We start from the raw sequence: 144,179 nt of genomic DNA on the forward strand, positions 1-144,179 counted from the left end.
AATTGTTGAAAGTTGCGTAAACATTTGTGGTCGTTTGAACAAGTGTGAAAATTAGCGCAGGAGGGTGTGAAAAGAAAAGAAGTGTTGAAAGGCCCAAAGCAATGATGAAGCAATAAATAAAAGACATGGAGACAAAGGATACGAAAAGAGAGTGTGCTTTTAGGCGTGCGAGAGTGGTATCTAGGTTTAGATTTTCTTTCTAAAGCAACGTAAGCAAGCATGTGCATTTTGGGTGTCTTTTAGTTGTACATTCTTGTATCGCTGCATTGGGCCTGGATGTACCATTGCTTCTTTTCCTCTTTATTGCTTTTGCAAGACCCTACTTGGGACCAACAACAAAATAAATACAACAACAACCTTTAATTATTATCATTGTCTTCTCACACACGTAGAAAGTGAATAACCACAACCCTACACTGCTCTTTCAGAATATCAGTTCGTTGAGAAGGTTATTTTGAGTTATGAGCTTTTGTCGGCTTATGAGACAGATACAAATCACTTTCCAACACCGCTTACTGTTGCTATGTATTTATTAATTACTTAGTTCTTTCCGAAAACGTTACGTAGATATTATGATTAGTCCATGATCATGTAACATGTCTTCTCCACTCAACATTAATTATTAATTCTTTTTTAATGTTGTATGACCTGGTTGAGTACAAGAACATGCTCTTGACTCCATGTCTAAGTTACCAACTTGAACAAGTACCGTTACTAGTCATACTTTTCTTGACGGGGTAGAATATGACAAGTATATAAGAAAAAATAATACATGGGCAATGAGAAGTGGTGGAGATATAACTAACACAAATAATATCTCCGAAATCATCATGCCACCTTAGAGAAGTTATTTGATCTTCATTTTTATATATTAAATATTAATTTGTTTCAATACGAAATTGGTTGAGTGACATCGTTAAGATTAATTCTACATTTGAGCTATTGTCTCTTTTAAAGAATAATTTATGTTACAGTTTTATTTTTAAAAGATATTTCAGAAGGTGGAATGAGTATTTAAATTGTCTTAAGCATTAATTTTTAAGCGATGTGAAACTATTGAACGGGAGGGTTTGTCTTAGAATCTCGTTATTGACTCATGGTTAGGATGACAACAGATTGGGTCGGATACGGATAGTGCCTACCCGCAACCCGACCCAACAAAAAAAAATTCACCCATTATCCAACCCGCTACTCGCACGGATATCAGCTTAAAAGATACCCGTGGATATCTGTGGATACCCATAAATATTTAAAAAAATAAATTTTTATAAAATATTATAATAAAACTTAAATAAAATTACAAAAAATATATAAAATATAATATATATTAAATTAAATATAAATTAAATTTTAATTTTAATTATATTTAACCTTATAAAATATAAATTAATGTTAATTTTAATTAAATTTAACTTAATAAAATATAAATTAAAATTTTATTTTTATTTTTTGCGGGTAGAGGATATTCGCGGATACAGATAGTATAATACCCGCACCCGACCCGTTTATAAGCGGGTATTAAAAAACTCGCTACCAGCAACCCGTGGGTAGTAAATATCCGCGGTTACCAACTATCCGTCGTGGATTTTATCTGTGGATATCTGCGAGCACGGATTTTTTTGCCACCCTAGTCATGGTGGATGCTAATGTTTCGATCCCAAGTCCACAAAGTGATATCGATAGGGTCAATCACCATACATCTAATATATTATCCCCTTTGAAATGTGGAACTTTATCACAGTTTTATCTTTAAAAGACGTCTCGGAGGGTAGTATTTAAATTGTCTTAAACATTGACTCCTAAACTATATGAGACTATTAGATGTGAGAGTTCGTCTTAGAACCTCGTTATCAGCTCACGGTGGACGTCAATATTTCAAACCCAAGTCCACAAAATTTATTGTTAGGATCAATCACCATACATTTAAGGTATTGTCACTTTGGAGTGTGAAACTATTTATCTTTAAAAAGGCTTCTCAGATAATGAAATGAAAAAATAGTATTTAAATGGTCTTATATATATATATATATATATATATATATATATATATATATATATATAAATATATATATCCAAAATTATATGAATATATAAATATAAATAAAAAATAACAATGCCCTGACCTCTTCTCCCAAATTCAAGGTTTTCACACAATAAGAAGTTGCATATAGATACTAATTGGAGATGAGGATGGAAAAAACCATGATGATGAAGGCTGCTAATTAACGGCATATGCATTGTTGCAGGTCAAGTTTTGCTAACTTGAGTGGTCAATTCGTGTTTTTTAGTTTCTAGATACCTCATATTTCCATTTTGCTAGCATTCGTTTGACGATGGTTGTTCGTGCTACCGTGCTCGGGGGGAAGCACAGGACCAAGAAATACTCAAATTAGTATATGCGTTATGGACTTGGACAAGGAGACATGTGAAGTGAGTCTAACAAGACAACTGAGGATTACGAGATTACGTGAATGATTCATCCTACGACACGAACAATTAATGTAGTTTGATCCACTGAAATATGAATATACACTGATTCCATGCGCTTTGTTCAGGAATCAACATGAGATTAGTCAAGATATGGAAATGTTCATAAAAAACATCATGGTTCATTGATACTTAGGAAAACATATATACGCAACTGATGAGTTGTTTTTCAGATGCAAGATTCATGACAAATATAGAAGAAAAGCTGTGGTTTTTCTGGAAGTTAAGATTAACTTTCGTAGTAAATTTGTCTTGCCTTATTCGGGTAGTACTATCATGAGTGTTGGAATAAATATAGACTAAGAACATACGTTATATATTTGATTTTACATTTTAAAGATAAAAATATATGAAATTCAAGATACGAATTGGTCGCTGTTATTTACGTAAATACTTCATTAATTTAATCCACTTTAAGTTAGCACTAATTTTCTTTTTTACTTCAGCTAAAGGTAATGACAAATATTAAACCTAACACGAGTTTAAATATATTTTTTTATCGTTTTTATATTTTTTATGGTAAAAAAGGTAATATTTATTTTTTAACATTAACATGTATTGATTATCAATCTCAATAACTTAATTATAAATTGATATGGAAAACCATAGGAAGTTATTGATGATTTGATATATAAATGCAAATTGACATAGGAAAAAAACAGGAAGTTATAAGAAAATGATTTTATTAGAGTCACTTTTATCATAGAATCTGATCTTATTAGAGACTCACCAATAAAAATAAATTCTTTATTATATTTCTTTTATCTTTATAATTACATAGCTATTTTATTCCTATTTGTTGCAATGTTCTTTCCAACTTCTGGGATTATTGTCAAACCTATCTTTGTTTCATTCTCTATTTAGCCCAGAAAGCATATATCTCCTTTCACACACTATTTTTTAAGCATGATCCACTCTTCATGCTCATGCAATGTAGCACGCTAACATTTTATTCATAAAAATGGAATGATGCATGACTTTAGAAAACAATAATAAGAAAATGACAGCATATCATTCTTGTCAATAAATCACGATTAAGAAGTTATTTAATGTTATTAAGATAATTATTATAACAATAAATAAATAATTATGATAGTTTGTGGTTACATATCAGTATATATTTTTTTTAAACTTCTAAACAACCAATCTCATTAAACAAAAAAAGTGTCAATTATAACTTGCCTTAAATGATAACAAATTATTCATTATGCATAACATTATCTAGTAAAATACGAGTTTGGAATTGTTCTTCTTGTACTATTATAATTATTTATTAAAAAAAATCTTCCATACAAGACTGCTAATCACAACAGTGAGTTTGAACTTTATTGCATTTTTTAAATGGAATATTTAAGTAATATGTTTCAAAACAATATTTTTGTTGTTGATAGAAATATGTATAAATTTATAATAGAGTACTTGAAATATTCTAAACTTTATACACAATACTTACAAGATTTCTCAAATACATATATGATAGGTCTTTTGAAGTTTGTACTTTAAAACCAGTATCATCTTGAAAATAGATTTTTAAATTAATGTAAGTATTCCAATTTATTTTTCAAACTCTTTAAGTTGAAAGATACCTATATTACATATATGTGAATTTTCCGTTGTTTAATATCTCTTTGTTTATATTAAGACTTAAAATAAATTTAGATAATAGAAGCTTATTCCAACTTGAACTGACAAAATTAGCTCCAATTAAAACTCAATTTGAAATAGGTTGAACTTGAGTCAACTCAAATTTACAAATAGTAAGCTCCTTAACTCAAGGTAGAATTAAAACTATAATAATTTTTATTTAGTGATTTATTTTATAGAAAGAAAATTATTTCATTTGAACTTTTCGGTCCCTGCCTAACCGAAAGTTTTCAACAAATGAGTAGTAGAAAAAAAACTTATGTTGTCATTACATAGGGTATAATATCATATAATAAAATAATAATTGGTGATATTATGTTGTTATTATGAGTGAAAAAAATTTATATATGAGAATTATTTACATCAAAAGTCCTTTTTAATGAAAACCATCACCCTTAGAAGACATTGAAAATGCAATGTGAATTTAAATACTTGAGTAATATGTTTTAGTTAATAATTAAAACTGTGAAAAATAAAAGAAATTTATTTGAAAAATGTTTTTGTTTTTGAATGTATATTGATGTCATTGAGAAATATGTTGGTGGCGTAGGAGTGAGATTTGAAAAATATAAAGCAACAGCGTAATTAGGGTAGAATACCAAAATGAATAGATACATATACACGGTGTTTGAACTAATTAATGTCTATATCTTGACTTTGAATTATGTCATCTAAAATTTGGAGTTATCAGTAAGTTCTGGAATAAAACAATTTTGCTAACAGTTTTTTTTCCAGAAGGGGTCACCAGAATAGAGCGATGGCGGTCACTCTGGTTTCTTAGGTCTTTGTCTCTCCTCCAACGGATATATTTTGTTTTTTTCATTTACATTATTTTAAAACAATTATTTTTTTTTACTTCTTCTGTTTCATTGGCATTTAATATTCCATTTACGTTGTTTACATATTACAACTTACTAATATGTTAGCATTCCTAAAGATTATGTGACTGAGAATGAATTCTATTAATTAATAAGATTGTGGTAACATTTGACCTTTAGTTTATTGTCTTCAAAGAAGTTGGATTAAAAGTAATCCCATCGACACTCTTGACTCGTTCCTATAGACAGCTAGATAAGGCCATTTTCAATGGAGAATTTTATAACATTTAGAAAAAAATAATATTATATAATATTTATTTCATATACTATAAATAAATATATATTTTTATTCATTACATATGCTTATGAGAAGCACCATGTAAAAAGATGCTTTGGGAATGACCTAGTAGCAATTTAGATCACTATGTTCGTATATGACACGTTGTTGATAATTTTCTAATATATATATATATACGCTTCTTTTCTTTTCTTTGAGAATTTATATTATCAATAATTGACTTTATATCTTTCATTTCATTATCCCTTCAATTATATAATAAAAGTGGATAGCTCTAACCTACTTTTCTTATCTTTCTTCATGTTATTCTTTATTCAACATACTTTTTCACTTCTAACATTATTTTCTTTTTTCCTAATTATTATTATATTTTGGGTAATTATTTATTTTATTTACAATAGTGACAATGATTTGAGTTAAATAGATACAATGAATGTAGTAAGGTAAGTAAGTGATAATGGTGAAATGTGCATGAATTTTTTAGGGTTTGACTATGATCTTTCAATTTCAGTATCACCTTGTTTGGTGGATATGTGATGAGATGGGAGTACCCTCAATTGGCACATGGGTGTCAAAACAACATATTCCTTTTTGGCGTAAAATGTAAACAATGAGATGATAATACGCGATAATTAAAGCTATACTCAATTTCTTCACAAACTTTATACAAAACAATGTTATAAGTTAAAATTTATTTATTTATAAGTTAAAATTTAAAAAACTACATGAACTTTTTTATATAATAATTGAGTTACGAAAAAGTTAATTTTATTTTATTTTCATCAAGAAACTTTAAAATGTTATTAGTTTGTGTTTCTTTTTGAGAAGTCATGGGTGAGTGAGTGTTGTTGCACGTGAGAGATGACAGATGGTGAGATACAACGACGCAATGAGAGTTTAGAAACGCGTTTTTTTGGGCAACGAGAAAAATCATGAAAAGGTTTAGGATGAAAATAAAAGATTAAAGATAACGCGGTTTTAACTTAACCGAATGATTAAATGTTCCATCTACCAAATCATTTTCCAAATAAAAAAAATACTGTTCACTCTCTGTTCTATTACTAAGTCATTATTCATCCACCAGATAAACTTCTATACTATTAAATAGCCAATAAATTTTATCACAACCTGATTAACATTTGGATCTTGGGAAAACTTTTGGATGATAATTATTTCCCTCATAATATAAATTAACATTTATAACTCGTTTATTTAAACCATACACAATTGTTTTTGGTAGAAGACAAGTGTTACAGAAAAAAAATAAGTAAATTGAATATAGCTAAAAGAAAAATTCAGAATAAATAAATAACAGCATATTTAAATATGCTTTGTTTTGTAATATGAAAGTTTATGTTACACGTTAAATCGATTTTCATTCTTAAATATTATTTGTTTTCAAAACCATCGGTTACTCAAGTTTTTAAGCATTTCATTACCATCATACCATGTCAAACAACTATCGATTTGCAATTGTGAAATTAGTCTTTTACATTATACGTTTTATGTCAGACTTGTGATAATATTTTATTTAAAAATAATTGAAACTTGTTTATATTAAATCTTAATGACATGAGATTGTTTAAATTAAAATTAATTGTTAACCTATTTTTTCCTTTTCTTTTCTCATTTTGTTCTTTGGTACTGGTAGCTTAATTCGTTATTTAGTTTTGTAATTCGTTGGCTTAGTTTATTTGGGTCTCCTATGTTTATGTTCAATTTAATCTTTTAATTTTTTTAAAAAAAGTTTAATATGTCACATGTGAAAATTTAAATTTTTTAATTATTTTTTCAATTTAAAAAATATCACGTGTTAGATTATGGTTATGCTTAGGGATGGCAACGGATCGGGTCGGGCACGGATAGTGCCTACCCGCAACCCGACCCGACAAAAAAAAATCCACCCGCTACCCGACCCGCTACCCGCACGGATATCCGCTTAAAAAATATCCGCGGATATTTTAAAACCCGCGGATATCCGTGGATACCCGTGGATATCCCATAAATATTTAAAAAAATATATTTTTATAAAATATTATAATAAAATTTAAATAAAATTACAAAAAATATATAAAATATAATATATATTAAATTAAATATAAATTAAAATTTAATTTTAATTATATTTAACTTTATAAAATATAAATTAATGTTAATTTTAACTAAATTTAACTTAATAAAATATAAATTAAATTTTTATTTTTATTTTTTGCGGGTAGCGGATATCCGTGGATACGGATAGTATAATACCCGCACCCGACCCGTTTATAAGCGGGTATTAAAAAACCCGCTACCCGCAACCCGCGGATAGTAAATATCCGCGGGTACCAACTATCCGTCGCGGATTTTATCCGCGGATATCCGCGGGCGCGGATTTTTTTGCCATCCCTAGTTATGCTACATGACATAGGCACAGTGTTATGCCACATGATAGTATTTATTTTCAGCTTAATCCCTCTGTTTAAAAGATTAATTCAATTTAGTCCATCTAATCTTTAAAATTATATAATTTTACCCTCTCAAATTTGAAACAAAATTAGTAATTAAATTTAATTACAACTTATATATACATATTAAAATAATTATTTAGAATTTATACATCAAATTACTCTACCTAAAAAATTACATGTAAACAAATATAAAAAATAAAATAATTTGAGTATTAAGGTGTATACATAAAATATAAGTTTAATTATATTACATGTTAAAATATTAATGTATAAATTTTAAAAAACTATTTTAACACACACGTATACATACATATATATATATATATATATATATATATATATATATATATATATATATAAAAGTTTTAATTAAGTTTAATTACTAATTTGGTCTCAAATTAGATAAGAAATATTAAATTGAATCAAAATTTTAAATAGAGGTATTAAATTGAAAACATTTATTATCATGTGACAATAACACTGACATGTGGCATTATTACTGTCATGTGACTAGGGATGACAACTGATCGGGACGGGGACAGACAGTGCCTACCTGCAACCCAACATGAAAAAAAAAAAATTTCTCACTACCTGCATGGATACTCGTTTAAAAAATACCTGTAGGTATTTTAAAATTTGCACATATTCGTGGATATCCGTGAATACTTGCAAACTTTTAAAAAATTATATTTTTATAAATTATTAAAATAAAATTCAAATTTTTTTTACAAAAAATATATATAATATAATATAAATTAAATTAAATATAAATATAAATATAAATTTAATTAAATTTATTATTATAAAATATAAAATAATTTTAATGTTAATTAAATTTAACTTAATAAATATAAATTATATTTTTATTTTTATATTTTGCGGATAACAAATATTCACAGGTATGGATAGTATAATACTTACACCCAACCCGTTTATAATATTAAAATACTTGTTACCCATAATATGTGGGTAATAAATATTCACAGGTACCAACTATCGATACAGATTTTATCCGTAGATATCCACGAATATGAATTTTTTTGTCATCCCTACACATGACACGACCATGACTTAATACCGGGTAGTTTACATTTTTTAAATTAAATTAAATTTTTTTAAAAATTACAAATTGACACTTGTTATGTACGGACACAACGTTAAAGTCGACAGAAATGATCAAATTAATTTTTTTTAAAAAATTAGAGGATTAAATTAAACTAAAAAATAATAAAGAGACCAAAATGAATCAAACTAACAAATAAGAGGACTAAAACACTCATTAAACCTAATTGTGGTTGTGTAAATGTTTTGAAAGTCGTTTTAATTTAAATTGATGGTTGTGGGTGTTTCATGATTGTTAACACTTTTTTCAATTACATTGAAGATTTTGTAGGTATAAGTATGTCACAAAGTTCATAGTGATTGAAACTATAATTGCTTGTTATCATCTCAACCAAAATAATGCATGGATTTCTTTATTGATTTTGTGTTTTTAATTTATTGTTGTTTTGTTTATTGTTTACTATCTTGTCTTTTTATATTCAGTTTTGTATCTTGATTTTTCTAAATCTATTTTGTTATATTTTTTTTATTTTTACTATTCATCCATGTATGAAAATGGAAGCAACACAAATTTAACTTTTTCATCTATTTTGAAGCATGATATCAATTATATGATTGTTTAATTAGATGAATCCCTTCTTAAGTTTAACAAATCATAAGTGATAAGTTTTATATTAATTATTTAAAATACGATTAACAAAATATCCTTAAATATATAATATCTAATAAGTCAAATAGATGAAAATATAAGAGTTTATTTAAATTTTAGTCTATATCAAATACAATATTTTTGTTAGGAGAGGTAAAAGTTTTAGTTGTGATTCTATTATTGATGGAGTTCAATAGAATTTGAAGGAAGAATGTATGATTTCTTCTATCGTTGTATTTATACTAAATTATATATTTATTTTTGTTATATTACAGTGACAATTTAAGTATATAAAATTTGTGTATATTATTTTGGTTCTCCTTAAATTATTGGTCGATATTTACCATTGAGTAAATGTGTCTCGGTATTGTATAACAACTTTATAAGAAAGTCATCATTGAAGTACTTTTGATTAAAAATGTTTCTTTTTAAGGAGGAATGTATCAATATAAAAAAAATCACCAGAAATAAATTAATAGAGATATAAGTTTCACATGAAATATAAATAAAAAAGTTAAGTATCATATTATAATAAAGATACGTAAATTTATTGTGTTAATATTTTGTATTTACTATTATTATTTATGTATCTTTCTTAAGAATCTCTTCCAATAATTCGTCAAATATGAAAACACTGGTAGATTTTAAAATTTTGGTGATGCATAATTCTTAACTTGTAATAAAAATTAGAATTCATAATTTTTGTAGACACTGGCAATGGAAGTTAGATTTGAGTGAATGAGAATATGCGTTGAGGTGTAGAAGAGTGTTGGAATGATTTGGTGGAAATAGGTGAAGATGCTAAAGGTGCCATGGTACTACAAGCAGAAAGCAAAAATTTTAGATTGGATGTTATTAGATGGCTAGAAAAGGCACTTTCACATTGTCCACGGTTGGTGTGACACGAAAAGCTCAATTTTTATTTATTTATAATTAAGAAAAGGAAAAAGAAAAATGAGAAGGTCCAAAGAAACAGTTGCAAAGATGTTTCAAGAGTATGCTGACTCAGACCAAAACAGCTATCCCTTGTACTGATTTTCTTCTTCTGTTGCACTTTTCTTTCCTGAGTCATTATATTGGAGAGGACCGCCATCAATTATAATTTTCTTCTTCTTCTTCTTCTTATTCCCCTTTTTTTCTGTTTCTTTTATTTTATTTTTCTGCATTGTCAAAGGTTTGGCTTGTGAAATGACTAATGAGGAAGCAAACACGATGACGCATATCTACCATATAACTAATTAATGACTTTATTGAAAATGGATTCCCTCAGTATAATTTTCATCATCTCTTCCTCCACTTGGGAGGTTGAAAACTTCACCAGTTACTATAGAACAAATTAATCTCTCTCTAATGGAAATTTCTAAGATACATATATAGCATTCATTAACTTCATGTCCAAAGAGGCTCCCAAGCAGTTCCAAAACTGTTGTCCTCTATGAAGCAGCTCATGTCAATGTGAGGTTGAGGCTGCACCATGTGCTGCTCCTGCGTTTCACTCATTTCCATGCAGATTAGAGCCACCAAATTCGCTTGTTGGCACTGTATGTTCACTACCTCAGCTTGTGCTTTTGCCAACTGTGCTTGAAGCTCGCTCACTTGCTTCTGAAGTTGGCATATTGCTCCTGCACACCCGTAAACTGGGTCTCTGATCCTAGCATTTGCCTCATAAACCATGCTGCTCACAGCATCTGCTCTCTGGGACTCTGGTAACTCCTGAAAATCAACCCATGCATGTTCCTTCTCGTTAACACAAATTCACCTCTTGCTTATCAAAATTGGAGAAAATAAAAACAATTGCTGCTATGCCATCACAGTTCAATGCTTTCTTCCCCTGTGCCCAAATGTGGACACCAGAGTTTTGACACCGACATTCTAAATTTTAGTTTTTTACAATCTGACATTGTGAAAAATCGCAAACAAAGTTAGAAAATGTTGTTTGACTTGGGCATTCTTTTCGCTAAAAGATGAAAAAGAAAGCAGCGGTTGCCAGAGTCGAAAGAAGAGGGAATTATGCACAGTTTTGTTAGGAAGTTAGAAAACAAAACCCATCATGGCCATCAATTAGGTATGCCCCCGCTAGCTTTTCCTCTCACTTTTGACCAAAACCCATGATTTTGTTTCTCTGAAATGACCAGAGACAATTTAGCTAATTTTGTGTTGTCTTCCAAGAAAAATGGCATGCCATGAAGTGTGGACTTCTCAAACAAAAAGCAAGAAAGAGGAAAAATAAAAAATCAAAAACCAGTAGCAAGGATTGGTGAATGCCGGGTGTGTATGGTACCTGCAAGAACTTGATGATGTTGCTTGCTCCAAAGACTCTGTGAGCAATGGTGAATTTCAGGGGATCGGTGGGAGGGAAATAGGGAGCCAGGACACACTTCTCGACGCACCTGCGGCGGAGAATCTTGCAGGCAGCACAGGGGCTAACGACCACAGGCGGCGGCGGAGAAGGCGGAGCAGGAGCTGGAGATCCCTGAGAGGGTGAAGGGAAAGGTGTGGGAGAGTGTGAGGGAGGGGAAGAAGATGAAGATGGAGGAGAGTTTGAGAGCATAGTGGGAAGATTGATTGGGATTGGTGAAGAAGTTGTTGTTGTTGGTGTTGTTGTGGTGGTGGTTTTGAGTTTGTAGTACATGATGGTGTTTTGAGACAGAGGAAAGAAAACAGAGGAAACAGGATTGTTGAGATTTTTTGGGTTTGTTGCATATGATAAAAACTAAGGCTGAGTCTGCTATATTTATAGACCAAAGCCGAAGGCGACAAAGAGGGCGACTCATCTACGTATTCAAGAGGCAAACATGACGAAGTATATTTCTCATAAAGCCGTATAAAATTTCCAACTTCAGAAAAGGGCTTTCATTATGAAAACATGTGTTAACTAAAGTGAGATAAGATGTTACATTTAATTAAATAATAATAATCTTCTTAATTTCATGTCATTTCTTAAACATGATTATTGTTTGGTGTGAAAGAATATATAACAGTATGTAAAAAGGGTTTTTTGCTGTTAATCATTGCACGGTCAAGCAGTGGTCAACCAATTTACCTCCGCTGTCAGTTTTTGGGTGCTAATTCGATGAAGCACAAAACATATTTTTTATATGATTTTTTAACAAAAAAATCTTTTCCTATCAAACACAAATATTTAAAAATAATATTTAACGAATAATAATATATCAATTTAATCTGTCTAATTATTCTTTCCGTTGTTTTCTTTTGACGCGGAAATTGAGAATAACGGATTTTTTTTAAGATCGAGAAAAATGTTTGTAACGTGAAAATATAAATAGTTGGGAAGAAATTGAAATAAATGAGAACATGATTATTTTTTTTTTTGCTTTGTGTAAATTGAAAAAATGAGATAATGTTAATGAGGAGATCGGATAATTTATAATAAGTAATTAGTCGTCATCACCCTTATACTAATATTTCAAGAAGAATATATATTCAACAAACTTCTGATCTGTTCAAGAGCTGTTTTTTTTTGTTTAGCTTTGAAGATATGTCACTTTTGACCAATTCATAAAAAAGAAGTGATGGCAACATATTTTTTTAGCATGTTTTTCTTTATTCACTGAAATTTAGAAAGTCATCACAAGACTTACAAATTTTTATAGTTTCAATAAAATTGACCTATAAAAAATGTATTTCAAAAAGTGTGTTCTTAATATTGTTAACAACTATATATTAAAATGAAAAATTATATAGACTATGTTATAAGTAATCTCTTAGAAACTGATCTCTGGAAATGGTTAGAAAAATTGAATAGATTAAGAAGAAATATGTGTATAAGTAATGATTTATAGTTAGATGTTATGATTATGTTTATTTGAAGAATATGTGAAAGAATGACGGTAATAATTATGAGATGGTGATAATAATTATAATAGCAAAGCAATAGTAAGTGTTATATATAGTGACAACTGAACTGACAAAGAAGGTGAAAATGAACACTTTTCCGATGTGATGACGATGACTTGCAAAACATATTTAATAACCATTCTAAAACATTGACATTCAATTTAACATTCTCCACACTCAAAAGGATTAATGAGGTGATCATTGGTATATGCAGGTTGTATATAAATAACCTAAGCTTTTAGTGCAAACTAATTAATAATCTCTTTTTTCATGCAAAAAAAAAACTTTTAGGTTACCCACAAATAACAAAATTATGAAATGCGATTTTATCTATATTATTCCTGGCTTTAACCTCAATTGAATAAATAATAATATAAAACAATTGAAATAAGTGTCAAATTTTAGAAACAATTTTTTTTTCTTTTTATTTATTTTGTCGAGTTCAAACGGCTTTTACAACCTGCGCATGTTCCTATAATTTAATTCATAATTTGATTTCACATGGACAATAATATAAAGTTCTGTAGACTAATTTTCCCCCCTTTTGATAAATAGAACGAATACTTCTTAAACAAATTTGTACTGTAAAAGAAAATGAAAGAAGTGGAAGAACAAATAATAAAGTAGAAGTGAAGAGTGTAATCCACATCAAGGATTCTTTATTTACGACAACTTCACTTTATCATTCATCAATACTCAATTTCTCTAATATGGTTAAATTTTTTTAACATCTTTGGAACTTTTCACCAAAGTTAGTGAATGTCTATGGAAGACGTTTTAATATTCATGTTAACAAATATTTTTACCTAAGAAATAATATATATTAAATATTATAATAACACGTTTTGCAAATATTATTTAAGTACAAGGTGCACTAGATTCTTTGGTGAAAATTAGGGTACATAATTTTAACCACTGTTCACTAATTATATTATAAAAAGTGTACTATGGATTACTACACGAATTAAAATTACGAAAAATAATATTTTTACAACTACAACAATTAGTTAACAATTATATTATAGCAATATAAACTAATGATGTATGAGTTAATTAATGAAATTAATTTTGGGTAGATGTTAATATATCAGCATTTAAATTTAATTATACTCAATGCATTATTTTATCAAAATCTTAATTAATCTCAAATGCTAAAAAATTTTATAAACATTTTAGAAATTGTTTTGGTCAATTCTTTTATAAACATTAAAAAGAGGGAATAACTATTTAATAAACTAATATAATATCTTAAAATAAAGTAATTTTTTTTAATACTATTGTCATAATAATTTTTATTTCCCTCTTCGTTCCTCTCTTGGGAATATTTGTGGGTCCAAAAATCCATTTCTCTTTGACAAATCGTTCTTAAATATTGAAGTGAATTTTGTTTTTTCATAAATAGATCCCATAGGCTAGAAGACACTATTTCCATTCGAAAGTAAATTTATTCTTTTATAGGTGACATAAATGGTCCATAACGAAGTTCAAATGCATTAAATCACAATTGAATCATCTTCCGCACAACCTGAAGTTTATGAAATGGTCCTGTGATGGTTAATTTTGATATATAACAATATGCAGATTATGGAATTGGGGCACTTTGGCATTACAGCAAAAATCGTTCACTTTCGTAAAAACAACAAATTTCAATCCAATTTGTCTGATAGGGAACTGCAAAATAACTGTTATCTGTGTCGTCCAAGACCAAAAACATTCTGGATAAACCTCTTTCAAGTAAATTTAATCAGAAGAAAACACAAAAACAAAACAAAATAAATTTCATCAAAAGTAAACTGGTCTGTAACGAATCCTTATACCCATGAAGTGTTTCACCCTGGTTTTGTTGATAGGTTTTGTGGAGCCAATAGATTGAACTGAATTCAACCTTGCTAGCTCATAGATGGCATGCCATATTTTGCGGTGTCTTAATTCAAATGCACACCATGTGTCCACACACCAATCCAACACCACGTGCAGTTGCGTGATAAATATTCCTACACCAACAACACAAAATACTTCTTCACGCATGCAATGAACCAGCTTTAAAAGGAAAGCTCTTAAACACGTCTATTTCAGACAACAAAAATATTACCATTTTTCCTCATGCATAAACCAATACGGATCATAGTTTTACCATTTTATCGCGACAAACACTTTCTTCCACTCGTTAAAGTGCCCTACTTTTCATCTTCTCGGTAACTCGGGAGACTAGTTTTCTAATTTCATCATGATTTATCATTACGTGTACATAATCATTCAATCTATTATAGTAAACCTCATAATTAATTCTCTAATTTTTAAGCATTTGCTTAACTCGACTATCGATATTTTTGCACCCCCAACACTAATAATGTCAGAGAGGTTTAAGTCAAGATGACAACAGGAGCATCTTCATTCACCACCACCATTTGCTTCTTGCTTTATCTTCAAAATAAAGACGGCAGTAGAAAACTCTGCATTTGGTCGAGAAAACGCGCGTATCATGTTCAAAATATCCTTTATACAATTGAAAGTGAAGAAAACCTATGTAGATATCGAACCGTTTATAATGTCATATGAGTCACACACGTTTATGTTTTCGTTCCAACTGCACAATTTATTCATTGAAATTACAAAACTATGGTTGCTGTCACAGGTAGAAAATATTGGTCACTGGTCATTTGGTTGAAAGTCAATAAAAAACGTGCATATATATGATTCAAACGTTCATCTCCCCCAACCCCGAAACTATAGTTAATGGATAATGAGTGAGTAGCTTTCAATGGTGGTTCACGCTGATAGTTCAAAATCTAGGGTTTGGTCCTCTCTTACCGTAACAGTGTGGGACTTTGACAGTTCAAAATGGTGATGAAATAACAGTTGTTTTTGTCCCCTTCATATGGGTTCTAATTTCATGTGCTTAGAATCTGTTCTTGCATGCCACTGTTGGCATACAGATATAATAGCTGCATCCACTATTTTGGGGAAGATGCTTGCAAAATAAGGTACCCTATTGGGAGAGGGAAAACCAGTAGCTACTTCTCCTGTATTACGGTTAGAAAGGAACGACACGTTTCAACACTACATTAATTGCTACAAAAAACATGAATTTTGTCCATGATTAATTTCAGTCATGAATCCGATTGGTTAGATTTTATTATCCACAAATATATATATATCTCTTACCGATTACGTATGTTTACACGTGCTGTGTTTGATTGATAAATATACAACTGAGTTAACTATTCAGAAAAAATCTTTGATAGTGAAAGTTTTCCTTTGTAATAGTAATTTATTGACTGGAGGAAAGAAAAAATGGTTAAAATTATAAAAATGCATAACAATGGAGCATGTAGAAATTTTGTTTGTAGACGAGAAGTTGAGGAACTGCAATGGTGGTGACAGTGGGGTGTCTTGAGACAATGTACACGCTATCAAGTCTTCATGTCATGTGATTAACGTACCTTTTTTCTTTTTTCTTTTCGTTACCTTTTGCTGACCGAGTATATATATATAATGTATTTTCCTCTACAAATTACGAGGTCAACTCCATTTTCAGATTAAATAAAACTTGAAATTATATTTTTTAAATGAGTTTAACTGTGAATCATTTGTGACTGTAACAAACAAACACATTTTCTCTGATATGACATTCTTTGGATACATTCAATCGAACTCTTCCAAACATTTTTCAAAAAATAGAACTTCCAACTCTCTAATAAAATATAGTCTCGTTTAAAATTTGAAAAAAAACATTCTTCTGTTTTTAAATTTTTTGTATATCTTATTTGTAGTTTCTATTATATAGGTACCCAAGGTTTTGTTAATTATGATTATTTTAATAATAATATATAGGTTTTTCAATGTTTTAAAGTTATCTAAAATGGTTTGAACTCCACGTATATTTCACGGTAAGTAATTTATTAGTACTTTTAAAATTAATCTGTATTAAATTAGTATTTTTTATATTTAATAAATATATAAATTTGTCCTCACAATTACTATTATTGTTTGTACTATAAGGTTAGAATGTGATACTATTAAGACGTGTATCTTAATAAATATTAAATATAAAAAAAATCGACTTCTACATATATTATTAAATATAAAAAACATTGAAAAAATTGGAAATATAAATTTTTATACCAACCAAGATTAATGTTACCTAAAACTTTTTTAAACCTAGATTTTATGAGTTCTCCTTCATCCATTGTGAATAAATATAATGGCAAATCATTTTAAATCTTTTCAATAAACTTTCGTAAGTATGATGCATTTTTAAGCTGTAGATATATATTTATGTATTTAGTTTAAGTTAACACGCATGTTAACATTTGGAGATTTACATTTAAAGAGAATATTATAGTTTATGTTCTTCTTCAATTATTTTTTAAGAATATGTTATGATTTTCGGATATATATAGTTCATGTTTCTAATTTCTTACATAAATACAATTTTTTTAACAAATAAGGATGTATCGATAACATAATATCCAATAATTTATCGACATATATATTCATTAATAATATTATCAATAGAATATCATAGATAAGGTCGTTAGTAAAATATATATGTTTTTATTGACGAATATTATCTGTTGATAATTATTTGAGTAAAATGGATTTAGAATTGAGAAATTCTTTTTTTTTTTCTTCCCATCCTGAGTAAAAACCTTAGCACTTTGTGATGTCTCTCACTCCTTTTCGTTTATTTTCGTCAACCACTTACACTCATTCTCACTTTGTGTGGTTAGCCATATTGCGTTTTTGAAGGTTGATATTAGATTGCTGGATTGGATTTGATAGACCAGTGTTTCTATGCGATTTTTGCAAGATATGAACTTCGTCATGTACGTAATCAGGTTTTTTATTTTTCTTTGAATTTGGTGTAATTGCTGCCAAAGTTAGTTCAAGCACATTGTTTGATCCATGTTCATTGTTTGTTTTATGTTTTTAGAATTGTCTTCCATTTTATTTATTTATTCTACACACAAATTAATTTTCAAAACACTTATAAAAAAAATAAAATAAATATTAAAATAAATTTTTTAATATTTTCTTTTCTTATGTTATAATATATTATTAAAATTTCACACTGACCACTCAAATATCTTAAAAAAAACGATCTCATCCTAAAAAAGAGAGATGTAACAGGAATATGGGTAGGTGGGTTCAATTTGTGTGATTAAAAGAAAAAATAATAATAAGCTTTTACATTTATATATTCTTTAAAGAAAACTTGAGATAGAATTTCAGGTTGAAATTTTTTTGAATGACCAATTAATATCTTATTGTACATGTAAATAATAAACAAATATAGAAGAATTATACTTAGTATACATAGGCATGTTTCTTAGCCACATTAATATCGTAGAAGAAGGAATGTTTGTTAGAAAATATCTAAACTAAAAATGATCATAATTTCATTTATTTATTTGATTTGGAAAAATTTCTGGTATAAAGATGAAACTAAAAAATAAAAAATAAAAAAATCCTCCCCTTCTTTCTTCTTTTTCTAATTTTGTCAAATCCGATAAATATAAATGAAAATGAATATAATACTCAAAATATAATCTAATATTTGACCCTTTATTTCGAGTAACACATTTAAATTCAAATGGCACAAAAAAGAAAAGCCACTGATCCCATTGCCCTCCCTGTATATACATTATTCGCAATAGGAAAAAAGTCAAAAGAAAGCAAAAATTGAAAATGAGTTTGATAATTTGTATTTTATACAATGAATTTCTTTGTAATATTTTTTAGCACAGCAATATTGGTCCAAACTTCTACTAGTGCTAGCTGCCTATTATTACTTATATATTAATTATATATATATATATATATATATATACATATATATGTATATATAAATTATTAGTCTTATTAGAGAGTGGCATGACAAAAATACCTAACACATAGGATGCCTATTTACCACGTAACATGTCTACAGTTGCGATGCCACCACACAAGAGACATTAATATTCTTTAGCAACCACCACGCTTAACTACTAGCCTAAGTCCCAATGCAATGAAAATGACCTACCCCTATTTCCTTATGTCTAAGTAATATATTATTAATAATAATAATATTTATTACTAACAATAATAATTATTATTATTATAATAATAATAGAGTACAAAAAGTAGGCCATTTAACACTAAATTTTGTGAGAATTGAGGCTTAGGTGGTGGAAATAAAATGAAAAAAGAATTATTATTTGTATTGAAAAGTTCAAAGTAAAGATTGTGACCTGAGGAAAAAAAATCAAATTATCCCTTTCTCTTGTTCCCACATAAATGTGTTACTTATTTTCTCCTGAGGTTGGAAAAAAACATAGTTCGTAACATGGTTTGTGGTGAGGTAGGTAGTTGGGATTAGTGGGTGTTTATCTCCTTCTTCTACACTGTTTTTTTGTTGTCTTTTAAGGCTTCATCATAAATCTTCCCATACTTTAAGGCTTTAATTTAGTCTATCTTCAACGTAGTCGCCACTCTTCACAGCCCTTCAACTGGGCCATTTGACCCTTTTTTTTGTGTTCTTCATTTCTAGTTCCTACACTTATTTGTTTACGTATGATGTGGATGTTTGTTTCATTTGATTCAGTGTTTACTTATGTAACGGTCTTAAAACTGGTTCCTATAATTAGAATGACTTCATGCCCGAAAATCCCAATGGATGAAACTGTTGACATTGAATCAAACATGTTTTAATGCCAAATTAAGAAACCAGGTCCACTCATCTTGGAAGAATGATGTTAATGCATGTGCCCTATTTCTTGTGTGATTATGAGCTTTTTTTTGAGGTGAAGGTGTTTGTTTGTTTGTTCTTGGTGGGCATAGGGTCCCAAGTGAGTAACAATATAAGAATTAGGGCATTTTTTTAAGGATAACAAAATAAGAGGTCCTTCACATGTGGACCTTAAGCCCTTATAAAGTTCAAATAATTTGAAATCAACACCCAAAAAGTTGTGCACATTCAAGATGGGATCAATTACCAATCTAACTAACTTCATTACTATATTCATTAACTAAGGCTAATCAATTTCTAATTCTGGGACAACTAGCTGTCTCCTGTTAGTCGGACACTGCTTAATTAAGGTTCGTAAAAAGATTAAATTAAAGAAAAATAAAAGTGAAAGCATTTTTAATGTCATAATTATTAATAAAACAAATTACTTTGGTTGCATGAGAACAGAAGAGACACCAAAGTTATAAACAGATGGGGAAGGGGACGTAAAGTCACCTATGCTGACTATTATTTTTACTAAGGTTTTGTTCACTTAAATAGATTTGAGAGTGATGAAATGAATTTGAAAAAATTTGAAGGTAAATTTTTTGTTGTTTATTTGAGTGGATTTGGAGGTAAGCGAGAGTGGATTTGAAAGTAAAGTTTATGAGAATTAGTATAAGATTTAATTGATATGACAGATTAAAAAAATTTACTTTCAAATTCACTCTCACTTTCAAATCCACTCAAATAAACAACAACAAAATTTACTTTTTAAATTTTCTCAAATTCATTAATCCCTCTCTCCCAACTCCATTCAAGTGAATAAAATGTTTAAAAGGGTTATCAACATATGGTTAAAGAAAATCACAATAAAAATATTCATAATATTTAATAAAAAATAATATAATAATTTTAAATTACAGGAAATATAGAATAAAATGCTTCCAGTATTCACTATGTTGAGCCTTTATCACACTTATTAACAAAAGCATATCGCGAAAATCACTTCATGAAAAATAATAAAATGTAAATAAATTATATATATATATATATATATATATATATATATATATATATATATTAAAATTAATCTAGTATAACTTTTTAATTTGTGCATTGATTAATTTGATACTGTTTGTATTGTTTTGTTTTATCATAGAAAATTTTATCCAGTCATTTGTATAATTTTTTTATACATTATATTTAATATCACAAAGAGTCAAATTGGATACGGGTAGGATTCATTAGTTACCTTAAAAAAAACCATTAGTGAGAAATATATGAAAAGTACATGGATGGATATCATAGATATTTTATGTTTTAATTTTTGAGATGTTAGATCAAATAATTTAAAATAAATTATTAAAACATACAATTAAATAAAAAATTAAATTTTAAAATACAATTCAAATTATTTACTAAAATATTACTGTAAATAAATTTAGTCTTTTAAAAAAATAATTTTTTAAAAATTAAAAATATGTAAAATTAAATTTTAAACATTTTTAAATAATTTTATTTTAGTTATTTAAATTTTAAAAGAAATTAATCAAATAAAATTCACTGATAATTACTTGACGAATATCACAGACAATTAAATATTTGTATATATGTATATCCATTAAAAATATCTAGTTATATCTATCATAGATTTTTATCATTGATATTCGCGGAGACTCTTCATCATCTCTAATAATACTATATAAGATGTTAATAGCATACTTTTTTATATTTTTATTATTAAAAGAAAAAAATGTTTCTGAGACCAATTAAATAATTAGAGCCCATACTCTCTTATTAGAGCCCATGTCAGATTTTACTCAAATGAGAAAAATATAAAAATATGTGAACTAAAGAGAGAGCTACTTGTTAGCATCTGTATTTTATTTTCACTTAAAGTTACTTTAGTAAACAAATATTCACTTTATATTTTCTTGTAAAAGAATAAAGAAAGTTAAAGAAGCTAGCTAGGACCTAACCACATTTTGGGAGATTAATCCCTGATTTATCAGGCAAGATAACTCTTTACAAAACAAAAATGAAAACGACAACTTTAATTTCAATTAATTAGAATAAAGCAAGAAAGTTTAACTTCATTCTTAATCATACTCATTAATTCTCAACAATAAATTATAGGTTAATATATTTAAAATGTAATTTTCTTAAAAGTAAAAAAAACATTTAAAGTCATAATAAATGAAACATGTAAATAATGTTAAAAAGATTATATTTCATCTTTTGTTAAAGTAGTAATTTTTTCTCTGAAAATGTTATAAAATATAATTTTTTAATAATGAATAAATATAACGGAAGTTAGTCGTCTGTGATGCATTCAATTAGCCCCATCCTTTCTCATTCAATAAATAAATATATTTACTGTTTTGTATATTTTCGTTTACATAATTTTACAATAAAATTTAATTTGATTAGTGTCGATTCATTCAATTAGAGTAACTTTCCCTCCATTCAAACTTTCTTCTTAAACAAGGAACAAAATATGCTTAAGACTAATTTAATTGACAATTTAAAAGTGTCATCTTCTTATGTAATAATGTTCTTAATGTCAAAACAAACTCGATTATAGATTATAAGAAGCCGTAGTAAGTCAATTCAGTTCAAAATTATTTTAAGCATTTTTTTCTTCAAACTTACACTTCATTATGGGCACTGTGTAAAAATGTAACAGCTGTAGGATTTCATAGGTGGGAAAAGCAATATTCTCAAAGCTATTATAAAATTTATTATTAAGGTATGATAAATTTTGTCACTACTGAGAAAAACTTGATACGTATTAACTAGTCAGGCCACGTTAGGAAACTGCAGGCAACAACGTCAAATACCGCATGCTATCTTCTACTTGAACACCTAAACATAGGATTAAGAAAATGGAAAAGCAAAGAGAAACGTTCTAGAAATGATTACTTTCTTTTAAGAATAGTGAGATGAATAGATGAAAATCAAACAACCTTAACGAGGATTTCAACATCATGTGTATCATGCATTGATGACTTGTGTAGCATTAAATAAGGTAGAGAAACCAACATTCCTGAATGTCAAGCTGGCCTTCATACAAATGGAACAAACACATTGAAGAGTGATGAGAAAAATGGAAATTATTGAAGCATAAGATAAGATGAAACGCGTGATTAATTAGCAGGTGAAGACTTCCAACCATTGGTGGAACCATAACTGAATTAGTCACCTTTAGAAGAAACAACGTTATCTCATTTTGTCCTTGTAAGAAGAACCATGTTCCTTGGACTAACATAACATAACATAACATAACATAGCACACACCACTATACCAGTATTGCAAGAAAACTGGCTTCCAATATTTGTGGGTTTAGCATTACAAAGGTCCACGCGTCGTTGCTTAGTTGGACTTATTTCTTGACTTCTTCAAATCACACACGCTTTCTGTCTTTATTTTTTACACCCACTTTTACTTTTACTTACTCTTTCTTTCTTAGCTCTGCTTATATATCTCAATGTCAGGAATATATTTATATATAGTACACAACCTTTAAGCAAGAAAAGCCAAAATTAAGTAGGAACAACACATCAAAGATTTTCGAATTAAAGGATATGGTTGTAAAGCTTGGCGTAAAGTTGAATCAAATTAGTCCAGATACAGTGCCCGAATCAGAGGAAAAATCACTGATTGGAAACAGCTTTATATGCCAAGAAAATAAACAATTAACTTGCTAAAGACACTGTTACCGATTGGATGATGTACTTAAGTTGTGGAGTTTGTATAGAAGACCAAGTTAATTTAATTGTAGCTAATCATCAAATATGAGAAACAGAAAAGTTACACAAAATTTTAGTGTAGGTTTCTCAAGCAAAGCACACAAATTTCCACAAATAGAAGTGACATCTTTTCCGTATCCTGCTCCCTTAGGGTCATGGGATTCTCCTAAAATGAATTATTTAATCTTCAGTTTCACATTTTTTATTTCTAGTTTCTGCTAGAAAAGTTATAATGTATGTATATGTGAATGGTAAGAGCTAGGATGTTGCATGTGAGTCAAATCATGGTTGGATAGCACTTATATGCAGTGTCCTGCCCCCATTTCAACAAACCAACTGCAAAGTTGAGGATGACATCCCATGTTGCCATTATCTCTATCTGGTTTCATACCAGAGGTTTCTGAGATTGCGGGAAGAAAAAAATTGGATCTTTATCGTTTAGAAGTAAAAGGGTGCATGAAGTGAGCATAAGATTGGAGGTTTGGATAAGAGTGAGTGATTGAGATTTGGGACGAAGCATTATTTGTAGTGAGATGAATGATTATCGTTTTGGTATTTTGATGATCGTGGAGGCAGGAGTAGTAGTACTGATAAAGATTGGGTTGGTTAAAGCAGAGGAATGATTGGGTTGTGATGCCTTGAGCACTAGGTCAAACAATAAGACAGTGTACCTTAAAATGGTTATTAAAATTAAAAATGATGGTGAGAGAATATTAGTGCAGTTGGAAGCAAAGGAAGTGAAATTGGATGGGGGCTGAGAGGTAGGCCTTCGTGTTAGAGCATATTGGAGACACTGATGCTAACTTTAAAATTATTTAGAAGCTTTCTGAGAAAGGGTTTCCAAGTGGGAGAGTGTTGGCAACTAAAACAATAAGGTTGGTGTCCCCAGTTTGACAAACTCTAGATTCTCTTGCTTCAGATAGTGCATATTGTTCTCATCAACAATCTCTCCCTGTCCACATGAAAATTATTTTAACATTCAAATATCTTACCATTAAAGCTTCGGTGGGCCACAAGGCAGAATCTAAAACATAATGTCATTCATTGTCTTCCTAATTAAACAATTCTCAACATCACACACACAAAACCCATCTTAATCATTCATTTTACTGCATACTTACCCTCAAAAAACGTGGTGCACCGTCTGCGATCATGCTTACTGTCCCAACAACCCAAGTATTTTTCTACTACTAATGTCTTACGTCTTATGTCTTCTGGAAACTACACTCCGTCTAATCAACTTTACCTGCTAAATATCTCAATCAAAAAACAGCATACCACATTCTTTTGTGCATCGGTTTTGAGGTTGAACTTTGGTGTTTGTGTTGTGGCCATATAATATATACGTAGAGATTGAGAAAGAAAAGGACAGTGTGGTAGAAATAATCAAAGGGTGTAATGGTTCATCTGATGATAAACGGGAGAGGGGGCACAGAGAGAGAGAAATGAGTGATTCCAACCACAAGTTTATAAATGATTACCGACATTAAGTACCTTTTTCCCTTTCTTACAAAGGAAGTGAACCTAAATCATTGAAGGTTATAAAAAGAGGTTAAAGTTTATAAATTTGCAAGCCAGAAAGCCCAATATTCTGGGTTTGTGATTGCTTGCAAATGCTAAATGATTCAAGATCTGTGTCTGATTACTGGGTCCAAAAAATATATTCGATCGGAATCTAATAATAGTAATTTGAGCCCCAAATAAAGCATCGTACATAAAATTTTGCCACTTTTTTGCTATTAAAGGTTGCCGTGCCTGATTAAAGGCCCAAACTAATCCAGCTTTTCTCTGTAATGAAAATCATTAACATAAATAATTAAATAAGGAGAAGAAAGAGCAAATTGTAGCTTTCGGATGGCAATGGACTATCATGAAGGAAGCGCCAAAAAAAGTACCTCATGGATGATGCTCTTATAACTAATTTTGTCACATCAAATCAAAACACTTGACTACTTAAAGGCCTAAAGGGAAAGCTAGGGAGTTAAGATTCCAAATGAAGTGTTCTTGCCATAAATGAGGGAGAGAACTTTATACATAAAGAACAGAAAAAAATAATAAAGATTCTTTTCATCCATTGTTTCACCATCTGTTTTTTATCATCATCCACTGTTCCATTATATGCTTCTTATTGATTTAATGTGTATTTAACCACATTCTCTGCTTTCCCAATAGATTCATAATAGATTTCTCTGCATATATCAGTTCAACTTGGTTTTGGCACATTTTTAATCAGACCCGATATGATATGATCTCATGCTACACAGCCACAAATTCTAGCTAAGTGAGAAACAGATCATTATGAGTAGCCAGCTTCTAGAAAGAACTTAACAAAATTTTCAAAATTAATCCTAACCTAACATGCTAGTTACCATTTTTACCTTCTCCAGTTGCATTTCACAATAACATGCAACTTCTTTTTTCATGAAGAGAACAATGATTATCAATAATTAAGCAACTTTTACCTCATCTCTTTGTACCTCAACAATTCCCAAGGAATCTAAATTTCTACCTGCCGCCTAAACATTGTTTTAGGATTCAAACCCCACCAACAACTGAATTCAACAGTTAAAAAGTAAAGTTTGATGAAGAATAATAATATGCATATAACTTTTTATTCAATTTTACTAGGTTTTACTAGAGAAATGTTAATATTTTTAGGTAAGTTGGACAACCTTGATAAAGAATAATTTCTAAAAGATAGCAATGTATAAAAAAATTAAGTTTACTTTGTATAATGCAAGTGTTAAAAAATATGTTGGAGAAATTATGTCAGAGTTTATGCATATTAACTGATGTGTAAATTAATTTTAATTTATGCATATTTAATTTATGAAAAAGAAGTTCTCGTAAAGAAACTTGTCCAAATCGACTCTCGATGTTTACCTGGCTGAAATTCAATTCGGACTGACCCAATTTCTTTATCAGATTGGGCTGCTCCATATGCAGTGTGCCTACTAACAAGGAAGAGGTTTCTTCATGCACCTCCAAGCTTGATTCCTACACCTCCTAATTCTATGTTAATGTCAAAACTATCCTTTGTTTGACAAGGGTAAAATATTTTTTCTCTCACCTATAATTATCCTCACCCACCCACCCACCCACTTTTACTCTCACGTTTCTGCGATAACACTAGTGTCACACCTCCCTCCCAATTTCCTCTCCACCCTTACCACAACTTTGTTGCTCTTACGAATTTCGTGACCAAGTTCTTTTGTGGATTTCATCATAACATTTTTTTTCATCCTTGCACTCGGCATTCATCCACTCCATGTACATATTCCTTTTGATTTATTTGTTTACATTTCATTTAAAATGATTAGTAAGTGTATATGATAATAGAAAAGGAGAATCTTTATGAATATGAGAAAACAATGTTCACTAAATTTTGAATTTTAATGGGTTTTATTGGATTTTGAATTCCAGTTAAAAGTCTATCAAATTAAAAATATGAACTAGATTTAGAATCAAATGTTGAATTTGGTGAGTGCTTAACTGGATTTCAAAATTCGATTAAGGATTTCATCAAATTTCTCTTGTTAAAAGTTTTTCCAGAATTTAAAACAATAAAGGGTTTTTCTTGGATTTTGAGATTCGACGAAGGGCTTAACTTGATTTTATCCGGATTTTGAAATCCAATTCAGAGTTCTTCCAGTTTCAAAATCCGATGGTGTGTATTTATACTTTTTTGTGTGTTATAGATTTCTTTATTTTTTATCTATATTGATTTTAATACTTTATGAATTTGTTTGTTATAAAAATGGAAAGAACACATCTACATATTGGGTTGAGAGTCATTCATAAGGTGAACGTAAAAGGAGACATACGACACTGGCTCATAAAAAGGGTTAAAGGTCATTATTTTCTTTGAGAGTGAGGAGGATGTTTGCCAACTTCACTTGACTCTTAATCATATCAATAAGCAATGAATGTTTAGTAGAGTTTAACTTTCTAGTAAAAGGGTGACCAACTAAACTTTATGTCAAAACATGGTTATGATATCCACATATAAAATTCAATACCCACCCCTCTCCATTAGAAATTGGCATGCCTCTCAATTTAAAAGGATACTCGCATTTTCTTGTGCTACATATACTAAGATGAGCTTCAAATTTGTATTTTCTATATTTTCTACTCCTTTTACATCCTAACAATACAAATGTATTTCTTCCAAGTAAATCTTATAATTACGACAACAAAGCCAAAATCAAAAGTTGAACATTACTTTTATTCTATATTATAATATAACCACATATAATATAACATCACTACCATTGAATACCTCATTTCTTCGGTAATAATACCTCATATTAGTTATCATGTTAGCCCGTCTATTCCATTGATACAATTATTCTAAGTAAAAAGACAAAAAACACTTACTGCTAAAAACTTCAAGTCATAAAGAAGTTTTATAGTTCGTTCAATTTTATAATTTCATAAACATGATCGCAATCATAGGTCAAGGTTATGCTCATAAACTTTAGAATTCAACCCATCTATCAACGTTAAGATTACTGAAGATGAAAGACCGAAAAGTAGAAATTAAAGAAAAAGAGAATGAAAATTTTAAGTGAAAGAAAAATAAAAAATGATAAATAACTAAAACACGGAAAAAGTGGACATATATCATTTTTTGACAATTTTCTAGGATATTGTTTTATTATATATAGGAAAAAGTGGACATATGAATCAAAAACGGAAAAATGCAGAATGAAATTTATGGTGGTGCAAGAACCTGCCTTCCAAGACATACCCAATAAAAGAAATGGTCCATTAATTCTTGGTAACAAAAATCATATATTTTGAGTAGAGCTGTCAAAACAGGTCATCCGGCCTGACTCACCTCAAGTTGGTTCATTGGCTCACTTAATTATAATTTTTTAAAATAAAAAATTTTACAAACTTTCTATAATTCAAATCTAAACTAATTTCACTCTCAAATTTCACTCCCAACATGGGTGTTTAATTAATTTTGAAAATAAAGAATTTAAATAATTTTTTCAAGCAACATCTTTTTTTATAAAATTAAAATTAAATTTTAATAAAATAAAATTAGGTAGGTGGATTGATAGGCCAATCCGGTCCACCACGGATTCAATCCGCATGAGCTGAATTTAAATGAGTCAGGTTGAAATCTGACTCGCATAAAAAAAATACAATTTTTTCAAACTCAACCCGGTTCGAACCTGTGGTGGACCTAGTTGGCCAACGAATTGTGATCCATTTTGACAGCTCTAATTTTGAGTAGAGCATTCACGTTTCATAAAGAAAAAAGATTAATTGTAATATGAGTAAACACAAATTATACCGCCATTTAATTGTAAATTATCATATTACTAAATAATTTTATCACAATTATTCCAAAAAGTGTTGGGACAAAAAGGTTTACATGGATGGATACTGTGTCAAAATTAAACTCCAAATCCAAGTTAGTTTAATTTGGTAAAAGATCGGTTTAGACGTTATGAATTTTCAGCGCTCAAGTCATAAAAAGAATTTGTTTATCCAATACGACCATCATTAGACAGCTTATTATTTGATTCTTAAACACTGATTCATAAACATGTCAAAGACCGAATAAAATAAAACTAGACAAAGAAAAGAGAAAACTCAAGATCACAATGGAACAGGCTATCCCATTTCGTTCTTAAATTTGATAACAACGAATGATTTTTTTTTTTTTTTATGTCAAAATGAGTAATGGTAACTTGTAAAAAGGATATATTTGAACATAAAAGACAAATGTTTAAGCAAAATGTTCAAAACATCAACGACAGAATTTAAAATAAAGAATCCTCCAAGCCTTGTCTACAGTTGCTGCAAATATTTACCAACCATGTTTATAAATTTATTCAGACAGTTAGTCATTAACATAGCAATCAGGGTGAGAAATATAAAATGAAGAAGCATCATATTAGTTAATCATAAGAATAAAACAGAGTGACCTTTCAGTATGCATAATAAAATGCTTGAACAATGAATATTAAGTACATAACGATGTATACTTTCATAGCTAAACACCACCAAAATGGTCGTTCACAATTATATTTTGACATCAGTAATATTGTGAAAATGAAATGAACAAGGCAGGCAAATACCATATATAGTTAAACAACAAAAAAAGCTGAAAATTTCTCTTAAATATTTCTTCCAAAACCCCATGTTAATTTCCTTTCCATTTAGGTATATGGGGATAGATGAGGAAGACCTTGGTATAAGTTAAAAATTCAACTAAACGCAAGGCTCAAAATACTGTAAAGCGAAAGAACATATAGAGATAGACAGGCACAAACTGAAGATAAAAATAGGATTCTGTACAAATTTAGAAAACCATAAATAATTATTTCAATTAATGATTAAACACTAATTTTTAACCTCCTGACACTAAGAGGTGGTGTTATATAATTAAAGAGTGTATATATATATAAGTTGTTTCAAAGAAACAAGTCTAGGCTACAAAAGAGTAAGCCAAAAGACAACCCAAATATAGTCAAAGAGGGAATCAAATTCAGAAACATTAGGCCAACATGATCCGGCAGAGTGACATAAATCAGCAAGAGACAAGAGCAAGTGAACTTAATATGGTAAAATAATTGGCAATATACATTGATAAAAGTTATAACTTATAGGCCAACAAAACCGTCAGCGACCAAAGAAGGAAAAAATTTAAATAGTTGCTTGCAATACCAAGCAGCAATTCAAAGAAATCATGTTTTGAACCATCCCAAATAATGCAATCAGACACACAAAAAGGTGTTTCACATGCACCTTATGGTTACAAATGAAGCACTAAAGCCAAAGCATATAAAATTGACTGAGTCTTCAAAGAAATCATTTCAATTATTTACATAAACTGGATCCAGTTATGGGAGCGTTTGGAAGAACTAATGGTGTTTCTTTGGGCTTTTAAAAGTAGGCTATGACCTTATAAACTCCTTTTTAGCTTATGCCAAATTCACAATTAACTTATGATACGAGCCTTCGTGTTATATACTTATTGAATAAGTACTAATTTAAGTTGTTTACCTGAACACACCCTATGGCCTGTTAACTTCTGGTCATGCTTGATATGGATGCAGGAACAGTATGAGTAATACTGTGAAACTGATAAACTTAAATTCCAAATTGCTGCACAAAATCAGATGCACAGACTACAAAAGGAATGCCTGTCAGCATTTTACTCACATGTGAACATCAAAATTAGGGATCAGTTTTCAGTAACACATAGAAGTTCTCTCCTTTAACTTCTAAAAAAACTAAAGCACATAAATATATGGAAAACTTTATCCAAACAGGGCCTATGACCTTATAAGTTCTTTTTAAGCCTGTGAGTAACTCATGATACAGGCTCTTGTGATAAACTCATTAAAAAGTATTAAGTTGTTTACCTAAATACATCATATGTATTATCAACCTCTTCTTGTAACACATTTAACAGTAAATCAGGATACATATATGGGTAGTATAGGGAAACTGATAAAACCCAATTCACATCCAATATATAGCACCAAATTCAGATGCATAAAACTACAACAGTAGCGCCCTGTTCTGCATTTAATTTACATATAAACATAATTAGAACTCAGTTTCAAGAAGTTCCACAGCAACAGCAACCACCAAAACTTATCCCAGTAGGTTGGGTTGACTACATGACAGATTTGATGAAAACAGTGCTACGTTAATGATTTAGGATGTTGGAAATTTTTTATTTTATTCTCGTATGTGCTGCATCAATTTATAAATATAATTCTTAAGAAAGTAGAATTTGAACCAAATTCAACATTACAAAATTTGCTTGGTAAGTTGAGGTTTAACCCACCTATACACTATAAGTTGGTCTTTTATCTCTAATTGCTGTAGGTTCTTCAACGTACTTCCTCACACTGAGGACTGAACATCTTAAGCATAGGACTAAGAGGAAGCCAATGATGGGTGACACAAGGTCTAACAAACTTGATATGGTCTCTTTGGAAATAATAAAAAATTTAACTTTATGCATCAATTCTGCACAAAGATCAAATGAAGAAGTTCACATCATTTAAGCGTAAAGAAAGAAATGCAAAATCACCACTATAATCACTAGATTCGCAAATAAAATTGAAAGACATTTACACTGAAACTAAATTTTTTTAGATTAGCATATGTTAGCTTTTGTTAGCCGAGAGGGGGTAACTCAAACGAACCCAAGACTGTCCCTTTCTCTCTTCCACTTTTACTACTAAGACAACCTTACATCTCCCTTCAGATACGGAACAATATGTCTGAAACTGCATAATAACATAACACAACAATATTTATCAGCAAGTTATCAAACATTCACGGGTACTAGAACAAACAACCAGGAACTAAATTAACATGAGAAGAACCAAGTTGAAGGGAGGGCCTTGATGTAAAATATGCTATGACAATTTGAATCTCCACTAATGTCATAAAAGAATTCAACACTCTTAACATACACAAAAAATCCTTTGTGCTGATTAACTAATTCTATGAATTTACAGAATAAAACAAACGCTATTTTTTGGCAGAACAAGTTAGAAGCCTTCTCTCGCAACCTTGGGTGCCCTCTCATACTTACACCCTGGTCCACAATTTAACTCCCTGTACCTTCCACATCCTCACCCCTTACCACAAAAAATAAGATCCCACTACAGGTCTCGTTAAAAAAATTAGACATGAAATTAGAAGACGTAAACTTACATGAAATTATTCAGTGTCATCATAACAGCACCTCTACAACATGCTTCAGCATTATGAGCATCCCAGATCCAATGCCATAATGATTACATAGCCAATTTATTGTTTCAATTTGGTTGGGCAACCTTGGATACGCTTTTTCGCCTCTTCAAAAACCCATCAATTAACTTGATATACGTATATTTATTTAAACCAATTCCCTTCTCTTCTGACTCTTGAAATAGTTTCATTGCCTCCTTGTACTTCCCCTGGGTACACAAATCATTTATTTTCTCTGAGTACATAATATCACCCGAAGCATCAAGCTCTTGGGAAGTTTCATGAGGTTTCATATCTTGCCCTGCCTCTAAAAGTTTTGACATGAATTTCTCAGCTTCCTCAGTCCTACCAGCATGTGTAAGCGCATTAACAATGGCATTATATGTATACCGGTCAGGCTCCAAATTTTTACCTTCCATTTCAGTTATAAGATCAAATGCTTCCTCCAGTCTCCCTTCTTTGCAAAGGGCTGATATCAATGTGTTGTATGTAACTACATCAACGGAAGCCTCTTTAGAGACCCATGAGTTAAAGAGTTTAACAGCTTTCTCCAGCATGCCCTCTCTACAGAGTCCTTGAAGGAGAATATTACGTGTAAAGATATCTGGTTTGAAGGACTTCCCTACCATTTTGTTATGAAACTCAAACGCTTTCTCTACCATTCCCTCCCAGCAATAACCACGAATAACGATGTTACATGTAGACTCATCAGGGACCAAACCCTTCTCCAAAAGCTCATTCAATTTATCCACTGCCTGATCAGTTTTCCAAGACAGGCATAAGCCTCTGATTAGAGTGTTGTAAGTGACAACACTAGGAAGAATCCCTCTTCCCTTCATCTCCTCCCAAAGCTTCAACGCTTTGCCTCCTTGCTCAGCCTTAAAGTACCCCATGATCAGAGTTCCATAGGTCACCTCATCAAGAACATAACCCCGCTTCCCAGCCTGCACAGTTAACTCATACGCCTCTTCAACCTTCTTCTCCGTACACAAAGTATGTAACACACTGTTAAGAGTAAAAACATCTGGCTTCAAACCCTTCCGTGCCATCTCATCCATCATCTTAAACGCCTCTCCCAACTTCCCTGCTTTACAATAACCATTAATCATAGTATTATAAGTAAAACGATCGGGATAAACCCCACTCTCCACCATCCTCACCACAGCATCACTGGCCTCATCAATCTTACCTTTTTGACATAACCACTTAATCACTATATTGTGAGTCACCACATTCATCTCAACTCCCCTAAACTTCATCTCCTCAATCAACCTAAACCCCTCCACGCTGCCACACCACTTAAAACACCCATCAATCAAAGTATTATAAGTAACAACATCCGGTTTCAACTTCAAACTCACCATCTCATCTCTAACCCTAATAGCCTCATCAATCTTCCCCTCATCACACAACCCCCTGACCAAGGTATTATAAGTCCAAACGTCCGGCAACATACCATCTTTAGTCATCAAGTCAATAACCTCAGAAGCCTCCTTCAACCACTTCAACCTGCAATACCCATGAACAAGGATATTATAAGTATTCCTATTGGGAACCAAGCCGGCATTCTTCATTTCTGTAAGTACATCCCTCACTTTATTCAACTGACCTTTCTTGCACAGGGCATCCAGAATGGTGTTGTAGGTGACGATATCAGGGAAACACCCGAATTCGGGCATTTGCTGAACAAGCGCAAGGGCGTGGTCAAACTTTTTATGGCGGCAGTGACCGTAGATGAGGATGTTGAAAGTGTTGGTGTTGGGCTTGACGCCGAGGGCGACGGCGTCATGGAAGACGCCGGAGGCGAGAAAGTTGGAGTGGGAGGAGAGGGAGCGGACGAGGGAGTTGAGGAGGGTGTTGCAAGTGAGGAGGTTGGGAGTAAAATGCAATCGTTTCATTTTTTGGAAGAGTTGATAGGCGTGGTGGGGGTGGCCGGTGTGAACGTAGGCGCCAAGGGCAGTGTCGAGGAGAGGTTTGGAGAGGGGGCGGCGGGGGCGGAGGAGGAGCGCGTGGAGGGCGTGGGTGCGGTCGGAGGAGATGAAGGAGATGAGGAGGGACTTGGCGTCGGCGAATTTGCGGCGGACGAGGAGGGGAGGGAGAATGGAGAGAAGCGCGTGAGGGGATGAGCGGAGCGGAGGTGGAGCGTGGGTTTGGAGGCAATTGAAGAAGGAGAGGAGTGTGGTGGGTTGGAGAGTCTTGCATGAGAGAATGGAGTCTATGAGAGGATGAGTGAGGTGAGGGATCAAACATTTTAGTTTCTCTGATTCCAATTCTCCATTTTCCTTCTTCTGTTGCAGAATCCTTCTTATGCCTTCCACCACCTCTTCTTCCTTCATCTTTTCTTCTCTCTCTCACCCCTGCTTTTACTTTAGGGTTTTTCAAGCATCCTCCTGTTAAGTTCTTCTAAATGGTAATATGAAAACTATTAAGATTTCTACAAAGAAGATTCTGAACTAAACCATATATTAATTATCTTGAAAAAATAATAATCGCATCCCTTAATTAATAAAAAGTTAAATAATTTTAAAAATTATTAACATTTTTTAACAAAAAATTAACTTAAAATATATAAATTTATTGTAAGTTTAGTACGCAGCACAATTCATAATATTTTTATTTAAACAAAGATCATTCCAAAAAAAGCTGAACCGAACAAATAATACAAATTTTTAAATTCTGACCAGAATAAAAGAATAGAAAAGAGATAGCAGCGATTCTTACTCATCCCCAATTCTGGCGTGTGAGGTGGTGGTGAGTGCGTAGACATATTTTGGAATGGAAGAGACGAAGGTAGTGACAGTGAAAGCAATGGAAGCAACTCCGTTATCTTTCAAAGACTACGGCCAGGTCATCGAGGCTTCGCCAGACGGCCAAGAATTTGGTCCACACGACGCTCAACTCGACCTTACCCACGGAATTCCCAGGTTTTCATCTTTCAATCAACCTTCCATTTTTAGGGTTTTTCTCAGCCTCCCTTGTGTTTTTGCCTCTTGTCAATTCCACCTGTATTGTTATAGAATTGAATTTTAATGCCATCCAATATGTGCAACTTGCAGGTAATTGAATGTCTTAAGTTGAAAAAAAAACAATACATGGAAATTGGAAAATTTTCTTACCATCTGTTATTAGTAACTGCGTAACTCCAAAGAATCGTGAAGTAGTAAATAACTCGGATTCAGATGAGGTACACTTTCCTTATAAATGGTAGAGTTGAGCTAGTTATGCCACCGTTAAAACCAATGCTTCGAACTTCATAGAGGAATAAAACCAACGTGGAATGCCAAACAACCATTGTGGCTTGAATGTTGGCTTCAATACTTTTTCCTCCAGACATGCAAAGGGATTTGTTTCAGAGGAAAAAAAGCGAGAGTTCTTGTTCTCCCGGGTTATAAAACTTGGTGAAAGCAAACCGTCTTATATATTCGGGGGCCAATGTTCAAGTGCGGGATATTTTGGGGAGTAAATTGCCTATTTTGGTCTTTTTTGAAGTGTAAAAGTTGCACTCTGGTCATTAATGCCAGCATCACTAGGAATTATAATTGGTTCGGTGGGTTACATTTAATATTTTATTGATTAGTCTATGCTTTGGCCAAATAGATTTATAGAGATTAGCTTATTGTTTTATTTCGTGTTGCAGTATCATCTCTGCTGTTAGGATTATATTTCCTTTTTCTTCTTCCTTTTTATTCATAGATAAATTTGAGGTATCTTTTGCACTAACGAGGCAACATAATCTGGTTACCCCTGTAAACCTAGAAATCAAAATTCTTTGGCATAGAAACCATGGAATTCATTGTGGAATCTTTGCAAAAAATGCGTTAAATATGTTTTTCTGTGCATATTTTTTCAACTTTATTAGGCTTGTATAATTATTCAACTCTCTTATTTGGATTGGTATAAAGCTTATTCGAATTCATGTGCATTCGATAGGTTCTACATTATGCATCTTGAGAATCGCCCGCTCAAGTTTTCTAGTATTACACATCACTCAAACGTGACTCAGTGCCTGGGGTCTGTTGGTGGGCATGCTTGGTATCTTGGAGTGGCGAAGTCGTCCATTGTTGATTCAAATGAACTAAAGGATGACACAGGCAAGAAGATTGTGCAGTCCCGTTGCGGTCATTCATACGTGCCTCCTGACATTGATGATGTCCAAGTTTTCAAGGTTGCAGGTTCCAAATTTCTTAAGCTTAACCGGGGAACGTGGCATGCTGGCCCTCTATTTAAGGCTGATGCAATGGACTTCTACAATCTAGAGTTGAGCAATACAAACGTGAGTTTTTCTCCTATCTTTTTCCAGGATAATTTGGCAGCTGTATGCATCCTAGTTAAAGACTTTATGTTTTAGTCGATTTTGCTCTGGCTCACATGGCCTTTTATTCTACGAACAGGTGATTGATCATACCCAACACAACTTTAAGAAGGACAATGGAGTGGTCTTTTTAGTTGACGAGTAACTTCAGAGTTTTATCTAGTTTCCAGCATTTCAACTATATCTGTATATTGTTTATCAATAAATGACAAATTTCATTCATATAATTTCTGGGAAGTTCAGCGTTCTGCATCGTATGTGTAAACATTCCTCTTCTGCATGTTTGAACAAAATATCTAATGGCTTATTAGTAGAGTAAAAGGGGAACCACTAAGGTCGGACCTAATGGTGGTGGGGTTTAGTTAGTTTGCACAAAGTCTTACACTGTAACTTTGGCAACTTGTTCCTGCACCTCCATACATTTCTCCTTGCTACTCCATAGGCTAGGTGAATAGACATTTTTGCCTTCATCTTCTTACTCCTCCATCCATGCACCCCTCACCCATTTCTTCTTTCACTTCCATTTGTGTCCTCATCTTCTTCCTCCAAGGCACTCCTTACTCCACCTCCACTGGCCTCCCTTTTTCTTCTTTCACCTCCACCAGCACCTTTTCTTCTTCCTTCACCGACCTCTCTCTCCACTCTTCACCTTCTTCCTTAAAAAGACATTTCAAGATGGTGTAACATGAAATGAAAAATAAAAATATAATCTAAAATTTTTCAAAATGCACAATAGAGAATATAATTTTTGTATTTAAGATTATGCATTTTCTGAACATTTCTTAATTGCATGTTCCAAAATTCAAAATGAAAAGAAAGTACAATTGAAAATTTTAGATATATGAAGGTGTGGAAAGAAATTATGGTGGCATACAAAGAAAGTTGCCTGTTACTTTATTGTTGTTACTGTAAACCAAATAATAGTATTGTTAGAGAGTTACTCCATCCACCACCACACACTTCTCCCTCCACCTTCCCATTCCCTTTTTGTCCTTCGGTAATATTTAATTTTTGTTTTAACTTTTACCTTGAAGTTCTGCTCACCACACCTATCAACTCATCATCATCATTTCGATTCACCTGCCATCCATCAATGTGAAGCTTCTAGTAAACGAAAAATTAAAAAATTAAATATTAAAGAGAGAACCCGAAAGACACAACAGAAGTGGGACATCTGTTTGGACTTGAACGGATACCCACTTCCGTTGTCTGGTAAGTCTAGTTCTATCAATTGGGACAAATTTGTGAGATGCAATTCATTGATATGACCTTCCAAATAATTTTTCTCAAGATGAAGAAACTACAACTTATAAAGCAACTCTATGCTTTCTGGTATTTTTCCAGTTAACTGATTGTTGGAAAGATGCAAATATTGCAAATATTTAAACACTAAAATATTAGGTAGTTTTCCAAAAATCAAGTTATTAGATAAATCTAGTATCTCAAGTGTTTTGTTGCACCTTGAGGAATTCTGGATGAAGCTAGAAATTTTTCCATTCAAACTGTTACTCTTAGAGGTATAATATCTCTAATGTGCATATGTTCCCACGAAAGCTGGAATCTCGTCTTTCAGTTTGTTTTTGCGAAGGCTAAGAGCTTCAAGAGAGTTCATTACTTTCCCAAATTCATCTGGGATGGGACTGTCTACCAAGTTATTATAAAGGGAAAGGCTTTGAAGATAGGTGAAGTTGAAAAACCAATGAAATACAACAAATGATTTCAATAAATTATCGGAGAGATAAAGGATGAGAAGAGAATGTGATTTTTGAAGGCCTTAAACGGATGTTTGTATCCATTCAAGACCAAAGACCAAAGAGATGTTACATGTCCGTTGTTGTGGCCTTCGCAGACTCATTAACAAAACAACAACGCTCCTCTACACCAGGAATAACCGTCGTTGGAATAAAACCAAAAAAAGAAATCGGAAAGGAGAATAATGAACGCCCAAGGATAGCGAAATTGATTCGGTTCATAAAACTTTTGCGCAAGGGATAATTAGACGGTTGGGTAGAATAAAGTTAAATGTGGAAGGGAAAACATTTCAGGAGCGGCGTCCATTTATAACTTGATCAAATGAAAAATGAAACAGGTGCTCAACAGGAAAAGTTTTGGTTCTCTGCAAGTCATTCCAACCTCGATTTTGCCAGAAAACGAAAAGCTAATAACAGTAATTTTACATAATTTTTTTCTTGAAATGGGTACTAAACAAAATTTTGTTAAAAGCATTTACAAATCACGAGATAACACAGCTTTTGATCGATGAGGTGAAAAAAATATTTCAGAAATATTTAAATGTTCTGTCGGAGTGGCTGTTGTATCTGGTTGTATCTCCATATTGATTATCATTACTCAGCTCCCATCAACTGCGTGAGGAATTAGCACAGAACTTAATTCATTGATTTTGCAAGTGCCAAGGTGGGTTGGTTAATATTTGAACTATAGAAAAGCATCAATATTCACCTTGAATATATCTCCAAACATGCCCATGGGGTTCTTTCGTTGTACTCCAAAGAACCTCTCGGCAGTATCATCTAGCATCTGAATCACAGTTTGTCACATTAAATGCAGCACAGAAGAGTGGTTAGAATTTTCATTGGACAATACGGATACGCCCACATATTCATTTGCTAACTAATATCTCTCTACCAACAACAGAGAGGAAAACAGATCATGACTTGGTTTGGTAAGTTATCTGACCTCGTTGAACGCAGGTTCCCTTTCAATACTTGGCCTAAAATTTGCTCTTAACATATTAAAAAGAGGCAGAGCATCTCTCTCCAACCTGACATAACAAAAAGAAGACATTGGTTTGCAACAAAAATGGAGCTCTAAATATTTGAAAGTACTGTAATAGAAAACCCTTCTTCCCATTAAAAACATCTTATACTATGTAATATGACTCCTATCCGATGTAACTTCATCTATTACATACTTCGATGAGCACCTTGCTTCTCTTTTATCAAGTGGTAACCAATTAATTATGTCTCTATTCCTGTCCTTACAGCAGAATAAGGTGCTTAATTTTAGTTTGATTTCTTTTATTCCTATCCATTGTCCATGACAAAGTGAAGTTTTCAAGTCCTGTAATAGATGAAATTTAGAAACAAATAAAATACTAAATAATTTTGGAATTAGATCGCTTCCAGTTCCCTTAAAATTAAAGTAAAGCAAAATGCCCCTTTTGTATGTCTGCATTTAGAACAGAAATTGATCGATTTTTTGGTTTAAGTTGAACAACATAAAAGACTTACGTTCGCAGAAGATAATTAATGAATTGCATCAACTCTGTCTTAGGAAACGTAACCTCAGCTGATTCGACTTGCGTCTTTATCTCTTCCATTAGTATGTTCGCGTCTCTCAAATTGCCTACAGATAAATACCTATAGTGCAAGAAATGAGCAATTCATCAGTTCGAAACCTTGTTTAAATACGCAGGGAAGTACAGCTGAAAGACACTAACCAAACAAAACATGGACTTTAAACTTAATAAGCATGTTAACATCATCGAAAACAGTGGATTCACTTCTTTACACTTCAATTGTCACCTAAAATGCCCACTGAATGGGCATTAGTAGAGAGGTCATGGGGTTAAGGTAAGTAACTATGCATGCATCAATGATGATTAGTACAACTGAAGTGAAAATTTCCTTCATTATCACTTAAACTAGAGATACCAAAACAGGGAGTGGAGAATAGCTTTAAACTGATTCTATCATCGTTTCTTTTAAGTTTGTTTTTATTAGCAAGAAACAACATCCTAATGTTACATTCTGTGATCTGAATAGGAAGTGTTTGTTTTGACAATAAACTAGATGAAGACTTAGCGAGAATACATTCTGCCAGATACAAACAATATTGGAGCCAAGTTAAATGCACACAAAAACCAAAATAAAAATAAAAATTAAACAGAGAAATATCTATGCACTACAGTTGTAATGAAATATGAAAAACATAAATTTCATCATGGTATAAATGCATGTATTCAGTAGTCCGAAACATTGATATTATTGCCACTAGAGAGAATTACATACTAAAATGCTTTTACCTTAAAACTGCCCGAGCAATGGCCAAATCGTCTTCACCAGGGTAACACTACAACATTTGAAAAAACACATCAGTTGATCCTCCCCAAAACAATACCATAAGAAAAAGTAAATTCATCAGCTATCTCCTCCATTTAAGTTTGAGAATAAAAATAATATAACAGTCATAAGCATCAATAAACATCACAAAAGTCGATCCAAGGTTTAGCAGAAAAGTATATCAAAATCGTCGGTATGCCTCCCACACAACATCGGAAAGCTGAGCCAAATAACAAGGAATAAAAACATTAGGAGGCTGACCTTGCCCAAAAAACTGACGAGAGTAGTAGCAAACTTCTTTGGATTGTTTCCTTTCACGTAATGATATGTAACTTTAGCCATATCCTGCAAGTAATGATATGTAACTCGCTACATAAATATCATAAAATTTAAATCTTTTAAAGGCACGCAAAGCTTCACAGCATAAAGCTATTTCCATAGCAGCCCCAAAATTCAGATATGTCACTTGCTCCAAACAATCTATGCAACAATATACTCTAACTTAAGTTTTTTTTTTTGTATCAAAAATTCATGCTAGGCATCATTATATTCTTTGATATCTCAGCTATGTTACACCCCAAAACATATCTATCATTTGTAATCACATAAAAAATATTATTAAAAAATAAATAAATAAAAAATAAACAGTCATGGGCCTGCAAACCAAACCCATGATCAAAGAATACATGGCACACTAAAACCAAAACCAATCTCTCCTATACATTGGAAGTTTACATCTATTATGAAAAAAATCCAAACTAATACTAGAATGTAAAACAGAATACCATTTAAAATTTTCTCCATTTACCACTCATATTAGCCAACTTATCAACACAACGGTTTTCTTCCCTAAAATTAAGCAAAACTTTAAACTCCATATCTCTACAAAGAGTTAGACATTTCCTCCATCTTCCTCTAAGAGTCCAAGAAACTATATTTTCATTATCAAAAACTTTACACACCAAAACTGAGTCATGTTCCTACCAAAGATGTGGGAACTTCTCCTTCCAAGCACACTACATAGCATATAGATAACTCCCATAAGTTCTGCATAAAGAGAATTTTATAGGCCCAGAAAAGCAGAAAAACTACTAATATATTCTTCTTTACTACCTCTAAAAATACCACCACAAGCAACCACACCCGGACAACCTTTTGCAGCACCATCAATATTTACTTTGATCCAATGTACTTCCGGAAATTCCCAAATCACTGAGATTAAAGAAGAAGGGGTACAAAGACCGAGTCGGAATACCAAAATATTTTAACACCTTAAAATCAGATATATTATACATAGATTTAGATGAAGAAGAACCAAATTTATATCAGCATTGCCTAGTCGCATGCAAACTGAGATAAATTCAAGGAAATTAAGGGTAGATATAAGATTAAAAAAGGAGGTCCCTTTACACAGCCCTTGAAAGTATCAGCTTAAAACAGCTACCACTAGAGTAAATAAGAGAGATAAGGAGTAGTTGAGAGACATCCGATAATTTCATCATCTCTATCTAGTGCCTAACCCTTTCTAACAATAACACTTGTCTAGAAGCCAATTTGAAAATAAATCATGTTTTCAGAGAGACTAGAGGACCTGCTACAATTTGCAATTTAGCCAATTCAGAACCCAGAGAACGTTGGCAATTTCTTCTTCTCATCTCAGCCAATTTTCTATAATTTTAACAGCTACCTAATTTATATAACACCTCAATAACTAACAATTTGATTCTCCAAATATTCATGACATGGCTTCCGAATTCTCCGCATCCTCATAGACACAATGCAACCAAAATTACCTAAATTTAGCCAACTAATCAATGTTTATGTGAATTTGTTAAATGTTGATCCAGAAAAGCTTTTACATATCTACACTCGTGTTTTTCTTCCACATAAAAATCAAAGATAAGATTCAAGAAAATAGCCTGTGAAACTTACCACCTCCGGACTTTCAGAAAATATGTATTCAGCTAGCATGATGTGCAGCTCTGGAGATCCATTAATACCTGCTCCATTTTCGGCAGACCACCTGAATAGATAGCAGCAAAGAGAGAAGATATTATTCAGACAAAAAATTATTATAATCTAGAAATTTTCCCAGCAAGTAATTTAAGTTTCTGCACACTCATTATAATTATGAGCACAAAAGTCTTATTAACAATATATTTGGGAAATACAAATGCTTTTTCTTCTGTAATATTTCCATTTCAGAAATAATACACACTTTGTTTCCATTACTGAGATATGTTTTCCCTTTTAATCACAACTGATATGTCTGCTAAAATATTGGGAACTAAATCAACAAGCTAAATAACTTTGAAGTCGGCACCTGGATTTGAGGTATGATGAGGATCAATCATGTCAGAAACATAGATGAGAGGATCAATCATAAATCCTTTTACATCTTACACCCTCAATTAACATTCGAAATTTTTGTACTGATCAGTTAATTCAACAAACAAACAAAAAAAAACATAAATGCATGTGCTGGCAGAACAAATCAAAACACATTACTCATATAGGATATTGCAAACTTTTCTCTATTATAGCTTGTAAATTGAAACACATAAAAGTCACCTCGACTTATGATAAAATAGATTCTCAGTTACAAGTATTAATAAGATATCTAAATGCATTAATATCTTTCTGTAAAGTAAACAATGAATTAAACTGCATCTTTTAAGATAAACACAACAGTATTTGACATTATCCCGCAAAGAAAAGAGAGGGGGGAGTGTTAAATGTTAAATATAATCTAGAGACTTTTAATGTGTTGAGTCTCACTTGATAGCAGCTTTTAAGAATGAGGAACAGCCCTCCACACGTGTCTTTGCACTTCCAATGCTTTCAGAAAGCTGCTGCATGTCATCAACATCCCACAGGTGTTGCGGCAGTGCAACCCGAGGAAATGAGATATAGATTTTCTTGAGACGTTCTACCATTAACATTTAAAAATAGTTAGTAATAAGTACGACTGTTTCATGGTTAAATAATATATGAATCCAAATAAGAATTAATGCTTTTATGCAAGTCTATGATAAGTAAAAATTAAGAACAATTTACATCGCATCACAAATAATCCCACAAAAAGTAAAATAACGACTCAAATATAAAACTGCAGAAGAAAGGATAAAGAACGGACCAAGAATCTCCTCATCATAAGGAACTTTCCCTTTTCCTAATATCTCCACAAACAATAAAGCTAATTCTGCTCCACAGGTTACCTTCAATAAATAGGAAATAACTGTTACACTTTTCTGTTTGGCAGGTCTACTGAATGTCTTATAATATATGTATATTAACATCGGAAATAAATTTTAAAGTTTAATTTAAATTTAAATATAATGGAAAGGATCCTTTTTTTTCTCTCTTAATGAATTTTTTAATCTTTTTAAATGCATGTGAAGAGAGAAATGGTATACATTCATGAGATATAATCCTCTTATATCAATTAATACACCTAAGTACATATATACATACATACAAACATAGGAATGGGCCCAAGCCCATATGCAAAAAAGTATCTAACAGCATTTCAGATGTCTCAGATAGGCAAAAATACGTGATCTAGATAGGAAAAGTAACCAATCATGTTATATAATTCAAAGCACAGCTCACATAACAGCAGACAAAGGAAAAATGACGCAGAGGCATGGCCTTTGAAGCCATCACAGCTCCTCCAGCCCCCCACCCACCCACGGAAAAAAGGCTGATAGTAGAACATCAGAAATGAACAGTCTATAAATTACAATAATATAACAATATGACAAATGCATATCTTTAAAGACATTGAAATGGAAAATGTAAAACCTGCCCATTGGACAATTGAATGCACGTTCCTGAATGTAGGATATCTAATGCTTCAGAGTACCTCTGAGCAGATACATATCTGCAGCAAATAATGTATGCTACATTAATGACTACACCTTATCTGATGAGTATGCATTAGCAAATGGAGTTGTAGACCAAAATAGTAAAGCTTGAACAAAAGCAAACTGAGGTTCATAACAAGATTGACCAAAAAAAGGGAAAGCACATTTTACAGATAAATTAATTTAAATAGAGAAGCAAAAAAGATGTTCCAACTCCAAGAGCAGTGGGTAAGATGCACCATAAAAGAAACCACAAAATAGAAAACTATAATGAAATAGCATTTAACAAAGAATCCCATATGTTCTACGTTAGAAAATAACCTTGCCTTCTTTGCTCATAAAACTCAAGGGTGTGTTCAATAGAACAGCGAGAACAACTCAGGACAACCAATTAATTCACAGCACAATTTTCTATCCGTTACATTGTTTGATGAACAATGAATAAAACAAATTTAATAACACAGAGGAGTTAGTCCTTCCAATGTGATTTTAGTTTGGGTTTTCATCTTCCAGTGAAATCTCATTGACCATGACAACTATGCCCTCCCAAGAACTCCTTTAGCGACCTCACACAATGTTCTCTTTTGAATATCCTTAACCACCTCTTTTTCTTCAATCTGTTACATTTCCTTTATATTTCTTTTTATTTTTAATTGAATTATGCTCAACAACTAAGTTTTTCTAATTGGTATTTTAGTAGAATATTCACTACCCACTTTTCTTAGTTCCTTATGTTGAAGATTATGCCTCTTGACAACTTCATCTTGGCACTCTAACCCTTGAATTCAACCTTGTTAAAAAGGTGAGTAAGAGTGAACAGGTGGGAGAAGGATATGCGTGGAGAAACAATGAGAAAGTTACATGCCAAAGGTAGTGGATTCAATTTTGTTAAACTATATTTAAGAGAGACATTGAAATAAAACCATGTGTTTCTATGGCAGCATGAATGTTTCATTACATTGAGAAAACAAAATCAATATAATAAATTGAGTGATTTGATATCCTCTAATAATAAAGACATGATATGAAAATAAATAAAATTATTCCTAATAATATGTGTATAATCTAGATATTCTTCAATATATAGGATTTCTATAATTATAATACTCCACCTCAAACTAGGGAATAAAAGTCATATGTGCCTAGTTTGATTCAAAATATGGTCGATCTTTAGTCTGCTCCGAATCTTATTGGATATGTCAGTCAACTCTTCACTAGTGATTTCTCCAAACTCCATTTTTTTCTCATATGAAACAACAATCTATCTCAATATGTTTGATCCTACAATGTAAGACAACATTAGAGACAATGTATAATGTTATCTGGTTGTCACGTATAAGATGCATTTAGGAACTTCAAATTTAAGTTCTTTGATGAGTTGTTTTAATCAATGAGCTCACAAGTGACTTACATCATCGCCATGTCATGCTTTTGCACTTGATTTTACCACAACATTTGTTTCTTATTTTTTCACAATATTTAATTACTTCCAGCAAAAATACAGCACCTCAAAATGGAGTGCCTATCATTTGGTGACCCTTCCTAGTCAGCATCAAAATATCCCACTATTTGAGTGTTTCATTTATCCTCATTAATGAGGCCTTTGTCAGGAGCATTCCTAATATACTTAAAAATCCATATTACATCCCAATGGTCTTGACTAGGATACTTTAAAATTGACTTGCTTTGCTTGCTTCAAAGGCGATGTAAGATGACTCACAGTGAAGCAATTCACCAACTAACCTTTTATATATCCAAGGATTAAAATACAGTTCTTCTTGGACAGATAAGTTTAATACTCGGATCCATTGGTGTGTCCACAAACTTAGCATGTTTGTTGTAAAATGTCTAGAGCATATTTTCTCTAAGATGTGACTGAACTATCCTTAAACTGTGAAACTTATATACCCAGAAAATATTTCTCACGTGTCCAAGATCTTTTGTCTAGCACTTTTGAACAAAATATTGTTTTAGTAGGATAATACCGTTCTTAACACTACATATGATAACAATGTCATCCACGTATATAATGTGATAGATAAATCTTTGGAGAGAATGATGCTACAACAAAGAATAATTAACATCATTTCATATCATTCCAAATTGATAAATGACCATTCATAAACATCCAAACGATGCATGGAGTGATTGCTTGAAGCCATATGGAGACCTTTGTAGATGACATACCATATCAAAATGACTCTCCCTATGAAACAAATTCAAGAGGATGCTCCATTTAAACTTCCTCATCTAGATCATCATGTAGAAATGCATTTTTTATGTCAAACTGAAATAGAGTCAAACGATGAATGGCTACAGTGGAAAAGAGAAGACAAATAGATGTAATTTTGGCAACAGGAGATAAAGTGCCATTATAACTTTTGCCATAGATTTGTGTATCCTTAGGCAATTAAGCGAGCTTTATAGTGATCACATTTTATCATTAGGTATCGTTTTAAGAGTATACAACCATCAATACCCAACAATTGATTGGCCAACTAGAAGAGGAACCAAGTCCCAAGTACCACTACTTTGAAAGACACCTCTCATTGATCATTGTTTGCCGCCACTCTAGGTGAGTTAAAGCTTCACCAGGAGACTTAGGATTAGTATGTGTGTTGTATCCCCTTACATTTTAGCAAATTAAACAGACCTTAAATCCTAACAAACTTAGAATTCATCAAAACAAAACATTGTTTTAGTTTACACTGTCTAGCTACCCCCAAAAAATAAGTATGTTATGAAAATTTATGGTATGGCTATCCTCTTCACCAATGATAAAAATTCCTTTTCAAGAGCACCAAATGATGAATTATGCCTCGCTATTTTACTAATCTGCTATCCCTAGCTTGTATCTTCTTCTACATATACTAGATTCGTAAAAAAATGCAGTAGTAGACGAAAGAAATAGCTACTCAAAAATAAATTACTTGCGATTTAAAGTAGCAGTTCACGATGAAGATCGAATTAAGAATATAAAATAGACGGTGTACATTTTCTCTTGAAGAATAAGTAACACGAAGACAATGTACGAACCTGGCACTAATGGATTTGTACATTTGCTGAGCTCCATAATAATTTCCCTCATTCACAACCTTCTCCAATTTTTCAATATTCTGCACGTCCCAAACGCAAGAAACTTGATATTTGACAAAAAAACATGTAATGAAGCATAGAAAGAAAAAACCTCAGAAAGAAACCTCAAAAATAAAAAGGAATAGAAAGTATAACCGTTAATTTTCAACCAATGCAACGGTTCATCGTCCAGGAAAAAAACATACAGTTTATTTATTATGAAAAAAGAAACAAAAAAAAAAATCGTTTAGAGGAATCTTGAAAAGGAAGAAGCAAAATCGAAGGATCGCAGATTTTGCTTACCTCTTGAGCGGGAGGTAGTTCGACTCTTCTGGATCTCTGTCGCGACATGAGGACGACGCACTCTTCGTGCTTTTGCCAATGAAAAACTAAAATTGGGAAAAAGGAAAAAAAATGATTATTTATAGAAAGACTATTCGGAGAAATTTGAGTTCTTTAGGGACTAAAGTGAAAATAAAAAGTTTTGTAAAACAACCTTTCTGGTCAAGGGATAAGGAATAATAGGAAAATTGCGGTGTGAGGAAGATGAGTAGCAGAGGGTTTTTGAGAGGAGCTTCGTTAACTGCAAATGCAGTGTGGCATCGAAGAAGTTTTTTCCCAGCAGTAACGGTTAGCGTCCACCACCGGAAGTTGTTCAAGTTTCAGAGCTTCTCTTCAACCACCACTTGTTCCTCTCTTCCACCTCCGGATTTGCCTCGTTTGGCAAAAACTGCTCAAATTTCACTTACCCCAACTGAGGTTTTGCTTTGTTTTATGTTATTTCATTTCCTTTCTAACTGTAAATACACTTTTTATCTGAATTTCAAATGTTAAAAAAAATGTTATTGCAGGTTGAAGAAATTGCCCCCAAAATTCAACAAGTTATAGACTGGTAAGTCAAAACTCTCTATGTCGTAACACTATTTAATCATATATATTTCACTTCATATTAAGGAGATTCGTTAGTAATTTCATGGTTTTTAATAAATTTTGATTGATAATATGGAATAACACTGATAGTTAAGAAGAATGAGATAGGGAGTGTGTTGCTAACCTGAAATTTGGATTCTGGAGGCTTTTTAGTTGGTTTTTGAGGACTAGCTGTTTGTTTCTTACTGGAGTTTTGGTTGTATTTGTGGAGATTATGCTTGCAGTGAACAAAACTTTTGAATTTGGATTGACTTGTATTGTGTGGCAGGTTTGGACAACTACAGGGAGTTGATCTTGAAAACGTTGAACCCTCCATCAGAGCAGGTTCTTTGTGAATACTTATCATTGCTTTCATCATCTATCCATGATTTCATATCCTTACTTTGGATTTTCTGTAATTTGATTGCACCATACCTTGATGCCAAAAAATGTTTCGAAATGCATAAGGCAAATTCTTTCATCTTCTTTTTTCGTTGTGGATTTGGGAGGGCTGCAAATTGTGATTGCAATACATTCTTTCAGTAGAGAATGCATTGTTAGAGTGTTTTAGTTTGATGCCAATGCCGTTTCCAAAGGCACATTAAACATTAACCCCACTCTCAAACTGAATATGGCGTTCAATCCAATGTTATCAATGGCGGATGGTGAAGAGCTAAAATTCTGCCATGTAAGCATGCCATTGCGGCCTATTGCATCGCCATTTACAAAATGAATATGGTGATTGGCAAAAATCCACCCTGCATGGAGATCATGGCACTGCCATTTAACAACATTGGTTCAATGTGAGCAAGCAAAAATTCAAACACAAGCTTGGTGTCTTTTTCTTGGGGTTGAGAACCTGGGTATGCTAGATTGAATGCCAGGAACTAATTTCTGATCCATTTTAGTTAATATCTCTCCCTTTTTATACATACATACATATATACATACATATATATATATATATATATATATATATATATATATATATATATATATATATATATATATATTGTTGCACTATATTGGTACGCCGCCTTAGTAACTAGTCACTGGGAAATGACGGTGATATTTTTGTGGGAAACAGAGGTTAAACACCCCAAAGAAAATTCACATTAAAACCCACATGGGTATGAGATGCAAGATACCTCAACTAAAATCTCTAACAGGCAAAAGATGGAACAGTATAAAAACTATTAATCCTATTAAGCTAAATACCTGGCAAAAGTATCAGTGACCTGATTGACATCTCTTAAAGTATGAGACTGGAATGAATGTGACAGGGATATTGCTACCTTGTACCAAAGCTAATCAATACCTTGGCAAATGAACATATTATCCACTTTCTAGTCATTGCTTTCTTAAACTTCAACTTGGTCATGCCAATCTGTTTAAATTGTGCTAATTGCCTGGGGTGGTTATCTTTTGTCTATAACTTGTCATGAACAACCAGGAGGAAAACGCTATATCAGTTGACATGTTAAAGTTATTTTCAGTTAATGTGTTTTCTACACCTTTTTATGTTCATTGGTTCTTTTACATGACTGGCAGAAAGCATCGTTGGTCATTGGTTTGACTTCACATTTTTTATTGCTAACTCTTTTTGTGTTATCTGTAGAAACTGAAAACAATTTGCGTGATAATGCTCCTGAAACATTTGACAATAGGTGAGTGGGTTATTGTTCTTATTCAGTACATGTCAATTGGACATAACTGGAAAACTAACGGTGCTAACATGGTGTGTGTGCTTGACAGGGACGCCATGATCGCTTCTGTGCCGAGCTATGAAGAGCCTTATATTAAAGTTCCGAGGGTCTTAAGCATGGACTAAAGTTAAAATTGCTTACATGAGTTATTTGGTATAAGGAAGAACACATTAAAATTGCTTTTGCTGTACTTTGAATCTCTTGGTTTCTTATTTGACCCAACTCTTCTTTTGGATTTTTTGAGGGAATTTAGTTCGGCTTGTGAACTCTGCACCTGCACTGAGTTTAAGTCATAGTCATGTGACTACAATAAATATACCCATCCATACCTACATGTATACTGATATACATTTTCATTCATGTACAAAAATAATTCCTCATACATATGGGTTTTCAAAACAAAACAAGATATAACATGTTTATAGCAATAAATAGCTGGAGATAAAGCATTTGATAAACATCTCCAAGAAAATACATCTCTACGCCTAGCACTCGGTCTATTCAACTTATGTTTTAACATTGCTTCTTGTGTCCAAACATTATCATTATTATAATTCAAACAATGATATATAAAAATGGTAAGCTATTAGAAAATAAGAAAGTTATATGCTATAAAGCTCTTAAACTATTATGATGCACAGCGCAAATATTTTATAAATAAATAACTAACACTCATTTTCTACCAAAGGCATCACATTATCATTCAAACATTTAGAAGACTAATAGGCTAAAAAAGTGACATGAAGAAAGAAAAATACCATAAACCAGGCGTTATATTATTATTGTTACTTTTTTTTGGTGAATGACTAAGTTGTGTTAGAAAACATAACTATTTACTTTTACTTTTGAACTATATTTTTTTGTTTACGATACTCAACCATAATACTTTAGTTAAAGAAATTAAACCACTATGATCAAACTAAAGACTTATTTATTTAATTATTACTTAATGTATTGACTAAATTTAGCATCTGGAGTAAGATTTTTTAAATACATTTAGGATCAAGAAAATCTAAAACGCAAATGATGATTTTTAATGAATTTCAATTAAATGAGAAATACAAAAATAAAGTAGTATATCAAATGAAAAGTGTTTGGAACGAAAACATGATATGTTATTCATACATAGGATGTTTATGAAACATTTGAAAGAAAAAAAAATAATGAATTTGAATATGTTTGAAAGAAAAAAGTTGTCCCTGAAACATATTCTTTACTAATCTTCACTGGCTCTGTAAGTTTGAAATGTAAATTTTTCTTTCCTTTTTTTTCTTCCCATACAATATTTTGTGATAATCTCTTTGGAAGAGAAAGTACCTTTCGTACTGCTTTTTGTAAGCATTAGGTTCAAAGAAACATAAATGGCTGCTCCAATATAATCTTCATGCTTGAGAAGGACTCTAGTGACTGCAGATATTTGTAGTGCATTTCTGTGTTACAAAGTTTTCGATCACTTACTATAGTGCTATTGAACCATCTTCTTCAATCACAATGATGGCTCTCACTCCAACAAATAAGACTTAACATTTCATTAAAGTTTATTTCATAACTCTATTAATTTTACTTACTGCATTTCTTTTTAACAATTTTTACTTATTAGGGACATGATGGCTCAAGCTTTGCTAATGAACTATTGAACTTTTTTTTATGACTATCAATTAAAATAAAAGTGTGTCTTCAACTTAATAATGTTTCAGAAAGTAGAGTTAAGTATAAAAACTAAATTAACAGTATTTGTATTTATCTGTCTATAAAATTATTTTTGGAGTAAGAAGTGATGTTAATGTCAGCACTAATTGGTGATGGTGTCAATTTCTATTAGAGACTTATCTGTAATGATGACAAAAATTCCAAGAAATCTCAATCTAAATCTTATCTTTTAATGGATGTTGATAACAAGACTTTTGCATCTATTAGCTAAAACTTGTTTTTTTATATAAAAAAAGTATTTTTAATAAAATAAAATAAAAATAGAGTTTTATGTTTTCTTTAGAAATAACTTAAAGTTGTTTCTCATAAAAGATCACATGAGTGGAAGAGATGAAATCACTTTTAATTAAAAAAAATCACAATCACATATATCATCTGTTGCCCAAATAAAATTATGTAGACATAAACAATTTTTAACCATCATTTATACTTTTAACATCTCATTTTTCCTACAAAGACACAATCATCCATAATGCATCTTTCAAATAAAGATATATTAATGAACATTTACATCTCTAAAGTTTTTGTTTTATCTTTAGAATATAAATAGATTATGTGTATTATTATATGTAATGGCTTTAACGGCAAATTAGGTGTATGTTGGTAATGATAAAATGGATATGAGAACATAGATTTGTTTGGCAATAACTTAGTGGGGAGTTAGTGGAAAGATATATGGCTAAAAATTATTCATGGCCATTTAAGATTTAAAAGTTACAGTTCCTTGACTTATATATATATATATATATATATATATATATGTTGAAAGTGATTGCCATGATCGCTAAGATCAAGGAGAAACAATCATGCTTTGTTTTTCACCCAATTCGATCTGTCTTTTTATGTTACAGAAATAACGCCAAACCTAAACCTATGACATCGTGTGCTTTCTAAAAACCACTATGCCATGATCGAAAGGGACAACATGTGAACAAAATTTATTGTTTCAGAAATTTAGTAAAGGCTATAACTGGATTTATCTAAATGTAGAATATTTTAACGAAATTGCAATAAAATTATGTATGATATTATTTAACAATACATACCGTAAATATTCAATAATAATTAATTTAGAGATAAAAAATAATTGATCATTGTATTAACTAAGTTAAACATTATTTTATAAACTAAAATTTATATATATCTAAAATAATCTTTGTTATTAATAAAATTTGTGAATCAAAATTTAAATTAGTTTCTAATTATTTAAGTTTTAGTTACTTATTATAATTATATTACGAATTAGAGACTAATTTGGAATATAAAATAATAAATATTTAAATTTTTTATAATAAATGTTAAGATTAATTTAAATTCTTGTTTACAAATTAATTTTTTTTAAATAAATACTATTTTTAATATTAATAAATTTTAATTTATAAATTAGTATTTGACTTAATTTAGAGACTGATTATTTTTTATTTTTAAATGAGTTTGTATATAATGATTTTTTTTACTCATATATGAAAATACATGTAAAAAGGAAGAAGTTTATAATCACTTATATATTAAACAATTATTCTAAATGGCATATATGATATAATTTTAACTTGTCTTATTTCAAAAGTATTATTAAGATCTCTAAAAGAAATATTGTTTTCTTTTACACGAACACTAAAGACAAAATATAATTATTTAAAATTTTGAATTAGGACTAAAATAAAAAATCTCATATTTTAGAAGAGTAAAAAGAGTATTTTTTTTTTAAGGATAAAAACTAAATGATTGTTTTTAGTAGGAACCAAAATCAAAACCTCCTAATCTTATCAAGATTAAAACTATATTTAAGATTTTTTTTTAGAAAGATTACAATAAATTTTGAATATAACTTCTCACAAACTTTAAACATAACAGCGAAGATATGATAAATTATTGATCAAATGCAAATTTAGTCCATTTTTATGTTTAACACTAATAAGGTTTAAACCCGGCACACTCCTACTTTAGTGTTTCAATTTTAATGCTTATGTTTGTTTTATCAACAAAAGTTTGCTCATTAAGTTCGTTGTACTCTTACATTTTATAAGAAATAATTTTGCTGGGAGAAATAATCTAACACATCTTATTATTTGAACACTTTTTCCAACAAAAGATCAAATGTTTTATTTATCATCTGGTGACTGGTTAGATCCAATTTCCATCATTATTTACTTAATCTGTTTATTCATTTGGTGGCTTAAGTTCAGTTTATCATGATATATGTACAATCGAATATCAGATTTAATATTGATTATATACACTAACTAATTATTTAGTACTGACGAATAAATTTTAGAGATCATGAACAATTCATGACAGTAAAATAGAAACCTGAAAGACATGGAAAATGACAACAAATTTAAATATAAAGTTATTCTGTGTAACATGCATCATGCAGCTTAATTTCTTATAATTACAAAACAACAAAACATTAAGCAATTCATGTGTAAGAAAATAAACCATTTTATTTATAAAAAAGTTTTGCATCTTAAAATTCTACACTCGGAACCTCTTAACCTTCCACCATTCATTTTTCTTTTCATATATAACATAGTAATTATAGATATAGTAATGTTATACTCTATCACATAGCTAGCTATATATCTTTATATATATAGCTCCATGTTACAATAATTTACCCATGGTTGCTTTTGCTCTTAGATGCCGATGGAATCCGATTATTATCACCACCACCATTTCCTCCACCGTAGCCACCGCCACCAGAGTTCCCCGAACCATTTCCAGACCCATAACCACCGCCACGAGCACCACCACTACCCCAGCCATATCCATATCCGGAGCCAGACCCAGAACCGGATCCATATCCATATCCATATCCTCTGGCAAAACCAGTGGGAGAACGACCCGAACCTGATCCAAACCCATAGCCGGTGCCGGGTGCGGAGCCCCATCCCCAGCTGTATTCCCAGTTTGCACCACGGCCAGAACCAGTGCCCCCTGTGGGGTTTCCGGAGGACGGTGCACCGCCGCTTGACATGTCGAAAAGGAGCTTCCTTCCGCCGGTTGCTGCTGTGGTGGAAGTGACGAAGAAGAAAAGAAAGAGAAGAAAGTGCTTGAGACTGTGATTGTGCTTTAACATTTTTGTGGTGGTGGTGTTTTATATGGTGATTATGAGAAGTTTTTTTTTTTTTTGGTGGAAAAAATAGAGTTTGAGGACTCTCTTTTTCTCTGACACCTACCTTAGAACTGTTTTCAAGAAGAAGTGATGTTAGGGTAGAGAAAGAGTGAGGGAATGTGATTCTTGTGAGGTTTGACGAAGGAATGCATTGTGCATGAAAGTGCTTATATAATGGTTTGCAAGAAGATGATGATGTTGATGATCTTAAATGAGATATGACTCACAAGACTCACAACCCGTGATCTTCACTTAGTGCATTCTTCCACTTTTTCTTTTTACTTGCTTTTCATTTTTTATTCAAAGAGATAACTACTTTTTTTTTTCGTTTATCTGAATATTACAGTAATAATAATATAGAGTGTCAAAACTAATTGTGTTCGAGAATGAAAGATATGAGTGGTTGGAAAGGAGAAACATGAGGTGATTTCCACCACCGACTTTCCGGTAATTGATGATTCTAAATACAAGTTGTCACGCTACCATTAGTGTCATATATCGGAAAACCTGCAACATCTTTTTCAACCTTTTCCCTCTCTATTCTGCTTCTGGTATATGGTTTTTAGATTGTTACCAAAACCATCTTTCTCCTCTGTTTCAAATTTTTGGATAAATTGAGTTGAATTGGACCTAATGAAGTGAAGATTGTCATTCCAAATACTTATGTTTGGTCACTTGGGTAAACTTCTTTTTATAGGCTTTTCATTTTGAAAATGTTTTAGATAAGCTAAGTCATGACTAACCTCTCCTGTGACATTCTTCAAGTGAACCAGTATTTAGTGGACCTATGGGATCATTGCCAAATCTCTATCGCTTCCAACTTTATTCTAACCATTTCAAACATCACACAATCATGCTGTCAATACAATTTTTTTAAATTACTTTGTTAACTTATTTTCTCTATTAGACAAAGATGTTGTGGGACACTGTTTTTAAGATTTTCTCGATAAAAAAATTAGATGTGTGTGAGAGAGAGAGAGAGAGAGATACTTTTTTTTTTTTTATATTTGTGAACATATTAATTAATAAACCAAATATATGCTTTCCACAAGCCATCTTTTATGGATTAATTTTTGTATTATGTGAAATTTTAAGTATTTGATCTACTTTAAGGATTTAAGTTTAATATAAGAGTATTTATTAGGTTAGGTTGCTCAATGATTTTAACCTGATTCAATTCAATCATATTGAGTTGAGTTCTATTTACGATTGAGTCAAATATGAGTTAATCAAACCTAAATTAACTCGATTTTAAAGGAGTTGGTTAATAGATTTAGTATGGATGATCTAATATCAATCGGATACTTACTTTTATACTTATATGGACAAATTTAATCATTTTTTTATATCTAAATTGTCTAAATAACATTTTTTAATTTTGTGAGATTGAAAAGAGTTTGGTTAAGAAGTATTTTGATCGAAAAACAAAGACATCCTTATCAAAAAGAAAAAAGGTGATTTGAAATAGCTTTGACCCCTGAAACTTTTTTATAGCTTAAAATGAGAGTGTTGCTTTCTTCCTTTATTTGTTAAGTGAATTCTTGTGATCTTCTCAGATTGGGTTGGAGGGATGTTATCCTTTACATATAGGGCATGATGTGCTAAATATCTCTCGTTATAGACAGTTTAGATTTGTTTCTGGGTGGAGTTGTGGGGATACCCTTATAGACGTGTTCCACCCATTACTTCTGTCTCGTAAATATCTGCCTCTGCTTACGCAACCGTGTCCCTCTTTATTAGCCTAATTCATCATATATTTTCCAACATCTATGTTACATTCGACTAAATCATGTTTTAGAGGATGTAAGTCACTTCAAAATTCATTAATGTATTTTGGTTTTTAATTCAAAAGTATTGTGCGACTATATACATATATAATTTATTCAGTTGTATTAGCATGATGTATAAATATAAGATTAATTTAAAAGCTTTAATATCTGAAAAATATACTTGTTAAATAGATGAAAATGAAAAATTTCATGAGTTTCTTTATAACTTGTAACTCAAGACTAGACCCAATTCTCGTTGTTGTATGTTCGGTATACACACTGTCGTGTTTATTTTTTAATATTTTTTAATTGAGTGAGTGAGTGCCTGTTGGTCACATGGAAGCATGTGAGCGACAAAGTTGGGCTACTTTTTTTATACAGGCCCACTTTAACAAGTTGATCCATGTTTTGACTTTTAGGTCTCCTTGGGCCCATTTCCACTGCTAAGTGCAACAACTTACTTATGCCAGTTGCAAGATTCTTCAATCCACTCCCCAAGTGGACCCAGATAGAGACAATGGCCCAAACCACGTGCGCCAGTACAAGATATTTTCTAAGGGGACGTTACTTCGGAAATCGTCTTCAATTTTTTTTTTCACTACTTGCTGATTTTGACAAAATAATTAATGAAAATTCGTTATGTATTATCAATAGAAATTGTAACATAATTCATAACTACTATTTTTTAGAAATTTGGAAAAGATTCTTCACAAATTAAGAAATAAAAAATTATTTTCTAATTTTATATTAAGGTGTATTATTTCGAAGTGTATTTTTCCATTGTTATATATTCATTTTATTTGAAAGTATTTTTTATTTCTTTCTTGGAAATTAAACATACTATAGTGTTGGATGGGATACAGAAGAGCCTTGCCGGTGATAATTGGCACATTTGTGGCACTTGCCCATGTTTCACAACATATGTGGATTGTGGAGTATGGGAATGTATTGGTTGATTTTGTGGAAATGTTAAAGGTGGAATTAAAGGGAGAAAAAAAAATGATGATACTAAAATATCTCTAAAGATTAGTCTTAGATTCATGATAAAATAATATTTAATTAAAAATATCATTCATGTGTAATTTTCCGATGTCAAAAGGAAAACGGAAAATGAATTCATAGCCCATTTACGTTTGTTCTTGAACCCTAGAATAATGGAGCACTAAACTATTTGTATAATATTCCTAAATTTTTAGTTGGATGATTATCATCTTCTTACAATTGAATTAAACAAACATGTGTTAGTCGTTTTCTAGGTTTGAAACTCGAGATTCCCGAAATTTAAATCAAAAGATTCAATACAACTTTAAGGAGGTTGCTAAAAAGTTGGAGATTTTTTTAATTAGTTTGTCTTTAATGAACCTTTGTCAATGGTCCAGTCTTAATAACTCAAAATATCAAATGCTTGTTAGATGGAAAATTTACATCCATAAAATTACGTTTAGATAAGATTTTCCAAGTAAGTTTACAAAAGTTAAATAAATTAAAAGTGGTTTACTAATAAGTTATTTTATAAATATATTATATTATTTTTTTAACATGTGTATAAACTTAATTTAGTTCATGAAAAAATATTTTTTGTTTTTCAAATCGTCTCTTTCTCAATCTAAGTTAGGTGAAAGTAAAAAAATAAGTATGATAGATAATGACACAAAAGTTGATAGAGAATGATAAGATATATCTTAATTTTAGTGTGTTTATGGTGGGATGAAGGTGTTTGATGGTTCTCTTGAGATGTAATACTAACTTTGGAGAAAAATGATTAGAAGAGACCACATGAGATGTTTTGGCATTGACTTAAGAAAAGAAGATATGGTTGCACAAACATTTTGACAACATAACATTATAATTCTCAAAGTGGTTTTACAATGGAGGGGACAGTTCTATTTATAAGAGAAAGGGTCTCCAAAATATAAAAATACAAAACCCTAAAAATATTACCTTGATGCAAACCCGGAAAAAATTTCATCTTATTAAAAGAGGAGATGACATGTGGGATGTCTTCCTAATGTGTCATGTGACCACTCCTAAAATATTATGTTATCACTATTCTTGGAAAAGTTTTTCTAAAATATTATGTTATCACTATTCTTGGAAAAGTTTTTTGACTATAATTATGACACATAACCCCTTCTCCTAATGTAGGATGCCTCCTTTTTTCTTTGTCCACCAATTTAGGTTACAAACTTAATCATCAAGATTAATTAATCCAGACACAAGTTGAGTAATCAAAAATCCTATACTACTTTACTCATGATATTTATAAGTAAAACAAATCTTACACTACTTCACCTTTAATATAATACTTAAATATTCTTAATCTATTATAGGAAAAAAACTTTGTTCATCTTTTATTTATATATATATATATATATATATATGGGGTTTGCTAACGCGCGTATGCCTGTTTTTCAGTTGGTACATTTTAGCAATGTGTACCGGATTTTAGTAGACAAAAATACCCTTATATATCATGGATTCTAAGTTTTAAGGTTAAGGGTATTTTAATAATTTTCATTCTCAAAACTTAAAAAAAAAAAAAGAAACCCCCCAAACCCTTACTCACCTCTCTCATTTCTCTCAATCCTTTCTCTTTCTCACTCCAACCTTTTCTCTGTCATCCCTACTGTAGCCCCAATTGAAAAAATCAGAAACACTTGCCTTTAAACAATTTGTCTTTCTAAAGAGTTGAGTCATTGACATATTCACCTTGAGGCGAAGGTTCATTCAAGATCTCTTCAATTTCACCATCTTCACTAATTTCTCTAATTTCATCATCTGCATATGTTGAATCATCATCTCTAAAAAAACCCTCCAGGCCAGTTACCAATTCTTTCGGATGTTATTATGCTTGTGAAAATTAGACAAAATTAGATAAGACAAAAATTATAAAATAAAAACTCATTATAAAATCATTTTTTGTAAGAAATTGTTTAACAACAAGTATTTCTGATTTTTTCCAGATCAATTACCAATTCCTTTATGCTTGTAAAAATTGGATAAAATTAGATAAGACAAAAATTATAAGATCAAAACTCATTATAAAATCATTTTTTTGTAAGATTGTTTAACGCAAGTGTTTCTGATTTTTTCAATTGGGGCTACAATAGGGTGTTTCTGATTTTTTCAATTGGGGCTACAATAAGGATGACAGAGAAAAGATTGGAGTGAGAAAGATGAAAGAGAAAGGGTTTACAGGAATGAGAGATGTGAGTAAGGGTTTGGGGGTTTCTTTTTTTTTTTTTTTTAGTTTTGAGAATGAAAATTATTAAAATACCCTTAACCTTAGAACTCAGAATCCATGGTATATAAGGATATTTTTGTCTACTAAAACCCGGTACACATTGCTAAAATGTACCAATTGAAAAACAGACGTACGCGCGTTAGCAAACCCCTATATATATATATATATATAAAATTCTAACTATTTTTAAGTGTGTTTGGACCATAACCCATATATATAATTCTAACTATTTTTAAGTGTGTTTGGACCATAACCCGCCATTATTTTATCTACTAAAAGCTTATATTTGTACTTTAAAGCTTTAATATTGAAATTTTTAAATGATTAGTTAAGATATTTATTAAGATAAAATTAAAATTCATAATGGGATAATAATGCTTATGAACATTATTTATAAAAAATTAATAGTTTTAAAATATGATTAGAATAACATAAGTTCATTTATTCAGTAATTATTAATTTCTTAAAATACCATTTATAACTACAAAAAAAATTTAGGAGATTAAAGCAAAGCTGTGTTGGGCATCCAGTATCTCTATAACTTTCTACCTACATTTCCATAAAGGGCGTTTCTTCATGCACCTTCATAATTTATTCCTGCACATCTGTACATTTGAAAATTCTAACTTTACCCTCTTATAATTTTGAGTTTTGGAATATGGAAATGTCCCAGAATATAAATCCTGGATACAAAACTGTATTTTGCATTATAGATTTTGGAACACAAAAATAACATTTCAGAATATAAATTTTCTATTTCAAACTGTGTAACACTCAATACAAAATAACAAAAAAATATGTTCCATATAAAATATTTAAAATATAAAATTTATATTTGGTATTATATGATTCAAAATAATTTTTATTTTATATTTTTGAATTACATAATTTATAATATAACATGTATATTTCAAATGTATATAATATGAAATACAAAAATAAAATATGCATTCTAGGTTGTGAAATGTCTATTTAGGAAGAAAATACAATCCAGTGAGAAAATGGAGATGGAGAAAACATTGGTGGCGAAAACAATTTAAAAAGTTTTAAGATTATATAATTTAATTAAAAAATAATAATTGTACAAATTGAAAACAACAAAATGTAAAAAAATAAAAAATAAAACTATGGAAGAGCCCTTCGTATTTTCTTCCTGGACCTCCATAAGGAGTTTAAAACATTTTTTATCCTTTATCTTTCTTTTCCTCCATGCGCATCCCTCGTCACCATTCCAGGGCTTAACAAAAGATAACAAAAATCGAATACGGAACTTACAAACATTTAAGAAATTAAAGAAAAAAATATGCAATAAAAAAAAAGATAACAGAAATCGTAAACTGAGCTTACAAACATTTACGAAATTAAAGAAAAATATATGCAATTAAAAAAAAAAACCCAAAAATATTAATCGGGATTCGCATAAAACCATAAAATACGTTGATTGAGTTTATTAGATCCAAAAACATAATTATACCAGTTTCTAAAATTTTCAGTTTAAATTTCCATGCTTTTTAAACTAGTTAAATTGCTTGACACTTCAATAAACTACAAAAGTGATTTGTTTGCCTAACAATAAACCTACTTCCTTAAAAAATACATTAAACTTGCTTCATGTCAAATGTTACAAAGCAAAATTTGTTCGGCCCCATAAATGGCAAAACAATAATAATAAAAGAGGCTGCTAGCTAAACCAAATGAAAACAAAAAATATATATATATTGGAAAGTGCATCATATACACAAAAATTGGAAAAAACAATCATAATTTACCATATTTCTTAGCAATGAGAAGGTAGACCTAAAGTTCCATAAAGAAAAGCTAATACTTTGTGTTCTAGGCCCTTTTTGAAAGGAGCATTATTGACAACTGTGAGGGAAAGACATTAATATAATGAAGAATTTTTGATACTTTTTCTTATCTTACTAATAAAATCCCAGGCAACATGTGGGACGGTAGCATTGAACTTAGCAAACATGAAGTGAAGGGTCTTTTTACTTATTTGGGAAGAGCATGATGCCAGTCTCAGCAACAGCCATTTTACACAAGCCAAACTTTTAATCAAGCCTACGAGGAAGGAATCACCAAGAATAGTGCCGTGAATTGAAACAACAATCTCATCTTCTAAGCTTTTCTCTATTCGTTTTTTATACTATTTATCTATCACCTGAAGTGTTTTAGCAAGTCCACGAAGACGATCTTTTAATAACCGGTTTCATTTGTTTGTCTTCTTCAAGGGAAATCATCCCCAAGTGAGACGGGTCCTCCAGCATCATCTTTGCCACCAGATAACCTGCGATAGACCATGTTTGGTATTTTCTTGCCTGTTTCCCAATATATCTTCCAAGTTTACCGTCGTAATATTCAGGCCACCCATCCTTCAGTAAACGACTCTCTGCAAGCTCAATTGCACGTCTTGCTATCTGCGGTCTCCCCGTTTTGATGCAAGCAGCTGTTACTAACCACAGGAGCACTGCACTCGAGCCACAGACATAGCAAAGTAAATAGTCAAAAAAAAAAAAAAAAGAATACCTCAATCAAGTTTATAACAACTTATTTCTAAAAAAAAAAAAAACAATTAAGAATATGATCAATCTTTAGAAAAAAATATCTAAAAGAACATATTTCAGAAGCTATTAAGAATGATTTCTTCGGAAAAATAGTGTAGTTACATTACTTCTTATCTTCTTTTTTTATTTTAACTAAAAAAATTGCTTTTCATGAAATCCCTACAAAAATAAATCAACTTCTATGCATCATTAAATCTCTCTTTTTCAAAAGCTCAAATTAATGAGCACCAACACATTTGTAAAGTTACCATGATTCAAACAAAAGAGTGTTCCACACATCCTGCTTTTCTGTTGTTAATGACAGACATATTATCATCGTAACTGAATATGGCAACACAAAGACACAAAAGGTGCATGTATATCAGTTTGAAAATATATCTCCTAAGCTCTGATAGTATAGATTTTTGAAACCCATGGTACTTGTGGCAAAATCTTAGTCGATTCCTAAGGACACCTAGTGAGGTTACCCAATTAATTGGCATGTATGTCAGAAGTATAACCGCTACCAAACCCCATGTTAAATGCATTATGAAGTTTGAATAAATAAGAAGAAAGGAAGAACCTGGCCAAGATCCTCCGTTATGGTAACTCCATCTGGTATTTTTGGGATCACAGCCAGTAACAATTCGCCATTCGTGGCTCTCTATAGCTGGATAAGATATTTTTAAGGGCATTTCTCCAACTAACTCATCCCAACGAGCTTCAATAAGATCCATGATAGCCATTGATTGCTCTGGAGTTGCCAGAGAAGATAAAATTGCAACACAATTGCCTAAAGCAAACCATCGAAAATCCATCCTAGCTGGACTGACATTTCCAATAAAGTAGCCTCCACGAGTTGGCATAAACTCAAATACCCAATCTGGGATGGAATCAGGAATAACATTAAACTTATTTACTGCAGTATGTGAGTACTCTTCAGTCTTATACCGATAAATGTCATTTAGTTGTTGGAAGTCAAGCCAAAAGTAACTTCTCATGTGATAACTTAGTGCGTGCAATCGTTTCACAATACGCTCTACACATTCTTTCCCTTCGGCATCATCCTGTTTCAGCATTGACAAAGCAGATCTCAATGCCATAAAGAAAAGTGCCTGTATCTCTATAGGATAACCATAAATACCCTGCAAGAAAAGAGAAGGGAAGAAGAAGAAACAATGAATACAGAATGATAGTTCTTCAAAATCAACCAAATACGAATGAATCTTAACTAAAGGTAATCGAAAGTAAACTACAGAAAAAATTGAACAATTTAAATGTGATAACCGATCAGTGTAAAAACAAACTTGTCATTGTAAGAATTCAACACTACCCATCTATACCATTCTTATACAAGCAGGATAAGAGAAGCAACATTAGTTATCTTAACATAATGAGAAACAACCACAAAATATGTCTTACCATTCTTCGGTCAACCATGCAGCATCCATCAGCACAGAGCAGAGTTGGAAATGTATCAAACCCCTCTGACAAGCATAGAGTCAATATAAGTTTCATTCCCTTTTGACAAGATGATGATTCAGCCAGAGATAGATCTCCCGTGGACTTTGTGTAAGCACGAAGCAAAATGATCCACCAGAATCCAGAGTCAACTGGAGCAACTCTTCCAATTGCACTCTCACCAAAATCTGCAATAAGCGTATCTGTTTTCCTAATGGGATCATGGAGGACTTTGAAACTAGCTGGCATCACACCTTCCCCAAGCTTAAATCGATCTACCCTTTTTTCCCACCCCTGAAGATGTAGTGTCTTCAACAAGAAGTTCTTAACTATATCTGGTTCACCATTCATCAAAAAGGCCAGGGCACTGGGCACAAAATCTCGAACAAAAACCTATAAAAAGAACATTTAATTAATAAATATCCATTCTTAGATGATTATCATCAGTGTGACAATAACAATTGCTTTTAGGATTATGGGGAAAGGGTAACTATTAACACAAAACCTCAGATTCTTCTCTTAATCAATAACCATTCAAAGGAAAAAAGAATTGGTTTGCATGTTTAGACTAATAAGGCCAAAAAAAGTAACTATAAGTCTAATTGCTAAAACTAAATGACACCTCTAGGAACATTAAATTAAGGCTGTCGAGAACTAGGTGTCCACACTGTGTGAAACTACAAGATTTATCAAGTCAGTTTGGTCCATTGCTAAGCAAGATTTTTCATTAACATTCATCGAAGCATTGTCATTACCAAAATGTAGGGCTAGGGTGCATGTTAAACAAATGAATTGTCTGGCACAAACAAACATTCAACATCAACAACATTCATTTTCTGTAAATTTTAAGGAATGTCGGGACTTCAAAAATATTTTCAACTTAAAAGTTAAGTGGAAATACAATAGAGCATCTGTTTTGTATGTTGCAGTACTATTAAATTCATTCCATTCAAGCTTTTTGATAAATATAGCCCAAACATATGGTATCATGTTTCGTTATCAAAGACCAGATGTCTCACAAATTTTGCGGTAACCACAAAATTATTTGATGTTTCAAGTTCATATTGCCTCTGAAAACTTGTAAATAGTAAAAAGGGCTTTTGGTAGTTTGAAATTAAATGCGTTGCACGCAAATGTGCTGGAGTATTTCTATTTTCAAATCAAAGTAGTAAAGAAGTATGTTAATGACAACTTAATTCATAACAAATGAGTTTCCATAGCTTGAACATTTAAAAAAGATCAGTACACACCCCTAAGAAAGGAATATGACATTTCCATATTGTTTGAGGAATTCACCTGGTCATAGTTTAGAACTTCCTCTGATTGATGATCAACAGCTGCAATTGTGCCAACCGGTTGACCTCTGAAATAGACTAGAGATTTTCTCAGGGATTCCCAGGCATCAGCAACCATGGGATGGGGCTCAAATGAATTCCGCGTAGATGAAGCAGGTGTGTTAAAGCCAGATCTTCCCCCAGGCGAATAAGTGTCATAATTTTCCAAGCCAGCTCTCGCAAGACCAATGGACAGTTCACTGAGTGACCTCTCATCAAATGATCTCTGTCTCTCAATATTCAATCTTGGTTTGTCAAGCAGACGTGAGAGATCAAAGTCATCCATCTCGGATATGGAGCAGTGAGAGCTGATTTTCCTCATTCCCAAATGGCCGTCCATTTTCTCAACTTCTCTAATAACCCAACGAATGTATCAGAAACGGATACCACTACAACCAGAAAAACAAATATGTTCTAAGGTAAAGGAAAAAATCGAAACAAGCATACTCCTACAACCAAATCAGAAAAAAACCAAGTGTATATATAAAAAACACATGGCGAATGACGAAATCAGAACCACAAAGCACGTTCACAGGTCACAATCAAAATAATCATTTTGATTAAAACTATAACATAATCAACCCTCCGTAAAGATTAAAATCCAGAAATAGGAAGAGAACCAGAAAATAAATTTTAAAAAATATCTCAGTACAAATTCAGCAGCACGAAAAATCACCTTCACCTCCACCAATAGCATCATCAATTTCGAAAAGCCGAACACATTTACGAAAAGACAAGTGGCGCATTAAAGAAATATAAGTAACAGATCAAGATCCTGGGAATAAAAAACGGAGGAATCGCCATTATTAAACGATTTAAACAAGACAGTAAACCCAAAAAATAAATCAGGCACGAGAGATAAATTCAGAAGGTGCGACTTAGAAATGAGAGGAATTCGTGGTTGCACAGAAAAAAGAGACAGATCTGAGAGAAAGAAATGGATATCAACGACGTTGAGATGTGAAGCAAAGAGAAAACCTGAGGCAGAGGGAACGGCGCCGCGAAGAGATATTGCCCGGCAGAAACGACGGTTACTGACCGGCGGCTTCGCCGGAAAACGGTGATAGAAGAGAATGGTGAAGAAGAGAGAGAAAGGAAAAAATGAGACGTAGGTGGAAAGGCGGTATTTATAGAGGGGGACGAACGGTAGAAAGCGAGTCCCGGAGTAAGGGGAAGCAACGGACCGTACCGTCCTACCCCGTTTTTCTTTTCCCTTTTTAATTATTTTTTATTCCTAATAATTTGATTCCGTGATAGAGCGTTACCGGAAGCAGCCGGTGGTAGGGCGAAGGGTTTAGAAGGAGTGTCCACGTGGCTGAAACGATGCCGTTTGTCGCGTTGAGATCTCTCCCACTCCTTCCCTTCTCTTTCCTCTGTCCGTGAATTCAAAATTGGAAATGGGAAGATTGAGTTGAATCTTATAGTAGCATGTGTATTTATATTTTCTTATGGCTTATTATTTTATTATTTTGGAATTTATTAATTGGGTAGGTAGTTGGATTTGGGGATATTTTTCTCTCTCCCGAGATAGCTACATTTCAACTTCAATTTCTCTTTTCCTTCTTCTAAAATAAATACATGAGGAAACAAATTGACTTTGATATGGGCATTCGGATGTTAAGGTGTGATGGTGTGCATCATGATGCTGAAACAATATTCAAAACAAGTTTACACGAGGTTATATTAAGTTAATTAAATCAAATATATAATTGAGGCTGATTATTAATTAATAATTTTATTTAATCCTACGCGAAATTATATTTCTCTCCTTCTGTCATGTACATGAAAAGAACTAATATTTTAACATATGCATACTTATATAAGTAATTTTAAAAATATTTAAGTTAATTTATACAAATTTGAAATGAATAAACCTATTTAATACATGAATTGTATTTCAAATTTAGGTTTAAAAATTTATACTGTGATGTGGGGTTACTTTTAATTATTATTCATTTTTTTATATATACTAATAATTAAAAAAGATAAAGAGATAAGACATTTAAGAATTTTTATTAAGGAAATTTTTAAAAGCCCCATCGAAAATTAATTCGAAAAATTCAAACATCAAGAATTTTTTTTCATATGAAATAAATGTTATTGTTAAATAGTACTCCCTCTAGTTACCACTATATAACATATTTTTCAGTTTTAACGAAGTATTTATTTGTCTTTATAAGTTTATTAAATATATGATTATTTGTGTTGCAATTAAATAATGATAAAGGAATTTAAAAATCAATATGAAAGTGAAAAATTTGAAAAATATCAAATGGATTAATTATTTTTCTTAGGTTTAATAGCCAATTTAGTCCTCACTTTGGTTGAAAAATCTCAATTTAGTCCCTCGTTATAAAAGTGTTTTGAATTAGTCCTAACTTTTAAAATAGTGGGTCAGATTGGTCCTTTCTGTTAAATATAAGTTAACAAAATTAATGGATGATGATGTGACACAACTTAAAGCTAACGAGGGACCAATCTAACACATCAGCTTTAAGCTGTGTCACATCATCATCCATTAATTTCGTTAACTTATATTTAACGAAAGGGACCAATCTGACCCACTATTTTAAAAGTTAGGACTAATGTAAAACACTTTTATAACGAGGGACTAAATTGAGATTTTTCAATCAGAGTGGAGACTAAATTGGCTATTAAACCTTTTTCTTAATCTATATAATTTTTTAAGCATGTTATTAGAGCTGGATTTAAGTGAAATAAGTCAAATAATATATTTGTATATTTTTATTACACATCGGTTTATCTTAAAGGAATGATCAACATGAAATATGTAAGATTAGAGAGATAAAATAAAATATTTTCAAAAGAATAATATTTTTAACAAAACTAAAGAATATGTCTATGCGCACACAATTCTTTATTTGTCAAAATTAGTGTTATTAAAACAAGTTACTCAACTCAATCTGGTCTGTTTCATAATAGGTTGGTCACTCATTGAACCAATTCAACTAATTCACTTATTAGCAAATTGAAAAAATGTGAATCTGATCAGACCTACCACATGTTAGTGCATTAAATTGGTTGATTCACTGACTCACTTAATTACAAGTTCTTTTTTTAAATCCAAAAAATTAACAATTTTTTTCTAATTCAATTTAAATAAATTTTAGTCTAAAATGATAATAATTTCTTGACAATTCAAAGTAGAAAAAAATACAATATAATTCAAAATCATCTCAAACTACAAATACAATAAAAAAAACAAACATAAAAAACAAAACAAACAAGTATCTAACATTGATCATTTTTTATTTCACTTATCAATATTAAAGTCTTGAAGGGATAAATCCACAATATTTTACTTTCTTGAAGTATACTTTTTATCCCAACTACAATCGAATAAAAAAAAGTGTTGACTAATAATATTAAAACACAAAGTAATAATTAGGTGGGTTGATGAGTCAACCGACTCCTCACGAGCTTAACTTAGATGAATCGAGTTCTTAGTGAATCAGACTCAAAATTGACTTATATTGAAATTTCATATTTTTTTTTCATCCAATTTAACCCGAATTCGTATTGGTCGGGATTGACTCAGGCCGTTCCCACTTATTTTATCATGATCGAATTACACAAATGTATAACAAGAATTTCTTTCAAAACATAAACTATTCAAATTTTGTTGGAACTGTACTTTGCCACATGCAAATACTAGGCAGCAACATTTCATCTACTTTTTCTTACTCTGGTTTGGTATCAACTTATGTCCTTCATTCATGGGTCTCATTTTTTTCTCAATTTCTTCTTTCTTTGTTTTTCTCCTCCCGTCTTATCCCAAACTCCACACTTTTGTTCGTATTTAGTTTTTTGCGCCACAATATGTTGCTATTCTTTTGCATGGTTGTGTTATTATTGTGGTGTTACTTACATTTTTGTTCAAATATATTTTCAAATTTATATTCCTTTCTTCCCCTATTTTAACGTGTTTGAAATTTGTTTGTATGAAAATATTATTTTATTATCTGAATTGTTATTCATTATTTAGATTATTTATTGTTTGATAATGTTGTTTAGTATATTTTTTTTATAATTAGTTTATTGCATGTAGAAATTTAATTTGTTTGATGTTAGAGAGTGAGTTGGTGTAGTCTTTGCTCTAATATATTAATTAATTAGGGAGCAGAAAAAAAATGAAACAAAAAATTAAAAAGATAAGAAATTACAATTATTTAAAAAATGATAACTTATAACTAAATTACGATTATTTCAATAATTATAGTTTATAGATGACTTTTAGACTACACTTATAATTGTCTAAAAAACTTATATTTTTTTATTGTGATTTAATATACCACAATTTTATAACTGTTGAATATGCCCGAAAATAATTGTAGTTTATGAACTTTGTTACACTAGTGGATATATAATATATTCAATAAATTAAAATATTCTTTTAATTAATAAACTTATAAATGTTCAATTATTATGAGAGAGTAATGTAATAGGCCTTTAACAATTATAGTAAATGTTTGAGTGTATAAACCGAGAATATGCCATATCTCAACTGAATAAGAAGAGCAAAGCCAAATTCTCTGGTTGACATATCCAAGATGTTGGAGGCAAAAATTAGAATCTGGTTGGTGAAGATTCACATAGGAATACGATCATTACTCACTCTTAAACCTACCTTCAACAATCTTTCTCCAACATTTTCATATCTATATTAATATTTAAAGATATATATAATTTTTCGTAACTATTTTTTTTAAGATTTTATCTTCGTCCTTTCTTTTAATAATTATTTGGGTCATAAAAACTTTGAAAGTCAATTGCTATAAATATAATAATAATAATATTATTATTATTTCCGTCACTCATTTTGACGAATTACCTTTTTACATTTAATAAACAAAAACATTATAATCATGATAGTCATGTTTACGACTCTTAAAATCATCAATCCATAGGCCAATCTGGCCCATCACGGATTCGAGTCGGATTGATTTTGATATTTTTTTTGCAGGTCAGATTTTAACCCGGTTCATTTAAACTCGGTTCATCGGGTTAACCCGTAGTGGATCGGATTAACCACCAACCCACCTGCCTAATTTTATTTTATTAAAATTTAATTTTAATTTTATAAAAAAATATTTATTATTATTTTTTACTTGAAAAAATTATTTAAATTCTTTATTTTTAAAATTAATTAAACGCCCATGTTGGGAGTGAAATTTGTTTAGATTTGAATTATAGAAAGTTTGTAAAAAAATTTTTACTTAAAAAAAATTGTAATTAAGTGAGCCAGTGAGTCAACTCGTTTACCCACCAACCCGTGGCGGGTCGGGTCGGGTTCAAATTTTTCTGGCTCGCTAATAAATGAGCCGGGTTGGGTTGGCTCACTAAGTGACCAACCCGTGGTGGGACAGGCCGGGTCGGACCGGATGATCTGTTTTCACAGCTCTAAGCACTAATAATTTTTTAATATAATGTATAATAAGTTTTAATGTCTGCTTCTTATAACCTTCACTTCACTGTATATATATACTTTACTTTACACCATTTGCAATGTTCTATTTTATTCTTAATTTAAAGTCTGAAGTGATTTTTTTTTCATTTTTATTGAATGTTGGAAGTCCCACGTCGACTAAAAATAAGACAAAATTATAATATATAAGTGGGGTGCAAACCTCACCTTACAAGCTAATTTTGTAGGGTTGAGTTAGGCGTAAAGTTCATTTCTAACATGGTATCAGAACCATGATTAAAGCCTATTTTAGCAATGTTTCTTGTTTCTTGAGCATTTTTATTTCACCCGCTATCGACCGTCGATTTTGTGAAACTGAGTTAACTAAAATAAAACATTCAAAGTCATTCAAATTTAACATTTTCAAATTTATTGAAGTTATAAAATGTTCTATCGAAACACAAAAATGAAGATAAATGTGGGGACAAATTCTTAACAAATATGTATATATAGAGACATGAAAAATATTATCAATGAAATTTTGAACCATTGATTATGTAATTTGTCCATAAGCATATTGTAAGTCAAGAATGAAAATCATAAGCAAGTTATTTCAATTCAAATCATGTAAATAAGTCATAAAATAAAATGATGAAAATTTGTACTTTTATTTTTACTATGATTGAAAAGGACAATTAGATAGATGAGTTGATAAGACGTGTTTCGTATATATTGAAGGGTACTTAATTATCTAAATCATTCGCGTGATTGTATTACGTATGGTTTCTGAGTGACTAAAGTATTGTTTTATTCTTCCAGGCACATTATTATTAATATAAAAAATGTAATTGCTAGTGCATATCGCGAATCTTTTGATTATGTAAACAAGATCTTTTTATTTTTTTACCACGTTTTCCATCTGCTGCTAATCTATTGTTTCATAAAAGACAATTATTTTTTATTTTGTGCGTATATTTAATCTTTGTGAGACACAAGTTTCTTGTTAATGTATTAATTTAATATTGTTATGTGTAAGATGGATTTATGTGTAATATTTACTACTTTGGTTATGTCTAATTCAACAGAGTAGAGAGTCTTTAAATTAATCTTAAAACTTTGGGATGATTTAACTCCAAATTTATTTACATGAATATGACCATACACAATAAAAAATAATGTTTACTACTTTTTTTTTTCAAGTGATTATAAATGATGATTATTGATCTTTAAATTTGTCAAAATACTGAAAAAACGAGAAAAAGGTTAAGATGAAACTATCCTAAATATATCTTGCTGAAACTTATTAAACAAGTATTTATTTTATATGTTATATATAAAATTTATTATTACAGTTAGGTGAATTATTTTACCTAATAAAGTTTCAGAGTTAATTTATTAAAAATATCTTTAAATTATTTTATTCTTTTGTTTTCATCAATTTTTTATTTAATTTATTAATTATACAATCAATAAGACAAAAATGTTTTATTAAGACAATATTTTTTCCATTTATTAATTATACTAATTTCATAATTTCTTTTAAAGTATTATTAGTTATAAAACAAATAATCTAATTATAAATTACTTTTCCATTTTAAAATGATATGAAAATAAAATAAAAAAGACACACAAATATATATATATATATATATATATATATATATATATATATTAAGATTTTTTATGAAGAAAAACACAAACATATACTTGGAAAATTTCTTTTCAAATAATTTTAAATTTAAAATTAATCGCAAAATTAATTACGAGTTTAAAATTTAGATTAGGAAGTAGCTGGTGTTTTTATATTTTTTTTTCTCAAAAATAATTGTTATAATATTTTTACATTAAATTTCATTGTGTGAAAATTTATTGTGAATACTTTTTTACAAATTTTTTTGAAAATACTCATGTCCCCACACACACAAGTACACACTCACACGCATGTCTTTGTCTAAAACTAATAAAAATACACTATATTTGTCAAGAATGATTTTCTTATTCAAGGAAATTTTTAATTTTTATTTATAAACTAATATTCTTTTTTAAATTTTCGTCTGAATGTATGTAAAAAAACTTGTTTAAACCTACTTATAATATAAGGATGACTATTCCTTTATTTCTCTATTTTTGTTTATTTTTTATTTACCTTTTCATTATTATGGGTTAATTGACGTATGATGTCTTCTTGATATATTTAACCGTTACAAAAGACTTGAATTACAAAAACTTGATCCACTTGAATTTCTGTTTTATTTTTTAAATATTAGTATCATTATCATGAGAATTATTAATTATCATTATTGCTCCTTTTATATATATAATGCGTTAATTGAAGTGAGACACCTAATTAACTTAATATATCAAATTGAGACATTTGAATAATAACAAATTGTGGGTCTTAATTTCTTTTCTTGACGACAATACTATTTATTATCATAACTAATAAGAATTATTTTATTAAAATTAATCATAGAGAAAAGATTAACCGAAGAATCACGACGTATTAATTCAATAAATTAATTAGAGACAAAACTGTCTCTACTTGATGATCTTAATTTCTTTTTTAAGTCAAATTAGTATTGTTTTCTTAAAATAGAACAAAATTAAGTTAGGTATGATACTTTATTATGCAACATTTTAATGAGTCAAGCATAAGTCATAAAAGTTGACATCATTCTAGTATATTTCTGAATTCGAGTTTTTCTGCTTTAGCATAAACAACAATAAAAATAAAAATTAAATAAAATTATTCCATACGCAAACAACAGGCAAAAAGCTGTTTCTTAGTGATTGTTTCCATGTAGCACTTTCCGAGTAATGAATCCATAATTTACTTTATATATAAATATTTTAACACTAAATGATTTGAATGGTCTTCGTCTTATTACCAACTTTTTTTTTCTATTATTATTTATGTGATAATTATTATTTGAAGCCGCTAATCAATTTTGGATAACAAATTATAAAGGATATTAATACTTTAACAATATTTTTTTACAGCATTTTAACATCATTTAAATATCATTCTGTGATTAATTTATATTAGTATTTATAATTATTATTATTATTTGTAAAACAATTTTAAATCAGTCACAAAATAACATATAAATAATATTAAAATATCAAAATAATGTTGTCAAAATATGTGGTACCACAACATTATTGACTTGAAAATGAAGCAGCCACATGTGTGTTAACTTTGACTAATTAAAAAAATTGCATGGAGAGAGATTCGTGGACCAGTATGCCTCGAACTTTTACATTTATCTATTGCTGCTGCCGATCAATCAATGGAATAGTGTTGCAGAAGATGTCTCTGAAATCTCTGATATATAAAACTTTTGGTCCTAAAAAACCTCAAAATGTATGCTTCCAAAACACTAAATAGAAAACAGCTAATAAACGTTTGGTGGCTTCTTGTTAAGCTAAGGTGTCAGCAATTTTTCTATTACAAATTGCTGCCGATGAATTAATTAATGAAAAAGTTATGCAGAAATTGTCTGTAAAACTTTACATATAAGTTTAGTGCCATGAAACACTCGAAAGGTATCATCCATTCCCAAGAAAAAAAGTAGGTAGAAAACATTTGTGGCTTTGCAATAAGTTAAGGGTGGCACCTAATATTCACATCAAACAAGCAATATGTCGATAGAATGTGTTTAACCAAGTACATATATTCATTGAACATCAATAAATAGATGTATTTGAGATACTTTTATCTCCTTTTTTGGCTTCTTTGTTAGCATCAATCGTATCGCGATTGGAATAAAAAAGAATAGGACAGAAAATGCAAATAAGTGTTTGGGTTTACCTGAATTAAATCCAAAAGATAATATTAAAAAAAACATTAATATCAAAGTTTTAAATCGAATACAGTGTCATAATTTTTTATAGGAGTAATTTATATTATAAATGTATAAATCTTTTTGGTTAAAGTCATCGTTTATCATAGTATCACGCAATAACACGAAATCTTAAAACAAATAAAATGCTTTAAATTTAAGGGTCTCTTAAAATTCATAAGTAAAATGAAAAAAATTATATTTAGAAATTTAAATATTAGTATAAGTCTTACGTTATGTAGAGCATAAAGATATAACTCATAAATTTATTACCTTAAAGTTAATAGTACAAAAATATCGTCATTGTTTTTTTTAATCAAATTGATATTGAATTTTTTTAATATTCGACGTTAAATAATTGTAATCCTTTTTTACAACTCTATGAGACCTAAAAAGCAAACAATTTTCATTTTTTGGTATTTTATAAAGCATGAACTATGGACGTGTAGTATAGTATCAACAACAAATAATAAATAACATCAATCAAACAACAAGAACAACAACAAACAAGTTCAACCAAATAACAACAACAAACAAGTTTAACAAAAAACAATAACAAATAAGTTCAACAAAAAAGTTCTTTAAAACGAAAATGAAAACGAAAACTAACCTTCAAAAGGTGGGTTCGTCGAAATAAAGTGTTTCCACCCGTGAGAGAGAAAGCAGAATGCGTTTATGAAGGATAAGAACACGAAAATAATCGGTCAAAACAAACAAAAATTATACATAAAGTAGTTAATTAACATGCATTTGTATCAAATGAAAGAAAGATTACATATGATGGTCGTCAAACTTCGTTCGAAAAAAGTTTGAGAAGAGAAGAGGGTCTCGCGCGTTAAGATAAGAGAATAAATTTTGAATCTCCCACTCAAATATTATATGTAGTTTAAAAGAAAAAAGAAAAAAAAATTAAAAAAGAATTACTTTTTTGGCTTTGATTGACAAATAATACGTCGAAGCCCTTACAAAATTCGACATATTATTTGTTGTTTAAAAGGAAAAAAAAGAATTAAAAAGGGTGACTCTTTGGATTCTGACTGACAAATATTACGTCGAACTCCTACAGAATTCGACGTACTATTAATGGTTTAAAAGAATGAAGAAAGAGAATGACACGCTACTTTAAATAATTATCATCATAAAACGTCGAATTGAATGAGGCATCGAAGTTCTACAATTACATTTATTTACAAAAATATCACCGGTCATTTTTAACGTTGGTTATTCAGTGATTGGACGTTGAATGCATGACGTTAGAGGTTATGTCAATCATTTATATGAGTTGAGTTCATATATTATTGTTGTTGTCTCTTGTAATGAATCATTCTTGAAAGATCTATCCATGGTATGAAAGTTATATGATTAATCATGCTTACTGACTCAAACAAGTTCTTGTATCGAAAGTTTTGCTAATAAAAGTCAAACAAACATGTCTCATTCTGATGAACGACAATACAAAAGTAAGGAAATATATTGTTAGTTGAAAGGATTTACTAATGGGAAAAGACTCACACTTGAAAAAAATTATTGAAATTATTGAAAATATATAAGTCCAAATCTCATGCTTAGTAAAAAATAATAAAGTTGAGTACAATACAATATTGAAGACTTATAAATTTATTATAGTAAAGTTTTTAGTTCGAGTGGTTTCAATTCTTACGTGTGAATTGAATTCATATCTTATTACTATTATATCTTTAGAGCATTTTCTTTGAAAATCTTATTGCTTATAACAATGTGAAAAAGTGGTAAAACATACGTAAGTCCTTTTGCTTTTTCCATCTCAAAAGCTATTATGTAAAAGAAAAACAATACTGACATGACTTACTACAACAAAATAAATTAAATGGAGGGAGAAGACCAAAAAATTTATTAACACATCACACCGTCTATATTCCTTAACAATTAACCCAGGAATAAAAAATAGTAGAGCACAACAAAAATACTAAAAGTCGTAACCAACAACTAACTGAACCTCGACTCAAAAAGAAAAGTCAATGTTTTATCTAAATATCAACTATAAAAGACTCTAACATATGAAATTAACTGTTTTTATCATATCTATTAGTCTTACATTGTTGAAGAGTCGAGATCTAAGACAATTTATATATTTCTTTGTTCTTTTACCTTTCAAGATGTTTTTTAAAGATAAAACTATGATAAAACTGCAATCTTTACAATCTTTAAAACTGATAATACTTCGAATACACAATTATTAATCATAACAAAAATTAATACTAAATTGAATATAAACATAATATTTTGACAATTTTTATATTTTTTTATGTCACTTGTTTTTTTTTTTTACGTAAGTCATTATTCAAATGCCTTATTCAAATAAATATTTTTAAAAGAGTTGGTAAGTAACTAAAAAATATAAATATTTGATTAGCCTTAAATTATCAAGCCATATTTAAGATATCTCAAACCATTTCCTGTTTAAAATCTTAAAATATTAACTTTGTGAGCATAACTTTTTATATATAAATTATTTTTTCATCACAAATTTAAAAGAAAATAAATGGAAATTGTGATATAATGATAACGTAATATGTTATATTATATTTTTACAGGTTATGTTTGTGAAAAGAAAAGGTGCATAATGCATTAGGAGACTTCCATACTGAATGTTGTTAATTTTCTAATTTCTTTTTCTTTGTTTTGTTGTTTAAAACCTTTTCTTTACATAAAATATAAATAAATAATTACTAATATATAAAAATTAATACTTTTAAAGAAACATAGTTTCAAAATTATATTTTTCTTAGTATTTTTTAAAAAAATTCGTTTTAATGAAACTATCTATTCTTAATAATTTTTTTCAATTTTCCACTCACTATATATTTCCTCCTTTTTTTTCTTTACAGAGTTAATTTTACATTACATGGTTTTAGTTTTATAAATGTTATTAGATTTAATAAGTCTTTTTATTTCATAATTATGATATTTTTTTATTTTGAACGACAACAATAAAATCATATTTAAAAGAGCAAAATATAATCATTTACAATTAGTGTTGACATGATTCCAAATATTGTATATTATTGACATTATGATTTATATTTATTAGTAAATAAATTTTGAATGATAAAAAGTCATTAGAATAATATTTTTAATAGTATATCTAATAAAGAAATATTATATTATTTTATTTTAAAGTAAGGTGCACCAAATTAGCAACCTTCTAACACAATTTAAAAGAAAAGCTACCATGATATTGAAAAAAGAAGAAGAAGCATAACACTGTAAAAAATATTGTTAAATTTCTTTTTTAATAGTATGAGTTTTTTATATTTAATTTATATATTTATACATAGAAATGGTATTTTAGTTGGCTTTATAAGGAGGAAACAAAAAGGGTTGTGACTGGTCCAAGGTTGTGGGAGTAGCACAGTTTGTACATATTGACAAAACACAGCAGTAGTGGCTGTAATGAAAATGTGTCATTTTCAACCGCACAATGCAATTAATATGCCAACTTGGCAACAGTACAATTACCGGTTGCATTCTGTACTAACCGGTAGCCTACCTTAGAAATATGTTTTTTTTATAAATATTTTCTGAATTTAGGATGTATCAATAGTTTAATTCACCAACTTGCAGTAAAGTTTATTTCACTGTTATTTTTGAACTGGACTTAAAACAGGTTTTTAATGGTTCAAAAATTAAGGAAAGGAAAAATTTCTAAGAAGATGTTCTTTTTAGAGTTTGTTTAAAGTTGAAATTTTAACAAATTTATTATTAACAGAGAACATATGAACTCGTGTTCATGGTCAGGATTTAGAACAGGTGATTTTTCAGTTTAGTAAAAACGAATATATATATATATATATATATATATATATATATATATAAATATATATGGGTTTGCTAACGCGCGTCTGTTTTTCAGTTGGTACATTTTAGCAATGTGTACCGGGTTTTAGTAGACAAAAATATCCTTATATACCATGGATTCTAAGTTTTAAGGTTATGGGTATTTTAATAATTTTCATTCTCAAAACTAAAAAAAAAAAAAAGAAACCCCCAAACCCTTACTCATATCTCTCATTCCTCTCAATCTTTTCTCTTTCCTCTTTCTCACTCCAATCTTTTCTCTGTCATCCCTACTGTAGTCCCAATTGAAAAAAAATCAGAAACACCCTACTGTAGCTCCAATTGAAAAAATCAGAAACACTTGCCGTTAAACAATCTTACAAAAAAAATGATTTTATAGTGAGTTTTGATCTTATAATTTTTGTCTCATCTAATTTTATCCAATTTTCACAAGCATAAAGGAATTGGTAATTGACCTGGAAAAAATCAGAAATACTTGTTGTTAAACAATTTCTTACAAAAAATGATTTTATAATGAGTTTTTATTTTATAATTTTTGTCTTATCTAATTTTATCTAATTTTCACAAGCATAATGACATCAGAGGAATTGGTAATTGGCCTGGAAAAAATCAGAAACACTCGTTGTTAAACAATTTCTTACAAAAAATGACTTTATAATGAGTTTTCATTTTATAATTTTTTGTCGTATATAATTTTATCTAATTTTCACAAGCATAATGACATCCGAAAGAATTGGTAATTGGCCTGGAGGGTTTTTTTTAGAGATGATGATTCAACATATGCAGATGATAAAATTAGAGAAATTAGTGAAGATGGTGAAATTGAAGAGATCTTGAATGAACCTTTGCCTGAAGGTGAATATGTCAATGAATCAACTCTTTACAAAGGCAAATTGTTTAAAGGCAAGTGTTTCTGATTTTTTCAATTGGGGCTACAGTAGAGATGACAGAGAAAAGGTTGGAGTGAGAGAGATGGAAGAGAAAGGATTGAGAGGAATGAGAGAGGTGAGTAAGGGTTTGGGGTTTCTTTTTTTTTTTTTTAAGTTTTGAGAATGAAAATTATTAAAATACCCTTAACCTTAAAAGTTAGAATCCATGATATATAAGGGTATTTTTGTCTACTAAAATCCGGTACACATTGCTAAAATGTACCAACTGAAAAACAGGCGTAGGCGCGATAGCAAACCCCATATATATATATATATATATATATATATATATATATATATATATATATATATATATATATATATACCGAACACTACTTAGTACGAGTGTTTGGTGTAAGATCGAACACTAGTTAATTTATAGAATAAAGACTTAATAAATATAAGATATCATTTAACTAATGTTCAAGAACAAACGAATTATATAAATACATATAGATATACTGAAGTTTATAATCAAATACTAAGGAACGAATATCCTTGGTTGAATGCTTAAGTACAAATATTACAAAACAAAACGAAGACGCTAGTTTTCAACTAGAATTCTCTCCAAATGAAAGAATCCAGTTCCAACCGAGTCCACAATAAAACGAACACTATATCGAACGAACATGGTCTAATACCAAACACTTATTAAGAACGAACGCTACTGAGAACGAACGTTGGTATAATTGCATGATCAATACTGACTCTCGACAACATCCCTACTCATTTCATGGCTTTCATTAATCATAAATACTTTTAAATGACATACCATATTTCATCATCAACCAAATCATCAAACACAATATCATTCCAATTCCTCATACAGTCAACAATGCAGTAACAACCATTTTTCATATTCATTCAAAAATCAACGAACATGCATCCATACAAAGCAAGAATATAAATCAAATTATATAAGTTTCCCTTACCTCTTAACGTGATCGAACGTTCACAAATGCAGCATATGATTCGCCTTAGCGTTCTACAGTCACACCTTAAGAAACTAAATCAAACACAAAACTAGAAATACTCAGAATGAGAGGATCAACTCATGCAACCAAAAATCTGGGTTTGCATGCGACAGAAAACACACGGCTGAGGGAGAGATGAACTTACCAGCTCGGAATAAAAAACTTATCGGTTCAAACGGACGCCCTCGACGTCGGGAAAGTAGAAATGGTGCCTGAGTGGTGACCGGATGAAGGAAAGATGAGGATTTCTTAGAGAGAAGTAAGAGCTTTTTAGGGAGAAGGATGAGAAAATGAAAGTTCAGAACTTTTGGGAAAGAAGGGTGCATGCAGAAGTAGCGTGCATTTTTGAAAACTTTGAGTTTTGCTTCTACCGTCAAAACCAAACGTCCAATCTACATCACACACCTGTCTTTTACTATCTGATTTTCGGATCCTGTCTTGACACATATAATCCACTAAGATAGGATTTTGAGTGGATTTTAAGGGGTCTGACATAATTATATATCTATAACTATATATATTTTATATTTCTTTTAACTTTTTTTCTTTTAATTACCACTTTTAAAATTTAAATAATTTATAAATATTAAAAAAGTATGTACACATTGAGTCAGTGTTTATGTTAATATATATAAATTATTTTATACATAACAATCTTTCTTCATTGTTTTTGAATTTTAAGTTTCCAAAATATATAGCCCTTATATTATTAGAAAAATATAAAATGACCAATTTCAATCATAAAAACTGAAGTAATTATGAATAATTGAATTACTGATCAAATTAATTTTTAAATTATTTATTTATATGATAATAGAATTTTCAGTAAAAAGAAAAATTAGTGATTAAAGCACTCATTTTATAGTTTAAATGTTGAATGTAAGCAATATTATAAAAAATATATTTTCTATAATTATCTGTATTCGAAAGTAATTCATCAAACCTTTTTTTATGCACATCATGTTTCTTTTCCTCTAACATTTTTAAAAATCCAATATATGATTTAAAGAAATATTGTTCAGAAGAATCTGAATTCCTATGAACTTGGTATGTAAGTGAGTTTAAAGTTTAACCTAGTTATTTTATAAAGTTAGTATTTGATAATTTAGGGTAATACATTTAGGTAATTTTTCTTTTTTTTACAACAGTATTTTTTAATATGTTAAATTGAGTCAACATATTTCAAACATACATCTTATCATGAATTAAATTGAAATTCAATTTAATTTAACTCACTATTTTGTGAGTAAAAAAATTTATAATTCAACTTGATTGGTTTACGAGAGTTAATTACTTTTCTTTTTTTTAATTATTTTATTTATTTATCGTAATATAATCAAAGTGAAGTGAATTGAAAATTTATTATTTTATATAAGTATAATAAAAGTTTTTACTTATTCTACAAAATATTATTATAAAAATAATAGTTAAAAATTAAAGTATTAATTTACATAACTTAACCATCAAATAAATTAAATATTTAAACATTATTAAATAATATTATAATATTTAAAAATACTAAATTCTCAGTTAAACAATTAAAAATAATAAATAATTATAATAAAAAAACGTGAGAAAAATGACAAAAAAAATAATTACAATTATTATGGATTATAAATCAATTATCTTTAATCCAATTCGAACTTGTTTAATCTATATAGATTTATAAGGTAGTTGGATCTAATTTAACTTACATTTAAGAATTAAATTAAATTGTTTGCAATCTAACCCAAATTTGTAATAAATAAAATTAATCAAAACAGGTAAGGTTTAACCTAGCATAACAAAAAAAGAGATATATGTTTAAACCCGGAAGTCCGTATGAGTCCGGGTCAACCCGCCTGACACTTTTTAATCCATTTTCAATTTGCTCATTGATGAACCATGATAAGAGATTTCACATCACATGGACCTGAAACCATGTGGCAGTTATCTAAAGGTGAGTGAGGAGAGTTCAAAAGTTATTTCGACAGCCAGGGTCCCTGATATGCACACAACCTCCATGCATGTCCGTAATCACCATTTATCACAAATTAAACATCATATAAAAATAAAATAAAAAAGTCCATAAATAGATTATATGTTTAATTTTTGATAATTATATGTTTTCTTAAAACATACTTGTCTACACCAAATGGTGAGTACTTTTAATTTTAAAAACTAACAAGATCATTGTACATACAGAGCGGACCAACTAAGAGTATATATATTCCGCATCCCAAAAACCCGTGTATGCAAGTTTCAATGTCCAACGTAAGGATGATGTTTGATTTTGTTGGAGTTCTTATCCATTGATGATTCATTAGTGCGTGGCAAATAGGTCTTATGAACGAGCATGTCTCGTAATTCTTGAAGACCCAAAATGAAACGTTTAAGAAAGGGCAAAAAGCTTTGAGTGTAAGAAAGTGTTGACTTTTTGGTTTTATGCATTTTTGGCCCACTTGGTGTACCATCTTGAATGGAATGGTTCAACAAAGGTGACCCACTATTGAATAATGTGTGTGTGTGTGTTTGAGTAAGTCTCACATCATTGCACGTTTTATGAAGCATACTATATAATAAATATCTTGTGACTTTTGAGCAACTTCTGTTCATTTTGAATGTGTGCCCCATCATGGGGTATCCTCTCACGCACACAAGTCTTAAATTAATTTTAATTTTTTTTTATAAGAAAAAAAATAGCAAAGATATACAGATGATGAAATTAGAGAGGTTAGTGAAGATGGTGAAATTGAAGAAATCTTGAATGAACCTTTGCCTGAAGGTGAATATGTCAATGACTCAACTCTTTACAAAGACAAATTTTTTAAAGGCAAATGTTTTTGATTTTTTCAATTGGGATGATAGAGAAAAGGTTAGAGTGAGAGAGATGAAAGAGAAAGGATTGAAAAGAATGAGATAGGTGATGAAGGGTTTGAGGGGTTTCTTTTTTTTTTTTAAGTTTTGAAAATGAAAATTATTAAAATATCCTTAATCTTAAAACTTAGAATCATGATATATAAGGGTATTTTTGTCTACTAAAATCCGGTCCACATTGCTAAAATATACCAACTGAAAACATGCGTGTTAGCAAACCCCATATATATATATATATATATATATATATATATATATATATATATATATTCTGAAACTCTCGTAAATTTATGCGAGTTTATTTCTCATAGAAAAAAAATTATAAATAAGATACTAATTCAAATATCACAATAAAATAATTAAGCAAAATAGTTAAAGGAAACAATTCTATACAAATACAGGTTCAATTCAAAGTTCTCTAAATAGAATAGACTTAGACTACTCTCAATTAAATTTGATTCATTCCCATATATACTTTAAATTGATTCTTAATTTCAGTTTTGAACTACAACATTAAAAATATATTATACAATTCTTAAATAACTAAAACTAATCCCTAATTCTTAATTGAAAAGTGAAATTAAAAATCCTAATTAATTAAGAACCCTAATATATAATATAATATATATTACCTTTCCTAAAAGCAGCACACCACCAAACAATAAAAATCCCTTAATAATACTTTCCTCCTATACGGTGTGGTGCAGCAATGGACCAACAAAAAGACCTACCTTTTGGAACACGAACACACACACACATACATATATTTATTTATTTGGTTTTTCCAGCTTCTTCAATGATATGTTATCGTATAAAAACAATTATAATAAGATATACTCATAATCATAAAATAAATAAAAAATTGAAAAAAATGAACTAATATTATGACTATATATTTAATGACAAATTTATATATGAATAATTCTTCTGCTATCAAAAACCACATGAAACATTCATATTACAAATATAAGAAATGCTATTTATACAATTAATTTATTAATAATTATAAAAACTCAAATGAATTTTACTTTATTACCCTTTTCAATTATTTATGCAGAAAAAAAACAGCAAAATATTATTTTCAACACTTACATTAAAAAAATTAAAGCAATAAACCAACATTTTAACAAATATTAACAAAAGGATAAAATAATATTTTCTCAAGCTAAACATATCTTTCCGCGCTTTCTTTGGGGTAAATTTCTGAAGCTAAATTGGTTCTTCTGCCATTCATATTTACTCTGCAAAAGAAACAAATCAGATAACGCATAATTTTGTCATCAAACTGCAAATGAGATGTGCATCAAAGGAACGTGGGGGAGTTCAAATAAAACTCACTCATGGGACAGAAATACACAACGACCCTTTCCTTCTTTTAGCATAAATCAGGTAAGAGAACAAAGGCACCTTGCAACTTTTTTGGGTTGAAATCCTCATTTGTAATGCAATGAAGAAAGTAAAATAAAGTTACTGGCACTAAAGAGCCAATAATCGTGGTGCAGTAGACCTTCTCAACATGGCAAAACAATGTGAGCACCCAAGAACATACAAAATTGATTCCCTTCAAGAATCCCACAATTTAAAAGAGTAAAAACGTAACAAAACAATAATACTAGATCCCAAGTGAGTAAAAACATTCCAAAATGAAAATAGTGTTCCATCACGGAAAGTTGTTTAGTTTCCGTGTTGTGTCAATCTGCTTAGCTTACATTCGAACAAAATTACAAATTTCATTGGCATATAAAGGAAAACCAAACAACAGTTTGATCCTATTCGTTAGGAAACATTCAATACAGAAATTTTAGATAATGAAATGTTAGAAACCACATCACACTACAACCAAAGCTGAAAGAAAGGCAACCGAAAAGATAGCAGTGCTTGATTTGAGTTCAACCTACAGAACTAAATATAAAGATTTCCTCACTACTGAGAAAACTACAAACATTAAGTTCATAAGCACCAAGCCACCTGGAGAGTGAAATAAACAGGTATACATACAACAATGACATTTCTTGAAGCATATCCATTCTACTAAATATTGAATATTTCCCATTTACATTCTATTATCACTTATGACTAATATTTAATGAAAGATTAGTCTGTCACTTCACTGATCTTCGGAAAATATTTAGTAATGTGGGTAAGAGATTGGGCTACTTCTATCAAAGCGGCGTGACCTATTACGGCTAATGCTATCCAATGTTGCCCCAAAAGCTCTCCTGCTGTATTCATAATTGTTGCCACTATAGTGAGATCCATTCCCACTAGTTACACGAATAGGAGGAACTGGCATTGAATTAAAACAAAAAACAAAATTGCTCAGCAAGAGTTAAGCTCTGTTTTAGTAAGATTCTTCTACTGTCAGTAAAATATCAATCTATGCGTGAAATTTTTTTAGCACGTTAGTGAGACAATACACTACCTTGGGAATGATTTACTGCATAATCTGAAAATCGATCAGAAGTTGATAGCCTGGCAGGGTGCTGGAAATTTTCTGAATTATTTATTGGAACTGCATATGGCCTTGGCCTTTGAGAAGAATTTGATGTGGGGGTAACTGCTGTAGAGCCATTAAGTGTAGTCTTGTCTCTCCCAGACATCTGTTTATAGGCAGACAGAGCATGTCATACGGGTAAAAGAGAATAAAAAACATGAAATGTGCAAGGAAAACACCCAAACTCTGAAAAAATTGGAAAATTTCATTAATCAGTGAAAAAGAGCCATGGAAGGTCATGCGAAGAAATGTTTGAAAATAAAAAAGAACCAGGAAAAAAATGCATGCGAACGAAAATTAATGAAGGGTAGAGATTTAATGGTTGGGGCATCCATTTAACCAAAAGACCTATTGTAACAAAAATGTAGGGAAACGAAATTAAGTTGATGGCGTCTATTGCCCATAAAGCTTATAATGAATGTACACACAATTTCTCTCTGTTATTCAAAAGAACAAAACACAGAATAAAACCCATGTTTCGTTGCCATTCAAACACATCTACCAAATACGCCGAAAAAGTTAAAAGAGGTGCATCCATGATCCCACAAACCCAGTTACAACCAATACTACAAGGCTGCATATTTTGCAAACTGCCACTCAATAATGCTAAATTTTCAATTAACAATTTAAAATTAAGACTAAAACATATCTAACAGGTTGAAAGCAGAGATTTTGAGAACGTACTGCAAACTTGAGTGTTCTGTTATAGAGAGTTACAAGGCCCGAGAAAAGTCGGACAGCATAATCTGCAATCTCATCAGTTTCATATTCTGCAAAGGCATAACCTTTCGGTTTCTCAGTTTCCTTATCTTTAGGAATGTGCAAATCTACCACTCGTCCTGCTTGGATTAATATATCATACAAGACTCTCTCTGTCACCCTCTCATCTAGATTGCCTGAGTCAAATAGAAGTAACCAAATCAGCACCCTGCTATTATATATATATATATATATATATATATATATATATATATATATATATATATATATACTTGTGCATAAATCCAATTATCTAGAAGCAATTAAAAACTTATATTTACAAAAATATTAAACATCTCAATCAACCAGATTGAAATCCAGTTCAAGAATCCCCTGAAAATAATAACATAAAAGCTAGTTTGGATAAAAAAGTGTAAAAGTACAACTTTAGGCAGTAAAGGCAACTGGGAGAAAAAAGAAATACATTCTACCATCATAGTAGTGAAACATCCGATCGTGTTAATATTATTACGCACATTTATCAAAGAATAACTTCTATCAATTAAACCTTTCACATAAGGGAGATTATCATGTAGTACTTTCCCTCTTTCCTCTCCAATTTAAGTTTTATATTCTATTAGAATAAAAACTATTTGTAGAATGCTTTATTTGTTGGTGTATGATGTCTCCAGTAGCTAGAAAGAAATGTTCAAGCGTTCAAGGGAATACCTGAACTCGCAGGTAAGCTTTGGGCCATGTCATTAACCAAGGATATTGTTCGATTCCCTTTATTTCCTTAGTAATTAACCTATAAATTCGTCTAAGGTCTTTCTTTTCCTTCCTATGTACACTCCTTCCTTTTCCTTCCAATAAAATCCTCTTACCACAACAAAAAATCCTATCAGTACATGTTCTCTAAAAACAAAAACAAAATAGCGTACAGAAAATGTGATAAATCAACTTAATCTTCAACTTCTCCACCTTCAAAAACATATCAACATACAAAGTATTACAATTCACTCTTGTTCTCACAAAAGTTTAACATAACCTTTGTTTCAAACAAGTTCAGAACAGCGTGGAAAAAAAAATTACAAGTTAAGAACACATGACATGTATCTACCACTTTGTTTCAAAAATGTGAAAGATATATTCCCACAGAGCTCCAAATACATTCAATACTCTTCACAAACCACTGAAGAGGAAACTTGCTTTACTCCAGCTAAAGTATCAGAAAAATCTTCAGCGGTGACTACAATCAATAGTACAAGTTGTAACATGCTACCCAAAAAACAGACGAGGAAAGCAGGAGACAGCAAAGAAAAATATTTAAAAGAAAAAAAATAGAGATATCCTAAACAAAACTCTAAACCACTCACAATTTCCACCAAGGTTGACATGTTAAGTTGCGAAAAACCGAAGTAGAGATTCCTATGACATGCATAAGCTATAAATATCGCAAACAAAATACAAAACACTGAGAACCACATTGTAAAACCCTAATTTATCTCCCTTAGTTGGCGAATGCCTCCTTAAAATGTTCAAATTCAGGTAATCAAATTGAATATTTCAGAGAAAATACATAACTATTTAATAAATGAATAATGACAAAAAAAAAATTGTACAGAGTTCAAAGGAGATTGAAAGTAAAAAAAGTGAGTTTACCTATGTAAACACTGCAATTGGAGTTGCCAGACATAATCGTCTCTGGATCTGACGTGAAGCTCAATCGCGAGATGACGTTGCAGAAGGCCTTCTTCAACTTCCGGAGAGGAAGAGCGAGTTGAAGAGAAAGAGAGAAAGGTTTGTGCTCTGACTACAGCAAGCAGGGGTAGTTGGAGAGCAAAGGGATTTTAGAGCAATTAAAAACACTTATCTCAAAGTTGGAGGTGAAAGGCCGGAAATTATTAAATAATCTAAGATAATAATTTCAGATTTTTTAAAATGGTAAATTGGGTGATATGGACAATTATCTAAAATATACTATTCAATCACAAATTTTTTTAAAACCGTAAGTGATTAATAATAAATATTGGGGAGAATAATTTCTTAAAGATCTCTTGGTAATTGATCTATAATTCAGTACATGTTTTTTTTATCTATCTTTATTATAAAGATTACGACTTATGAAAATAATACATGTAATTGAGTAAAATATGATAAAAAGATTGAATGATAAATTATAATTTATTATTACCTTTAACATTTTGTATTTTTTTCTATAATTTATAACTTATTTACTCATTTATCTCTAAAACATGATAATTTGTTTTTCATTATATTTTTTTATTAAATTCTTTTATATGTTTTTTTTTATTTCATGTTGTCTTATACATTTCTAAATAAATGCAAATTATTAAACGTCGTTTAGAGTTATAATGTGACCTAAAAGGATATTAAACGTCCAATGCTCCAGCTTTAGAGGTGAAAAGATTAGTGAATTCAATAAAAAATTGGAGGTTGGAGGGAGAGATTGAAAATTCATTAACTTTATCTTAGTGTGCGAGACCCTCTTCACTTCTCAAACTCGAACGAAATTTGACGATCATCCCATGTAATATTTCTTTCATTTGATACAAATGCATGTTAATTAACTACTTTATGTATGATTTTCGTTTGTTTTGACCGATTATTTTCGTGCTCTTGTCCTTCATAGGCTTTCTCTTGTCATTAGTGACGACACTTTATTCAGACAAACCCACCTTTTGATGTTAGTTTTCGTTTTCGTTATTTGTTGAACTTGTTTGTTGTTTGTTTGAACTTGTTTGTTCTTATTTATGGTTGCTTTATAAAATACCAAAAACTGAAATTGGTTGTTGTTTTTCTACTTTTCAGGTTGTAAAAAAATATCACAATTAATTAAAAAAAAAAATTGATTAACATGACAAAATTCGATGTTAAGTACGTAAACGTCTCCTGATATGACGTCATTTGCGAATTCACCGTTAAAAGTCCAAAATATTCGACGTTGTACGCTATTTTTTTCTAGTAGTATAATATAGATTTCATATAATCAACATCTCACCCTATTCCCTATTATATATATATATATATATATATATATATATATATATTATTAATGAAAACATATGTACTAGGAACATGTATTTTTTCATTGTAAATAATTAATTTAATTTAAAAATATTGAATTTAAATAAATAGTTTTAAAAAGCACAAAATGATAAAATAATTATTTTAATTTAAAAAGTTGTAAAATCCTTTTTCTTTCTTCTTTTAAAATCAAGGTGAGCATCTTAACTAAACAAAAACAAACTCGCACCTCTCAGAAACTTTCATCTCTTTTCATTATGAGTTAACTCAAATTTTTTTAGTAGAGGATGTCTTATCAATTATCACAAAGCCTCCTTCAAGTCTAGTCGTACAAAATGTATGAATCATGAATTAGTGTTGCAAAGCTAAGGTTGTGTTTTTACTTACATATAGATTAGTAAATGTGAGGATTTATGTGGTTTAAGATGTAATTGGAATGAGGGATCTTGATTGTTGTAATTGATCTATCAATTAGAAAACATTAACAAGTTTGAGAAGAGAAAAAGTGTAAGATACCAAATTGAATCTCACATCTAAGAAGCATTCATCATAGTGTTGGGCGACAACAGGTGGCGCTGGTGTCAGCTTTATTTTTTCTAAGTTAGAAAAAAAAATTATGTTACCTGTGTATAAAGAAAACAATTTCAACTAAAATTACCTGTGTTTTTTTTTCTTTTTGTCAAGGTCAAAACATCAATGGAAAGTTTAGAAGAAAAAAAAACTAATTAAGTCGTACAAATCATTCTAATCAATACATATTGTGATCAATATTAAATGAAAACAAACTTGAATGGCGTGAAAAGAAGTTGTGATAGATTTTGACTAAAAACTATTTAAGTGCACACGTTACATCACATGAAAATGGAAAGTTGCCAAGAAGGCAGTAACCAACACCTCACATGGAAGTCTTTATTGTTTGATCTTCACACTTTTACCCTTATTAACATCCTGAACTATTGCTGATTAACTTATTTGTAGAATTCCATCACTCCCGGCCAGGAGGCATCACAAGCAACATGAAATTTTGAAAAACCAGCGAGCTTGCACAAATTCTCGTACTGTTTCACAGTTCTTTCCTTTCCACCTGCTGTGATAAACATAAGGTTGTCGAGGCAGGAAAAGAGCTTAGATTGTTCAGTCGCTTCTGGTTCTTCTGGCATTATGATCTCCATAACAACCACCTTCCCATTTTGAGACAGTGCTTTGTGACAATTGCTCAAAATTTCTACGCACTTCTCGTCAGACCAATTGTGCAAGACAGCCTAAAACAACATCATAAAACACAAAAATATTTATACAACCTTAAAACGAAATTAGATTAATCCAATACATGAAATAGGTGTTTACTATCATTTATACTAACCTTTAGTGTCATGGCGTCACCTTCTGGAACACTTGCAAACATATCTCCTCCAACATGCTCAATCCCTTAATATTTTACAAATTTTAGAATTTAAATTATTATATATTAACCCTTCGATATATGATAAAACATCAAATATGTCAGGCTACCTGATAGCAGTGGTGCATTCTCAATGACTTGGGGCAGATCAAAATTAATTCCTTGAATTGAAGGGTATTTGGAGACTATCATTTTGAGGTTTTGTCCATTTCCACCTCCTACATCAACCAACGTTGATATTCCCTCAAATCCATTATATATTTCAAGTACTCTAATCATATCTGTTGCACACAAATCCGCCATAGTCTTGTTAAAAAATTCGTTCATTTTTGGATTCTTTTCCATGTACTGGTACTTTGTTATCCCATGAAGTTTCTTGAACAAATCAACGTCTGCATCAACCACTGCTTCCTTGAAATTCAGCCTGAGAAAAGAGATGGGAGCAAAGTAAGCTTTCCTTCTTTGAAAAAATGAAAATAAGGCTACACTTTTAGTCACAGACCTAATATTTAGACTTTATGAAAAAAGAGTTTGAGATTCTTCTCATAATACTACACATACCCTTTATGTCAACAAAAAATCGATGTCATAAATGAAAAGCTCATATTTAATAGTATACCTAACTAAACTGAAATAACTTCATGCCAGTTTCATTCATGTCATCATACAGTAATAATCAGAGCGACATGCATAAGAGTTAAAATTATTTACCAAAGTGGTGAGAGCGCAGGACAAGAGAGACAGGATGCAAATGAAGCGAAGTAGCCTCTAGTTGCCTCAGGGGCATAGTATTGTCCAATTTGTGAGAGTCCGTAAACTGTCTCAGTGGCACCGTGTTGTGTGGTGCGTGTTGAAGTGGTAAGAACAGAATAACTAGCAAGCAAACGCAGCATGCGATCAAGCCTATCGGGCAAGTCAGGATGCTGGTTTGGGAGCTTAGAAGCAATTTCATGAGATGACACGAATGAACCGTTTGGTGTTGCCTTGGCTATGATCTCAAACAGGTTGAGCTCAATAGCAGCATTCAGAACTGCAGGGTACACCACAGCAGTACTAAGCAACATTGCAGATACACGAGCATCTTCATCACATTTTTTAGGACAAGTTGTGCTAACAACATTGGATTCCCCCATTCTTGACTCTTAATTTAACTCTAATGTTCTTTAGTTTCTGGTTTGGTTACTGCCTGCTTAATTGCTCTTCGGTGTGCTCTTTTTATAGCTGTTTGTAGTTGTACATAGAAGGTCTTCTAATTATTTTAGTAAAAAACAAGTGATATCATTAGGTGAATCACTATACATAAAAGATACTTTTTATTTTATAATTTTGTCTTTCACGATTTTATTTTGTTATTAAGAAAACATCTTGAAAGAGAAAAAAAAATATTTAAACAGTGTTTCACTCGATTTCTTAGTGATATAAAAATATTAGACCAGGAATGTTGGCAAATGATATTTTCTTTAGTAACATATGCCTTATTCGCCATTGCAAGTTCTTTTCTAGACCTCATGTGGGAGAGGTACGAAGTTACTATTTGACCTATAACAAGCTCTTGAGTGGGAACAAGATCTGTTGCTGATAGGTATGTAATTTAAGAATCTGAATCTGCCATATATAGATATGAAAGAGAATATGCTCGAACTGGAATGCATCTCGATTTGTACACATAAGTGATATAAAAATAGAGTAAGAGTAGCATGACATATGTTTATTTGACATATCTAGTGAAACGAAATTGAAATAGTTTTACAAAAGTAAAATTTTGTAATTTTAAAAAAATAAGAAAATATAATGAATGTAAAAATTTATGTAAAAGACATAATATTTCCCATTGTACTGTCTTAATAAAAATATATTCAATTTCTCTATCTTTATGTAACTTTGACTATTCAAGGATGATTATACTTTTAAAATGAGAGAGAAATTGAAATTATAATTAAATTTAAGAATAGATTAAGAACAAAGCTCTAAAGAGAAAGTCGTAAAATTATTTATGGTAAAAATTCAAAATATGGATTTTAAGTTATTTAAGTATGAATGGGACTACTGCATAAAGGAGAAAATAGAAAAATAAGAAGGAAGAGTTTGAACATTATGAGGCTGCGTTGTTCTCGTCAGGGGATTTTTTTCCCTATGCGGTGGGAATCAAGCTCTAAAAATAATTCATTCACCGCGTCAATTTATCAAGTTCTCCAAGTCTTGAAAGATTATGGAAAAAAAAAAATTTAAAGATCGTCATTTATATTCAATTTATTACTATTATTATTATTATTATTCTAATTTATTTTAGAAAAACAATTCTAAATTACCAAATTTATTTTTCAAAAAGTACTATTTTTTAAGTTTTAGATCAAAATTCAAAGTTTAAAGTTTAAGTATGTAAACGTTTTTAAAAAGTTTGGAAAAAACAAAAAAAAGTATTGATAAAAAATAAAAAAGATCTTTTTAAAAAAAAAAATCTAGAAGAAGCAGTTAGCTACGTGAAATGTCAACGGTTTGAAAATTCTTTTCTATCCTAAATTGATATAATAATGCCAAAACTACCAACTACCATTGAAAAGTTATGGTTTTGTTTAAAGATTTGTAGCAATTGATTTTTCTAATAATTTTTACCCTTAAAGAGAAACTCAAAGTAAGAATTATCAGTTTCTTTCTTTTGAAATACAGGTGCTAAGAAATAGTGGATGCTGTTTTCTAATCTCTTGGTAGCACTGGTTGAGAATACCTTCAATGAAGGTGGCAGGGAGAGAAGTTTCTCGCATGAAGAAAGCATAGATTATCGTACAAAGAACAAGCAGCCACAGCTGATGATGCTTCAAAGAATTGACTAACCAATTTTGTTTTTTTAATTTTTTTATGCGGATTGGCCGTCCTAGACTCATGCAGGCTGCGAGTAATATGGATCAGACATATGCGGAATGAGCCCACGTTTTTTTACGGATTTGAGTTCACCCATGCATGCTATTCCGTTTTCTCATCCTTAATTAACATTAGTTACATTTAATTTTGTCACTCTTAAAGATATTTTCCAAGTAACGTTGAACCATTCCTTTTTAATTATTAGTTAAAATTATTTTCATGTTAAGTTAATTACAATTTGATCAACTAATACCAATTAGATATATTGTTTTCGGTAACATAAGTTACAATTATTATTTTTATTAATTAACGTTAGTTAAGATTTTCTATTTTTTTTATTGATACTGATTAGAGTTTCTTTGTTAATATTGATAACAAAAATTATTTTTCAAGTGTATATTTTTTCTAGTGTATAAAGAAAAAATTTCAACTAAAATTACCTGAGTTTTTTTCTTTTTGTCAAGGTTAAAACATCAATGAAAGTTTAGAAAAAAGAGAGAAAAAACTAATTAAGTCGTACAAATCATTCTAATCAATACATATTATGATCGATATTAAATGAAAACAACCTTGAATGGCGTGAAAAGAAGTTGTGATAGATCTGGACTAAAAATGACTATCATTATTGATTAAAAAAATTCTCAATATTTATATTTCAAAGTTCTCGACAATTTTTTCCTATTTGGCATGAATTAAAACATTTGCAACTTTTATTGATTAAAAAGGACTGCCACTGTTGATTAAAACAATTTTTATTCTAAAAGTAGGATAAAATAAAACTTCCGAATTTATTTTCATTTCTCTTTTGAAACTTGCGGATCAACTTAGTCTTATAGTCTTTTAAATTTCTTTCAACTCTTCAATCAATTTGGTTACGTGTAAAAATATATTAAATATGGTTTAAGGACATATAAATTCATACTATTTTTGTTACTATTAAATATATAGTTTTACTTTGACTTCATCTTATTTTTTTCGCGGTTAATTAGATTTCTAGTATTAAATTTTGTTTAATTTAGTTTGTTCTATCCGTTAAAATTATTAATTGAAAAGCTTACAAAATAGGGCGAGAAGCTTGGTTAGCAAAGAAAAAGCTAGGCTAACAAAGAAAAAGTGAGGCTGAAAAGCTTCAACCTTGCACATCCTTCTCCACTTCCATATCTCTTCCTTTCATCATGTCATTGCGACTGCATCTCCAGCACCACTAGCAACATTGACCACCATCGAGGCTTTGCCAGTGTTGTCTATCACGGTCTACCTCAACCTCCTTCAACTTTTGTTTTTGCCAAAAACTCACAAGATCCAATAACATCACAATAATGATTCATCTTTTCATATTCTCGTCTTTCCCACAACTTACACTTGCAATTAATTACTAACAATAACAAAAATTAAAATTAATAGGGAAGGAGAAATAGGTTAAATGATATAGAAAAGGTGAAACGTGAAGCGGCAACAAAGATCATGGACTTTGTTATTGCAATCATGGATTCAGAAAATTGAAACCCTCGTGGAGGATAACGAAGAAAAAGAAAGCATTAGAAAGCGTAATTGCTCAAATGGCAACAAAGTGATGACTAGTGACGGTTCTGACTAGGTAATAAAATGAGGCTACAGATCCTGGTGTTAATGGTTATGTCTCGCAGAACAAAAGTGACAAACTACTGACTTGTTTGCCGAATTTCTCAGTTGAGTTACGTTGATTAAGTTTCTCAACCGATCTTCTCCTCTGTTGGTTGAACTTATAGTCGAGATTCTCTTCTGTTGGTCGACTTTCTCAATCCAACATCTCCTATGCTAATAGGCCACGTAAGCAAAAACAACATACATCATGCAAATAGTGTCATAATGTATGCTATACAATTTAAAGAATGCCATGATTAAATTGAACAAAATTTATTAAAATAAAAACTTAATTGAGCGTGAAAAAAGAAATCATAATAAACAAATGGATGAAAATAAAGATTAAAATAGTATTTATTTCTTTTTCTTTTAGTATATATATATATATATATATTTATATATTTATAAAATACAAATTAGTTAAGTTCACACGTTACATCACATGAAAATGGAAAGTTGACCAGGTTATACCCAACACCTCACATGGAAGTCTTTATTGTTTGACCTTAAAATCCTGAACTATTATTATTAACCAGCTATTTGTAGAATTCCATCACTCCCGGCCCAGACGACGCATGACAAGCAACATCAAATTTTGAAAAACCAGCCAGCTTGCACAAATTCTCGTACTCTTTCTCAGTTCTTTCCTTTCCACCTGCTGTGATAAACATAAGGTTGTCCAGGCTCGAAACGAGCTGAGATTGTTCAGTTGCTTCTGGTTCTTCTGGCATTATGAATTCCAGAACAACCACCTTCCCATCTCCAGACAGTGCTTTGTGACAATTGCTCAATATTTCTACGCACTTCTCGTCAGACCAATTGTGCAAGACAGCCTAAAACAACATCATAAAACACAAAAATATTTATACAACCTTAAAACGAAATTAGATTAATCCAATACATGAAATAGGTGTTTACTATCATTTATACTAACCTTTAGTGTCATGGCGTCACCTTCTGGAACACTTGCAAACATATCTCCTCCAACATGCTCAACCCCTTAACAATATTTTACAAAGTTTAGAATTTAAACATATCATTATATTAACCCTTTGATATATAATAAAACATTAAATATGTCAGGCTACCTGATAGCAGTGGTGCATTCTCAATGACTTGGTGCAGATCAAAATTAATTCCTTGAATTGAAGGGTATTTGGAGACTATCATTTTCAGGTTTTGTCCATTTCCACCTCCTACATCGACCAAAGTTGATATTCCCTCAAATCCATTATATATGTCAAGTATTCTATTCATATCCGTTACGCACAAATCCGCCATAGACGCGTTAAAAATTTCGTTCATTTTGGGATTCTTTTCCATGTACTGGTACGTTGTTACCCCATGAAGTTTCTTGAACAAATCAACGTCTGCATCAACCACTGCTTCCTTGAAATTCGACCTGAGAAGGAGTTAAAACCATTGGAGCAACGTAAGCTTTCCTTCTTGTAAAATGGAAACGGCTACACTTTTAGTCACAGACGTAATATTAGACTTTATGAAAAAAGTGTTTGAGATTCTTCTCATAATGCTACACATACCCTTTATGTCAACAAAAAACAATCTTACTTAAAGTCATAAATGAAAAGGTCATATTTAATAGTATACCTAACTAAACTGAAAAAACTTCATGCCAGTTTCATTCACATCATGATACAGTAATGATAAGAGCGACATGCATAAGAGTTAAAATGATTTACCAAAGTGGTGAGAGCGCAGGACAAGAGAGATAGGATGCAAATGAAGCGAAGTAGCCTCTAGTTGCCTCAGGGGCATAGTATTGTCCAATTTGTGAGAGTCCGTAAACTGTCTCGGTGGCACCGTGTTGTGTGGTGCGTGTTGAAGTGGTAAGAACAGAATAACTAGCAAGCAAACGCAGCATGCGATCAAGCCTATTGGGCAAGTCAGGGTGCTGGTTTGGGAGCTTAGAAGCAATTTCATGAGATGACATGAGTGAACCATGTGGTGTTGCCTTGGCTATGATCTCAAACAAGTTGAGCTCAATAGCAGCATTCATAACTGCAGGATACACCACAGCAGTACTAAGCAGCATTGCAGATACACGAGCATCTTCATCACATTTTTTAGGACAAGTAGTATAGAGGCTATTCTTGCTAACAACATTGGATTCCCCCATTCTTCACTCTTAATTTAACTCTAATGATCTTTGGTTTCTGGTTTCGTTACAATTTGTCTGCTTAATTGCTATTCAGTGTGCTCTTTTTATAGCTCTTGTAGTTGTATAAGGTGATCTCAAGTGGTTTGAGAATAAGATTCCAATTAAGGTCTAACTGATATTTTAATGGAGATTGAGTAATATGTTAAGATCAACCACTGTAAATACAAATTATTATTTTTAAAAAAATATTTAAAAAATAATTAACTGTGTTTCACTTCCATTAAGTATAAAAATACTGGTCAAGAGACTTTACGTATATAATAATTCACATTATACTATCTTAATTAAAATATGTTCAATCAAGAGACTACAAGTATGAATGGAACTAGTGCATAAAATAAATGCAGAGGTGAAAATAGAAAAATATGAAGGAAGAGTTTGAACATGATGAGGCTGCGTTCTTCACGTCTAAGGTTTTTTTTTTTCCGTATGCGGTGGGAATCAAACACTAAAAATAATTTAATGACTGCGTCAATCTATCGAGTTCTCCCTCATGAAAGACAATGGAAAGAAATTTAAAGAAAATGAGATCGCCATCTATATTCAATTTATTTTTTTTTAAATTATTTTTTAAAAACGGTCAAAAAATCGATTATAGGACTTCAACACCTTTTTAATCTATAAATTTGAAATTTTAGGTTAATTTATCAAAATGGGTTAATTTGCTTTAACTATTGTTGAGAGGGATTAGTTTTTTAAAATTTTACATAACGGGGTGAATGGAGAACGACTTAAAAAGTTTAAATCTTACTGCCTTGATGAATCAAATTTATCTTATGCAACATTAAACGACGTTAGAAAACTTTTGTTATTTTTTTTAAGTGAAGTGGTCATATTCATGAAAACTTAAGATAAAAACATTTTTTTTCCTATGATAACTTAAGTCATATGTAATGACAAAACTTCAATTTTTTGCCTTATAAAATAAAGTGATATTTAGGGAGACTTTTATTGATAGGTTAAAACCTTATGATGGTCCTTATATTTGTACATGAATCTTAATTCGGTTCGCCTGTTTTAAGTTGTCTCAGTTGGGATCTTAATTTTAAAAATGTGTAACAAATAAGCTTCACATTTGTACATGAATCTTAATTTGATTCACCCGTTTTAGGTTGTCTCAATTGGAACCTCAATTTTGAAATTGTGTAACAAATAAGTTAATTCCGTTAAATGATAAAAATCGACGTCAAAACATACTAATATGAATTATTTTAATTTTTATTATATGGAAATGAAATTTAAATTATGATGTAAAATTTGGTAAAGTAAAAGAAAAAAAAAAGAAAAAAGCAACAAAATTTTTTGTGTTTCCCTATTCGTTATACACTTTGCCATGTCATCATCTTCAACCTCAAAATCCGCCATCGAACAAGCCAGTCCTAAGCATAACCACCACGAGATCACTGGAAACTACATCAGCATGTCTTGACGTTGTTTCTTTCCACTCAACGAAAATAGTTTGTTTCTTATACATTTTTAAAATTGAGAACCTAATTGAAACAACTTAAAACGAAAGGTCTGAATTGAAATACATATACAAATATAAAGATCATCCAAGACTTTTAACCTTCAGTTATATTTATTTTCTTTTATAGTTGAAGTCTCACTTTGTCAAAAAAAGGTTTTTTATACCTGTTTAAAAAACTTTTTATACAAGTTTTTTAATAGTTATAAATGTAGTGGTATAGAAAGTTTTCGTCCTTTTACACCTGATAAAAGTTTGATATTTACACCTGATATTCTAGGATCAGGTATAAAAAAGTCGCTTCTCTTATTAAAAAAACTCACTTTTACACTTGCTGGTAACAGAACAGGTATAAAAGAAACTCACTTTTATACCTCGTGATGTTATACCCTGTGTGAAAAAATAAGATTTTTTATACCTAATGTGGCTTTAACCACTGTAAAAAGTGACGTTTTTTTAAAAATATATCCATATCCAGACTTGCAAAAAATTCAATCTTAGATTTACCTAACAATATTGTTTCTATTAACATATCAAAATGTAATATTTACCTAACAAACTTCCTAAGTATATTTACCTAACATACTTAACACAGTTACACATAAAATAGTTCCTAAACTCAAAATGTAACATTGAAACATCTAATCATTTAAAAATGGTTAAAAAAAATGCAACCCACTGCTTCCGAACATCCTTGATGACATGTTGCTCCATTGAAAAAGCACTACTACAAAATAGACTTTTTATAGCGTGTGTTTATACCTGTTCAATTTTATCAGGTGTAAAAAATGATACGGTGGCAAAATGGTAAATAAAAATAACTTTTTTACACCAGTTACTCTAAAAATAGGTATAAAAAATAACATAGTGGCAATATCGTAATAAATAATAAATAATTCTACACCGGTTACATTAAGAAGCAGAATAGAAAATAATTTTTATACCTATTTTACTTCAAAACCGGTGTGAAATATTAAATGTACCCACTACTATTCCTATTCCCATTCCCGCTTCACTCTGCGCGCATCTTCTTTTCTTCTCTTAGTTCTCTACATTTCTTCATCTTTGCTTCACATCTTCTCCTAATTCTCTCTGGCACGCGCGCGATTCTCCTCCACAAGCTCCTTTGCATTGAGGGCAAAGTTCAAAACCTCCAATGTCGCGACTCTTCCCGATCGACTGCTTGTTAAAACTCTCGTGTTCTTGGACCGCGACTCCTCTATAAGGTTAGATCCTCTCTTTTGCTATGTTTGGGGGATTAGGGTTTCGCGCAACACAAGAATGAAATTTAATGTGTGCATATGCTCTGTTTTGTTATATCTAGCAATATACCTACTCCAAAGTACCTTAGTTTATTTGCTTTAGGAGCTGGGAGCATTATCAGTTTATGTATTTTGTTTCCTTATCGTCAATCTTGCTTCTGACTAAGATCTGGGCACTGTAGGAAGCTTTCCTTATTTTTTGAACTTGAAGAATATGAAAATATGACCTGCATTTTCACTTCTTAAGATCTTTTTAGATTGTGTAAAATGGAATTGTATACACAATTTCATTTAAGGGTCAGAAGACAGGATTTTATGCATACCAGCGTGAGAATCGGAAGTTTATATCAACAATTTCAGATGGTCTAAAGGTTCTTGATCTTTGCTGCTATAGTGGTGGTTTTGCTCTAAATGCCGTGGGTGGAGGTGCTTTAAATGTCACAGGTGGTTATATATTTTTAGTTCTCATTTTTTTTCTAATAATTATCACTACTTACAATTGACATTATAATGTTGTTGATACTTTGCTGTTTTACTGTCTCATGATTGAAATTTGGAAAGGAAGGATGCATACACCTTACCATCCTTGAGCTAGTGATGTTAAGTATTCCTGACTCGAATCCAAACTTGAAACTAAACTTATAACATTTATTGCTAAATTTTAATAGTTAAACCTATTAATAGTTAATCATTAATCAAGCCAGAGTCTTCCTCTATTGTGGACCATTGATTTGAACGGCTTTGAGTCATCCAATTGCCTGCATATCATATGTATATTGGCTGTGACTCATCCTGTTTGTTAGAGAAGAAGATTAAGAATAGGATGAAAACTTAAGAGTAGGAATGACCGACTCTGTATAGTTTTTCTCCATACCAGATATATAGGCCCACCCGAGTGGGTTATAATAACCTAAGAACTATTCTGTATCACTGCTGATAGTTTTTTTATTTTTAATGTTTTAAAGTAGGTGAATTTCTTTTCCCTGGCTTGAAATACTATATGTCTTCAGAAGTAGATTTGTCATTCATCAGTAACAATTGAGAATTTTCTTTTTATATTATAGTAATCTTTTAAAAAGTTTTTTTTTCAATCTTTTTAAAGAGCTTTTATTTACTTTTCTCTTCCAAATGTGTAACTTTTGCTATTGCTGCTTCATCCTTTATAATTAATGTGATATGTTGGAGCAAGTGAAGATTTGCTCAAGAACAGGACTTATGGTGCCTACTGAAAATGATGCAGAAAAGTTGGAGTCGAAACATAATTCTGTCAAGCAATATCTTGTTAAGTGGAAGGGACTCTCATATTTGCACTGCACATGGTAAATTCAATGATTATTTTGTTATTTCATAACTTTATATTCCTTTCTTTGAATCTTGCAGTCTTGTTCTCTATTATTGTATCAGTGCAATTATTATTTTGAATACATGTTCATTAATTTTTCTTTCAAAACTGCATGTTGATTTTTTATTTGATCTTAATTTATTTACTTGTGCAGCCTTTTTATTTGATCTTAATTTATTTTATTGAAAGGTATAAGCAGCATTCTCTGCCCATTATTTTCAAGGTTTTACTTTAATCTTATTATAGATGATACTACTTTCAACCTGACGCTTCAAATATGTAACTTTTGAAACATGTTTCAGTTTTATAAATTTAAGAGTCAAAATTTAAAATAATTTAAATATTTTTTCTTTTTTTCATTTTTTAAAATATTTTTTAAGAACAAAACTGTGATTAAAAACATATTTCTATACATACTTCTATGGAACTAAGCCTTCTACACAACATAATATTATTTGAAATATTTTGCATATCATTTGTGCATTATTTTCTAATTGACGTAAAAGTATTCTTCTCCAGTACCAAAAGAAAAAATAGTTTTAATTGTGTACCATAATGACGGTTGGATATCTAATCTTGAATATTTGAATAACATGACAACATTATATTTTAGAACTTTGGTTAGTTTCTGTCAATTGTTGTCGCAAAACCCTTCTCTGAATAGAGGTCTTTTCTTCCCATCTATTGTGTTTCCAACTTTTCTCGCAAAATTAAAAGATGAAAACAAATTTTTCTGATGTATCTGAGCCAAGGGATGTTACTGAAGATTTCCAGTCTGATTTCTTTCCAATGCTTCGTTATGTGACAATTGTGTAGTGGAGTTGATGAAAAGGCAAATGAAGCGTGCTCCACAGTTGCTTTCCAGGCATTGCTTTGTCATTTGGTGGAATTATCTTTGTCCTGTCTACTGCACTGCTGGTATGTCAAGTTAGAAATGCAAGCAAACTCAATACTTAATACTATATTATATTAGTATATGAGCTTGATAATTTCAGGAAAAGAAAATTGCTGCCTGGTTTCCTTTTGATATTATCTATGTTTTTTTTCTTTTTCAGGCTCTTCTATCTGGATGTTCTGTAGGAGGTTTAGCTACCATTATACATTGTGACGAATTTCGGGAATTGTTTCCTAGAACCATAAGAGTAAAATGCCTGAGTATAGGTAATATTCATGTTTGCAAATACAATAGCAAGTAATTACTTTCTTGAGTCAATAACATCAATTTTTCAATTTGGTGTTAGAGCCACCTACAGCAAAACAAGATTCAAATGATCAAATCTCAAATAGTTTTTTCAATGAAAGCTCAAATTCTGGTGTCCAAGTCCTGTTGTGTCTTTTTCCTTTGTTTTTTTTTCCTTTTCTCTTTCTTGGGTGATATTTTTGTATGGCAATTATTAGTTAACTTGATGCGTATTATGATGCATTGATATCTCTTCCAAAGCAGCTTAGTTCATAGTGCATGTTTCTGGAAGTAGTATTCTTTTAGAGCCTAATGTGTCTTTGACAAGTGATTTCTATTATATGATACTTAAACATTGATACGACCTCTGTTACTATTGTATTTTCTCAAAAGAATGTTATAAAAGATGTTGCAAAGGTCCACAGAGAAAGCTAGTAAGAGAGAAAGCTAGTAAGAGAGAAAGCTAGTAAACATCAAAGTTAAATTCTTGATTGATTTTGATTCACCTTATGAATGAGTAGGGTTATTAGTGTGTTATTGGGGCTGAAGGGGTTCTTTTTATAGGATTTCACTTGGATTCCCAATGAAATTCAATCTCAGTGTGGAAGTTAATAACCTCGTTTATATACACGTCTTGAGTTTTGAGCCAATTCTCCCCCACAAATAATGATTCTCCGCTTCTTCTTTTTCTTTTTTAAATTTAGTTGCAATGGGGTTTACTGTTTTAATTATTTTATTTTTTCCTTGCAGTGACATTGTGTCTAATAATCCTAAAAACGTCTTCTACTTAGCTTTTCTTATATGGAAGAACTTAAAAGATGAAATTATATTTAATTTATAAGCTTTGTTATGCCTAGTGTCAAGAGTTTTGTTCTTTGTTATAAAATTATATGACTTTATATTTGTGAGTTATAAGTCAAAGAAAACATTTCATTGGCAAAGAAAATATTTAATGTTTTACTTGACTTAAACTATTCAATGTATAGATATTTGATGACAAATCTCTAATGGAGCAACATGTCATAAACGATGTTCGGAGGCAGTGGGCTGCATTTTTTAACCATTTGTAAATGATTAAATATTTCGATATTACATTTTGAGTTTAGAAACTATTTTATATGTAACGATGTTAAGTAACTATGTTATGTAAATATATATTTAGAAATTTTGTTAGGTAAGTATTATATTTTGATGTGTTAATAGAAATGATATTGATTATTTTGTTTAATATTGATTATTTAGACTGGATTATGTAATTGAATTTTAGGCACGTCTAGATATGGATAATAGCACAAACAAATCAAACATTTTAAAAAAAGGTCATTTTTTATACCGGTTAAAACCAAAACAAGTATAAAAGTCTTGCATTTTTTACACCGGTTATAACATCACAAGGTATAAAAGTAAGATTCTTTTATACCTATTCTATGACTAGCAGGTGTAAAAGTGATATCATTTTATACTTGTTTCCAGATTAGGTATAAATAACATACTTTTATACCTGACGTGTAACAGGTGTAAAAAAGTGAAAACATTCTATACCCCCACTTCTATACCAACAAAAAAATAGGTATAAAAAGTCTATTTTAACAAGTATAAAAAGTGTATTTTACACTAGTGAAGTGTCATCAAATATCTACACAATGAATAGTTTGAGTCAAGTTATGATATTAATGGTTTAAGATCTTAATTATAAAATGAGGGAGAAAAAAACAAAGAAAAATCCCAAATAGCAATATCCTGTCAAGAAACCTAAAATTTTGCAACTGTGTCAGGAGTTTGAAGGATTCCTTGTGGAGATTCAGCTGCAAGCTCTGCAACTTCTTTATATTTTGTTTGGACAAACAGTTCATGAAAACGTTCCACTACCTGAAATGTCAACAAGTTTGGATATCATATCCATGAGATCTCATGGGTGAACACAACTTCAATCCTTTATTTTTGTAAATATTTTTTTTAGAGAATTTGAAGATTTTAAGTTCACTAAAAATTTAATAAAATACATACTTAATAAATGTTGTAATTATGTTTTATATTTTAATTTAATATAATTATTTGGGTTAAATATGTTTTTAGTCCCTAAACTATTGGCCGTTTCTGGTTTTCGTCCCTGTTTCAAAGTAAGGAACAATTTGGTCCTCATTCTTTTCGAAACGTTCGTTTTAGTCCTCGAAAACTAAACACTGTTTAAAAATTTGGTCCTCATTTAGCAACAAATGAGGACTAAAACCAAAATTCCGAGGACTAAAACGAACTTTTCGAAAAGAATGATGACCAAATTGTACTTTACTTTGAAAGAGGGACGAAAACCAAAAACGGCCAATAGTTTAGGGACTAAAAACATATTTAATCCTAATTATTTTACATTAATAAAATGAATATAATTGAAAAATTTATTAAAATAAGACTAAATAAATTATATAAACTATAACTATAAAAGAAAAAAAATGTTTTTAATTAAAGTCTAATTAAGTATGATAATTTTAATTTTTTATTTTTAAAAACTGCACATACGATTTTAACTATTAACAAAAACAAATGTTTTTAACATACGATTTTAACTATTAACAAAAACAAATGTTTTTAACTGAAGACTTAATAGATATAAAGATTCAGGTAGAACAAATCTGACCTAACTAAAGTCGTTGTAAGTTTTTAAGTCGTGATCCCAAGAACGACTTCACCATATTCTATAAAATTTTAAAAAATCAACCTCCTTTCATAAATGAAAAAGTAAATTAACAAATTTTATCTTTTTATCATTGTAAAAAAGTTGCCCTCCAATTGCTCCTTAATTGGCACACGAGATTGTCCAATAACCCTCACTCACTTATGATTAGTGAATATAAAATACTAAATATATATTCACAACTATAATATAATGAAATTATATTGTGATGTTAAGTTGATAATCGATTATACAATTGAATTAAAATTGAATTTCATTTGGTTCACATGTAATTTATTATTTTAAATAATAATTTATTATGTTGATAAAAAATAATTTTTATTATTATAACAAATGATTGATTATTTATTAGTTATATTGATGTAAAATGTTTTTTGGTAAAAATAAAAATAGAATAATATATTATAGTTAATATTGATTAATTATTTGAGTAGGTTAAAACTGTTTAAAAAGGAAATCTTTTCAAATTTTCAGTTCATAATGTACTTTCATTTTTTTTCAAAAGAGAAGTTTATGACTTTTTTAATAGAGTTTTTTTTTTTCAAAGAAGCTTTCTCTACACTTTGTTGAAAAACATTTACTCAAGAGCAATTAAAAGTTTAAACATGCTACAGGTTTATACTATAATTTTTTAGAAAAGTATATATTATTGTTTCATGTGATATGTTACTTTTTCTTTGTACTTCTCTTTCTCTTTAATATTGTTTATTTTTAACCTATATATCAAGTTTTCAAAAACAAAATTTTGACCATAAAAATAAATTTAAATGCGCCGCTAAAATACGTCACTAAATCAATAACTTTTATACCTGGATTCATTATTCAAATCACTAAATCTTAACATCTAATTAATTTGTCACAAAGTTAACAAAAAGTTAACTAAAACGAAACCATTTTTATAATTTTGTAACAACTAAAAAAGACGGTATAAAAGAAATAAAATTATTTTTGAGAATAAAATAAGATATTATTATCTAATAATATTTTTGTATTGTTTTAATCATATATATAGTCATGTTATTCTACTATACATCACTAATAAATTATTATACCAATTTTATAATTTAATATAAAAAATTATATTTAAATATTATTTTTTAGTCTTATTATTATTTATATAATAATCATTATTATTTTATTGTTATTATTATTAGTAATTGTGCTATTATTTGTATTATTGTTTTTTAGATAGCTTTCTTTTGTAAATAAATTTTGTTTATCTAATTTTAAAATTGATTAATTTTAAAAAATATAAAAGAAAAATGTGATTAAATTTAAATAAATTAGCACTTGAAAAATAAAATTCAAAAGAATGTGAAAAAGAAATAATCCTCTTTATATAATTATTTTGTAGACAGGTTTTAATTATTTTGTAGATTATTTTTATTCATTTATTTTTTTAAATGATTAAATTAAAAAAAAGTTAAATAAAATAGTGATTAAATTTAAAAATATGTGATAACTATTTATTTTACATGTTTTCGTGTGTATATTTTGGGGAATAAATCAACTCTTTCATAACGTTTACCTTGTTTTATCTTAAGTTTAGTGTGTTTTCTTTTGTTGTAGTTAGTATATGTTTGTTTTTACCTCTAATCTCCATTTGAGTGTGAAATAAGAAAATAGGAAAAAAAAGTTAGAACTCAAGTAAACATAATTCGATAACAAAAGATATATTTTAAGTGAATACTCACACTAAGTGCCACAAGAGTCACGCTTAGTGTTGCGAACACGATGAACAAACATAATTTTTTCTATGACAAAGTTCACAAGTTGATCGACACTGTTCATGCGTTGATCGACATTGTTCACGCGTTAATGGACATTGTTCATGGGTTGACCAACACTGTTTGCTCACTAGGCGAGTTAACTTTCTCGTTAGGTGAACTGACCAGCTTGTTGGGCAAGAATTGATGCTCTTTGGGCGTGTGTATCAGTCTAAAAACACAAAAAAAAAGGTATTTAATCATGTTTTCATGGAGGTTTTGGAATTCTCCTCCTACACTTCATTTTCACCTAAAGCGATTGGGAAGGGCCCTTAGAGGTTGTTTGCGATGCTGGGAAGCTCTCCCACTCCTCCTTGGGTCTTCAAGCTTCATCAATGGTGATTGTCTCTTTTGGGTTGAGGAAGAAGGTGAATCACGAATTGATGAAAATGGGAAAGGGAAACGTAATTGGAGCATAAAGTAGTTGCAAAGAACCTTGGGAAAGGTCGTGCATCTCTTTATGATTTCAATTTCTTCTTTATCTCTTTAATTTTGTAGAACTCTAACTTGTCCAATAGTTTTTTCTATTTGTTGAGATTAAATGTAATAAATAAAATCTTGTGTATTTTGTGATGGTAATACATATGTTTTTCTGTTTCAAAGTTAGTATTCAATTTTTGTGTTTAATGCTTGCTTTGGTTTCGTCACCCATGCATGATTTGTGGTTCTTGAGGTATTGAAAAATATGACTTGAACCTATAATTGAAATTTAACACTTAATGAATGGAATTGAGATGTTTATGAATGCATGAGAATGAAATGGATGAATTCTAGTATTAACAAATTGTAAATACTCTATACTAAATTCCTTGCACACCAATTGTTTAATAAAAAATACCAAAAATAGTTTCTTATATTTTTGTACACTTTGATGTTTAATTGAGTTATGAAAGGAAAATTTATTTATGTTGCATAAGTCCCTTAGAAGTGAACTATATTTTTCACTTGTTACGCTCTAATTTGTATACTTACCTTCGGTTTTGCAACCAACAATATATACCTGTAAGATAAATTTAGAAATAAGTGGATAGAAATATGAATTTCATTATAAAATAATAAGATAGATTAGTACGTAAGTATAATTAGATTTGTTTGAAATAACAACTGCTGAACAATATTGAAAAAGAAAATGTGTACACGACAAATATAAATTTTCTTATATATACCAGTGAGACACAAATGTTATTGATGTATGTATGTATTTTTAAAATATTAGTAAGTGATGATGCTGAAATCTTATTAAGTTATTATACGAAGTAAATTTGTATTTATTAAGTTATATTTATCCATAATTTATGTTTTGTTATAGATAATTATTTAAAATTTAAAAGTAGTAATTAAAAGGATAAAATTGAAATAGCAAAAAATACATATAGTTATAGATATAGTTGTAGATAAAATAAATTTTAATTATTGAAATAAAACATATTATAAATATCTAGTGAAAGACATGTGTTTACTTTTTTTAATGATAATAAAAGATAATTTTTATAATTTTATTGTAAATATAAATAAATTTATAATTTTATTTTATATATAAATAATTTTTATTCATTTTGTAGGTATTATTATAATTAAAAAATGGTTATGTTTGAAAAATGGTCAAATAAAAAAAATTAAATTACAGAAAAACAGTTACTTAAAAAACTAAAATAGGAAAATAATTATTTTAATTTAAAAAATATATATTTAAAGAATAAAATTCGAAAACTAATATGCTCATAAAAAAAAGAGAATCCTCTTTGTCTATAGTGTAATGTGTATAGATGTATAGGTAATTACTAACCGTATATATTATTATTATTATTAATATTAACATTAGCATTAAGATTATTAGCATTAACGTTATTAGTAATATTATTATTATTATTAGTAACTAATAATTTTTATATCATAAATTTACAAACAACACTAACAAAAAGACAAGCTAAAACATTTTATTTAATATAATATTTAAATAAAAAGTGTAATTCAGAATTTTAGTCATATCTGATTAATTATTATACTAATTTTATAATTTAGTGTAAACAAATTAATATTTATGTTAGTTTTTAATCTTAGTATTTATCATTAAAAACAACAATATATTTGATTTCATACGTCAATATTTTTTAATATTTATCATTAAAAAAACAATACATTTTTTAATTCTTTATAAATTTTACCATCATTGGATTATATTTCATATGCTTATATTTTTCTTTGACAAGTATATATTTATACACATTTCATTTTAATATAATATAATTCAAAATTTTAATTATAAATTTTAATTATATAATCTTATTATTTTACTACACATTATTAATAAATTATTATATCCATTTTATAATTTAACAAAAATTAATTCATATTTAAATATTATTTTTTAATTTTATTATTGTTATTATTATTATTATTTATATTATTATTATCATTATTATTATTATTATTATTATTATTAATATTTGTATTATTTTTATAATCGATTACTAATATTACTAATGATATTATTAGTTATACTTTCTATGATTCATTATTTTAACATAAAAAGTTAATATTAAAATAATACTATTATTTTTAATTAATTTGTTAAAAAAATCGTGATTAATTTTTTAATTTTTTCTATATCATTAAAATTTTTATTTAAATATTATATTTAAATATAATTGTAAATATTATATTTAAATATAATTGTAAATATTATATTTACAACTATACATAATTTTAATATTTAAATATAATTGTGTAAATAAATTACTTGTTTAAATGTAATACTAATTATGTTATTTTTCTTAATACAAATCAAAAAAATAAAAGAAAAACAACGACATAGACCAGTTATTTTACAAAAATATACATATTAGAATCTCAACGTCTTAGTAATCTGTCACGTAGGTAACAATATTAATGAAGTTAACTAAAATGAAACGATGCCATTTTTTCAATCATTTGGATAGTAATTTTTAGAATTTTGTAACAACTAAAAAAAGACTGTATGAAATAAAGAGAATAAAGATATCATTCAGGCTAAAATAAGATATTATAATCCAATAATATTCCCGTACAATTAGAAAACTAAGTTTAATTATAGAGGCAAATTTAAAATAACTTTATTAACTTTACCCCCTAGTAGAAAATACTAGATTATAGTTCAGTGGATTACTATTTACAGAGAAGACCTTTCGTTTTTATAGTTCGTACATTTCTGTGTTTCTTTCAACTTATATTTTTATGTAGTTTTATATTGTAGAGAAAATGACTAAAAAATATATATTATGGCAAACATAAAACTATGACTAATTCGATCAAGATTATAGATTCTCCAATTCAACATCACTTTCCATCAAAACAAACAAATTTCATGTACCAAATACAAAAACAATTACATAAAATCAACTTTATAGAATCTAAAATCGCTTTCTCAAATCAAAAGAACTATATCTACACTTATAAAACACTCAAATGTCGCATATGTGATTAGAAAACGCATGAACTATAAAAAAATATCAAAAACTAACTTATAATTTTGCAAAAACTGATTGGATATATAGACTTGAAAATATTTCTTCAGTGATTACTTAGACGCTCTCTTATCTTCAAATAGTTAAACGAAAGATATGAAAACTTAAAAAAAAATAAAACTCTTAAAAAATAAGATCTAAAGAAATATCATGTGTTTTAAATAATGAGACTTTTTAATTGAAATTTTATTTATATTTTAAAACTTTTAATATCAAATAACTGAATCTTATTATTTAAACAATTTATCAACTCTAAATACTCTATTTTTTATATTCTTACAACTAAACGCATCTTGTCATTGTTTTTTAACTTTTATATATAAAAGTCAATTTTAATCATGTAATATTTTAAAAATTTTTAATTAATTAATTAAATCTTTAATTAGATAAATTAAAATAATTATTATAGTTATATATTAAATTATTCTAATATAATTAATAATTATAACTTAATCTGTAAAATTATAATACAATTACATATTTACATAAATGAAGGAAGATAATTAAAAATATATTTTTATTCTAACTTTTAATTAAAGAGAGACCAATGATCCAATTTGTCCCATATTTTTTCTCATTTTTTATCCGTCAGTTTGACAGTGTTAGAGGGATTGAGCCAAGATGAATTGACAAACTGAAAATTTCAATATAAAGTATCAAATTTTAACACCTTGATCCACTCTACCATTTGTATTTGTGTTTCTTAAGATCGATCAAAATTTAAGTCTTTTTCATTTTGTACGTGCAAAGTTTAATTTAATCTATCAAACATTGGTCGCTTTATTGTTTAAAATTTTATATTATTTTCTAACAATATTTCTTATTTAGTTGGTAATGCAAGAGTTACACGTTGTAGTGAAGGAGACGATCGATTGGATAAAAGCTTAAATTATTTTATTTTCATTTTTCTTCTCTTGTTCCTCGATTCATGGATGAACGCTGTTGCATACCAGATTCAGCATCTTCTTCCGACGCCTACTGGCTTCTTCTGCAAGTCCTCTCTCTCATCCCTCTCTGGCATTACCTTCTCCTTGCAGCGTTCATTCTCTTCTCCCTTCTCTACAACTTCCTTGAACTCCATTTCTTCCAAGATCTCTTCTCGGGATTCGCAGGCTCCCCTGTGCTTCTCTCCTTCAACTCCTCCTCTCAAATCTACCACGCTGTCGTTTCCAAGTGCGATGTTCTTCGCGGAAGATATTTCGCCACGCCCTGGCTCTGCAGTCCTCATCTTCAGACTCTTTTCCTGAACTACTTCGGTAGACCTCCCTTCCTAAAATACGCCAGGTCAATTAAACTGTTTTTCACTAATCCAAATTTATTTATAGAAACTCTTGATTTGATTGTTGAAGATTGACGATGCAATGATTAGTTTTGTTTCAGGGAACTGTTTCGGACTGCTGATGGTGGAACCATTGCCTTGGATTGGCTGTTCAGTTCTCACGGTAAGTTTAATTAAAGTGTCCTCTGTATATAAGTTTAATTGAAGTTACTTGATGTAATTTGGCGATAGTTGTCAAAGTCGAAGGTTCATCCATCTTTCTGTCTTTTGTGACTGGTCATTTTACAGTTTCGGATAATGTTGGTTATGAAGATGAATCTGTTCCCATTGTTGTGGTTATTCCTGGCCTCACAAGTGACTCTTCATCTCAAGTAAGTGTTTCTATTTACTCTTTAATTTTAATACACGCTTATATGTCAGCCAATTAAAAATCACTGCGTTACTTTTACAGTAGACCACATTTTATCCTTGCTCTGCTACTAGGTCAGGGCTTGTAATGTTATTTTAGTATTATCCTTTTCCTAGTACCATCTGAACCTGTTATATTTATGCAAAGTCTTGTGTTATGTAACCATTATTGTTGTTGTAACTTTTTTAACAGTTTAGTGTGGCAACTGCACTATATATAATGTGTTAGGAATTCAACGGAGTTAGAAATTTCATTAAGGAAAAATGAGTAAAATAACTTACATAAGTAGATGTATACACATCGATTGCTTAAAAGTTTTAGACTACTGGAAGTTGTATCCTTGTCTGTTATATGACAATGTTAGCAACTCATGGTGTCGAATCTTTTTCTTAAATAAAACGTAATTGTAATTTTATCAAATGACATGCCACATTCAACAATGTCTACTATGTGTTTCCCCAAGGGCTTAATCTAAGAGGAAAGTATCCAAGGGTAATATCAGTTGGAATTTGATGCGAGATGAGGTTTAATTCTAAAGGGTATAATTGTTTGATTTGTTTCCCGTATACCAGTTGACAAAATAGGAAAGTGAGTTGGACACTATTGTTTTATTAATTTGTAGTTTTCATATTTTAGCTTGATTTTGATTTAGGAAATGCATTTAGACCATCCTGATGCCTTACAGTTTTATTTTTTTCTTTTCTTGCTTTCATATTGACAGTATATCAAACATCTCGCGTATCACACTGCAAAGCGTGGATGGAACGTTGTTGTTTGTAACCACCGAGGTTTTGGAGGTGTTTCAATCACGGTTAGTTTTTCTGCAAGCTTTAAATAAATAGAACAAAGGGTTGCTACACTTTTAAAACATAACTTGAATCCTGTTGACTATAATGTTAGTATTATTTTGCATTGTATCAAATCTCATGTTCTTGTGTTAATAGTTTCTTCATCTTGTTTTTCTTTTTAAAATCATTTCAGTCTGACATTTCCTACAATGCTGGATTGACTGAGGATGTTCGCGCAGTGGTTAATCATCTCCATAAAGAGAGATCCAAGGCACCACTGTTTGTTGTTGGAACTAGTATCGGAGCTAATATTCTGGTATGTTCATAGCTTGAGCCTTATGCAATGGTTACAACAAATGTTGTCTTTTTTACGTAAAAAATAATTTAAATTACTACCAATAGTTTATTTATTTTTAAATGACATACATTATTAGGTGCCACTTGTAGGAAGGGCCAATGAAAAAATTATTTAAGTGTTGTTTATGACATTTCTCTTTTCTCGAAAATTTGACCTCTGTTATCAAATATGCCCTGGTTGTACTCTATAAAAGAATTTCACTTTGTCGTATTATATATCATATTAGGACTAATAATTTTAACACCTATGTTAATGGCCTAATGCTGAAATTCTTTATGATGTTTTTCATAATTGATACCGATAACTTTTTGGCAACATGACAATTCCTCTTTTTATAACTCAATTAGACATCAAAATGCACAAAACAACACCAGAAGCTCTTTTTGGTATTTTATCAGTTGGTGTGCAAGCAATTTATATTTAAAAGAAACTTAGTTCAAATTGAGTTTCATGAATCATAGGAATATAAAACTCTATTCAATATTTCATTATTTCATTCAAACATTCACATCAAGACATACTAGTCCTAATCCCTTAGCAACTAGTTCTAAATTAATATATCAAAATGTTAATCCCTAAGTCAATTTAACATACAATTTGCATGAAATCCGAGGTTAAGAATGAACAAAGTTATTGAGTCTATCCCTAGATCTCAAATCACTTAGGTACTCTATCTATGTTCATGTTCAAAGTTACTTTCCAGTAATCAAAGACATTCAAATAACATTATATTTTCATACAGTGTTATTAAATTCAAGAAAGAGCATATGAACGAAGAACGATATATTGAACAGAAAAATTACATCCGAGTGAGTTCATTACATCAAATTCCAATGAAAGAAAAATTTAACTACTCCTAGACATCTAGAACGTACACATTTGAAGCAATCCCTTGCAACAATGGTGTCTTATGGCTTGAAGTAGTCTCCGGAAGTTCTTGAGATGTTTTCGTTTCTTTCCTCTGTCCGGAACTTTTGTCTGCTTTTCTTTCTGTCTCTTACCCACTTTAAAAAGCCAATTGAAAAAATAACTAATTCGCTAAGCGCACAACTCTTTATGCGCTAAGCGAATATTCAACTGCAGCATATCTTTAATTGTCCTTTATTCGCTCAGCGGGTTGTGCTGGTGCGCTGAGAGAATAAAACTCTATTTAGCTGAGCGATTTAATGTTGGCTTAGCAAGAAACATCTGATAGCACTACACTTTGATGTATAAATTCCTGTACACTTTACTACACACTTTCCTATTTCTAATTACAACTTTTCAACGAGGAAAACACATTATTTTATGAATAAATACAAATTTTGAGTTAATTAATAAGTCTGAAAACATGTATTTTTCATACTTATCAGATACGTATTTTATCATTCTCACTTATGTGAAGAGCTGTGTTAGCACTGCATTTGTTTTATTCAATTATTCTTTTTAGGTTAAATATCTTGGTGAGGATGGTGAGAATATTCCTGTTGCTGGAGCTGTTGCTGTTTGCTCTCCCTGGGACCTTTTGGTTAGTATTTTGATTTTAAAGTGACTTGTTTTAAATTTTGAATTTCAAATGACTTTAGTCAATATGGTATGAAAAACCACTACAATCTTTCGTTTCAATTTGTTCTCACTTCACGGTTTAACTGTTAGTGGATTTAATCGAAGAAAAGAAATTAGTTTTGTAGGAAACAGAAATAATACAAATGGAATGAAATAAAGGAGAATATATTTTGAAAATTGGAGTTTATGATTTATAATTATTATCATGGTTAAAAAGTAAATTTTAAAACTAACTTAACTGATTTGGAAGATGATGTTTGCAGTCACTACTATATTATAAATTAACATATTTATCTTGAGGTGAGACTGAATATTATTAATAGATAAAATAGATTTTATCATGATATCATTTTAAAAAATTAATTTTAAATCTAAGACAATTTTTTGAACTGGAGGTTTGCCCAAATAGATGTGAGCCTTCCTACTGTCTTAAAAATTTAATATGGAATTTGTAAAGGAAACAATAATAAAAGGTCAAATTGTCCATCCATAAGTGTTTTTTTTTTTATCAAAATATGTATGTGAATAATAAAAAACTATGAAATGTTTTTAAATGCGACTGGTGGTTCAAATTGAGTTTTGGATCTGTTTTTAAATTATTTAATTATTTAATAAAACGTTTCGAATTATCAAAATAGCTGTACTGAATTTAATTTCCTCTTCAATGTCCTCGTAAATGTTGGAATGGATCTTCATTCTACCTTTTATTAAACTCCGCTAAGTTATGTTACTTGTTTATCGTTGTAGATAGGGGACAGATACTTACGCCGAGGGCGTGTGCAGAAAATTTATGATAAAGCACTTGCATTTGGACTTCTAGATTATGCAAAATTGTACGTCTGCATTTTTTTTTTTCAGTTCAATTTAACTTTCTCCTTCATCAGCTCTTATTATCTATTCAAGTCTTCAAAATGCAGACAACGTGGAAAATCAAGAACTTTTGTCTATTGTTCGTTTCTAGACTTAATTTTATATTTTTCCCAACAATCATTGCAGGCACCAGTCTCACTTTTCTCGCAATGCTAATTGGGAAGGAATGGAAAAGGTGACCTTACCAGTTAATGTTCTATTTTCATTTGATTACCTTTTCAACGTTTTATTTTCTAATGGTAAAAGTAATGTATGTTTTTGACGTGTTATCAATGGTAAAATTGAAAGTGATGTCGTAATTTGTTATGGACGTATTTTCAATGTCTCTCCTAAAAAACCTGGCAACTCATTTAGCTGTTTGGGTTAACTTTTTCTGGGCGTAACTATTCTAATTCTAATACCTAGAATATTCTTTTTTTTGAGTGGATCTGAGGGAATGGATTTGAGGGAATTTGAGAGGATTTGAAAATAATTTTTTTTGTCGTTTTTTTGAGCGAATTTGGAGGTAAATGAGAGTGAATTTGAAAATAAAATTTGTGAGAATTAATATAGAATTGTATTGACGTAACAAATTAAAAAAAATTATTTTCAAATTCACTTTCATTTACTTCCAAATTCGTTCAAAAAAATGATAAAAAAAATTATCTTCAAATCCTCTCAAATCCATTCTCTCAAATCCCCTCAAAAAAACAAGTCCTAAATGTTATTGTCTTATTTAATGTTAGTTTTTAAAATTTTATCAAACATGCGTGCATATGTACTTTTTTTGCTTCGCAGTCAGTTTCTGTTCGCGATTTTGATGATCACGCAACCCGTGTAGTTGGGAAGTATGAGGTACTTGTGTATGGCCTAAATTTGTAATATTTTATCTCGTTTTATTAGTTAATCAAACCAACTTTTTTGCTTAGAGTGTGGATACGTACTATAGACGTTGCAGTAGTGCCACTTTTGTGCGTTCCGTTTCGGTTCCGCTTTTGTGTATTAGTGCTCTTGACGATCCAATCTGTACAACAGAAGCCATTCCCTGGGATGAATGCAAGTATGCTTCTAATTTATTTTCGTTCTCTTCTATTCCTTTAGCTCCAATTAACGCACTGCACTACTCTTTTGGTAGGGCAAATAAAAACATTGTGTTGGCTACTGTAAAGCATGGAGGACATCTGGCCTTCTTTGAAGGACTATCTGCATCTCGCATTTGGTATGAGTTTAAAAGTCCACGTTAAATAACAAAATATTAAAGAAAAATACCTATATATATATATATATATATTTTTTTTTTTTTGTTTTAGGTATATATATATATACCTAAAAAAACTGATTTTGATTTTCACTGAAAATTAATGAACTAAAAATATATTTAAATTTTAATATAAATATAAATGCTTTTTACATTTCAATATAAATATAAACGTTAGATCCATATTTTATTATCGTTGTATCTACTTAAATCTCATATATAGAATTTTTAGGGGTTAAATTAACTTGGTAAAATTTCAATTTTCTCCAATTGTAGGTGGGTAAGAGCCGTAAATGAATTCCTTGGTGTACTGCACAGGAGCAAATATATGCATGTACAGGATAAAGGTAAAATGTGGTGTGATATTGGTCATAGGGAAATAAGCAGAGTATCTATGTGGCTGAATTCTGATTTTTGTTTGGTAACTGTCGTGTAGAATTCTCAACCAAAAGTTCCATTGGACTGATCAATTGATGATGGCACTGCATCCAACGTTGACCTCAGAAACAATGTGGAAGAAACACGTTTAGTGCATGTATAGTGACAGTCGTAACATGCTTCCGCAAGAAAAAGTTCATTAAATGACAACTGACTAACTATTGCAAACAGTTGCTACTGTGCCTCGTTATTTATGAAGCCACAGAGAATAAAAGTCTTCTATAATATTTTGGATTGAAAATTTAAAGAAGCTAATTATTTTTAGAGAATTTAAACGCTTTATAAAAGATACAGTCTGAATAAAGAATTTTAGAATTTTATAAAAATAGTTAGATAATTAAAACTATTATATTTTAAATTTTACAAAAGAATTATTAATCTCTTTTTAATTTAACATGTTTTTGGTCAAGTGGTTGTGACTAATACCTAAATATTCTTTTCCCATTAAAACTAGTTAGGTTTCTTTTGTCAATCTTAAGTATTCTTTTTAAAAGATTTTATTTCACCGAATATTCAAAGTATTTCATATTTATACTTACGTACATGTTGGATACCGGTACAAATAATAAATTTTTATTTTTAAATATTATTTAACTTTGTTTGGATTTAATAAAAAGTTATGTATTGGTTGATTTACGAGTATAAGTATAAATAATATTTAAATTTTTAAATTAGGCATGAGTTGGAAATAAGTAGATAAATGTCTCTCTTTTATATTGTATGTTTTTTTTCATCACTTACTTTTATTTTGGTTTTAAATGGTCAAATCAGTTGTAATTAGTAGGTAAGTTAAAAAATTTATATAAACTTTTCTTTGTCTTTATACTTAACTTATTTTTAAGACCATTTTTATTATTAAGATGTAAATTTTAATCATAATAAACTTTAGAAAATATGTTTCATAAGATAAATTTTGCATTTATTTATGCATTGTAATCTATTTTATATTTAACTCATAAATTTTCTAATACATTTCTTCAATGTCGTGACATACATCTGAATGTAAAATTAAACATTAATTATAGTTCGATTACTGATAATACAATAAGAAACAACAAAATTTTCAAAAGTAAAAACCATAAAAAAATATAAATATTACTATAAATATTATTATAGATTTTGGATAACTCTAACACCACTTAAAAAATAAATTTTAAATATAATTTAATCTCATAAAATCGACTCATAAAATTACATTTGTAACTACTTATATTTCTCATAAAATCGACTCATAAAATTACATTTGTAGCTACTTATATTTGGTAAACCTTATGTCCAACATTTATATAATTATTTAACACTTTGTCTAATTTTTATTCTTTCATTTTGTATTTATATAATTATAATTTTGTTTATTGGTATTTAATGATGGAGAATATATATATATATATATATATATATATATATATATATATATATATTATTTTACTCTTATATATAAGGAAATCCAAATTATTTAAATTAAAACGTTACGTCACATCACATGAAAATGGAAAGTGAACAAGAAAGTGGTACCCCACACCTCACATAAAGGTCTTTAGTGTTTGATCTCCACACTTTGACCTTAAAATCCTGAACTATTATCATTAACCTATTTGTAGAATTCCATCACTCCCGGCCCAGACGACGCATGACAAGCAACATTAAATTTTGAAAAACCAGCCAGCTTGCACAAATTCTCGTACTCTTTCTCAGTTCTTTCCTTTCCACCTGCTGTGATAAACATAAGGTTGTCCAGGCTCGAAACGAGCTGAGATTGTTCAGTTGCTTCTGGTTCTTCTGGCATTATGAATTCCAGAACAACCACCTTCCCATCTCCAGACAGTGCTTTGTGACAATTGCTCAATATTTCTACGCACTTCTCGTCAGACCAATTGTGCAAGACAGCCTAAAACAACATCATAAAACACACAAATATTTATACAACCTTAAAACGAAATTAGATTAATCCAATACATGAAATAGGTGTTTACTATCATTTATACTAACCTTTAGTGTCATGGCGTCACCTTCTGGAACACTTGCAAACATATCTCCTCCAACATGCTCAACCCCTTAACCATATTTTACAAAGTTTAGAATTTAAACATATCATTATATTAACCCTTTGATATATAATAAAACGTTAAATATGTCAGGCTACCTGATAGCAGTGGTGCATTCTCAATGACTTGGTGCAGATCAAAATTAATTCCTTTCATTGAAGGGTGTTTGGAGACTATCATTTTCAGGTTTTGTCCATTTCCACCTCCTACATCGACCAACGTTGATATTCCCTCAAATCCATTATATATGTCAAGTATTCTATTCATATCTGTTACGCACAAATCCGCCATAGACTTGTTAAAAATTTCGTTCATTTTTGGATTCTTTTCCATGTACTGGTACGTTGTTACCCCATGAAGTTTCTTGAACAAATCAACGTCTGCATCAACCACCGCTTCCTTGAAATTCAGCCTGAGAAAAGAGATTGGAGCAAAGTAAGCTTTCCTTGTTAGAAAAAAGGAAAATAGGACTACACTTTTAGTCACAGACGTAATATTTAGACTTTTATGAAAAAAGTGTTTGAGATTCTTCTCATAATACTACACATACCCTTTATGTCAACAAAAAATTGATGTCATAAATGAAAAGGTCATATTTAATAGTATACCTAACTAAACTGAAATAACTTCATAGTTTCATTCATATCATGATACAGTGATGATAAGAAGGACATGCATAAGAGTTAAAATGATTTACCAAAGAGGTGAGAGTGCAGGACAAGAGAGAAAGGATGCAAAAGAAGCGAAGTAGCCTCTAGTTGCATCAGGGGCATAGTATTGTCCAATTTGTGAGAGTCCATAAACTGTCTCAGTGGCACCATGTTGTGTGGTGCGTGTTGAAGTGGTAAGAACAGAATAACTAGCAAGCAAACGCAGCATGCGATCAAGCCTATTGGGCAAGTCAGGATGCTGGTTTGGGAGCTTAGAAGCAATTTCATGAGATGAGAGGAATGAACCGTGTGGTGTTGCCTTGGCTATGATCTCAAACAGGTTGAGTTGAATAGCAGCATTCAGAACTGCAGGGTAGACCACAGTAGTACTAAGCAACATTGCAGATAGACGAGCAGCTTCATCACATTTTTTGGGACAAGTTGTAAAGAGGTTATTGGTGCTAACAAAACTGGATTCCCCCATTCTTGACTCTTAATTTAACTCTAAGGATCTTTGGTTTCTGGTTTGGTTACAATTTGCCTGCTTAATTACTCTTCGGTGTGCTCTTTTTATAGCTGTTTGTGGTCGTAGATGGAAAGGCTTTACGTGGTCCATTTAGGATTTTTTCCTTGTATTTGGTTTAATTATTTTGTGTGGTGTGGGCATAAGCAAGTCTTGTGGTGAGAGATTTATTTCAAATTTTTTTATATTCAGCAAAATAATTATACTGTTTTTTCATTAAATCAAAATTAGTTTATATGTGGGCGCCAAATGTTTCGGATGTGTAGGGCTGTGCGGTTCCAAGTCTTCCAAGTCCTCCCGCGGTCTTGTCTCCGTGACGGATCTTCTCCTGGCGCTTTGACTCTCCTCTTGATCCGGAGGGGTGGAGACCTACAAAAGATTCTCCGATGCCAAAGTCAGTTTCAGAGCAGTGGCTATTTTCAGTAGTAGTAATAAATGTGCATTCAATGTAACCTATCTACCACTCACCGTGGACCTGTATTTATAGTTTTCGCTATGGGCTTGGGATTAGTGAAAAGTTAATCACGGCCCAAAACGGCCCAATAGCTTCTAATTTCTACTTACCTTTAAACCAGGCTACTTTTCCTTAAGTCATGTTGATTAGTGTTTTGGCGGGTGTGGACGTCCGCCCATGTGAAATGGGCGTCTGCCTCGCGCGCACGGAGATCCGCCCATGTGAGATCCACCCATGTGGGATCTTTGGTCCGGCGTCCGGTTTTGCTGGCCGTGTCCGCGAGGATCCGTCCATGTGGGGTCCGCCCATGTGGGCTCTTCCGTACGGCGTCCGGTTTTGCTCGTCGTGTCCGCCCATGTGATATGGGCGTCCGCCTCGTCCGCATGGAGATCCGCCCAATTAGCTTGGGCGTCCGCTCACATGGATCCTTCCGTACGGCGTCCGGCCCTTGCAGATACACAAGCCCCCCAAGTCCTAGTGCCCGTAGTGAACGTAGGACTTTGGGTCACTTAACAGGCAAGATTTGATGCAGTGGCTGTCGTGTCGGGCTGCTCTGTGATGGTAGAATTCCTTGTGAGTTCTTCAAAGTTTTTCTTATAAAGAGGTTCGACCCGGTTGGTAGGTGTTCCTCCCTGCTACAAGAGGGTTAGGAGAGTTTATACCGGGTCTAGGTTCAATCTTTGGCTGGCTCTTCAACGCATGAGCCTCCGGCTTGCCTTATACGATTGCGTACAGGCATTGTCGTAAGTCACCGTGGCCTCCGGAGTGGACTCCGGTACATCTGGGTAGGCGATTATTGGGCAACCGGACGGTCCTTCCGTATGGCGCCCGGTATTTCGGGCGTCTTTTGCACGGCGCCTGGCACTTCGGCGCCCTTCGGCGGTTTCGGTATTTCGGGCGTCCCTTGTACGGCGCCCGACACTCTCTGGTACATATATATATATATATATATATATATATGAGATTTTACATCAACAAATGAAAATTATTTCACAAATTAACATAGTATCTAATACTATAGATTTACAATTATTTTAAAAAAATTTATTGTTTATTGAATCTATTTTATCATCTCATATTAAATCGTTATAAAATTATTGCCTAGTTCTATACTTGAAACACTAAAAAAAAATAATTATTATCGACGACCAAAATTCGTCGAAAACGTCCAAAATCTGTCGGTAGTGTCATTTTTTCGACAGTTCACCGACGGAGTTTGGTCCGTCGATAATAACGTTGTCGGTAATATCTCGATCTGGTTTATCTTCCTCCTCTTTTCCCTTCTTCGGTTTCCTCAGATTTTAATTTTTTTTATTAAACTTTCTTCATTCCTTAATCAAAATAACAATCCAATTCATTCTAAAACCAAAATCAAAGGCTCTACTTAGGTTCTCCAATTGTTTTAGAAACCCTAAAATTGGGTAAAATCTCCAATTAGTTTTTGAGTATCCCGACGGCAGCACTACTCCGCATGGTTCTCCGACGGCAGTGGTGGCGTTCTCCCATGGCAACGGTGGTGCTCCCCAACGATAGTAGTGGCGCTCTCCAACGACAGCGGTGACAGTCTTCAACGGCAGCGGTGGCGCTCCGCATGGTTCTCCCACGACAGTGGTGGCGTTCTCCCACGACAGCGGTGACGCTCTCCAACGGCAGCGATGGCACTCTCCAGCGGCAACGGTGGTAGTGTTTAAAGATGGTTGCACGAGAGAGAAAAATGGTTGGAGAGAAGGTGAGAAATGGTCTTGAGATGAGAGAAAAGAAAAAATGACGAAAGTGTTTTGTGAGATAGAAAAATATAGTTTTCTTCGCGCAGAGAGAAAAAATGTGCGGAAATTTTGCCGCTCTTTTTATCGATGGATTTACCGACAGAATTTGTTCGTCGATAATTACCAAAAACTTTATCGACGAATTTTGATCGTCGGTAACTAAAATATATTATCGACGGGTTTTGTCCGTCGATAATTACCGAAGACTTTACCGACAGATTTTGTCCGTCAATAATTACCAAAAGACAAATATTCGTCGGTAATTACATTTTTACATCAGTCGATAAAATTCGTCGGTAATACATAATTTACCGACGAAAATAATTCTGTCAGTAAAATTCTGTCGGTAATTTTATGTATTTTTGTAGTAAAATTATATGTTTTTGATGTAATATATGTTAAGAAATTTTATTTTATAAATCAATATTGTAGATATAAATTAAATTTATATAAACTGTTATATACAAACTCTTATTATATTTTCAATAATCAAACTTTTGCCTGATGTGTAAATGTTTGAGAAGAAATATTTCTATTTACACAATAATTCTCAATTTACTGTCTTAATAAAAAATATGTTAAGTTTATACTTATTTGTGAAACTTTGACTATTCAAAGATCAAGATGATTATACTTTGAAAATGAGAAATAAAATGAAATGATAAATTGAAGACTGGATTAAGAACAGTGCATTAAAGAAAAAAATGCATAATTTTTTATGGTAAAATGTCAAGATATGGATTTTAAGTTATTTGGGTATGAATGGGACTACTGCATAGAAAATAAATGCAGAGTAGAAAATAGGAAAGTATTATGGAAGAGTTTGAACATTATGAGGATGCGTTTTTCTCTGGTTAGCTTTTGTTTTATTTAGCTTTTTCAAGTTTTTTTTTTTTTTTTTGTGGGAATCAGACACGAAAAATAATTTAATCATGGGGTCAATTTATCGACTTCTCTAAGTCTTGAGAGATACGATAAATTTAAAGATAATGATATCGTCATCAATATTTTATTTAATTTAAAAAAAAAATGTATTTTGAATTTTGTTTTAAATAAATACCTTTTTAATCTTTCAATTTGAAACACTCTTTTTAGCATTGAAAAAGTTGCCCTCTAATTATTTAAAAATAGAAAACGTAGTTCCGTTTTTTAACATTGTTAGAATTGCTTCTTAAGTGGAACATAGACCATCACTCACTTACGATTAGTACATAAAATAATAAAATATGTTGACAAGTATAATGAGATGATCTTTTTTTATTATGCATCTCTTATTGATTGCTTCATTATTTATTGCTGAATGGTAAAAGCATAAGGCATGAATCAACGGTAAAGATGACATTAATTAAGTTTAAGTTTATTATAGATCATAAACTAAAATTATATTTCATTTGGTTCACATATAATTTATTATTCATTATCTTAAATCATATTTGATTATGTTGATAAATTTTATTTTTCTTACAATCATAACAAATAATTCATTATTTACTGATTAGATTTTTACAAAATGTTTTCTTGGTTTCAAGAATTAAAAACATAATAATATATTATAATTAACTACCATGGATTATTTAAGTAAATTACTTCAAAACTCTTTAAAAAAAATTCTTTAATTTTTCAATAAATGAATATTTTTCAAAAGAGAAGTTTATGAATTTCATAAAAGACTTTTAATTATTTATACGTGTACAATATCATACGGTTATATTCACGTTATCACGACTTTTTTTTATCAATCAAACAGGTACTTCAATATGAGATTAACACCAATAATCATCATCTTAAACTAAAACAAGATTATTACAAGTAATTGAATAAAAAAAATATATTTTCATTAATCCAAAATTTATTTCGAAAATTATAAATACAAATTTGAACTAAAATAAATAAATAAATTATATTTATTGTATATTAATTATTAAAACGGTCAAACATGACTTAAAAAATTTATAACCTTATCCGAAAAACTGAAACAATATTGTTGTATTCCTGGGTTCATTATTCAAATGCATTAGTTCTTAAAGTCTAATTAATTTGTTGCATAGGTAACAATATTAATGAAGTTAACAAAAATGAAACGACGGCATTTCTTCAATAACTTGGAAAGTAATTTTTAGAATTTTGTAACAACTAAAATGTGTTCAAGACTAAAATAAAAGTATTATATAATCGAATAATATACCGCCGAACGATTAGAAAATTAAGTTTAATTTTATTTATTTTACCCCTACTAAAAAAATAGTATATTACTATTCAGTGGATGTTTATTTTGACGAGAAAACCTAGTTATTGAAGGAGATTACTGTTATAAAGAAGACTATTCGTAGTTCGTACATCTTTTATGATCTTTCAACCCAAATTTTCTTTCATATTCTACGCAGTCCAGAAAGTGACTAAAAACACTATTATTATGACCATAAAAGTGTTTGACTAATATGCGTTCAAGAAGAAAATAACTTTGAAAAATTAATTAAAATAATTCGTTGATGTTGTGAAATATACAAATATTCATAGATTTACACACGAATAAGATATTGTTCGCTTTGTTTTTTATACCACTTTAAAAAGTCTTTTACCAAAGAAGTTATCTTATGTATATATAAATCCATGTTTTATTTTTTATTTTATTTGATATATTTTGTTTATATCCAACAACTTGATATTCACAAATGACATTTTAACTAGAGTAAGCAAAGAAAGATATATAAAGAGGAAAAGATGAGATGAATTCGGTTGGATGGAAAAAGGTTAAGAATAACACGATTGAAAGCCTGAGAAGTTGGAAGAAATTAACTATAATAATTTATGTTTTGTATTTTAGCTATATTTTTTGTTAAACCTCATCAAATGTGAATTTTGCATTGTTTTTTTTTTAATTCTTTTTAAGGTAATAAATTGATAAAATAATAAGATTATATTATAATAATAAATAGAATGTATTTCTTCTTTGAAGGGTATACTTGAATTCAACAATTGTGTAAATGGAGTTTTGTGTATATAAAACTCGTTAAACAAATCAAAATCAAGATGCAAAGACCTTGGTAAAAGAAATTTCCTTTCATAGATTTCTCTTACAACATTGATATATATAGCAAAAAAATCATCGTTTTAATTTTGTCTTCTTCTATGTATTAGTTTGATAAAGTAAAACATCAACTTATATTATTTGGAATGGATATATATATATATATATATATATATATATATATATATATATATATATATATATATGTTCAAGTCTATACTTTTTTTTTCTCAAATGAACATTTTATATATTTTTTATTTATGATAAGTTTATAATATTTTGATTATTGTTTTTTACAATTATTATATAAAGCCGCCTTTAAGATATACATCAACACTGCTTCTTCATAAGCTTATTCTCACTTTGGAAAAAAAAATGGTATCCGTGACATTGCTGAAGAGTTAAATAAAGGGAATGAACAAAATGATGATGTTGTTCAACTGAATTTGACTTAATCAATTACGTGAATCACTCAGAGTCTAGAAGAAAAAAAAGAGATGACCTCCTAATTCAATCAAAAAATAATTTTGCAAATTTTAATGATAATTGCAATCTGAATTAGGATCGTGTTTTAAAAGTGATTCATAAATTAGCTCAAGTATGCTAATCAAAGTTGAGAATAATATTGACAATAATGAGTTTGATTTAGAAAAAAATGATTTTCTGATTACAAATTGCACTTGTTTTGAACTTGTGATAAAACTAATTATGTGTAATTTTTTAAATAATTTTGGTATGCGTATTTTATTATAATTAAAATGCTGATAATATATATTTTTTCTGATAAATTTAGCAAAAAGGAAAACTTTAGTCATTTCATAATACATATCAAGTGTTATTAACAGGTGTAAGCTAAACATTTTAATACAATTCAAGTTTATCGTTGTCGTGTGATCATATATATATTAATACAAGTTTGACCATTGAATCAAAATAGACTGCAGTGTATTAGAGATTTCATATCTGACTCTAAGCAAGAAGATATTTGACTACATAGTTTAATTCATTGCTGTAATTCATTTAATTTTGAGGGATAACGAATGAGCCGAATTTGATATACTTTTTTTAAAAATAAAAGTTATATAAACATGTATTTTTAGTATTTGATGAGTTTAAAATTTTTTATATATGTACTCATTTTAACATTTATTAAATATTTTTGTAAAAAATGTTAAAATAAAGAAAATATCCGTACTTAATGTAACAAAATAAATGGATTGGATAAATCATGTTTTCAAATAATTAAACTCATTCAATATAAATCTAATTAAATTCATTTATCAAGCTATTTTCTATAAATATAATTCAACTTATTTTTATAAGTCTAATTGATCCTTAAAATAACATTTTAAAATACATTAAAATAAAATTATAAATTATACGCTTAAAACAATTTTTAAAGATAAATTTTGTAAGAAGTTTTTTAAAAGATATATTCTATTCTAAAAAAACTATGTTTTATAAAAAAATTATGAAGAAATTAAATATTAATAAGAAAATGTATAAACCCAACATTTTAATTTAATTTATTTTCATATTTTTGTAATACATTAATTGAATGTAAATTGGTTCTAGATAGACCTACACAACAATGGTTAATGTGAAGAGTATAAAAAAGAGGAAGAATGATTTTTATTTGTTTGCAGTGGAGGAAGAATACAGAAAGTGAGTGACAATAACGGGTCAAAATGGGTATTTGAAATATTAACAAGATAATCACTCTAGGATGACATAATGGACCGTTTAAATTTGAAATCAAAAGAAGCAAATTAACAACTTTCTTTTTATTTTAATTATTTAATGTCAAAATGTTAAGTTATCCTACCAGGTTGTCCTAAGTATTGTCACATGAGGTCGAGTTTCTTTAGGTTTTTTATTGTTGTCAGTCGGACCGTTGAGTTAAAATAGTCATTCTAACTTGTTTTTTTTTATCAAACTATCAAACTGATTTATTGGGAACTCGATCCTTTTATCATTTCTAAATTACTATTACATAAAAAGTCTAAAAAAAAAAATACTTTCAAAACAACATAAAAGTAAATATTGAAGATAGATACAAATTATCTTTCTTAAGAACAAATTATAACTATATGCATAATAAAGATTATAAAAAACTTTAAATAGTTATCTAAATAAATAGAATAATTAAGATTGACACATAATTATTAGTAAAAGAAATAAGATAATTTGAGTTAGACGGAAATAAACTTATGTTATGGAGCAAGTTATCAAATTAACGTCGAGTTTTTTAATTATATTTAAATAATTTAACATTGTTAATATAACATTGTTAATATCGAACTATCGAGCTGATTCAAATGTTATCACAAGTTTTTTATATTTAAGTTTTTAAGATATTGGACTATTAAGTTTTTCTGTCAAATTGTCGTAAATATTAATTACAAGTGAAATAGAGTTTTATACATTTAGGTTTTTTTTAACGTTGTGGGTTGGACCAGATGAATTGTATCATACTTTTGAGTTAAGAAAATCATTTGGACCGGTTTTTTTTAATTAAATTACGGAACTGAGACTCAATCTTTTTAGACTGTTACATAGAAAATCTATAAAGATATGTACTTTTCATAACAACAAGGAATGATAAAAGTAAATAAAAATAAATGACTATTGAAGATAAATAAACAATTATCTTCTTAAAAACAAATTATAACTATATACACAATAAAGATTATAGAAAAATTTAAATAGTTATCTAAATAAATAAAATAATTAAGATTAACACCTAATTACTTTCTTTCGTTTCAAAAAGGGGACCTAAAAAAATAAGATGATCTGAGTTTTTTTTTTTTAATTTTATTGTCAAACTTACAACTTTAGACATTTTTCTTCGAACATATATGAGTAAGAAATGTGATGGATTCACCATAAAGATTCATCTATGATTAGATATGAATGAAACTGACACAAGAAACTTCAAATAACTTTTAATCCAGAGAATATTAAAATAATAATTTTATATCTTATTTATTATAAGATGTAAGAACAAACTTTATACGATAAATATGATTTTTCACCTATATTATACACAAATTAAATTCTTTATAAATTAGATTTACGTAAAAAAATTACATTAATTTAAATCCAAAATCTCAAAACTATGAATTTATAGTTTTTTCTTTTTTATGTGTTAAAATTTTCATCATACACTTAAATTTACAACAAAATAATATAATTTTTTCTAAGAGAAAAAAGTTTCTCAACCTACCTTATAATATAAAAATAATGAATTTTTAATGAGGATTAAATATTAAAATTATGCTTAATTTTAAAATATTATTTTAGTTATTAAAGTTATTAATCAAGATCAGCCACTTATATTTAACTTTTTAAATAGTAAACAAAATTATTTAACAAAAATGTAATAGGAAAAATCTAATTATTAAAGCCGAATGAATGAATAAAAAGTTAATTTAGATTATGTTTCAAAACGAGTCTTCAAACTACCAAAGAGAAACATAAAACATAATTAAGCACTTTCATTTCGTAATTTTCTTCCTCTCATTTGTCTTTTTGCTAATATTTCAAAATATTGGAATACGTGCTCAACAAGTGTTGAGTGCCTTTTTCTATAGTTTTCAAAAGTCCTACAACGTGTTTAGTACAAATGCTAGCTCTTCTCCAAGGTACAAATAAACTAAAATATTCAACTTATCTATTTCGATCATTAGTCTTATCGAGCTTGATTGTTTTGATATAATTATATGTAACATTCTAAAAGTTTGTTAATATTTATATTCCTGATCACTTTCAGTGTATTTTTCTTTGTAACATGATTTATTTAATATTATATCTATTCTGAATTTATTGTCATAAAGTCCTCATAATTATATAAATGCTAAAAAATAGTGTTGTTAAAATGGGTCATTGGGTCCGATCCAGCTCGATTCACCACGGATTGGTCACTTAGCGAGTCAATCCAACTCGATTCATTTATTAACGAGTCGAAAAAAATTCAAACTTAATTCGACTCACCAGAGGTTGACCCAATGACTAACTTAACTTTTTTTCATCCTCTTTTTTCAGGATTCTTATAACATAATACTTTGATCGATCAAATTGAAACAATAATAATTAGACCAATTGATATATAAAAATATTTTACATAGACAAAATAAATGTTTGAGTTGTAATGTTTTTGGTTTCATTGAATAATTAATTAATTTTATTTCATTAATAAAAGTAAAAATAAAAATAGGTGGATTGGTGAGTCAGGTTGGCTCACCACAAGTTCAACTTGGATGAGCAGGGTTTTTAGTGAACCGCATCAAAATTTCACATTTTTTTCAACGTAACCCGACTCAAACCCATGATGGACCGAGTTGGTTCACAGGTTTCAATTTATTTTAAGAGCACTATGTAAGATACTCAATGTAATAGTAATATGAAACAGAGCAAGGCACCAAAAAATTGGGAATTAGAAATGTATATTCCAAAATTTATTTACTTTTTTTGTGAGTTCGAATGGTATCACAGAGAATTAACAAAAGTTGCAATACCCAAAGTTGGTCTCAACAATAAAGGAATACGTCCTAGAGAGAGAAGAAGAATTTCCAATCATTGCCTCCCCTCCAGTGCTAACTAATTCCCCTTTTTGTACCCATTATTTCCCCATAGAAAATCCCTCAACCTTGTATTTTCCTTTCTCTCTCTCACGTGCCTTTGTCTACCACTCTCTTCTGCTATCGGTGCCATGTGGCTTGATTTCCCAACTGACTCATCCTTAGCCTCCATTTCCCCTGCTTATTCTATCCCTGCAGTGGCCCTTTTATTCTCACACGTTACAATACCCTCCCCATCAACACTAACCTTGTCCTCAAGGTTAAAGTTAAAGTTAGGGTAGGCTTTGATAAATTCTTTAAGGTCTTCCCATGTGGCCTCTATTTCAGATAACCCAGCCCAGTGAACTAAGACTTGGGAAATGCTGTTGGACCTGCGGATTATGTTACGTTTCTGAAGGATAGCTTGAGGCATCAACAAGGGACCCTCGGGCAGTGTAGTCAATGGGAGTGGAACATAAACAATGTCATGGGGACCTTTACATTCTTTCAACTGAGATATGTGGAAGATGGGATGGATTTTAGCAGTTTCAGGCAATAAAAGTTTATAGGCCACTGAGCCAATGCGATCGATGATTGGAAATGGGCCAAAATATCTCAGTCCCAGTTTCTGGTTTTTTCGTAAGGTAATGGAGTGTTGTCTATAAGGTTGGAGTTTGACCAAAACCAAATCACCAACCTTCAGCTCTTTATGCATGCGTCTGTTATCAGCATATTTCTTCAGTTTTTTCCTGGGCTTTAAGAAGTTGCCTCTTCAATTGAGTCAAAGCCCTGTCCCGTTCCCCTAAGAGCTCCTGGACGGATGGAGGGTCTTTAGGATCCATGGTGTATTTAATTATGGCCGGGGGATCTCTTCCATACACCACCTTAAATGGTGTTGTTTGTAGACTGCTGTGGAATGCTGAGTTGTACCAGAACTCTGCCCATGGTAATAGTCTGGTCCATGTCTTAGGATTATCAAAAGCAAAGCACCTAAGATACATCTCTATACACTTATTCAGGGCTTCTGATTGTCCATCTGATTGCGGGTGGTAAGCCGTAGCATGTTCAATGTTGTGCCACTCAACTTGAAGAGGTGTTGCCAAAAGTGACTGATGAAGATCTTATCTATGTCAGAAACTATAGTTCGAGGGAACCCGTGCAGTTTGACAACTATGTTAATGAACAATTCTGCCACAATCTTACTAGTATAATCTGCTTTCAAGGGAGCAAGGTGAGCATACTTAGATAACCGGTCAATGACAACCATGATGACGGTATACCCATTGGAAGGTGGAAGACCCGTAATGAAGTCCATGGCTATATCCTCCCAAACTTGGTGGGGAATGAGGAGTGGCTGAAGTAACCCTGCTGGAAGGGTGGTGGCAGATTTAGCTTGTTGACAAATAAGGCATTCTTGGACATAGTGACTGATATCTTTGAGCATGCCAGACCAATAAAACTGGGAAGACAGTCGAGCCATGGTTCTAGTTATGCCAGCATGACCCCCTATTGTTGAACTATGGTATTCCTTGAGCAACAATTGTATAATTTCCTCATCTCTAGGGATTACCACTCTGTGCTTCCAGTGTAAGAGTTCATCAGAGTAGGAGTAATGATTATTAGGTGGTTTCCCTGCTACGCAAGCTTGGATAATAGCTTGGTGATGAGGATCGAGCTGTGTGGCCTTCTGAATTTTGGACATCAAGTTAGTCTCTCTATTGGACCATGCCATAACAAAGGATCAGGACAAGGCATCTGCAGCCTGGTTGTACTTGCCTGGTTTGTATTCAATGGTGAAATCATATCCCAAAAATTTGTGGAGCCATGCCTGCTGCTCAGGGGTTTGGAGGGATTGATCCATTAGACTTTTGAGGCTTTTTTGATCAGTGCGAATGATGAACTTATGACCCAGTAAGTAATGTCTGAATTTTGCAATTGCTTCAGTGATTGCATAAAATTCCCTGGTATAAGCAGATTTGTGTTGCATCCTAGAAGATAATTTCTTTGAAAAGAATACTATAGGATGCTTGTCTTGGCTTAGAACTGCACCAATCCCCAAACCGGATGCATCAGTCTCCAAGACAAAGGTTTTGGTGAAATCTGGTAATGCTAATGTAGGAGCAGTGGTTATGGCTTGTTTCAAGGCCTCAAAAGCGTGAGTTGCATGTGGTGTCCATTGAAAGTTATCCTTTTTCAAGAGATTGGTCAAGGGGTGAGCTATTGCAGCATACCCTTTTATAAATCGTCTGTAATAACCTGTTAGACCAAGGAATCCTCTCAACTGTTTTGTGTTCTGAGGGCAGGGCCATTGTAAAACAACTTGAACCTTGTTAGCATCCATTGCTACTCCATTCCCCGAGACAATGTGGCCTAAGTATTCCACTTGAGAAAGACCAAAAGAGCATTTGGATAATTTGGCATATAATGTGTGTTCTTTCAAGATGTGCAAAACTATTTCCAAGTGACTAATATGTGCAGACCATGAAGGGCTATATATAAGTATGTCATCAAAGAAAACCAAGGCAAATTTCCTTAGAAGGCCTTTAAATATGTCATTCATGAGAGCTTGAAAAGTTGCTGGTGCATTTGTTAATCCAAATGGCATGACAAGTCATTCATAGTGGCCTTGATGAGTTCGAAAGGCAGTTTTGAATCTGTCAGCAGGATGAACCAATATTTGGTGATAGCCTGATTTGAGGTCCAACTTAGAGAAGAATTTTGCACCAAATAATTCATCTAGTAGCTCCTCAATAGTTGGGATAGGAAATTTGTCTTTGATTGTGACAACATTCAGTGCTCTGTAGTCAGTACAAAATCTCCAAGTATCATCTTTCTTTTTGACCAAAATAATTGGGGAAGAGAAGGGGCTGGTGCTGTGGGTAATAATGCCTTCGTCCAACATTTGTTGCACCATATTCTCAATTTGTTGCTTCTGACTGTGAGGATATTTGTATGGCCTCACTCTCACAGCATTCACATCCGGCAAGAGAGGAATGTAGTGGTTTTGAGATCTATTTGGGGGAAGGCCCTTCGGTTTTGCAAATATCATGTTGTATGTGTGAAGTAGAAGTGCAATGTCAGGGTCAATATGCTCTAGGATAACCAAGCCATCATCCTCTAGTGTTAGAGGTTGAGTTAATTGTAATGTAAACAGTTCTGCAATGGCATCAGTTTTGCATAATCTAGTCATCTGATGCAACTCTGCTGGTTTTGGCAGAGTTGGTGGCTCACCTTGCATTGTAATGAGTTGTTTGTCCGAATAAAACTTTAAGGAGAGTGAACGATAGTCTGCAATGTGTGGTCCGATAATAGCCAACCAAGCAGCACCTAATATCATATCAGCACCCGAAACTGGTAATAGGTACACTGGAAGTTTAAGTGTATGGCCTTGCACCTTAACCTGGACTTCTTTAATAACCCCTTCGGTAGACATGGCATTTTCATTGCCTACCAGGACCTGCAGAGATGACATATCCTCCACTGGCAGCTTAAGGCAATGAGCAATTCGTGGTTGCAAGAAATTATCAGAACTCCCACTATCCAACAATATCTGAATAGTCAGGCCTTGTAATGACCCGTGAAAGCGCATAGTTCCCACACCGGTAACACCCTTTAAAACATTAAGAGAGAGATGGTGGTCCAAGTTCTGTTCTAATGCAGGAATTTTCGTATCAGTCTGCTCCTCCTCATCATATTCAACTTGTAAAAATGTATATTGGCGATTTGGACACTTATGGTTTGCCGTGAACCTCTCATCGCATGTATAACACAGCTCTTTTTCCCTGCGTGATTGCATTTCTGCTGGTGACAAACGTTTAATATTATTGGGACGGAGGTTTTGGGGAAAAGGCCTTTGGTTCGAGGTAGGAAGAATGGGTTGTTGTGGTGGATTGTTATAAGATTGGGTAGGAGTAGGTGACGTGTTTTGCGTGGCATTTCTGGAAGTGTTTGGGTTGTATGGTCGTGGTTTGAAGGTGTATTTCTCTTTAAATAGTCGGGCTAGGGAAATGGCTTTAAGGATTGTGTTTGGTGCTTGAGCTATCACCTCTCTACGAATGTCGGTTTTCAACCCACTGATGAAGCAATCTAGAAGGGCTTCATTGCTAACACCATAAATCCTATTAGCAAGATTTGTAAACTGCACATAATATTCATTGACAGATGTGGATTGGGTGAGTTTAAACAAGGTAGATCTAGGTGATTCAAAGGGTGAAGGGCCAAATTCCAACTCTAATGAATGGACCAAGGTGTTCCATGAAACAATGGGATTATTTCTTTGCATCATTTGATACCACGGCACCACTTCTTTCTCGAAATGAATTGTTGCTATGGTCAACCGTTGTTCATCCGGAGTATCATAATAGTCGAAGAATTGCTCCGCTTTAAAAATCCATTGTAGCACATCTGAACCATCAAAACGTGGAAAATCGAGTTTAACATTTCTGACCTGAAACGGTCCATGAACATTCCGTGAGTTCGAGCCTCCATGTGCCATATTCTCCTTCAAATCCTCAATGGCATTACGAAGCTCTTGCATCTCTGCAGCATGCTCCTGTTCACGTTTCTGCATGAGCTCTAGGATCTGCTTAAGGTCATTTGAAGATGAAGCCTCGGCCATGGCAATGACAGCACCAGTTTGTAAGATACTCAATGTAACAGTAATATGAAACAGAGCAAGGCACCAAAAAATTGGGAATTAGAAATGTATATTCCAGAATTTATTTACTTTTTCTGTGAGTTCGAATGGTATCACAGAGAATTAACAAAAGCTGCAATACCCAAAGTTGGTCTCAACAATGAAGGAATACGTCCTAGAGAGAGAAGAAGAATTTCCAATCATTGCCTCCCCTCCAGTGCTAACTAATTCCCCTTTTTGTACCCATTCTTTCTCCACAGAAAATCCCTCAACCTTGTATTTTCCTTTCTCTCTCTCACGTGCCTTTGTCTGCCACTCTCTTATGCTATCGGTGCCATGTGGCTTGATTTCCCAACTGACTCATCCTTAGCCTCCATTTCTCCTGCCCATTCTATCCCTGCAGTGGCCCTTTTATTCTCACACGTTACACACTACTAAAAATTATGTACCTTTCATTAGAAAATAAGATATGTACACATAACAATAATACACCTCTCATATATGAGACACAAATGTGGACAAAACCTTGATGCAAATATCAACTTTCCACACTATGATATGGAATAAACTACATCACTTTGGACGCAATTCCATACAGTTATTTTCAGTGAACTTTCCCCTGCCATGGACAAAACTTTATCCACATATCCACCATAACCTTCTTTTATAAATCAATTTACAAAACTATTTTTTAAAAGAAAAAAGTTAAAACCATAGTTTACTTAAATTTAATTAGGTTCACTTAAACAATTTTTACAATTTTTATAGATTCATAGTTTGAAGATTTATAAACACTTAGTAAGAAGATTTTGGATATCAAATTCATCCAATGTGACTTCTACATGTTCACTTATCATAGGTTAAATTAAAAATGTGTAACTTCAACTTAATTCACATTTCAGTGAGTTAGGAATTTTGTAATATGCTTGAATCAATTATGATTGGTGAGTTAGGTGAATTCATTCATTTAAGAATGTTCAACTATATCAATTATTTTATATATTTATAAAATACAATTAAAGTAGATTGAGTTATCTCATTTTATTACAAGAATTTTCGTAATTATTAATAATTTTTTTAATGAAAATAGATTCGTCAGTAAAATCATTTATTAACAAATTTTAGAATTTCAATCATCAACATAAATACCTGTTAATAATGAAGCTGTCAATAAAATTCATTAGTTAATTACTTATGTATTGTTGTCGAAATTTGTCAGTTATATATCCATTTGTAAATTTTGTTCATGATTTATAATTTTTGGTATCGACATATTTCTCTGTCGATAAATTATGTTAGTGTTATATCATCACACTTCTTGCTTTGAATTTTGACCAACTCGTATAAAATTAATCTTAATATATTTTAAAATGCATTGATAAAATTTGGAGGAGAAAAGAGGATAATAAAGAGAAGAAAGATAGTTAGAGATAATGATGGTAACAGAGGAGGAGGGGGAGGTGAGGGTGAGGAAGAGAGGAGAAGTAAGAGATAAGGAAGAAAAAGAAAAAGAGGAGGATGAGAAAGAAAAATACCTAATTTTAATATATTTCAATAAATATTTATCAAGTCAATAATTACTAATGAATATTTACTGAAAAGTTTTTGGTTGTTGATAATAATTTTTTTAATTTGTTGATAAATTTTATCAATAAACATTTTACTAACAATTTTTTATTATTAGTAGAATGATTTTTACTCGACAAATTAATAATTTTCTTGAAATTTTGTTTCTTTATAGATAAAGAATCAAAGTGTTTATCTATTTTATAACATTGTTATATAATAATTAACAATTAAGATATCATTTTCGTATATAATTTTTTAATCAATAAATCAAAAATTAAAACTATTTAAATATTTTTTAACTTAACATTTTAGTCTTTAAAAAATCAAATTATTTATTTACACAATTAAACATTGTGACACTCGAACACTGACGAGGGTGGGGTGATCGTCGGTGCAAGAGGCACGAAGTGCAAAGGCACAAACAAGGAGCGGCTCCTGACAGGCTTCTAGTGGAAGGGACACATGGATGAATCGAACATACACCGGAATGAGAGGATCTAGAGATTGTATAAGTATGAGACTATACAGTTGAAGGATAGCTTAAAGGGATTGATTTGGATACTCATATCACCAAAATGCATTTGTTTTTCGGTAGCCTAACCTATAAGAACTCCATAGTTAAGCGTAATATTCCCTGTAAGTTGTCGGGGCGTTACAAGTGGTATCAGAGCCTAGCCTCTCCCAGTACGGTGTGGTTCGAGGACGAACCAGACGGAAGCTGGTGGGCATGTGACACGCGGGGACGGGGAGTGATCGCCGGTGCAAGAGGCACGAAGTGCAGGGGCACAAACAAGGAGCAGCGCATGCTTTCAGTGGAAGGGACACATGGATGAATCGAACATACACCGGAATGAGAGGGATCTAGAGATTGTATAAGTATGAGATTATACAGTTAAATGATAGCTTAAAGGGATTGATTTGGCTACTCATGTCACCAAAATACATTTGTTTTTCGGTAGCCTAACCCATAAGAACTCCATGATTAAGCATGTTTAGCCTGAAGTAATTTAGGGATTAGTGACCTTTTGGATGAGTTGTCGGAACGTTACAGACATAATAATTAATTATAATAAAAAAATATATTAAAATAATGAGTGAAATCCAATTTGGTTTAACTCACATATTAAATCAACATAATCAAAATATTGACACATACTTTAAAAAATTATTTTCACACACTTAAAAAAATTATTTTTTTTCAATCTAACTTATTTAAACCGGTGGTATATCAAATTAACTTATGGATTTTAATTTATTTTATCATATTAAAAATGAAATCATTATCCTAAACTTGTTGAACTGGTCTACTTTCGTTAAGGTGATTTAAGACTTCCAAGCTTTAAGGTGCTTCTAGAATTAGGAAAAGAAAAAAAGTTCAATGGTTATATTAAAAAAATATCAAATTAAAAAATAATTTAGAGAAGCATTAAAAATGTTAAAATATTTATTTTAATTATTTTAAAAAAACTTTTATTTAAAGATAAATTTTAAAAATAAATGTAAACATTAAAAAGAAGGATGTCATTATATATATATATATATATATATATATATATATATATATATATATATATATATATTATATAAAGAGAGAGAGGAATAATTTGTTTGTTAACATTTTCTTAGGCAGCGGATTGTGACATATTTTATCTTTTCTGCGACCATGATCCTTATAACTTCGCAGTTAGATAAAAATAAACTAAAATATTCAACTATTATTTATTTTGATCATGGGTGTTATCAAGCTTTATTGTTTTGATACAGTTATATGTTACACATTCTAAAAGTTTATCAACATATCCACCATATTCTTTCATAAATCAATTTACAAAACTATTTTTAAAAAAAAAATATTCAAACCATAGTTTACTAAAATTTAATTAGATTCACGTAAACAATTTTAACAAATTATATATTCATTGAACATTTATAAATACTTAGAAGATTTTTTATGTCAAATTCATCACAGTCACATTTAAGTTATACGAGTTAACTTATCATATGTTAAATTTAAAATGAGTGATTTTATAACTTAACTCACATTTAAGTGAGTTAGGAATTTTTAATACGGTCTAACATATCATACAAGTTAGGTGAATTCATTCGTTTAAGAAGGTTCAATTATGCTAATTGTTTAATATATTTATAAAATGAAATTAAAATAAATTTTCTCATCTCATTTTACTATAAAAAATTTAGCATAGATTTTTCGATAAATAAATTTTCTCATCTCATCTCATTTAAGAAGGTTCAATTATGCTAATTATTGAAAAATGTTTACTGATAAAAATAGATTTTTCGATAAAATCAAATTTACTAACAACTTTTAAAATTTCAATTATTGATAAAAATATTCATAGATAAAGAATTTATCAATAAAATTCATCAATAAATTACATATTATATTATTATCAAAATTTGTCAGTATTCATTTGTAAATTTTGTTATCGACATATTTTTCTGTCAACAAATTTTGTTAATGACAATGTCACATTTCTTGATTTAGATTTTGACCGTATTAAAGTTAATAAATAATGTTATTTTTTTACTCTTTATAAATATTTTTACATTTAAATATAACATTAACAAATATCATTTTATATTGCTTTAATAATTAGGAGCATTTTAGTAATCTTTAATTTCTATCAATTAAACAAATTTTTTAAATCTGTCACATCAATCAAATTCTACATTAATTCTCACAAACTTTACTTCCAAATCCACATCCAAATCCACACTCAATTACCTCCAAATCCACTCAAACAAACAACAAAATATTTACCCTCAAATCCCCTCAAATTCATTCAATCACTCTTTCCAAATCATTTCCTCCAAACACTCTCAAGTGAACAAAGCCTAAGTGATATTAATATAAATATTAAGTATGTTTTTGGTTTCTTAATTTTAAATAAAAATTTGAATTAGTTCTTTTTTTAAATTTAACTCAATTTAGTTCTACAACTTTAGAAATGTAAATTTACACAACTTAAGAAAGGTGTAAATTTAGTTATTTAAATTAAATTTTGTTAAATTTATTTGACGTTTCAAACATATCTCATGACAATATTTTATTTATTTATATTGTTTGATATTTTTTTTTTTAAAAAACCCATTTGAAACCTCAAATAAACTTAACCAAATTTGATCAAAATGATTAAATTCACGCGGTTATAAAGATGAAAGATTAAATTAGTCTAAAATTTAAAAAAAAAAAACTAATTCTAATTTTTACTGAAAATTAGTGGACCAAAAACATATTAAAATTTAAATATAAATATAAAGGGACATGGTCGGATATATTCGTCTAAGAATGAAACAAAAGTCTCATTCCCATTAAACATAAGATGGGAGGGGACAATTTTTAGTCTGAAACAGGATAAAATAGTACAACGAGCACTTTCCATGATTTTTTCTCTTTATCATTTTTTCATTTTCAACTTGTTGATCACCTTAGTCTCACTAGTGCAGAAAGGACTTTAGACGTCTGTTATTTTGGATTTTTAACATCTGATCTCTGTCCGACGTCTATATGGGTGACATTAATGAGACGTCGGACCTTTAGGTCAAATGTCTCTATAGACATCGAACCTATATAGGTCAGACGTCTATATAGACGTTCGATCCATACATGTCAGACGTCTCTGAGGTTGCTCCTGACTCATGATGATTTGAGTTTACAACTTTATATTTTAGTTAAGAGAATGTATTGTACATTTTTTTTATTGGATGGTTTTAAAAACGTAGTGGAGGGAATTGGAAGAGTGCAAAACACAAGAAATCGTCGCCGAAGAACGCCGCCCAAGGACACGAGAATAACTGCACCAAAACCCAACGAAAACGCATTTTAATCGGTTCAAATTAAAGATAATGCATCAAAGAGTGATGTAATCGGAGTAAAATTAATTTAAAACGGTGCAAAAGTGAGAAAACGAACCTGAAAAGTGTAACTCGTAGAGAGAAAATGCGACGAAGATGATGAACAATGAGTGCGTCTAACGACTGTCTCGCGTTCGTGGTGTTTTAATGCCGACAGACGTCGGTTTCCCAATAAAAGACGTTTAAAGTGCTTTAGAAGTCGGAGTGGCGGGATCGGACATCTAAATGGAGTCAAAAAGTGACTTTTTAAATTCTTGGATTATGTATTTAGACGTCGGTTCCCCCAATAACAGACGTCTAAAGTGTTTTAAAAGTCAGAGTGGTGAGATCAGACGTCTAAATGGAGTCAAAAAGTGACTTTTTAAATTCTTGGGGTGTGTATTTAGACGTCGCTTTCCCCAATAACAGAAGTCTAAAGTGCTTTAGAAGTCGGAGTGGCGGGATCAGACGTCTAAATGGAGTAAAAAGGTGACCTTTTAAATTCTTGGGCTGCGCATTTAGACGTTGGTTCCCCCAATAACAGACGTCTAAAGTGATTTAGAAGTCGGTTTCCCCATAACAGACGTTTAAATAGAATAAAAAATTATTTTTTTTAACTTTTTCGTTTATTTTTGGTGTCTATTCAGGAGAGTCGACGTATAAGAGTATTTAGACGTCGGACCCCTCCATAGTCGACGTCTAAATAGTTGTTTTATTTACGAAAAAATCACCGATCATTTTTTACGTTAAATATTCGAGGATCAGACGTTTAAAAAGTAATATTAAAAGTCTTTTTTCACTAGTGTCTTAGCCTTAGATTAATTTTCCAACTGTTAAATCAAACCACGAAATGTGTAAAATATATATTAAATATTTTTTAAATATAAATTCATACTAGTGTCGCTATCAATATATATATATATATATATATATATATATATATATATATATATATATATATATATATTAGTTTTACTTTTCAAAGAGTCTACATAAGGAAATCCAAATTATTTAAATTTAAACGTTACATCACATCAAATGAAAATCGAAAGTGAACAAGAAAGTGGTACCCCACAGGTCAAATAAATGTCTTTAGTGTTAGATCTCCACACTTTAACCTTCAAATCCTGAACTACTATTAACCTATTTGTAGAATTCCATCACTCCCGGCCAGGAGGCATCACAAGCAACATGAAATTTTGAAAAACCAGCGAGCTTGCACAAATTCTCGTACTGTTTCAAAGTTCTTTCCTTTCCACCTGCTGTGATAAACATAAGGTTGTCGAGGCAGGAAAAGAGCCTAGATTGTTCAGTCGCTTCTGGTTCTTCTGGCATTATGATCTCCATAACAACCACCTTCCCATTTGGAGACAGTGCTTTGTGACAATTGCTCAAAATTTCTACGCACTTCTCATCAGACCAATTGTGGAAGACAACCTTATAAACAACATGATAAAACACAGAAAAATAGTTATACAACCTTAAAACGAAATTAGATTAATCCTGTCAGAACCATTAAAAACGCACCCAAAAACCTCTCTGAACGGATGCCAGATGTCAAGCTGAGGGGAGTCAGAAATCAGATAGTAGAATGCAGGTGTCAGCAGAGGAGCGGACGTTCGTTTTAAGCAAAACTGAGTTTTTGGAAAATTACGTCACACTCTCTGCATGAACCTTCTTCTCCAAACTCTGAATTTCTCAAATTCTCCTCCTTCTCTCTAAAAACTCTCCCTTCTCTCTACCAAAACTCACCATTTCTCTTCTCCGATCACCGTTCAGGCACCATAGAAGCATTTCCGGCGTCAGAAGCTCCAGATTGAACTGAACGGTTTCGGTTTCTGAACTGGTAAGTTTTTCTTCTCGTTAACCGTTCGTTATATGGTACATGCACACCAAGTTCTGGTGGCATAGTTTCGTCTTGTCTGGGCCATTGTGGGTATTTTGTTACTTGGTTTAGTTTGAAGGATTGTTGAGCGTAAGGGTAGAAGGGATTGTAGTCAGGCGAACCGAAATTCTGCCTCTAGGACGTACGTTCACGCTCAGAGGTAATGGAAGCTTATTAATTTAATTTGTATGATTATGTGTTGTATGAACGTTCGTTGACTTGATTGGATATGAAAAATAATTGTGATATGTTATGATGCATGAAATATATGAAATTCTATGTTTGAATGGTATGAAATATGAAAAATGTATTTTGATATGAATGTATAAAGCTATGAAACTATATGTTAAGAAATGAGTTGGAATATAAATAATTCTGGTATGAAATTTCCTATGAAAGGGTATGCTCGTCACTGAACGGTCATTGACCGTTCGGTATTTCTAGTAAACTTGATTAGAAGTGGATTCTTTCATTTGGGAAGAATCCTAGTTGAGGACGAGCGTCTGCATTTCGAAATACCGTGCTTGAACGTTCGGCCAAGCATAGTTGTGTCTTGGTATTCTGTTATGAACTTAAGTATATATATATATATATATATATATATATATATATATATATATATATATGTATGTATGTATGTATGTATGTATGTATGTATGTAATTGTATATTGTAGACTTTCTTAAACACTATCCCAATAGTATCTAAGTATAATTATCAAGCATCTTTTCTTTAAGTTTAGTAGCATTTGGTCTCATACCAAGTGTTCGTCCTAAATCAGTGTTTGGTCTTACACCAGGCACTCGTTCTATCTCCTTAAGTTAAACTTCATAATAAGAGCGTTCGTTCAAGCTCTCTAGGGTTCGCTCACTATAGTGTTCAGTCTTTGACTGACAATTGGATTTCTTGATACTAAACTCAAATAAACTAAGTATTCCTAAGTGTTCGGTTTCTTCCTGTGAATCTTTATATGTATTAGTTTTGAAAGTCTTGAAGTGCCCATATCCATTGGTTCTATCTTAGAGTCTTCGTACTATGCATGATCTTTTTGATGTTCAATTGGAATTCTCAAAAGTCAGTTCATCTAATTGGCTCTTCGTTGTAATTAAAGTTCGTTCCATTCGTTCTTGGGATATATGATTGTACTCGTTATCTTTCTCAGCCCGATATCAACTTCTTGGTCGTAATCTATTCTGGAATTTGAGATTTTCTCGGTCTCGTTCTACGTGTTCGGTCTCGTTCTGAGTTCGGGTTGAACGTTCGTTAATTGGAATCCTTCTGAATCTTTGCACGGGGTGGTTAAATGAGATACTTATTAATGA

At 30.5% G+C, this 144,179-nt stretch overlaps 13 protein-coding genes across 18 annotated transcripts in view; 3 read left to right on the forward strand and 10 right to left on the reverse strand.

Moving 5' to 3' along the window:
* Window positions 1-10,632: 10,632 nt before the first annotated feature.
* On the reverse strand, window positions 10,633-12,130 carry LOC124843640 (LOB domain-containing protein 1-like). The gene is made up of 2 exons (XM_047320442.2): window positions 11,690-12,130; window positions 10,633-11,121 (listed from the first exon to the last, which is right to left on the reverse strand). Exons 1-2 carry the CDS (start codon window positions 12,038-12,040, stop codon window positions 10,798-10,800), a joined length of 675 nt encoding a protein of 224 aa, XP_047176398.1. The 5' UTR covers window positions 12,041-12,130; the 3' UTR covers window positions 10,633-10,797.
* Window positions 12,131-31,699: 19,569 nt separating this feature from the next.
* LOC124843655 (Pentatricopeptide repeat (PPR) superfamily protein) lies at window positions 31,700-35,319 on the reverse strand. 2 transcript variants are annotated; one of them, XR_007029297.2, is made up of 3 exons: window positions 35,183-35,319; window positions 32,426-34,861; window positions 31,700-31,992 (listed from the first exon to the last, which is right to left on the reverse strand). XR_007029297.2 is itself a non-coding variant. In XM_047320457.2 (2 exons), the coding sequence occupies exon 2, from the start codon at window positions 34,795-34,797 to the stop codon at window positions 32,530-32,532; it is 2,268 nt and encodes a 755-aa protein (XP_047176413.1). In that variant the 5' UTR covers window positions 34,798-34,861; window positions 35,183-35,319; the 3' UTR covers window positions 32,110-32,529. The 2 variants fall into 2 exon arrangements, 1 of the variants encoding a protein (XP_047176413.1); XM_047320457.2 differs by lacking the exon at window positions 31,700-31,992 and having other exon boundaries at window positions 32,110-34,861.
* Window positions 35,237-37,025, forward strand: LOC124843656 (uncharacterized). The gene is made up of 3 exons (XM_047320459.2): window positions 35,237-35,385; window positions 36,392-36,734; window positions 36,853-37,025. The coding sequence occupies exons 1-3, from the start codon at window positions 35,237-35,239 to the stop codon at window positions 36,916-36,918; spliced, it is 558 nt and encodes a 185-aa protein (XP_047176415.1). The 3' UTR covers window positions 36,919-37,025.
* A 1,773-nt stretch (window positions 37,026-38,798) lies between these two features.
* LOC124843642 (golgi-to-ER traffic-like protein) lies at window positions 38,799-48,426 on the reverse strand. Its single transcript, XM_047320444.2, has 13 exons — window positions 48,293-48,426; window positions 48,100-48,185; window positions 47,758-47,837; window positions 44,660-44,738; window positions 43,992-44,073; window positions 43,634-43,784; window positions 42,788-42,878; window positions 41,117-41,200; window positions 40,819-40,865; window positions 40,025-40,153; window positions 39,471-39,555; window positions 39,234-39,311; window positions 38,799-39,136 (listed from the first exon to the last, which is right to left on the reverse strand). The coding sequence occupies exons 2-13, from the start codon at window positions 48,145-48,147 to the stop codon at window positions 39,119-39,121; spliced, it is 972 nt and encodes a 323-aa protein (XP_047176400.1). The 5' UTR covers window positions 48,148-48,185; window positions 48,293-48,426; the 3' UTR covers window positions 38,799-39,118.
* Window positions 48,343-50,745, forward strand: LOC124843644 (glutamyl-tRNA(Gln) amidotransferase subunit C). Its single transcript, XM_047320446.2, has 5 exons — window positions 48,343-48,555; window positions 48,648-48,688; window positions 48,995-49,050; window positions 50,324-50,372; window positions 50,461-50,745. Exons 1-5 carry the CDS (start codon window positions 48,343-48,345, stop codon window positions 50,534-50,536), a joined length of 435 nt encoding a protein of 144 aa, XP_047176402.1. The 3' UTR covers window positions 50,537-50,745.
* Window positions 50,746-54,545: 3,800 nt separating this feature from the next.
* Window positions 54,546-55,397, reverse strand: LOC124843641 (uncharacterized). The gene has a single exon (XM_047320443.2). The coding sequence runs from the start codon at window positions 55,198-55,200 to the stop codon at window positions 54,736-54,738; it is 465 nt and encodes a 154-aa protein (XP_047176399.1). The 5' UTR covers window positions 55,201-55,397; the 3' UTR covers window positions 54,546-54,735.
* A 6,538-nt stretch (window positions 55,398-61,935) lies between these two features.
* On the reverse strand, window positions 61,936-66,993 carry LOC124843639 (putative alkaline/neutral invertase D). 5 transcript variants are annotated; one of them, XM_047320439.2, is made up of 6 exons: window positions 66,569-66,783; window positions 66,267-66,365; window positions 65,553-65,979; window positions 64,218-64,649; window positions 63,379-63,940; window positions 61,936-62,719 (listed from the first exon to the last, which is right to left on the reverse strand). In XM_047320439.2, exons 3-6 carry the CDS (start codon window positions 65,928-65,930, stop codon window positions 62,424-62,426), a joined length of 1,668 nt encoding a protein of 555 aa, XP_047176395.1. In that variant the 5' UTR covers window positions 65,931-65,979; window positions 66,267-66,365; window positions 66,569-66,783; the 3' UTR covers window positions 61,936-62,423. The 5 variants fall into 5 exon arrangements, with proteins under 5 accessions (XP_047176395.1, XP_047176394.1, XP_047176396.1 ...); XM_047320438.2 differs by lacking the exons at window positions 66,267-66,365; window positions 66,569-66,783 and adding an exon at window positions 66,856-66,993; XM_047320440.2 differs by lacking the exons at window positions 66,267-66,365; window positions 66,569-66,783 and adding an exon at window positions 66,856-66,984 and having other exon boundaries at window positions 65,553-65,943.
* Window positions 66,994-85,163: 18,170 nt separating this feature from the next.
* On the reverse strand, window positions 85,164-88,505 carry LOC124843654 (RNA-binding (RRM/RBD/RNP motifs) family protein). Its single transcript, XM_088095662.1, has 4 exons — window positions 88,309-88,505; window positions 86,632-86,843; window positions 85,876-86,053; window positions 85,164-85,739 (listed from the first exon to the last, which is right to left on the reverse strand). The coding sequence occupies exons 1-4, from the start codon at window positions 88,340-88,342 to the stop codon at window positions 85,582-85,584; spliced, it is 582 nt and encodes a 193-aa protein (XP_087951788.1). The 5' UTR covers window positions 88,343-88,505; the 3' UTR covers window positions 85,164-85,581.
* Window positions 88,506-90,442: 1,937 nt separating this feature from the next.
* LOC148194672 (isoliquiritigenin 2'-O-methyltransferase-like) lies at window positions 90,443-92,264 on the reverse strand. The gene is made up of 4 exons (XM_088097494.1): window positions 91,808-92,264; window positions 91,207-91,520; window positions 91,058-91,122; window positions 90,443-90,956 (listed from the first exon to the last, which is right to left on the reverse strand). The coding sequence occupies exons 1-4, from the start codon at window positions 92,227-92,229 to the stop codon at window positions 90,663-90,665; spliced, it is 1,095 nt and encodes a 364-aa protein (XP_087953620.1). The 5' UTR covers window positions 92,230-92,264; the 3' UTR covers window positions 90,443-90,662.
* A 3,744-nt stretch (window positions 92,265-96,008) lies between these two features.
* LOC124822250 (isoliquiritigenin 2'-O-methyltransferase-like) lies at window positions 96,009-97,857 on the reverse strand. Its single transcript, XM_047294245.2, has 4 exons — window positions 97,279-97,857; window positions 96,667-96,980; window positions 96,513-96,577; window positions 96,009-96,411 (listed from the first exon to the last, which is right to left on the reverse strand). Exons 1-4 carry the CDS (start codon window positions 97,713-97,715, stop codon window positions 96,115-96,117), a joined length of 1,113 nt encoding a protein of 370 aa, XP_047150201.2. The 5' UTR covers window positions 97,716-97,857; the 3' UTR covers window positions 96,009-96,114.
* A 13,957-nt stretch (window positions 97,858-111,814) lies between these two features.
* On the forward strand, window positions 111,815-118,157 carry LOC124823027 (embryogenesis-associated protein EMB8-like). The gene is made up of 13 exons (XM_047295151.2): window positions 111,815-112,248; window positions 112,345-112,406; window positions 112,532-112,614; window positions 113,374-113,463; window positions 113,634-113,756; window positions 115,228-115,305; window positions 116,091-116,176; window positions 116,340-116,388; window positions 116,991-117,047; window positions 117,122-117,252; window positions 117,328-117,411; window positions 117,727-117,797; window positions 117,887-118,157. The coding sequence occupies exons 1-13, from the start codon at window positions 111,893-111,895 to the stop codon at window positions 117,922-117,924; spliced, it is 1,308 nt and encodes a 435-aa protein (XP_047151107.1). The 5' UTR covers window positions 111,815-111,892; the 3' UTR covers window positions 117,925-118,157.
* A 1,183-nt stretch (window positions 118,158-119,340) lies between these two features.
* LOC124823017 (isoliquiritigenin 2'-O-methyltransferase-like) lies at window positions 119,341-121,121 on the reverse strand. The gene is made up of 4 exons (XM_047295139.2): window positions 120,631-121,121; window positions 120,032-120,345; window positions 119,878-119,942; window positions 119,341-119,776 (listed from the first exon to the last, which is right to left on the reverse strand). Exons 1-4 carry the CDS (start codon window positions 121,065-121,067, stop codon window positions 119,480-119,482), a joined length of 1,113 nt encoding a protein of 370 aa, XP_047151095.1. The 5' UTR covers window positions 121,068-121,121; the 3' UTR covers window positions 119,341-119,479.
* A 20,995-nt stretch (window positions 121,122-142,116) lies between these two features.
* The window catches only part of LOC124848705 (S-adenosyl-L-methionine-dependent methyltransferases superfamily protein), a 3,319-nt gene continuing 1,256 nt past the window's right edge, over window positions 142,117-144,179 (reverse strand). Inside the window, exon 3 of the mRNA XM_047326464.2 lies at window positions 142,117-142,410. Within this exon, the coding sequence (XP_047182420.2) occupies window positions 142,117-142,410 (294 nt within the window). The remainder of the gene's footprint in view (window positions 142,411-144,179) is intronic.

This window comes from Vigna umbellata, chromosome 8 (assembly GCF_029865625.1).
Source record: "Vigna umbellata cultivar VRB3 chromosome 8, Vumbellata_1.0, whole genome shotgun sequence".
In the NCBI taxonomy this organism is placed as follows: domain Eukaryota; kingdom Viridiplantae; phylum Streptophyta; class Magnoliopsida; order Fabales; family Fabaceae; genus Vigna; species Vigna umbellata.

Excerpts from the sequence above, each read along its gene's own strand:
- LOC124843640 (XM_047320442.2), bottom strand. The coding sequence starts at position 12,040 with ATGTACTACAAACTCAAAACCACCACCACAACAACACCAACAACAACA. Across the intron at positions 11,122-11,689 it reads ACATCATCAAGTTCTTGCAG|GAGTTACCAGAGTCCCAGAG; the intron begins GTACCATACACA and ends GTTGATTTTCAG.
- LOC124843655 (XM_047320457.2), bottom strand. The coding sequence starts at position 34,797 with ATGAAGGAAGAAGAGGTGGTGGAAGGCATAAGAAGGATTCTGCAACAG.
- LOC124843656 (XM_047320459.2), top strand. The coding sequence starts at position 35,237 with ATGGAAGAGACGAAGGTAGTGACAGTGAAAGCAATGGAAGCAACTCCG. Across the intron at positions 35,386-36,391 it reads CTTACCCACGGAATTCCCAG|GTTCTACATTATGCATCTTG; the intron begins GTTTTCATCTTT and ends TGCATTCGATAG. Across the intron at positions 36,735-36,852 it reads TAGAGTTGAGCAATACAAAC|GTGATTGATCATACCCAACA; the intron begins GTGAGTTTTTCT and ends TTCTACGAACAG.
- LOC124843642 (XM_047320444.2), bottom strand. The coding sequence starts at position 48,147 with ATGTCGCGACAGAGATCCAGAAGAGTCGAACTACCTCCCGCTCAAGAG. Across the intron at positions 40,866-41,116 it reads TCGTCAGTTTTTTGGGCAAG|TGTTACCCTGGTGAAGACGA; the intron begins GTCAGCCTCCTA and ends CAAATGTTGTAG. Across the intron at positions 40,154-40,818 it reads ATTGCTCGGGCAGTTTTAAG|GTATTTATCTGTAGGCAATT; the intron begins GTAAAAGCATTT and ends CTTGCACTATAG.
- LOC124843644 (XM_047320446.2), top strand. The coding sequence starts at position 48,343 with ATGAGTAGCAGAGGGTTTTTGAGAGGAGCTTCGTTAACTGCAAATGCA. Across the intron at positions 48,689-48,994 it reads ATTCAACAAGTTATAGACTG|GTTTGGACAACTACAGGGAG; the intron begins GTAAGTCAAAAC and ends ATTGTGTGGCAG. Across the intron at positions 49,051-50,323 it reads TGAACCCTCCATCAGAGCAG|AAACTGAAAACAATTTGCGT; the intron begins GTTCTTTGTGAA and ends TGTTATCTGTAG.
- LOC124843641 (XM_047320443.2), bottom strand. The coding sequence starts at position 55,200 with ATGTTAAAGCACAATCACAGTCTCAAGCACTTTCTTCTCTTTCTTTTC.
- LOC124843639 (XM_047320438.2), bottom strand. The coding sequence starts at position 65,930 with ATGGACGGCCATTTGGGAATGAGGAAAATCAGCTCTCACTGCTCCATA. Across the intron at positions 64,650-65,552 it reads AAGTTCTAAACTATGACCAG|GTTTTTGTTCGAGATTTTGT; the intron begins GTGAATTCCTCA and ends TTCTTTTTATAG. Across the intron at positions 62,720-63,378 it reads TAACGGAGGATCTTGGCCAG|TGCTCCTGTGGTTAGTAACA; the intron begins GTTCTTCCTTTC and ends GCTCGAGTGCAG.
- LOC124843654 (XM_088095662.1), bottom strand. The coding sequence starts at position 88,342 with ATGTCTGGCAACTCCAATTGCAGTGTTTACATAG. Across the intron at positions 86,054-86,631 it reads ACAGAACACTCAAGTTTGCA|ATGTCTGGGAGAGACAAGAC; the intron begins GTACGTTCTCAA and ends GCCTATAAACAG. Across the intron at positions 85,740-85,875 it reads TGCAGTAAATCATTCCCAAG|TTCCTCCTATTCGTGTAACT; the intron begins GTAGTGTATTGT and ends ATTCAATGCCAG.
- LOC148194672 (XM_088097494.1), bottom strand. The coding sequence starts at position 92,229 with ATGGGGGAATCCAATGTTGTTAGCACAACTTGTCCTAAAAAATGTGAT. Across the intron at positions 91,123-91,206 it reads GAATGCACCACTGCTATCAG|GGATTGAGCATGTTGGAGGA; the intron begins GTAGCCTGACAT and ends TAAAATATTAAG. Across the intron at positions 90,957-91,057 it reads GTGACGCCATGACACTAAAG|GCTGTCTTGCACAATTGGTC; the intron begins GTTAGTATAAAT and ends ATGTTGTTTTAG.
- LOC124822250 (XM_047294245.2), bottom strand. The coding sequence starts at position 97,715 with ATGGGGGAATCCAATGTTGTTAGCAAGAATAGCCTCTATACTACTTGT. Across the intron at positions 96,981-97,278 it reads CCTGCGCTCTCACCACTTTG|GTCGAATTTCAAGGAAGCAG; the intron begins GTAAATCATTTT and ends ACTCCTTCTCAG. Across the intron at positions 96,412-96,512 it reads GTGACGCCATGACACTAAAG|GCTGTCTTGCACAATTGGTC; the intron begins GTTAGTATAAAT and ends ATGTTGTTTTAG.
- LOC124823027 (XM_047295151.2), top strand. The coding sequence starts at position 111,893 with ATGGATGAACGCTGTTGCATACCAGATTCAGCATCTTCTTCCGACGCC. Across the intron at positions 112,249-112,344 it reads CCCTTCCTAAAATACGCCAG|GGAACTGTTTCGGACTGCTG; the intron begins GTCAATTAAACT and ends GTTTTGTTTCAG. Across the intron at positions 113,757-115,227 it reads GTATCGGAGCTAATATTCTG|GTTAAATATCTTGGTGAGGA; the intron begins GTATGTTCATAG and ends TATTCTTTTTAG.
- LOC124823017 (XM_047295139.2), bottom strand. The coding sequence starts at position 121,067 with ATGGGGGAATCCAGTTTTGTTAGCACCAATAACCTCTTTACAACTTGT. Across the intron at positions 120,346-120,630 it reads CCTGCACTCTCACCTCTTTG|GCTGAATTTCAAGGAAGCGG; the intron begins GTAAATCATTTT and ends CTCTTTTCTCAG. Across the intron at positions 119,943-120,031 it reads GAATGCACCACTGCTATCAG|GGGTTGAGCATGTTGGAGGA; the intron begins GTAGCCTGACAT and ends AATATGGTTAAG.